General features: G+C 41.7%; 7 protein-coding genes and 1 long non-coding RNA gene across 25 annotated transcripts; 5 read left to right on the top strand and 3 right to left on the bottom strand.

Moving 5' to 3' along the window:
- Window positions 1–320: 320 nt before the first annotated feature.
- On the bottom strand, window positions 321–10,575 carry Rh7 (G protein-coupled receptor family protein rhodopsin 7). Of its 3 annotated transcripts, XM_089259163.1 has the most exons (5): window positions 10,333–10,575; window positions 4,558–4,683; window positions 3,874–4,490; window positions 3,082–3,398; window positions 321–3,014 (listed from the first exon to the last, which is right to left on the bottom strand). In XM_089259163.1, the coding sequence occupies exons 3-5, from the start codon at window positions 4,179–4,181 to the stop codon at window positions 2,134–2,136; spliced, it is 1,506 nt and encodes a 501-aa protein (XP_089115289.1). In that variant the 5' UTR covers window positions 4,182–4,490; window positions 4,558–4,683; window positions 10,333–10,575; the 3' UTR covers window positions 321–2,133. The 3 variants fall into 3 exon arrangements, with proteins under 3 accessions (XP_089115289.1, XP_089115288.1, XP_089115287.1); XM_089259162.1 differs by lacking the exon at window positions 4,558–4,683; XM_089259161.1 differs by lacking the exons at window positions 4,558–4,683; window positions 10,333–10,575 and adding an exon at window positions 9,325–10,034.
- Window positions 10,576–14,051: 3,476 nt separating this feature from the next.
- Window positions 14,052–18,165, top strand: CAH2 (Carbonic anhydrase 2). Its single transcript, XM_018099848.3, has 4 exons — window positions 14,052–14,341; window positions 16,774–17,240; window positions 17,305–17,532; window positions 17,600–18,165. Exons 1-4 carry the CDS (start codon window positions 14,293–14,295, stop codon window positions 17,846–17,848), a joined length of 993 nt encoding a protein of 330 aa, XP_017955337.1. The 5' UTR covers window positions 14,052–14,292; the 3' UTR covers window positions 17,849–18,165.
- An 824-nt stretch (window positions 18,166–18,989) lies between these two features.
- Gug (arginine-glutamic acid dipeptide repeats grunge) lies at window positions 18,990–40,712 on the bottom strand. Of its 16 annotated transcripts, none has more exons than XM_089260268.1 (16): window positions 40,445–40,712; window positions 38,950–39,203; window positions 30,533–30,664; window positions 29,137–29,370; window positions 23,907–29,046; window positions 23,718–23,841; window positions 23,499–23,643; window positions 23,277–23,437; window positions 23,056–23,115; window positions 22,631–22,750; window positions 22,450–22,567; window positions 21,825–21,924; window positions 21,628–21,722; window positions 21,523–21,575; window positions 20,929–21,281; window positions 18,990–20,816 (listed from the first exon to the last, which is right to left on the bottom strand). In XM_089260268.1, the coding sequence occupies exons 3-15, from the start codon at window positions 30,593–30,595 to the stop codon at window positions 21,266–21,268; spliced, it is 6,429 nt and encodes a 2,142-aa protein (XP_089116394.1). In that variant the 5' UTR covers window positions 30,596–30,664; window positions 38,950–39,203; window positions 40,445–40,712; the 3' UTR covers window positions 18,990–20,816; window positions 20,929–21,265. The 16 variants fall into 16 exon arrangements, with proteins under 16 accessions (XP_089116394.1, XP_089116393.1, XP_089116396.1 ...); XM_089260267.1 differs by having other exon boundaries at window positions 40,449–40,712; XM_089260270.1 differs by having other exon boundaries at window positions 21,523–21,566; window positions 40,449–40,712.
- A 113-nt stretch (window positions 40,713–40,825) lies between these two features.
- Window positions 40,826–50,913, top strand: LOC108650648 (adipose-secreted signaling protein). The gene is made up of 2 exons (XM_018099858.3): window positions 40,826–41,061; window positions 49,432–50,913. The coding sequence occupies exons 1-2, from the start codon at window positions 41,022–41,024 to the stop codon at window positions 49,935–49,937; spliced, it is 546 nt and encodes a 181-aa protein (XP_017955347.1). The 5' UTR covers window positions 40,826–41,021; the 3' UTR covers window positions 49,938–50,913.
- A 225-nt stretch (window positions 50,914–51,138) lies between these two features.
- Window positions 51,139–52,611, top strand: LOC108650645 (uncharacterized). Its single transcript, XM_018099854.3, has 4 exons — window positions 51,139–51,540; window positions 51,604–51,861; window positions 51,929–52,119; window positions 52,182–52,611. The coding sequence occupies exons 1-4, from the start codon at window positions 51,244–51,246 to the stop codon at window positions 52,462–52,464; spliced, it is 1,029 nt and encodes a 342-aa protein (XP_017955343.2). The 5' UTR covers window positions 51,139–51,243; the 3' UTR covers window positions 52,465–52,611.
- A 9,470-nt stretch (window positions 52,612–62,081) lies between these two features.
- LOC108650646 (uncharacterized) lies at window positions 62,082–63,028 on the bottom strand. The gene has a single exon (XM_018099855.3). It carries the CDS (start codon window positions 62,873–62,875, stop codon window positions 62,243–62,245), a length of 633 nt encoding a protein of 210 aa, XP_017955344.1. The 5' UTR covers window positions 62,876–63,028; the 3' UTR covers window positions 62,082–62,242.
- A 13,936-nt stretch (window positions 63,029–76,964) lies between these two features.
- On the top strand, window positions 76,965–77,554 carry LOC149091358 (uncharacterized). The gene has a single exon (XM_089259687.1). The coding sequence runs from the start codon at window positions 77,087–77,089 to the stop codon at window positions 77,399–77,401; it is 315 nt and encodes a 104-aa protein (XP_089115813.1). The 5' UTR covers window positions 76,965–77,086; the 3' UTR covers window positions 77,402–77,554.
- A 5,785-nt stretch (window positions 77,555–83,339) lies between these two features.
- On the top strand, window positions 83,340–106,007 carry LOC149091357 (uncharacterized). Its single transcript, XR_016196837.1, has 3 exons — window positions 83,340–83,522; window positions 99,529–99,719; window positions 105,407–106,007. It is a non-coding gene; the product is annotated as an uncharacterized LOC149091357 (long non-coding RNA).
- Window positions 106,008–121,896: the final 15,889 nt, after the last annotated feature.

Genomic DNA, 121,896 nt, shown 5'->3' with positions numbered 1-121,896 from the left:
TTCGTAAATTGAATTGACTATTAGCTTAACTTATGCTAAAAATACAAACAGATGAAGCCATCCAGTGATATTTCGTTATAGTTTTCATATGTAACAAAGAGAGACATTTATTTAATACATTTAAAAACAATCAAGTACAAGTGGAGGTTAAGCATTTCATATATAAATACAAATTAGCTTCGCCACAAGTTAAATACTAACTTGAGTACAGTCAGAGTGCATTTTAAATTATGCTAATTAGATGTTTTCCCTTCTATTTTGATTTAGTTTTGTTTTCTTTTTGGGTTGGCTTTGTTTAGCTAGCTTTTTTTTCCATTTGAAAATTTTTATTGTTTTTTTTTTTTTTTTTCTTCCTTGTTGGTTTCTGGACAGTTGCAGCAAACATTCGATGTGGCTGTGTCGTTTCATTGTTCTCCGTAGAAAATTTATACAATGCTCTCATGCTCGGCTGGCAATCGTTTGTTTGTTTGTTTGGTTTGGGTTTTTTTTCGTCTGGGGTTTCTGCGTACTTTTGTTGCAGTGTAGAATGTGAAAAATTGCGATTATGATTTTACAGTCACAGGATTTAACTTGAAATTTACTCAACTATATATTCAATAATCCATACTTCTTGACTTACAATTGTAATGCATAAAGCTCGGATAGTGTATTTAGACATCGACTAAGCTCTCATCTAGCCTTACTCTTACTCTTTCTAATTACAATCTTTTTCAGGTCACTCTTAGCATATTTGTCCATTGTTCTGTGTTTCGGTTTTGTTCGTGGCCACATAAAGGATATTGCTCGAACGAATACTTATATACATATATATACAAGTTGACATCTATATATGCATATACATATATATATATATATATATGTAGATTTAAGCACGGAACACTTATAAAGTATAAATTCGTACAATATTGCTGCTTATGACTATTTTTCGTATTTTTGCTCATATTTTGATCGAGCTTAAATAGCTTTTGTCTGTTTTGTTTTTGCATTTAGGTACAAGTACTCTGTCGGGCCTCGGTCAAGGCTTTAGTTGAACAGAAATTTAGCAGCGAGATTTTCGCATAATAAGAATATTTAATTCACATTCATAATGTATACTTAATTGTTCAACACATTTGCATAATCATATTTGTACATTTAATAAGCTTAATTAAATAAACTGCATTTATTATGCATTTCAATAGATTTTTCAATGATTTGCAGCTTTAAATTTATATATTTATTTTAATAAATTATTTTCTCAGTAATATTTATGAATGTTAATGCTTTTTGACACGTTTCGCATAGTAAAAATCAAAAAATAATTGCGCAAATTTTGAGCTACATTCGTTGCGGTAATGTAACAGTTGGCCACAAATTAATTACGACACCTGAACAGCTAATTGTATTTATATATATACATATATGTATATGTATATGTATGTATGTACATATGAAGTGAGTTATTTATGTCTCTTTCCCTGATGATACATTTCGGTTTCCCTGCTCTGCCTCACGCACAATAGACACTTACTTACTTACACTAGACTTATTGAGAGCCTACTTAAGGGCAGACCTCACTATGGGGCTTATACTACAATAAATACCTATTAACATTTTAGTTAAGCTCCCTCAACAAGACCTCTATCACTTCGTTGCCCACAGCAATGTTGTATTATGTTTGCATTGGAGTTGTGTAAATATTCGATAGGGTACATTAATTTATCTATAAGCTGGCTATAATTGCTCTCCACCGAGAGAGCTGCCTTGGCGCCGTTAAAGGGCAAGTATCTCATTACAATTTTCCTTTGAACTGCAGCCAAGTGAAGTCCTGCTATATATAATTCACGTGAAGGGCGAGCTTATTTCTTGATTTCTGTTTGATTATATTTGAAGAATTTCATTTCATTTTTATCAAGTCCAACAAGTCTTTCAAAGGGAATATACGAGCTAAAGGACTATATATGCATAACATTTAATATAAAAATAATAATAATACTGCATTTTGTAAGCTCTCTCTTTAAAATTCTTCGGTACATAAATGATCACGTTTGACACTTAATCTCTTCCTCTTTCTAGTACAAAAATATGCTTATCTAGACAATCAATTGATATGGTTAGCTGTCTCCCTCTCTATCCCTCTCTCTCTCTCTTTCTTTAAAACTTACTCTGCTCCATGACCCCTGAGATGGAATTGTTGATCTCGGCCACAACGATGATCTCCTCGTTCTCCTCCGTCTCCTCGGGCACCATCATCAGGTTGTTGTTGAGCGTGTAGGGCTCAGCGCGATTCTCGCAGTCGCCGCTTGAGGGGCGCAGCCGATGCGTGAAGGAGGAGCGTGATCGAGTCATATAGGAGGAGCGAGTGGTGGACACGCGCCTGAGGACACCACGTCCATACATCAGCATACGCACCTCGACACGAAATCTGGGATGTGTGGCCGCATACAGATAGGGATCCACGCAGGCAGCCGTCTTGCAGAAGAGCGCGGGTATCATGGAGCCCAGCGGCGTGATGTGCTGCTCCTGGCCAAAGACGCCCATCATGGCGACAATCGCATACGGCGACCAGGCAATGAACCACAAACCAATGATGGCCGCCACAATGAATGTTAGCTTCTGCTCGGTCTTGGCCTTGTCCTTGCTCGACTGAATGCGGTTCGCCGTGAAGACGACCTTGAGTATGTAGAAATAGGAGTAGACAATGGAGGCTAAGGGTATGCAGTAGGCGGCCACAAAGAAGAGGGCCATGAAGATGCGTGCCGGTGTCTCCTTGTTGAGATAGTCAAAACTGCAGGTGGTGAGGAAGCCCTCCGGCACATACACCGACAGGCCCACGTCCAGGGCGGGCATCACGGCAAACAGGAAGCTGTAGCACCAGATGGCGAATATGATCAGGTAGGAGCGCAGGCGGGAGTAGCGGCGCAACGGCTGCAGCGGGTGCACCACCACATTGTAGCGATCCAGGGCAATGGCCGTCAGAGTGCCGATGGCACAGGTGCCACTCAGGCCGCCCACAAAGCCATAGATGCGACAAGCTGCAGGTGAGCCAATGAAACTGAAGCCTCTAGTTAATCCCAGTGCGGGCTGCGCACAAGCACTCACCTGCATCGCCCAGCGCCGGGCCCTCCTGGATGTTGTTGTAGATGGCGATGGGGCACTTGACCAGCATCAGGAAATCGCATATGGCCAGATTCATGACCAATATATTGGCCGGCGTGCGCAGCGACTTCCGGCTGCCGAACATGAAGATGACGAACGCATTGCCAAAGCAGCCGACCACGGAGATCAGGCAATAGAGGCCGGCCATGATGTAGAAGGTGCTGGTGTCAGGCGGTTCGAATTGCAGCCAGAAGGGATTCACCTTGGCTATGTAGGTCAGATCGTATTTGTCCCGATAGTGTATATAGCCGGGATATGAGCTGCAAAGCGAGGTAAATATGCAAATATTAAAAGCCATTCGCTGCCTCTCTCTGTCGTTTTGTTTATCCTTCTCTATCTGTTACTATGTCTATCTGCATAAATTATTTAAGATCTGCGAATCGAATGGCTGATGCACATATATACCCTGTAAAAGTGAGTAGTAAAGGGGATGTTGTATATGCTACAGGGCAGTAGGAGGCAGCTCAAGCAAGGAAATTGTATATCTGTATACGTATAGAATATATAATATGCAATTCTGTTGATCTCAAAACTCATTTACTGTCAACAACTGGAGTTTCCCTGTCCAGGGTATCCTAGCAACTCTATCTCAACTCTAGTCCGCGCACATGCAAATCCAACTTTAGAGCCATCAATCCTTTAACGGAGTTCAAAAGAACTCATTCACACATACAGCACACACACCCACACATACACACACACACAGACAGTACACATACACCCACATAGACTCACCTCAGATCTGTTTCGCTGTCATTCACACCATGCGGATGCTTGTGATGACCTTTGGTGGCATTCGCCGTGGTCGCTGTCGAAGCATTCACAGCTGCTGCTGCTGCAGCTGCTGCGGCAGCTGCCACTGTTGTTGTTGTTGTTGTGGCGGCAGCGACAAACGTTGCATTCTGTGTGCCATCAGCGACAACGCTGCCGCTCCCGCTGCTGCTATTGGCGCCGCTGGCCAACAGCTCGGTGAGGGCGCTAGTTATCCAGAGGCTGCCATCGTCAGCTGTCAGCGTGGGCAATGTTGACATAATGGTCTCCATGCTGTGTCTTTTATCGTGTCTGTTTCACTATTTATCTTGCTGGCCTTTTTGCCAAAAATTTGTGTAGTGAATTCTACGGGCAGCAGGTTGATGCCGCAGCCACTGATGCAGCCACTGATGCTGTTAAATTTTGCATGTGCCACGCTGCGTATGCGTGACGCGCGTCGCTTGCTTGCCGTGGCCGTGACTTGCTGCTTTGTCGCGTCTCTCCAGCTGGACGGTTCGCCTTATTTTGTCATTTGCTTAATTACTGCCACTGACGCAGCTCCAGCGCATGCATCCCCTTTTGGCTTCCATCCGTTCTCAGTACTAAAACGAGACAGATAAAAATAACCGTTCAGCTTAAGCGAGCTATTACCGAATTTTATTGACTAACTTTTCAGTCGCGTTCTTTGTCTTTAAATACATCTTCATTTTCGATTTAAGTCCGTTCTACCTTTGCCCTAAAGATCCCCTTTGGCTTTCCATTTTATTAGAGTGTAATTTAAATGAATTTGTATTCCTCAAATCAAAAGCTCGCATTTTTAATATCAAGTACATATATTGAAATTTTTCCTTTGCTTTATGTAACGTTCTCCAGTCTGCAGTCCGCAAGCGCCATAAATAGCGGAAGTTATTAAATGCTGCATGAAATACGATAAAATCGTAGAGCAGACGGCACAAAGGACTCGAGGCGTGGGTTGAGCAAGTTAAGAGCAAAGATTTCACTTATCAAATTAATGAGATTAGGTGCACTTGCTTCGTTTCCATCAAGCAAATTTCAGGCTTAGACATTTAAGTAGGTTTTGCTGTGGCATTTACATATGTTTGCAGAGAGATGAAACTTAATGGGAAATCATTTGTCATTGTATTGCTGAGCCACAAAATATCTTGTCGCCACAATCAGTGTTCTGGCTATAAATAATTTAGGCTTGTAAAACATCTGGATATGTCTGTAAATTATGCTAGCATAATACATGCATTTGATGGATATTGTTCGGGTGCAGGCGAACATCGAAATCAATTAATGCCTCAAGCCTAGACCTTGAGCTTGGTTTCGGTGGATGGTGGGAGGAGCTCTCCTTTGGTTGCTTGTCGCATTGTGGGGAGAAGCCTTTTCAGGTTTCTTGGCACGTGTGTCTAAAACGAGGGCTGCTTCTGAGATTATGTAAATCTCCGGCTATTTAATTGCTAATTAAATAACTGAGCAGCCGGACTGCAATAGTCTCCGAGATGTTCTGGTGCCGCAAGTGCTTTACAACACAAACAGCAACTCAGCAACAGCGAGCAGCTCTTCAAGTTGTCGTCGGGGCAACTTCTTGTGGGTGCCAGAAGCAAAACTTTCTCGAGCAATTGAAAAGGGCAACAGCTGTGGAGAAATCAACAATCTAGAAGTGCAAGTAGCCGAAGGACATTCCACTTTAAAGTCATCTTCTTGCACTGCAGTTCACAACTCCAAGTAGGACTAAACATCTAATAGATGTCTTTTGCCAGCAAAGTGTCCCCAGATATTACTCAAATGGTACTGTAAGCAGATTTGCACTAATTGGTCCCATTCAATAGCCACTGCACTACCACAGGCACTCCTTGTATTTTCGCACGCTTTTGTTTGGCCCATCAAAGTGGAATTTATTTCGCACGAAACTCAAATAGCGCTAGACTCTTTGTCGCAGTTGAAAAGCGTCGCCTGTGCAGCATTCGCAGCAATGGACCAATTAATTATTGTTATGTCATGCAAAGAGCTCCTACATATTCCAATTAAACGGGAATTATGCCGCTGTGGCAAGTCTAGTCAATAAATTTGAAACGTATATCGTTTATGTTATCGATACTTTGAATATGTAAAATACTAGAAATTTACGTTCGATCGTTGATCGCCTTAAAGTTGGCTGCGCATGATGCTTAATGGAAAGATGCAAGCAAAGTAAATATGCAAAAGCAACTTAAAGGCCAAGGCGATTGTTAGAGAAACCAAAATATTTATTCTAATTGATTTGCGCTTTACTGAAAATCAGGTACACAATTCAATTGGATGTAATTGACTTAATTAATTAGAATTCTGCTCATGCAATTAGTATGCTCTAAAGTAAATTATTTTATATAGCTTTCTTAAGCATGTCATTCGGCAACAATGCGCAATTGTTTGCAAGTGTCAGCCCATTGCATTGGTTAATACTCATCAATTACGTTAATTGCAAACTACAACAAATGGTTTCCCTTACTTCCAGCTGGACTGGTTGGTCCATTGAGCGTTAGTATAACATAGAAAATGCAATTCCATTGAATTTGCCTGCAAATAGATTTTCGATATGCCCGGCCACCCAATGGACCCATTCAAATGTCCATGGTAATTCAAGTCGGTGGCCCATTGTGCAGGCTCTCATGACCCTTTAAGTCTTTTTTGTGAGATAATCGCCTTGCACAAAAGCGCAGGCGATGAAGACGCAGGAGGCACGTCTGCTCAGTAATTTCTTCTGTTTAGTTTGATTCGATAAATGTGCCCGTTTATTTGACGACCTTCAGCCATTGTAGCATGCGTTTGGTTTGCTTTCACAGTGCGACTCGAATCATATCCAGAACATGATTATTCAACCAATCAGAAACAGGAAACGCGTCTTTCCGCAGCACTTAGTTATATAAGAATATGTTAGATATACACCACTAACCGCTGTGGTGGCGGTGCTGCGGTGCTGCGGTGCCTGCACTAACAATTACGCGCCACTTGTGCTCTGCCAACAAAAAGTGCAACGAAATTAAATAAAATGACTCGGCGGAAATTACTGAACGCCCGCCTAAAAGCATGCAACAATTATTGTTATTTTTTAAAGTAACATTTTCAATGTCTTTTTGGCTGCCATTTCGCATGCGTGTGTGTGTGTGTATGTGCATGCATGTGTGACCGCACGTGTGTGCGCGTTTTCACAACGTTTTTGCTACATTCCATGGTAATTACGTTCATAAACTGAATTTAATAGCAAAACAATATCAAATTAAAGTTTCGGCAAAAAATATGTGTGACCTTTTATGCGGAATTCCTGAATTATTAATTAAAATAAAAAAATGCCCAAATTGTTAAAAAAAAAGATGAAAAACTGCAGAAATAAATTTAAGACCTAGCTTAATGTTGAATATTCAACAATTTGCATTTGAGTCTGTGGATTAGTTTTACGCGATTTATTTGATGAGCTGTCAGGTTTTGTCGACAACGTTTATACAATATGAAATGGGGACAAAATTCACGAGCTTTTGGCCACGTTTTAACCTAACAATATTGTTATAAAATTCTGCTTGAAAAAATACGTTGATTAACGACAGGACCTCAAAGGGCTGACAGCTGCAGCGGGCTGCTGTTTCACTAAATTGAAATGAATGAAAATGTTTTTAGCCAGTCATTTTTTAATACTCGCTCAAGAGGAGCAGTGAGTATATCGGCTTGAGTTACGCCTGTGTCTGTGCATCCGTTTCGATGTTATTGAAATAGTAGTAGTAATCGTAGTAGTAGATTACAAAATCTTATATCTGAGCAGAGGCTTACTTAATTTATGCTCATGAGGATAACTGAAGCTTAAATAGATATGTTTATTATATATAATACATCCATGCTCAAGGGTGCGTAAGAGTGAGATGCTCAATATCTGTTGCAACTATTTTTAGACTACGAACAAGTATTATGGAGTCAATCGCGTCCCAGCTTGATAAATAAGACTTAAACAAAACTGCAAACATTTATGACAGAGCTAAATATAATATAGGTGTGGAAATGATTTATAAAGACAAAATTTGCGCTTTAAATTGAATTTACTCTTCCGGGAAAGGCAAAAGCGTGAAGATATGCCTGTGTCTGTGTGTGTGTGTGTGTCTGTGATGAAAAGACTTTTGTGCATCTGTGTGTGTGGGCGTGTGTTAGGTGAGTTATGTCGAGCTAAGCCTCTACCATGGTTGGGTGCATGTAAAATGCCACGATTTCACTGTACTATAGTCGTAACCCTCTCGTCTATAAACTTGGTATTGATTTATGCTCGCGCTCATTTCTCATTTTTACCATTTTTCACTTATGTGCGGCAAATTTTTGCAGTCATCAGCGACAGCAGCTGTGGCTGGGCCAGACGAGCTGCCAAGTCTTAAATGCAATGCTTTTTGTTGTTGTTGCTGTTGTAGTTTCTTTTTTTTTGTGTGTTTTTGCAGTCCACTTAACGTGTGGCTCAAGGCCAAAGTATAGATATTGTATGCACCGCCCATCAACAGGCACTCCAAGCCCTAAATGCACTACATGGCCAGATTTAATGTTGGCCGTTGGCTGGGCTTTAACATAACTAACAGTAAGCTCGTATGATTGTATGCTTGTACAATTGCCAATGGGCCCACATGTCGCAGCTTGAGTGTGTGCTCCAAGCTCTGCACAAGTGCGCCTCAGACAGTGCTCCAGCGTGCATCCTTGAAGGCCGTGCCGGCCGGCCACTTAATGCAGTTGGCAAGGACTTGTTTACAAGAACTTGATAAATGCTACAAAGCACAGCGTATAACGTACAACGTACAACGTACAACATGCAACATCCAACGTCCACTCAGGTGTGTCAGACAAACAAAAGAGTCCGTAGAGTTCTCTATTTTCATTAGCTTTTGACATTGGCCTTTTGGAAATTCCGAATGCATTCGCAGTCAACATTTCAATTGATGCAGTTTCATAATGTTTGCTCAGTTTGTTGCTTGAAACAGGAGAATTCACTTCAATTGGCAAAGATGTGCAACTAAAAGTCAAGAATGAGCCCGAATGACCCCGAATGAGCCTGAATGTCGCCTGATTGGCAAGAAGTGAACTATGATTTCGTCCGTTGTCTCAATCAAACTCTCAATCAGCAAAAATGTCCTCTCGCTCGACTAGCTAAATTGCTATTCATATATGTATGTATGCCATTTGTATTATATGTTTAATGCATGAACGCTACAAACTGGACAAAAATTGTGTAACCTCTCTTTTCGAAATATATTAAATATTTTTTCACAGCACTTGACCAATTTGTAGCGTCGAGAAACTTGTGAAATATAAGTACGCTGTGGCTTATCTTTTGGGCAAAGTTTTGCGACAAGTTTTACTTCTGGTTCGCATTATTATTTATGGTTTCTCTTGTGTCCAGTGGCGAATTTTTGTTCTCAAACTATTTACCTCTGTCAGCAGCGAATCTCGTTCAAATTTCCTCGTGTAATTTTCGCCCTGTGGCGCACAGAAAAGTTTTATTTTTTTTTATTTTTATTATTTATTGATGTTTTGTAAAACTTGGCGCCAATTGAACTCGGGAAATATATTTGATATTTCAAGTTGGTGCAAAGTGCTTTAAGCTGATGTCGTGAAATATTTGCTTTGATGCGACGACAGCAATTTCGATTTGCTTGCACAGGTGACGCGGCGTATACGCAATCTTAATTAAAATCCGCGCAAATAACTCAAAAGCAGCGCACACACAGGATCATAATTGATAACTGTTCGCTCGTGCGGTTCGATAAAGGCGCCAAAATGTGGACTTACTTCTGGCTGCTGCTGCTGCTGCTGCTGCTGGCAACTGACAGTAACAGCCAGTGGTGAGGCTCGCGTTCGACTGAGGCACAGGACACAGCTGCCAGCATTTTTATCAATGAAAATTGTTGCTCAGCGTAAGCTGCTGTGCAGACGACTGCAAAGAGAGATAGATGGAGAGAGAGAGAGAGAGAGATAGGGAGAGCGAGTGCGGCTGGCTGCTGTGCTCTCTGTGAGCGCTCTTAAATCGCAGCCACCGAAACCTGATAAGGACGCCGTTTTGTTGTCAGCATGTGCCGCAGATAACCTGCCCAAATGCGGCTTAAATGTGACAGCCTGACAAACTCAATTACTTAGCGTATGACAAGAATATGACAATTCGATGAGGAAATGGCTTTAATGGGAAAGACTCTAGCAAGACTTTGTAAGCACAACAATTCTACGAACACTTAAATCGGTTTCTAGACTTAAATTGCTACAGCCAAGGCATGCAATTAAATTGTCTCTACTGATGATTCTTTCATAAGCAGAACAACAACAACAACAACAATAACAGCAGCAGCTGCCAGCCCTTGACTTGTGACCCACTCGCTGTTGTTATTGGCCGGATTATATTCATATGTTGTTAAATCAGGACATAGTTACTCGTATTTCATTTACAGTTTATGGCCGGTACGTGTGCGTGTGTGCGTGTGTGCGTGTCATCTGGCAGCCGCAGTCCTTTGGTTAGTGTCGGCTCTGCTGGCAACCAGCCCACATTTCCAATTGGAATTTTACATTTGAATGAATACAACGCGCACACATAATATTTAAAATTTCCCCTTTGATTATATTCGGTATTATTTATTGACGCAATTAACAATAACACGACCATACGAGTTAAGCTCAAATACGAATCTGTTTGCTGTTCGCCGTTCGCCGATTTACTTTCGCTTCATCAATGCAATCTCTGTCAATTGAGCAAAGCGCACCGCAATTATTGGCTGCTGCAACTTTAATTAACAGCCAATGGAGCTCTCCTCCGCTGACTGACTCCGAGTTACCCAGCAAGTGTATAGACAGATAAATATTTATAATCCTCTAATACATATATGTCCTAAATATAGCATACTCTCTGCCATATGCTCGGCATCTTATCCTCGCATGCCCCCTCTTGAAAGCCCTCGTTCTTACAATGGGTATCGCATCATATGTCAATAGCTCAGGCTTAAGACAATTGTTGTTGCTCTGGCTTCTAAGCCGCTGTGCGCGTGTAATCAAAGCAAAGTGTGGGCAACAACATGAGGAGCTTTGCACAGTTAATCTGCTGCCGCATAAACGTGACGCGGCTGCTCAACAAGTCACAAAATTAAAAGTGAAACGCACATTTCATATATGTATGTTTACACACACACATATGTACATATACATACATATGTACATATACATACATATGTATATTTGTTTACAAACAACATATATACATATGTACATGTGTACGCGTTGCTTACTATTATCTGAGCTAAACTCAAAGACTTTTAGAAAGCACTTACACTACGCCCTGCCATTGCCATTAACCGCACAAAGTAATTAGTGTCAGCAACAATCTAAAAAGCTAAGAACGAGAGTCTCCGCGGACTTCGCTCACAATGTGGCAGATAAGTGTAAGTGCTTGGCTAGCAGCATTTCAGAAACCCAGATAGCTGCCATCAACATTTCATTTTTCAACAACATTTTTTTCTGTTTGATAGCTTAATGTTGGCCCAAATATTTCTTTAATAATTATAGCCTAAAGATTGTCCTGGTGCAGCAACACATGTGACTGTTCTCAGCTATAGTTGAAAGCATTTTGAGTTCACGACAAATTGGTGCCCCTAAAAGTATGCAGCGAAAATTTCCATATGGTAAATTCTTTTCAACTTTTACCGAATTCGTTGCGCCTCGCGCCTCTGCTGGAACTTGATGAAAAATTTAGCAAATCAATGGAGTTTTTTTTCCATAGGAAGGCTCAACAAACTAGAAATATTTGTATAAATATAGAAAAGGTTCGATTTTTTAAATCATTTTCGGTTGGACCTTTTTATACAAGAGCACCAAAATATTTGTGCGAGTTTTCTGCGAATTTGTGGCGGAGTTCTGGGAGTTCCGGTCGTCTGCTTGCTATCAACACATTGTCCTCGCGAAATCCAGTTATTACGACTTAGGTATGCGTTTCGACTGACAATCATACCATACACACAACACTTCAACTGAAAAGAAACAAGCGAGCAGCAATTCGTAGAAGCTCAAACTTCGAAGTGAACTTGACACATGTCGAAATTGCATTGTATACTTTTAGATGCAGTTTTTGAAGAGAGCTGTTAGTAGCTGCATTTCGAAGCTGAACAAAAAAAGCCAAATAAAATGCTAATTATAAATAACATAATAAAAATAATAATTATAAATAATAATAATATAATAATAATAATATTTGCTCAGAGCTCAATGAATATGAGTTGAAGTCATTCATCCAATCATCCATTTGTTTCAAAACTGAAAAATAAAACATAAATATTAGTTTTTATATTATTATACAAAATAAAATATATATTTTTTAAAATACTTTTGTAGGCGAAAGAAAGTTGAAGTTTTGATGATAGCCGTGATTCATGCTAAAACTACGTAACAAATTATATCAACTTCACATATATGTAGCTTTGGCATCTTAATTTTCAGCCATTCAGGTGAAGTTTTGAATGGCTATTACTTGCTAATATAGGTAGATGTGTGCGTATACTATGCTCCTATAGATACACCTATGACAAACAATTATACGTTTGTTTTGGAGTTGACATTCACACCAAATATTCACGTAGATCTTACTAAACAGTTATGTAAACAGCTGACTTTACAGCCAAAAAGTGAAATGACAAAAAAAAACACACACACACACACAAAATAAAATTTCCATCGCCAAAAAGTCCAATAGTTTGATGAGTCAGTCGCTCGATTGACGATACATCTTTAGTTCAATTTAATAAATATGAAATTCTTCGGAAAGCTGTTGCCCTTCTGAATCATTGTGAAGCTTTTAATGAGAATGCATATTGATTGACGGCATGTCCGCACGAAACTCACTCGAATTATGAATTTTTTATAATCAAATTGTACCGCTGGGGGATGGATTGAGGCTTACGATAATGCAAACAAGCTGTTAAATACAAGCGAAAAGCGGCTGTAATTTAATGCAAGCGCCATTGAGGCCATATAATGTGGCTAGAGTTTGCTGAGAGTGGGGCGAGCTGTCAATTGAATATTCTCATTTCACTTAACAATTTGGTGTGAAAGATAAACGCAATGCAATCAACGTAAGTAAAGCAAAAATTTTAATGATTATAGCCAGAGATAAGAGCTCACATTCCCATCAGATTATATGCACCTGTTTTGTCAGATCAGCTGGCATAGATAAAATTGCATTTCACTGCTCAATCGCCATAACTACAATAGATTAACAGCCATAAACTTTCGCAATGAATTCGCATTAACATTTAAAGACTCTAGATTAACAGTCATTAACTTTCGCTGAGATTTGCTTAGCTTAACAGCTAGTTCTGTTAATTTGAGAGCTTAACATTTTTCAGAATTATAAGTGGCATAATCCAGCAGATTACATTGCTGAGATTAACAGTGGAATATCTATAATTTCTCTGTTAATATTCATTTCGTAACGTAAGCATAGCAGCTCTCTAACGAACGTTAACAGACTAGCAGACAACCAATCAGATCTCGCTCGTAACACGTTTGAAATTAATTAGATACTTGATGAGTCACAAGAGCGTAAAATACAGAAATATATATATATCTCTTAAAAGCCATAAACCATTCTACCATAAATGCATAACGATTTCACAATGTAGTAAAGCTTATGAAATTATTAATACTTTCAAGTTGATTAAGTCAAGCGACGATCTAGCAGCTCTTGGGTGTGGCGGCGCTTAAGAGAGCTTTGATCTGCAGTTTGTTAAGCTAGCTTGGAAAAGTTAATGTTTAGGTCTTTTTGCTTTTTGTGTATAGCTTCGAGATTCAAATTTCCAACTGGGCAGCTGGAATATATATATATTTAAGTATACATTGATTTGCCCAAGAATATTGAGTAAAATTGTAAAGAAGGTAATACAAAAATCAATGAGTGCTCTTTATTGAATTACCCATTGAAAATCCCTATTGACAGAACCCTTTATATAGAAACTTTTGTTGACTTACCATTGGAAAAGTTGTTCTCCGCTTTATCGCATGGACGTCATCGAATCGGACCACCGCTGCCAATGTTTTGAATCAATATTAGCGAGGGCCGATTTAAGTTTCAATTCGACTCGAATCGCAGCGCACTGAGTAAAAAAAAAAACATTATAACAAAAACAACAACAACAACAACGACAACAGGCGTCAACTGCCTTTAGACAAGTTGATATAAGTTTCGGCGACAAGCAGGCCCTAACCGCAGTTGTGCGACCGCATTTGGCGGGTGAACAGCGCTTGACAGACTGACAAATTGGCCGACTGACTAATTGACAGAGAGTGCGCCGACAGACAGTGGTCGAGTCTTGAGGGCTTCACCTATACAGCTCCAGTGCGAAAGCAATCATAATAAATCAGACCGAAATGTGGAGTCAACTACAAAGTGTTCTGTGGCCTTTGATCTTGACCTTTGGTGAGCTCAGCAATTGTATAAATTGTGTAAAAATGCCAAGTGTTGAGATGTTCCGGTGTTGAAACAATTATTTAATTGCTGTTAAATAGAAAGCTAACTAAACGCAGCAGCAGACACGCCCAATTATCAGCAGACAAACTTTGATTAACTGGCAAATATTTAAACAATATTTAGAATTGTTTTGTAAATGTAAATCGGTTCAGTGTTTGTGTGTGAAGTAAATAATACTAAGATTGCTTAAAATAAAACACATTAGCAGACTTCTTTTTTTTTTTTAGAATATATACCGGGTTAGATATATGCCCATGTCAAGGACATGCCGCGAGTTCAAAAACTGTTTCAAATTATCTCTTTGTCGCAATCAACAAATATAATAAGCCAGCACAAGAATACGATAATGCGATGTAGTCGACTGCATGATACTCGCTCGCAGATAGCAAAATTATTGATGTGATTATAACTGTGATTGAGGTCAGCATGGATTCAATTAAAAATCTCGCAAAAAGCCCTAAGATTGTGTATTATATAGAGAGTAGTTATAGGCTTACACTTGCTATAGGCCTTAAATCGATCTATAGAAGAAGAGAAAATTAAAAAAAAAAAATGGAATAAAAATACATAAAAGTATATCAAAAGCTAAGGCCACATCACGAACTTTAGATCCAGTTCGATCTAGTATAAAGTAGCAGGCCTTACGCAATTGATTCGCTTAGGGTATCAAGTTATAATAACAGTGGCACATATCATTTTTCCGATTTGCTAAGACGCTCTAGAGGCACGGCAAAAACAAATGTAATACAAATCGCCAGTCTCAAGTCTTATTAATTTCGCATTTGCCACGCCAACTGCGCGCATATTAAAATAATCTTCATGCCAATTTTCCAGTGTCTAACTACAGAACAAAAGGCACAAAGTAGCTCTAATATACTCCTTCTTTAATTGCATAGGCGAGTGTGTGGAATGAAAACAAAAACAAGAACATGTTTCTGCCGTGTCCGTGCCATCAATTTTTTGTTGAAAAGCAGACAATCACATAATTCTAATCTGCAATTAAGCTCACCTGCTTTTCTTGCTGGCGAGCAGGTGACGTGTCCGCGGACAATTCATAGCCTGGACAAAAGCCGGAAGTGCGAAGCGAATCATGAATCGAGAGTATTTGTTAGTCAAACAATGGCCGAGAATTTAAAGTAGTTATCCAATTACAGAAATAGAATGGAAATGAATGCAACAATTACTTGAGCACACAGACATTAGCCAACGTATTTTCGCTTTTATTTTGGGTTTTGTTTTTTTTTTTTTTGCGTGTTAAGTCGACTTGACTAATTATCTGTTTTCACAAGTGGTACACATTTTGTTTATGGCCAATAATAATAAAAATTGTTAAGTGCTTGCTTCGAATTCCAATAAAAACTATAAATCAGCAAATATATCTCGAGCTGTCGACCATTAGAAAGCAACAGCAACAACAACAACAAGTGACACAAGTCGCACCGAACGAACATTTAGAACAGACAATTAAATCGCTTGTTGTTGTTGTCAAACAAATCCACAAACCTTTCCGTTATTGCGGTTCAGGGAAGTGCGAATAATACGAAATAGTCTATAATAGCTGGCGCGATAATTGTTACCTAATCACTGCTAATTGATGCAACGATTCGCCATGACACATGTTACACGATGTCTACCTGCCTACGGTCCCGGGCTGCACTCGCTAAATGGCTCATTTTCTTGATATAAAACTTAAGTACACTCAGCAGCAAAGTTTGTGTATAGAATTTTAATTTGCTGTTGGGTTAGTTTATAGTACATAATATGCTGAGTTGGTGCCAAATCACGTTTCACTCAGCAATCTTGATTAGAAAGAGGTAATCCATGTTGGAGTTTATCTCAGGGGTTTTTTTATGTCAGTTGTTCAAAAAAATATTCCCCTATAAACAAAATTCTGAAGAAAAAAATACATAATTGGCGATAAAACTCTGACAAGTTTTGATCTAAATTTAAGGTACAAAAAAACTACGACATTGCATAGAAAAGGACGAATATATACATATAAAGGAATAACATATAGAAATATATTAATACATACTATACTACATATACTATATACTATAAGAGCTATAACTTAAGTTCAAAGTATTCCCTATACAAATTTGATTCGCAATCACGCTGCACAGTGTATACCTGCCCAATTAGGGCTACATTCGGCAAATTCAAAAGATCAATAGCAAAAGTTTAATTTATTTGAACGTTCAATTGGGGTTAATCGTAGGCCTATTTTTAGCTACCACAGAACTGCCCAAAAATAGTATCGAACGTAATTAAATATTTGTCAATTTGTCGCCGATGTCACCGCGATCAAACGGCGTCGACGTCTCCGCTTGTCCAGGCAATTAGCAAGTCCACAGACTCTAAACGCGTCTCAATTATTACAGCCGCCGTGACGTTGGCTCAAGATTTCGGCTACGGCGGGAAGCATGGACCGGAGCATTGGGGCGAGGACTATAAGAAGTGCAGCGGCAAGTTCCAAAGTCCCATAAATATCAATGTGCTGAATGTAAAGTTCAAGACGTATTGGCCATTCACCTACGAGAATTTCGATGCAACGCCCAAGCGCGTCCACTTGACCAACAATGGGCACACGGTCCTCGTCACCATGGACTTTGACAAGGACAAGGTGCCGCGCGTGAAGGGCGGCCCATTGGAGCGCAAGACCTTCTATCAGTTCGAGCAGTTCCATTTCCATTGGGGCGAGAACGACACGGTGGGCAGCGAGGATCTGATTGACAATCACGCCTATCCCGCCGAGCTGCATGTGGTCATGCGCAGCCTGGACTATCCAGACTTTCAGAGCGCCCTCAACAAGGATCATGGCTTAACCGTGTTTGCATTCTTCTTTACGGTAAATGGGAAACTTGCTCTGAATTTTCACAGTAATAAAATTTACAAACATTTATTTTCAACAGATAATGGCTGACGACAATCCCAATTATAGGGAATTTGCTGAGATGCTCGGCTCGATAGATCGCAAGGGCAAGTCTGTGGACCTGCCGAATCCCTTGCCTTTGCTCAAGTTTTTGGGCACGAATCTGGAAGGCTATTACACCTACATAGGCTCGTTGACAACGCCGCCCTGTGCCGAGGAGGTCGTTTGGGTAGATTTCACTGAGCCCATAGCTATATCGGAATATCAGGTTCGACTGCAGACAAACATATATCTATTTAGTATATTTTTCTTATACGTACATATATCCCGTTCAGCTGAGTCACTTTCGTCTGCTCACCGCCAACGATGATCATTTGAAGAACAATTTCCGACCCACCCAACCGCTCAATGATCGCATCGTTTACCGCAATGAGCCCACCGACGACGATCTATTCATGCCCTGGAGCTCGATACCTTTCGTGGATGCGGACAATGCAGCTGGCTGCCTGCCGTACGGCGTAGTCGGGGCAATTTCTGCTGGCATCGGCTGCCTGTTGTTTGGCTTGTCAAGGACTCTGTTTTAGTGGCTTTTAATTAGAGCCGCGTTTCGTGTGGCGGGGGGCGGGACTGAGCAGGCCTGGGTTGGGTTTGGGGTTGGGTTGTGCGGCCATTATCCCGTGCATACGTTTTGTATTAAATCGCATCGCACTCGCATGCTCAACATTTTAATTAAGCCCCGTAATTTAGCTCTACCTCGACGCTGCTTTGTGTGCCGACAATTTAAATATTTGTGCCGAGAATGGGCCAAGGATGAACTGGGAACTTGACCCAATACGCTAAGCACATGTCGAAAATTAATAAGCGCACATGCCACAGCCACGCCCACGTGCCCATTTAGGTATGAGTAACAAAAAAAGAAAAGAGAAAAACAAAAAAACAAATGCTTTAAGTATTAAGAGTTAACACAGCAGGTTTATTCAACATTTAGGCAGCGCACATGGCGGCGCTTCTATTTATTTGATTGATTATTCATGAATACACTCAAATTCGCTCACACGCACACACTCACATGCCGCATACGATTGTTTCTGTGAGCATTTGTAATCATAAGTTATTTATGCTCTTTCATTCAATTTCCATGCCTCGATTCGATATTATAATGCCACTGCACCTTGTGATTTACGAGCCAATGCTCCCTAGAAGTGTAAACTCTATATTTATATGTGTACTATATTTATATATATACGTGTCTATCAGTAAATAAATAAAAACGAAACAAAATCCACAACAGCTCAAATTGTTTGTTATCTGTTGTCATCGGAGCTTTGTAAATTATCTATTTCTGATTTTTTCCAAATAGATAATTTTAGTTAAGCCTCAGATTTCGATAAGTTTCATCCATATACATACGTTTGCCTGTCGACAAACAAGGCCGACCTTACATAAGACTTCTGTTAGTGTAGCAAGAGTTATCAAAAGACCTTGATGCTCACACACAAAGAAAAGGAAAAGTATTCCATCAAGAGCCCAGTATTGCATGATTGATTTAAGCACAAACGGCAAGGTTCAATGATTGATGAATGCGGCAAGCGAGTAAATAATATGAAAAGTAATTCGCATTTAAAATAGGACTTAATCAAGTTCAACTCTTACAGAGTAGAGCTAGGTTCAGGCGAAAGAGTCCGACTAGGAGTTACCCACATTTTATAATAAAATCAACGTTGCTTGGATTTGTAACTAATGTAACTAATTTTATTTTGCTTTACTTAGTTTTTACAGGTTTTCTTTTTTTCAATAATTTATTTTGTATTATCATTATCATCGAATTGTTTTGTGTGAAATATATATATATATATTTACTTAGCATATGCATATATAGCTGCATTTCTTGTTTCTTATTTCATTCATTTTGTATATGTATATATAAATATGTACGCCTGGATTTGTTACTTTACAATCTTAAAACTAAAACTGCGCCAAATGATGTGGCCCATATTTATTTTGTTGTTTGTGTGCTTGGTTTTCAGCTTTTGTTTGTTTTTCTGTTTTTATTAAATATGCTCGCAAAACTCTACAATAAACGCTGTATATATATGTATATTTATATTTATATATATATATAATGTGTATATTCAAAATGTGAAATAAAAAATTGTATTTAAAAATATGTAATTTGTTTATAGTATTATGCACGCATTAATATTACATTTGTTTAGTGGTTTTTATTTTCATTTTGTGTTTTGCGTTGGTCTTATATTAATTTTCTTTTTTCTTTGTTAATGAAATATAGATTTATTTATTTGTTTTAATGCAAGCTGCTCATATAACTAATATATATATATATTGTGTATAAATTACTAATATAAATTAAGCACTCAAAATATTGCAGCTGCTACAAACGCTCATGCAAATACACATATAAGTTATATATATATATACAGTGCATGGATTGCATTTGGGGGCTTTAAGAAATTTTTGAAAACACACATTTGAAATTTTTACTTATTAGCTAGGTATTTTTGTTTTTTTTTTTTCTCTTTTTTTTTATGAAAATTTATACAAAACACGATTTTGTTGCTTTTTCTTATTTGTTTCCGTTTTTTTTTGCTTGTTTTTCTCGATTTTTTCTGATATAATATAATACTAGAGTTAAGCCAAACAAAATAATAAATTAATGAGTAGTAAGAAAGCCAAGCTAGCCAAAACATATGATAAAAGGATTACTATATAAATCAAAACTAAGCAGCAATAAGCGCACTAACACTACGAAATACATATAGTTCAATTGTGGCTGGAAGTACATTAAGTTTAAATTACATATACAACTCTCAGCGTAGGAGATGTCAAAGTAGTTGCAGTTGCAGTTGCACTTCTCTAGAAAGCCCTTTGTACAATACATTCTTTACACATATATATATAAATACATACACATATATCTATAGACTGACTGTGGTTGATCGGCAGCAAAGTGCACTTGGCTTAGCCGACAATTTCTTGGGCTCGACTATTACCATTCAATTCAAATCACGTCCCGTATATACATATACATATACATACTATATATATATATATATATATATACTAAAATAGCAAGTTGTCGTTTGTTGTTGTTGTTGTATTTTGGTTTTGCTCTGTTTTGTTTTTTGTTTTTAGCTAATTGCAAAAGTCTAATTAATTTGATTTGAAATAGAGCTTAGTGTTTAGTCATAGGGTATTATCAAAGTGCTGCTATAGTCTGCCAAAATGTTTTGTTGCACATTCCGCAGTTGAAAACCTTACAAATTTGTGTGCTAAGTTTGTTCCATTTGCCTTAATCAATTCTCGTAAGCTTAAACGATAATTAACACGCTTAGGTCTCTCTCGAATTTTTGTTTAGAATTCTTTTAACACTATACACTATAAAGACGATACTTATAAAATATTGCGACCATCATGTTTTCTTTGCTTGTTTCGTCAGTTGGTTTCATTTGATTTCTAATTTGCGATTCCCTCTTCTCTCATAAGTGGATCGTCTCAGCTGCCCAGTTGGAGAACACTTAACGTAGTTGATTTCTGTAGATCAAGGGAAACACAAATTAGCAAATAGTCAAGTTAGGGATTGCAGTGTATACAGATGGATAAATGTGGTTATGCATGGATATGATAAATTAAAACGTTTACTAACTTTTTACATAAAAACTGGACAAAGCGTTGCACAACTTAAAGTTGCTAGTTATACATGTATATATATATAAATATAGCTTGGAAACACGATATACATATTTGTTATGGTATATATATATAAAGGGACCAATGCTATAGCTATATAAATTATGAATGCTGATCTTTTTTTCATTTGCTGATGTTGGTTGTAGTTGTTGCTGCTGTTGTTGTGGAAAAGCAAAATGTAAACGTTTGAACACAAAAATCACACAAAGCATTTTCCTCACAGCCGGCCGGGCTGTGAGTATTTTCTTTGTTCAGTTGCTTTTGGGATTCTGCCTTCTGCCTGGCTGGTCCACTTATCTGGGCCGTTGTCTGTTTTGGGATAGAAATAGAGAGGTGGGCGTGATACAGATACCAAATATATGTATATACAAACACAAAATGTTAACGAACCGACAAATCTTTAACACAAAAACAATAAGCAAAAGTCATAAAGTCACACAAATACAGATGAACATATGAGCCGAATGATTGACTGTTGATGACTGTTCTTGTTGTTGTTGTTGTTGTTGTTGTTGTAGGTAATCCTAATGGATGTCGTAGTGGTACTCACCTAAAGTATTGATCGTGCAGCGATTGCCGTTGAAACTCGGCGGCCTGTAAATACTGTATATATGTAATTAATCAGTTAGGAATATTAAAGTGGGATTGGGGAAACCTGTAGTTGATCTGCATAGGACATCCTCAGCAAAACGTCCGAGTGCGGCTCCCTAGGTATAAGCATATTTGGACGCGGATATTGCCCAACATTCGCTACGTGCCGAGAAGACGAGAAGGGAGAGAGAGAGAGCAGAAAAAGAGAGAAAATTGAGTTTCGTTTATGATTTGATCAACGTAACGGATATACAAACTCACGTGGCAGTTGGAAACCGGCCTCCGGTGGTTGCGGCTGTGGATGCAAAGGCAAATGTAAATGAGTATGAGAGTGTGCATGATATTCTCTCGTCAATCGTATCTGAAAATTATTGAATATCGTTGATAGTTTCAAAAGAGCCAGGTGTGCTGCCTGAGAGATAAATGGAGAGCCTGCTTGCAACATAGATGCGACATTTGTTAAGTGGGAACACAGCGGGAGTATGCGAAATGTGAAATTGTGGATAATGCGTGTTAGCACCGTCTGGATGACAAACAAATGTGGTTAGAGAGTGGAGAAGAAGAGATCTCTCTCCTCCAGGTGAGGCGCACGACAAAATTCGAATACAAAGTGGGTTAGCACACGTGCTTGGACATGGACATGGACACATGATGTACCTAAATTTATATCATTATTATAATTATTATTGGTTAATTGAGCTGACAAGTGGACAAGTGATTGATGCGATAGATGTTTTCTGAATTCATTTTGTTTAAAAAGTGTTTTGCTTTTGTTTTTGTTTTGTTTTGTTTTTTCCAAATACGATTGATTTTGTGAATATGAGTGGATTTTTGAGTTTCAAGTTTGGTTTACAAGATGAGAGATGGCCATGCAATTGATACGCACCATATGCTCGCCCGGATCCATGCCGACATGATGAGGAGGCGGTATGCCCAGACGTTCGCGTTCCATTTGCGATATAGCCGGATTCGCATACAGCGGAAACTGTGAGGGATGTATGCCACTGTAAGAGAAAGAAGAGTGAGTTCGAGTTTCTCGAGAGGATCTGGCGAATGGCTAATCTTACCGTCTGTAGTATTCCATCCAGTGCGGATCCAGTCGAGATTGACTTGCGGCCGCCGCTTGTGCGTTCTTAATCTCCTCCAATTCTCTGTAATTAGTCAAGGTTGGAAGCATGAGTAATTGCCTACAATTTGGAGAAGCAGAAAGGGGTTTAATATCATGTCGAGGATACTGGTTAAGGTCAGGCAAATGGTAAATGGCAAATGGAAAATAGGCAGCAAATGGATTAGAAACTAAATGCATCAATTTGGACGTGCGTTTGAATAAGCGTCAATTGTATAGGTTAGCATATGGAAGGATCTCAGTTATCAATGAGAATATGAGTGTGTGTGTGTGCGTGTGTGGGCGGGTGCGGTTTCTGGGGTGACGGATGATGGTGCGAGGTGCTTTGAGATGAGGATTTTGGCAGGCTTGTACTAGGTACTGTACCTCTCTCTGCTATACATGGGGCTCATTGGATGATGATAAGGCACCATCTGCTCAACAGGACTGAAATCGAAATGGAGATTATTACAATACAAACGCGATAATCAACGACTACAAATAATCAGACTACATAAACAATCAATTATTATAATGGACAATCAAACAAACAACTAAAAGAATACTCCATAATCAATGCAATGCTCTTGCAGGCATCTGACGCTCACCTGAAGGCGACATGTGGACGCGCATACTCCGACAATTGGCGCAGCGCTGGTGTATCCGCATATGGGGGCTTTAGCTCTGCCTTCATCTTGGCCTGCTGGGCGGCTTGTTGTGCGGCGGCTGCTTGTTGCTGTTGTTGTTGCTGTTGCTGCTGCTGTTGTTGCTATTGAGAGAGAGAATATTATAATGTTTGTCGTGTCTTAAAATGAATTCCCGTTTCTGACCTGTCTTCGCTCGCGCTCCTTCTCGGCCAGTTTGCGATCGCGTTCCTCGCGCTTGCGCGCTAGCTTGGAGTCCGTAACCGGCTTGAAGATCAGATCCGTGCGCGTGCACGAATTGTAATCGCCGCGATCGATGTGACGCACAAAGCTGCAAGAGTCAAGTTTTAAGTAAATAATTTACAGCTCTCTCTCCCCTCTCTCTCTCTCTTTCTAGGTACTCACATTGCCGATTGCGAGCGATGGCATTCGGTATCATCGGGCTTCGCCTCGGGGCTGGGTCCGCGCGGTATGTTGTGCGTGGGACTGGGTATCTCGGGCTCTGGATCGGGCTCAATGTCAATGGGCACTAAAAACAAAGAATACAATATTAAAGAACAGCTCTGCATTTCCTGCTCAGCTCTCAACACTCACGTGGCTCGGTCGGATGATGTGCACTGCCCAGGCCCGCAGAGTTGGCTGAGTGCGCGTGCGCACGCAACGCGTCCATGTGGGAGGTCGGCTTCAAGCCATGCGGCTGTCCATCTTGCGGCGCAAACGGCGAGGCATGCGGCGGCGGCGGATAGCCGGGTATGTGAGCACCCGGATAGGCGCCGGGCGGCAGACCCGTGGGCGTGCCGGGACCACCTAGGCCAACGCCCACACCCACACCCACACCACCTGGTCCCTGCGGCGTCTTTGGCGTCGGTGGTTTATTCTGTGGCGGACCACCAGGTTGTTGTTGTTGCTGCTGTTGCTGTTGTTGCTGCTGCTGTTGTTGTTGCTGTTGCTGCTGTTGTTGCTGCTGCTGCTGTTGTTGCTGCTGTTGCTGCTGCTGCTGTTGTTGCTGCTGCTGCTGCTGAGGCGTCTTGTGCTGCTGTTGTTGTTGTTGTTGTTGCTGGGCAGCCGCCACAGCCGCCGCATGCTGCTTCTCGGCGGCCACAGCTGCCGCAGCTGCGGCATTCTGCTCATCCTGGCGCGACGGCGGCGGCGGACCCGACAGCCCAGCATGATGGGCGGCCATCACGGCGGCGGGATCCAGTGGGCCGGATGGCGGCGGTGGCTTCATGTAGGCGGGGAAGCCAGGTCCGTACGGCGCATAGCCATAGGGCGAGTTGAAGGGATTGTGATGATGCGGCGAGTAGAAGACCGAGGGATGCAGCAGCGGATGCGGATACGGCGACTGCCCAGGATGCACACCAATCTGCGGTATGCCGCCGCCTGGCGCAATCAGCGGCAATGGCAACGGCATTTGTGGATGCCGTATGACCGGCGGCGAGGCACCCGGTCGCAAATGCGGCGGCGGCGATGTGCCCAAGCCTCGTTGGCCCGGCTGTGGTGCGTACATCTTGCTCAGCGGACTGGCCATCAGGCCCGAGGCGCTCGACACGGGCGGCGGCGTCATGTGCGGCGACTGCTGACGCAGCAGCGCATGCCGATCCCGTTCGGCAACAGCGGCCGCTGCGGCGGACAGCGCCGACGACGACGGATGATGGCTCAGCGGCGACTGCGGCACCGGATGCAGCGGACTCTGCCGACTCAGGCTGCCCACACTGGAGGCGGGCGAGGCGGCGCGATGAGCAGCGGCTGCGGCCGCAGCGGCGGCAGCTGCCGAGGAGTTGTTCGGCGTGCCGCTGTTGCTGTTGCCACCAGGGCCACCAGCTGGCGGGGCACCGCTCGAGAGTTGGACGCTGGGACTGGCGCGACTGAAGGCGGACGAGGGCACCGTGTTGGGTGTGGTGGAGAGCGACATGCTCGTCGAGATGGCCACCGAGTGCGGCGTCGACGGCCCCGACGAGGAGTGCGGATGCGACAGATGGCTGGGCGGCGTGCGCCGGCTGAGCGCCGACTCGGGCAGGCCACCCAGACCGCCGGGACCGGCCAGGAGAGCGATGGGACCGCCGCCATGGCTCAGACCTGCTATCGAATGCGACAGCAGATGATGGCCCGGATGCGCCAGAGCTGCGTGTGCCGGATGACCAGGTGGCAGGTGCGCCAAGTGCGGATGAATGGGCATCGGATGGCCGATGAGTCCCGACGGATGCGCCAAGCCCGGCAGCGGGGATGTCCGATGCGCATGCGGTGACTGATGTGGCATCGGTCCTGGTCCTGGCCCCTGCCCCGGCCCCTGTCCTGGACCCGGGCCCGAGTTGATGCTGCTCATCGAGCCCGTTGGCGCCGTCGAGGTGTGCGAGGCGGGCGGCTCCCGTGACGTGGGCAGCGGTTCGTGCATGCTGCGCGGCGGCTGTTGCTGCTGCGCCGGCGATGGCGTACGCACTGTGCCCGCCGGGCTCGGACCCGGCTGTTGCTGCGGCTGCGGCTGCTGCTGATGGCTGGGGCCCAGCGGATGCGCATGGCTGTGCGGCGGCGGTGGACCCGGTGCCTGCAGCGACATGGCCATGGGCGCATGTGGATGCATGGCCGCGCCCAGATCGGGATGCCGGTGCAGCGCCTGCAAGGACTGTAGGTGCGCATGTTGGTGCGGATGCATGTGCGGGTGCATGGGATGCGAGGGCGCCATGGTGGACATCGTGGGCGCGCCCAGCGAGGTGACGACGCCCGTCAGCGAATTGGCTATTGATATTTGTGCGTGCGGCCCTCCCGGTCCCGGTGGCAGGCCGTGCTGCAGCCCGGGCGGTCCCTGGCCAGCCATCGAGCTGATGGGCTGATGCAAGGACGTCGGCGGCTGCGGACCCGGGCCGGAGCCGGAATTCGGCGGTGGTCCATGGCTGTGCGGGGAGATGAGATTTTGTGGATGCATGCCGGGTGGCAGGCCGCCGCCAGCTGGCGAAGGCATGTGCGGCGAGGGATGTGGCGACTGGAACTGCTGCGGCTGCGAGGATGGCGGCTGCGAATTGCTATTGCTATTGCTGCCCTGGCTATCCTGGCCGGGCGTCGAGCGTGCCGAGGCATCGATGGGGCTCTCCGGCGGCGGGCCATATGCCGAAGCCTTGATCAGATTCTCCCCGCCGGCTGACGACGATACAGGCGGCATCGGGTACTTGAGATCCTGCGGCTGTGGCGGCCCGTACTTCGCCGCCAGCGGATCACCGTACTTGAGCATAAGTCCGGTCGGCTCGAACGGTCGCCCCAGCGGCGGCGTCTGCACATCGTGCTGATAGTGCGGCTTGGGCATGGCAATGCCGGGCGGAGGCGTGGCACCCGGCGGCTGCTGATCCAGTGGCGGGCCACTCTGACCCGCCGGCGCGTATTTGTGTGGCGGACCGGGTCCGTCTAAGCTCGAGCCAATGCTGTGCGGCAGATGGGCAAAGCCCGGCTTCACATCGGGTATCTTCAGCGCCTCCTGGTAGCCGGGCTTGGGCGGCGCTAGCTCCACTGGGTACTTGCCCTGCTGTTCGATCATGTACTTCATGTCGTACTTGCCCACGGCCGCCGCGGCAGCAGCCGCTGCCTGCATTTCCTGGCTGTACTTGAGCGCATCCAGCGGAGCAGGCACCGGATACTTCAGCTCCTGTGGTGCGAATTTGCCGGCACTTGGCTCGAATTTGACGGCCGCCTCGTTGTACTTCATTTCCATATCGCCAGGATATTTCTGAGGCGCTGGTGCCGACACGCCCCCACTGCCGGGATCGCTGTGCAGCTGCGGCGGTGGCTGCGGAGGCGGCTGGCCGGGCGGCCCATACTTCAGCTGCCCGTCAATGATGTAGCCGGCAGGCGCCTGCGGCGTTGGTCCATGTGGCATATGCTGCAGATGCAGTGGCTCCGGATTGCTGCCCTCGCTGGAGCCATGATGCAGTCCACCCAGCTGGGCATTGGGCGGCGGCCCCGCCGAGCTGACGGGCGGCAGTCCGCTGGCATTGATCTTCAGATCTTCGTTTTTGATTTCGATTTTGACCTTGAGATCTTGTGGCTCGTTGCTGTTCTGATTGCATGTGGCGTCCATGGAGTCCTCCATGGGCTCCTTCTTAATGTAAACGGCTTCCTGCATTGGCCCAGATGCAGCTGACACGGGCGGCACGCCCACCATCTGTTGCTGCTGCTGTTGTTGTTGCTGCTGCTGTTGTTGCTGCTGCTGCTGTTGTTGTTGTTGCTGCTGCTGTTGCTGTTGTTGTTGCTGCTGCTGCTGCTGTTGGGGCAACGTTTCCTGCTTGATGGTGGCCAGCTTCTTGAGCAGCTCGGGATCGCGTGCGGCTGCCTCGTTCTCACATATCTCCATCTTCTCGATGGCCTCCTTGCGATCGCGGTCGACTGACGCGTTGAGCGCCTCCACCGTCGCAATTGTGGGCACCTTCATGGCGATCGGTGCGACCGGCACAACAGCTGGCGGCGCCTCCAAGGAGCTGGACTCTTTGAGCAGGCCATCCACGTGGGCGGGCTTGATACTGAGCGGCTGTATACTGCTGGGTGCCTGGATGTTGGTCTCCTCATCCATGTTCTTGATGGTATCCTTGCTGTCGTCCGCGCAGGCAGTTTCCGCTTTGATCGATTTCTCGTTGACCACATCCGACTTGGAGTCCACGTCGCCGGACAACGTGACAGCGTTCTCCTCCTTGCAGTTGATCTCCTTGCTATCCTTGCTGGACTGCTGCTCGATGGTGCGCCCATCCGTGTCGGTTGTATTCGACTCGCCATCGTCGAGAACAGAATCGGGCCGACTGTCGGAGTTCATGCTCTCGACGGGACTGTCGGGACGCTTGCGCGGCTTCTCCTTGACGTTGTCCTCGCTGTTGTTGATCGCCTGCTCGCTGCTGTTGCTGTTGGTCTCTGCTTCGGTGCGCTTTTTCTTGTTGGGCGTGTCCTGCTTGCCGCCCTTGCGCTTAGTGCCCGATCCCTCCGCCACGGTCTTGGTGGGCGTCTTCGGGCTATCGCAAGCAGCGGCGGCGGCTGCTGCTGCGGCGTCCGGTGTTTCGGAGCCGCGCTTGGGTCGCTTCCCGTTCGCCACGGCGTTGCTGTTGTTGTTCGCCGAGCCAGAGGACTGATCTTTGCCGGAGCTGTTGCCGGATGCGTTGACGGAGGCAGCACCAGCCGCGGCGGAGTTGCCACCGCCACCAGATGCAGCGGCGCTACTGCTGTTGTTGTTGTTGTTGTTATTCTGTTGTTTGTTTCTAGTCCTCATCCTAGATGGTGATTCATCCCTTTTGTTGGTCAGACTCGAATCACTGTCACACTCGCTGACGTCGTCCTCGGTTAGAGAACTGTTCTCCTCCTTGGAGACAGCGGGCGATGAGCGATTCGCCGTCTCTGCAGCCGACGCCGCCGCCGTCGCCGTCGTCGCAGCTTGTGGTTCCGGGGTGTCCTCCTTTTTGGGAGGTGTATTGTTGGCGCGCGTAACACGATTGCGACGCAAGGCGCTCTGTCTGCGTCGCCGATGCGGTCGATTATTGTTGGCGCCGGGCGTCTTCTTCCACAAATAGTAGAACTCGACCAGCTCTGGTGTATCCTTGTGTGGCAGCAGATCCTTGTGGATCCTAAAGAAATTCTTGCCAAATTGTCGCAGACCCTTGATGAACTTTTTCGTTTCGTCCTCGGTCCACTTCTTGTCAATGCCCTTCGAAACGGGACACTTTACGAGTGCTTGTAGAGCTTTGCCTGGATCGTAGCCAGAATCGTGCAGCTATTCGAAATTGAAATGGAAATGGAAATCAAATTAGTTAGTTAACAGCGCTGTGGGTTACCCCAGAAGGGTTAGGTCATCATCACTCACCACGTCGAGTGCGTTAATTGTTGTGTCGTCGCGACTGGCAGCCAAACAACCGTCTTCTAAACCGCCATCACACATTCCTTGAAATGCAGCCATGGAGCGTGCCGCACGCAGAAACATTAACAAGTCGCCATCGGCCACAACGCCAGGACTCCATCTTGTTTCCTCTAATTCACGTTCATCGGTTTCCTTGTCAACGGGGAAGCTTGAGATTGGATTATAATCGGGCAGTTTTGCCTTCAGTCACAAGACAAGACAAGACAGAAGAAGTTGCCGGTATTAGTTAATTCAAAAATAACGTAACGGAACTCCAAAAAAAAAACAAACATCACATCAAGTCTAGTATTTTCTTATCATCTCTTCAGTTAGTTACGTCACATACACCACAGACACAAGACAAAGTCTACGAGAAACACAATAAGCCAAAGAGCGTGGCCCAGTGCCGGAAATACTTTAGCCAAACATTATCCATGCAGGACACGAAGCTCTCGGGAAGCTTGCACTCGTTCTATGATAAATTGTCAGAGTATATTCGGAATATATACAAGTCTGTAATTTGTCTGGTGTCATACGATACGACCATATACAACTTAAGACTAATGCATGAAATGTATGAACAATGTCTTGATGTGAGGTGTATGTGTGTCTATTGGGTATTTTTCGGGATAGGAAAGTGGGTATTGGGAGAATATCAGCGCCAGGACTTGAGGAGTTACTCTATGTGTTAGTTCTAATATAGTATATAATATATGGCCAATTGGGTAAACGATTTATTTACAGCTGTTATTTATTGTTTATAAATAATAAATTTTTAGATAATTATCAAGCTACAAATCAAAGCTGACTAACAAGTTGCCCACAACGACGACTCGAGGCATGCGATTAGATAGAACTGTTGAAAACTTTTATATTACTCTGTCTTTTCATATATAATTTATAGGCATAATAAACCATATTTTAAACAACTATCTCTGTGCATTCAAATTCATTTCAAGTTCTTTAAGGTTTCGTTGGTTTACCAGACTTTTGCTTATCTTTAGAGACTCGTAAAGTTAACCTTTTGAGCTCAAGCTCCAAAAATATCTAAGTGAATCAGACTTTTATACTAGACTCATAATTTTGTATTATTTAACTATACAAATATAATTTGAATTATGCCAAGAGTCATAGCGTGAGCAACTTGATTAAAATTTCGATTAGATTTTGAAGGAGAGCGAAGATTCGCTTCGACTGGACTGGGTTGGGGGTGGTGTTAGTTGGACATACAATTAGAACTTGCAACATTACGATTACAATACAAAAAGGAAAAAAGTATATATACATTTTTTTTCTTTGTATTTTGAATTTTCATTTTGTTACCGTGAGCTGAATTTCTGAATTGTGAGAGTTATGTACGTACATAGACATCGTTTACCTGGTGGCCGGGACCCACTCGTATTTCTCCTTGAGTGGAGGCCGCCATCACCCTTTAAAAACACGCTTCCGGTCCAGTGTTAAGCCTTTTTATGCCCGCTATGATATGAAAATTCAACTGAAAAATATAAACAAAATGAAATCAATAAATTTATGTTTTTGGAATGAAAATGGTTAAAATGATTAACATTCTTCAATATATATATATCATGCGCATCATAACTAACGACTAACAGATACCCTGTACTTAATGTAGTTTTTAAATTTAACAAATATTGCTGGAGATATGAAAAAACCAAATATTTCAATGATAAGATTGCTATACGAAAGACTATATTCCATTTTTAACATCGATAACTCTTATAATCCTCGAAAAGTGAATAAAAAACTGTTCATTCAATAACAAATTTCATCCCTTGAACATTTTTATTTATGAACATATTTTTTTTCATATATACATTTCCCTCGGCCCGTTCCAATCAGTCATTATACCCCACTTAAGGCATTTGGCATGGTTTCAAGGGTATTAGAAATGCTGATATGAACATTGCATAAATAAATAAGCCATAAAAAATATAATGCCATGTAATGTGTGTGCCCGTAGAATAGGCGAGGCTAAGCGTAGCAAATCTGGAGGCCAGACAAGTTTAGGGAGTTTTATACGACCCGAGCACTTAATCGTTTGCATATGGTATAATGCGCCTGCTGCCAGTACAGCCAGCTGGACGGCCAAGAGGGCTGAGCTGAGCTGACGGAACAGTTACAGCAGCTATATATTCATATCCCTCTCTCTCTCCCTCTTTCTTTCTCTCTCTCTGTGTGTGTGTGTGTGTGTGTGTGTCTGTCTGTCTGTGCCTGGTTATTTTTTTTTTTCTTTTGGCCGCCTCTCAAGTGTGCGTGCAGCTGTAAACAGATTTTCCGCTCAAGTAACTTGGCGAATAACTGTAACGAGGCTGGCCGCCGGGCCGGGCGATCTGTCAGGGGAATTATCATTAAATTTGCTTACGAATCAATATCAGTGCCAATGCACAGGCACACACACACACACACACACACACACACACGCATACGCATGCCAGCGGTTGCGGTTGTGTGGCAACGGCACACAAATTATGGCAATTAAAATCAATTAATTAAATGCAGCAGCAGGCAAATAAAAAGAGCATTGCGCCTCGCCTCGCCTCGGCTCGGCTCTGTGCGGCGCGGCACGGCTCGCCCCGCCGCAACGCAAAATATATATAAAAAGGAAAAAAAATTAAATAAAACAGAAAATATTGTCGACAGATTTACACTCAATAAGCCACGACACGCCGCCTAAATGACTGACGACGCGGCAGCGTAGGGTGCCCTGGCGGACAACCGAAACGGACAAGCTGCTGGGCCCGCACAGTGGGGCAGAACATAATGAGGAGATACGGAATGCAAAGAAGGAGAAATTGGAGCCAACGAACAAGAGAGTGAGGGAGAGAGATAGAGGTGGGGATATCGATAACTTATTCAACCATTTTGACTTGTAAGCGATACCCCAACGAAATGAGTAAATTTAATAAGTGAAGAGAGTGAGAGTGAGAGAGATAGAGAGAGGTAGAGAAAATCAGCTCTTAAAAACTTTACAGTAAATAAAAATTGACTATCGATGACTATAAGCTATCGATAGCTTCTTTACATCTTCACTTGTAAGGCATAAATCATCTAAACGCATTCAATGAGCCGCATTACGCCGCCTAATCTGAGCACATTTATATTAATATAAAACCCCGTAAACTTTTCAGCTACTTTATGCCACTGTGCAGCGCTCCACTGCGTTTGGGGCCAACACTTATCAGCGACATCAGCAGCAACGGCAACGGCAACGGCAGCAGCAGCAGCAGCCAGGTTAGCTGGCCTGGTTGGCTAACTGGCTGGCTGGCTGGCTGCTTGGTTAGCAACTTTTTTTTTATGGCAGGAAAGTCGTGAGTGGAAAAATTTCACATAAAAAAGTAGAAGGTGAGTAGCTCCTGGCCTCGTCTACGTGGTCTCGCTCTTCCTCTACCTCTCTCTCTCTCTCACTCTATCTCTCCGTCTCTCTCTCGCCTGCTCTGTTCTGTGCTTCACTCTGGCGTTCTGGGCACGCGAATAGCCCAAGTGGCTGCTCTGGCGCTTTGGGCAAAATTGTGTAATAACTGCGAGCAATGTGCTAAGCTGTGTGTACTCAAAGCCTCCCCCTTTGCCCTCTATCACCCTCTTCTACACATCACGCTCTTCTTCCTGCCTGCTGTTGCTGCTGCTGCTGCTGCTGCTATTTCTGCGGTGGCTGTTATAAAACAAATGTACTACAAAAAGCGCCGTTGTAACGCACAAAAGCCATAAAATCTAAAAAGGCAAAATGAAAGGCTCGAACATTTTTGCCACCACCGAAAAATGTGCTGCATGGAGAGAGCAAGATAGAGAGTGGAAGAGAGAGAGAGAGTGTGTGAGTGAGTCCTCCCCTGGCCCAGCATAGAGTGTGTGTGTGTGTGTATGTATGTATTAATAGCCGTATCATAATGCCCAGCGCTGAGGTTGCGGCACACGGGCAACAACAACAACAACAACAATAACAGTTCACAGTAAAAGACCACAAATTATGGCAGCAGCAACCGTTGATGGGGCGTTGCTTGTTGTTGCAGCAGTTGCTGTTGCAGCAGTTCTTGTTGCTGTTGCCATTGTTGTTGTTGTTGTTGCTGCTCTGTACATCGTCGTGGATACGTGACTGACTGTTGGCCAGCTTTGCCAGTGCTTTGGCCGTATTGTGAGTCAGCAGCAGCCCCAAATGCGGTTGGCTGGAGTCGTCTATGGTCAGCCAGTTGGTCGTTTGGTCGGTCGGTTGGTCGGTTGGTTGGCTGTTTGGTTGGGTCGCAGCTGAACGAGCAGGCCACGAAAATTTAAGGTCAATAACGCTGTCAATTTCAAACGGCGCGTTGCCTCCATTAATGTCAACACGCGCTTTATCAACTTACAAAATATAGCCACACACACACACACTTAGAGAGTGTGAGAGAGCATGAGAGGGGGTGGCTGTAAAGGGGCGCCGCAAATTGTTTTCTAAACAGCCCATAAACATAAAACGAAACAAAACGAGAAATGTAAATGAAAAATAAAACTTAGCAAGCTGAGCGCACAGAGAGGCGCACAACAGCCAAGAGGAAATCCAATAAACAATTTGTATCATGAGTAGCGGAAAATTGTGTGTACGCACGCAGCTAAACGACGTCGTTGAGTGTGTGCGTGTGTGACTGTGTGTGTGTGTGTGTGTGCGTAATTTTGAAATGGAAAAGCTGTCGGCTGTCGACGTTCGACTGGCCCGACTGTCGGCCTCTGTCTGTCTGTCCCATCGTCTCTGTATGTTTGCGCTTGTATTTAGCTTGTTTTTCTCTCTGCAATCATCGCTTGCCAATAAGCTAACTAATTGACTGACAAATAGGCTACAACAACAACAACAACTGCTACGCCAATAACAACGAACGTCAGCAGCAGCAGCAACGGGCAGGCGACTTAAAATGCCTTCGCTGCTGCTGCTGCTGCATGGGCCGCACAACTGTACATTAGGGTGGTTATTAACTTGATGTTAATAATCTGCCGGCCTGTAGTCGAGCCGCAGACATCGTTAGAGCCGTGCAGGTAACAGTGAACTAAAACGACTACTGAATACGCTATCTGTGCATGAAACACTCGCAGATTACTAAGAGGAACAGGAATTACATTCCACATAATTGATAAACATGAAAAGAGTTCTACTAGCATTAAACTATAATGCTCTAAATACTTTTAATTTAGTATTCGTATATATTAAATTAATATATTTCAAATACATTTCTCTTATAATTCATATAAAATACTATTTACATTAATACTAATACTAATTCAAACATTTTCACTTAGCTAAAGGGCCTTCATATCGTCCATCTACTGCCATAAATTACCAAAAACTATGCACAGATATTTTGGCTTTTGGGTATGCGCCCCAGCAAATTAGCTTCGTCATGAACTCGACTAAATTCTCAAGAGTTTGTGGATGAGTGTGGCTCAATAGCTTGGAATGCCCGAAATCTGTTCAGTTGAGTTGAGTTGAGTGCCATGTGTCAAGTGCGGAAACCCCATTAAATGTGCTTGTAGGCAACAGGAGAAGGTGCCACACACACACACACACACTGTAGAAATACCTATGCTTGCGCGTATGTCTACATGGGTTTGTTGTGAAAGCCAAATTTTCACAACAAATCAAAACAGACGCCCGAGAAGTCACAAAAAAAAAAAAAAAAAAACATCAAAAACTAGAAACAAGAAGCCAAAAGGAGGTAGTCGAACAGCGTTCAAAGCACTCAACTCGTTGCCCAGAGAGAAGAAATAAGAAATAAAAAAAAACAAAGTAAATAAATAACCAACAAATTTCTCTTCTTTTCTTTGGTTTTTTGTTTTTGTTTTTGGGGCCCACATGGATATAGTCTGGCGTGTGTATGTAGATGATGTTCGAATGCAGGCAGCTTACAGTTGTTATACCCATTACTCAACATCAACAAGAACATTATGCCACATTCTCTTCATTCATGGACGCAGCTCTGCTCCCTCTCGTGCTCTTTCCCTCCTCCTCTTCACAACCCAGCATAGCTCCGTAAGAACTCCCATACGTTGCTCCACTTCATTCAACCGAACGATTGAGCATCTATTCAGGCACTGATGCGGTGCTCAAAAAAGCCAAACCGAAACCAAATAAACGACCCGCAACGACTGCGACGAGTTCACCTCTCACTCACTCACCCCTCCACCTCTCTCCGCACCCACACACTCATTCACTCACTCGCTCACTCTAACCTGTGCATCATTTGGGAGCGTTCGTGTGCAGCCGAACTTCACTTCGTTGTCGTCAGCGTCATCGTCATCGTCATAGTCGTGGTCGTCGTCGTCGTTGTTGTTTTTGTTGTTGTCGTTTATACGATTTGTTGGATTTGCTGCTCATGAAGTTGTTAAACAGATTGTCGGTGTAGATACCTTCATCATTCTCTTCATGTCTGACGACCCGCGTCTGCCTCTCTGCCGCTCTCGCGCTCTATATCTCACTCTCACAGCTGCCCATCCATCGCAGTCGGGCAAGTCATACAGCCAATTCACTGCTGTCTCACTCGCTCCCCTTCAAACTCTGTCCGCATGTGTGTGCCCGTGTATGTGTATGTGATGATGGCCTGTGCCCGTGTGCGTGTGCTTGTGCGATTAGTTTTATGTAATTTTATCGAGTATTTTAAGGATTTTGCGGCTTATCCGCGCTTCATTTGGAAATTGTTTCGTGTTACTTATGTCGCCCCGTTTTGCTTTAAACGGAAGGGCACATGCACAAAAGAAGAAGGGTAAGACATAAATAAGAATAAGGGCATGTAAAAGGAGACCGCTTGCCCTTTCATAGCTCTGGGCTCTGGTTGTTGCCGCTGCCGTCGTTGTTGTTGTTGTTGTTACTGTTAGGCCCGTTTCAAGTGTTTATGGCGCTGTCGTCATTGTTTGTTGTTCTTGTTGTTGTTGTAGGGCAACGAGTGTCAGAGAATGTGTGCCTGGCATAATGTAAATGAACGTTTTGCATGTAAAGTTAGCACTCTCGCTCTCTCTCCGTCCCCCCTCTCTCTGTCTCTCTCTTTCTTTCGGTCTCTTCATATCTAACGCTCTCGCATCACTCTAGCTGCCTTTTCTGTATAATCGAATTACAGACAATGAGAAAGATTTATGGGAATTCATTGTTGATATTGTTTATTTTTTTTAAACACGTTTATGCATTATATTCCCATTGGTTCATTGATTTTACACCGATTAACCTGCGCTTAATTATTTGACTTTATATTGTATATGTTTATGCATATATTTATATATAGATTTAATAGGTGCTTTGTGTGTTAATTATCTTATCGCTAATGGAGCCGAACGCAGTTGGAATGTTGTTGTTTTCACACACAAGAGACAAATTGGGATGGATATAGAGACGAGAGAGAAGGGGGAATATATCATATATTTTCAATAAGCTTTTTAAGCTATAAATGAACAAGGGATTTGTGAATTATTATTAATGTGTTTTTTGTTTCTGATTTAACATTTTAAATATGTCCGATAAAAGATTTGTTTATATTGTTATATGTATGTAAATATATATATAATTATTTACGTCATAAACCAGTCACATTTATATACATAGTAAACTTTTTTAATGAGTATTTGCCTTTGTATTTCATGAACTTTTATTATAGAATTTTAAATTTATTTTGAAAAATCATTAAATACGAACTAAGAGTGATTACCGTACCTATACTATATATATAATTATTGTTTTTCATTTATATATGATGTCATATATTAAAATATTATTTATATTATATAATCAATATATTTTACATCCATTTGTCGCTATTTCATTTATATTTATTATGATATTCCTCCCTTCAACTATTTCATTTGCTGCTTTGGAATTTGTTAAACATTTCTAAAATGATCTAATTTGTCAGGGCTCTATATAGATTTCTGTATACACACCTACACTTGCACACATACGTATACGTTCATTTCGACACATCTGTGTGGGTGTTTCGACGGCACATTTTATAATCAGTGGCAATAAATCGACACTCGAGTCCAAGTGTCTTGCTTTTTCAATCAGATAAGCGGTAATTATAAATTAAAAGCCCCGGCAAACAGATTAATAAAACGTAAACTTTAACAGCGCATTATAAATAAGCCAAAAAGACTAATAATAAAATATGAAATGAAATCGACATCAAAGGCCGCCTACAACCCTTTCCCCACCGACAGCTTGATTATCATCCATCTAGCAGAAAAAAAAACACAACAACAGCGACATCAGTGGGTGTGGGCGTGGGCATGGGCACTTTCATTTTGTTGCCTTTCTCGCTGTTGTTGTTGTTGTTGTTTTTGTTGGGTCATGAGTTTCCGCCCGTGGCATTAGCGCGTTACGAGTTCGCTTTTGTTTTTATTAAATGCATTATTAGCACGTTATTTATTAATTAAACACTTCACGTTTTTATTCCCTCCTAATCGGGCTGCCTATTCCCGACCCCCTTCCCGCTCCACCTATCTAACCAGCCAGCCCAGCGAAGAGCTGCCCACTCGCTCGTTAGCTGAAAGAGATAAGCTCAAGCATTGGCGCTCATGGAAATTAGCCAACGAACAGAGTTGCTCGATAAGCCGCAAGAGAAATTTCATTGGAATTATAATCAAAGAACTTGGATAAGTTTCCCACGAATTCAAAATCATAATTATTCATATTTAGGATGACTGCATAAGGTCTATCGATAGATTTGGTAACATATCAAAAATGATGATGATGATGATGATGATGATTCGCTTTTAATGGAGCTCTCTCCCAACTGTAGTTGAGTGTGTTATTGAATGCTCGTTAAATAAATAGATTTGTTTGCATTTTAATTATGGTTAACACCAAGTTATCGACCACTCGGCAATTAATCAGCGAACGGCGCGCAAAACTAATTGACAGCTTGTAGATGTTACGCTCTGACAGCTCAACGACGACGACGACGACGACGACGTCGACAACGATTGAAGCAACGGAACATGCAACAACAACAACAGCGACAAGCTCTCTAGCTGGAATCACAGTTGCGTGAACTTGAACTACTGACTCAGTGAACAGCTTTGCGTTGTGCTGGCAACTGTAATTGGCCATAAGTTCAAATGAACTTAATGCAACCATGATTAAGATATAAAATTAGAATACAGTGAAAGCTGTTTATAGAGAAGAAATACTATATAAAATAATATACAAAATATTCAAAATTATCTTTCAGTGAAATAATATTAAATGAAAATCTATTTTGTTTCCACATAACTTTAAACTTTATCCGAAATTCTTTATAAATATTACCTTTCACAGACCTAAACTCATGTTGATGCCCTAATGAAACCAACAATGCGGGGTATCACTTTACAAATACCATTTTCTAGTTTATAATAAACTTCTATTCAATATGAACGCCGTTCTGTATACAATATGTAAGAGTTTGTGTGTGTGTGTGTTTCTATGTGTGCTGGGGCACTTGAAGCACTTTGCCTAATTAGTTTATGATGCATTGAGTGAGCCTGGCAATTTGCTTGTCTATCACAGCAGGCCACATCGCCTCCCCTAATACCCTACACACATAAACACACACACACACACACTTTTATACGCTCTCGTACGTAGTTCAATAGTTTTAGCCATGAAGCGAAAAAGAGAGTTGGGATTTAGCGAGAGCCCCGAGGGTCAGTTGTAGAGGAAGATGACATATGAGCCGGCGGCAAATTCGATATTATTATGCGTGTGTATGCGAGTGTGTGTTAGGCAAACAAATAATAATAATTAAATACATATATGCCTAGTTCAACAGCTGTTCTCACCATGAATCCAGTATAGATGTGTGTGTGTGCGTGTGTTCCAGCAAGCAGCTCGAACTCGAATTCGAAACCGGGTGGCTGCGGCTCCCACTTGGCCCGCTAACAATATCGTTGACGTGCGTGCGAGCGAGTGAGATAGAAGTATGCAGAGATATCTAGTGATGATGATGCTGTTGCTCCTCCTGTTGTACCGTTACTTTGGCAGGGCGCACAGGCAGCCGGAAATGTAGATTTTGGTTAATTTGCACTTGGCACAGCTGGAAACGAAGAAATGACGTAGGTGAGAGACGAGCTGATGATTATGATTAAGCAGATGACGAAGAAGAAACTGGACTGAAGTTGCAGAGTGTAGAGAGAAGAAAAAGAGCAACGAATGCAAAAATTATAAAACAAGAAAATTGCAGTCGAGTCTAACCAACTACGCAATTCCCTGTCGAAATCGGTGACTAACTAATATTGGAATTTATATTTATTTTGTTTTGCGTTTATAGTCCAGTTATCAGATTTAAGTTTTGTTTCGGGATATATAGCATAACACTAATATGCCCATTGAACACTTTCTGTAGTGTATTATAAAAAGGCGCGAGTCACACAACAACAACATCGACGGCAACAACAATATATTTTTTAGCCAACGTCAGCGAAAAAGCAACAAAAGCAACGCTTAAGCAGCAGCAGCGAGCGGGCAGCGGGTGGGCGTGCAGCTTGTCATATGAAGGGTGGTCACAGCAGCAGCAACAGCAGCAGCCAGCTGCGTCGGTGGTGGGTGACGCCGCCGTCACCGTTGCCGTTGCTGCTGCTGCGCTTTGTGATTCCTTTTCAGCACAAAATTTGTTGAGCCTTTGAGTCGTCGTCGTCGTCGTCTTCTTCTTTGTATTGTTCTACCCCAAAAAGTCCATAATAGAAACGTCCCCTGCTCCACAAGCCAAAGTCGTAGCCACCGTCGTCGTCGTCGTCGTCGTCGCCGTCGTCATCATCATCGTCGTCTGCCTCTGCCCGCTTTGGCTTTTTCACTTTACTTTGTGTGCAAACACAGTTGCAGCGCCGACGCCAACTAAAAAGACGTCGACTGCGACAGCGACGCGTTTCATACGTTTTTCACTAATAAATTTTAATGATTTCTACGCTGCGCATTACGACGACGACTAAGACGTCGACGTCGACTGTGACTGCGATTCGGGCGACGCTTCAAATGAAATTAGTGACACACTTAAATAATAATTAATTTTTGCACACTTGTTGTAGTTGTTGCTAACATTTAGAGACTTGAAAAGTTTCTGTTTCTGTCTTAACTGTTGTTGTTGTTGTTGTGTGTGCGCGTTTTAACTTGTCAGTGGGGCCTAACAATACGTTTTTTAATGCTCTTCTGTTTTGTCTTCTTCTTTTTTGCATACACTTTGCGCACACACACACACAGGCAAACGCTCGCCATACACATGCAGAAGCAGTTACACGCGCACACAAACATACACACACACTGACTAACACACACACTCACGCACTTCGCTTGCTTTGCGTTTTTTTTTTATTGCTGCGGAGATTTTTGGGCACAATTTTCGCTGACTTTGAAACGCAATTTGTGTATACTTTCACACGCGTATTACAGCGACAGTGGCACGTGAAAGTCTTGCACTATAATTTGACTAAATAATATTAGCACAAATGCGTGTTTTTTTTAGTTCTTAATGGTACAACAAAATTTCTCCGCGTATAGCAGAAGCCACCATTTTGCGACTCTCGATGAACAACAAGCAATGCAACACTGCACAGGGTTGCAAGTCTGGCAGCACTGTCCATTCGATAGCCAGCCATTAAATACCAACGAACGATGTACACACTATCGATATATTTAGTATGAAAGGTATTTTATGTGCACTCGCCAGCTGGTCACACTTGCTTCAGTCAGTTCTATTGTTTAGCGTCGTTCGCGTCTCTCTGTAGCACGCAAATTAAATAACAATTGCACAGCAAATTAAAAGATATAAAGACGTAAATTCAACTTTTGTGTGTGAAACTACAGTTTATTTTTGATTTAATAATCAACAACCAGCATTTAAGCACTGTAAGCAGCTACGATGTCCGAGTGCGCCAGTGAAGTAGCCGAACCGCAGACAGGTAAGCGCAAAAAAATTGCCTTTGTTTACCTTCGCTTGGCCGTTGCAATTTGCATGGGCAAATTGAGCGCTCAAAGCGGCCGGCAATAATGTAAAATCGTATTCGAAATTCGAATTCAATCATAGCAACAGCCACTTCTGTGTGTGCGTGTGCTTGAGTGGTAATTTCCGAGTGTGTGCGTATGTGTGTGTGTGCCAGTGCGTGTTGCTTGTTATGTATGGAACGCCAGTCCCCTCGATGCCCCCTTTTGAGGTTGCCTTGACAGTTTAGCTATTGTTGTTGTTGTTATGTATTGCGATTTGTGCAAATCAAAATATCGACAGTTTATACACCTTCAACATGTGCTTTTGTTGTATTTCTTCCGTTTGGCCTTGTGCTGTCTCGGCTTGTTTCGCTTTTACCGCCATATTAAATATAATATTTGTATAATACTTATTCACGGTCACTCTTAAGCCAATTTTCAATGCGAGCTGCACTTAGTTCCTGATTTTTAACCGTGTACTTGTAAGTCTATGCATGTGTATGTGTGAGTGTGTGTGTGTGTGTATGTATGTTGGTTCTCTAATTAATTTACACAACTTTGGTCACATTTTTCTTTTCCTTATCAGAACTGTCTTCTTATCAATTATGTGGAAGCTAAAAAGCGCTTGACAAACACTTAATCAAAAAAATAATGAACAAATGGACAAAATGTTGTTAACAAATGCTTAACAATGTGTAGAGAATTAAGTAGAAAACAGGCTTTTGACATGGAGCTATACAAGTTTAATAAAACTATTGGAATTGAGAATTAAATACGTTATAATAAATAATATTTGCATCTATGCGCGTGACATTTTATATTCAATTATTAAAAACCCATTCAACCGGTTCCCTATAAGGTATCTAGCTATATTTATTATTGTTAAAAGGTAATTATTTCCCTGGGAAACTTTACTTGGCATAAGTTTCTATAAGCTACTAGATTTTTGAGTTGGCATTGTAAATATGCATAAAAACGTATGCACATGTAAATATTTATATCTTAAATGCATATGTGTGCAAATATTTACATTAAAAATGTATTCTAGTTGGCACTTTAACTTTTACCAAGTCATTAATGATTCATAAGGGTAATCAGATTTATTGATATGCATATAGAAGTGGCTGACGAGTCTAGTGTGTACAGTAGAAACTTCCTAATACAGACACATGTTAGTTCACAGATTTGGTAAACTTAATAGAAAGAATAGCCATTACAGAGCATCTGCTAGTCGTGCCACACGGCACTCTTTTTGCTTCATTTAAGCAGTTCTTTGTGCTTGGGAATGTCGCCACAGATTAGTTGATTTCGATTTCATTTTCTATTTCAATTTCAATTTATATATTTATTTCGGTTTGCAATTCGCTAATTTATGGCAGTAATGAATCGCCGCAGCCCATAAAGCACAGCTGCAATTGAAGACGAGGGTACACATACTCAATCATCTCACACACACACACACAGACACACAAACATGCCTAGTTGGAAACATGATCCAAGTCAATTATCGCCTCGATTTACCACCTGGCCACCCCAACGAGGCGCCTTTCGAGTTGGCTTTTTAATTAAATTGCACAAAGCGCGGTCTGTCAACAAATGTTTTATTGTTTCGCATACGCGCACTCATGCATGCAAGCACATGCACACATGTACACATGCAGGCAGGCATGCATGCATGTGCCATGTGCCATTCGCATACATATTTGCATGCAACTGCAATAGTTTGCTGACTATTAATAGGTGTTATTGTTATTGTAATTTTTGTTGCATTTGCAAATGCCGTTCGAGAGCTGCCCTCTGCTTAAGCATTCGCATACACTTGGCGAAAAAATGGTAATGAATTGTGGTTGTATTACCAATTCGAAGAAAAATAAAAAATATTTAGCAATAGAAATTTAAAATTAAATAAAAAAGAAAATTTATTAAAAATTAAAAATATATTAAAAATAAAAAATTAATAAAACAAGTACAAGTACAAGTACAAGTAAGTAGAAAAATTAATAATAACTTAAAAGGAAACTTTTTAAAAACTAATAAAAAATTACTAGAAATAAAATAAAAATTATAAAATATAAAAAACTCTTAAAAATAAAAAATAAATAAATCAAATACTTAAAAAAAATGATAGGATTTTTTAAAAATTTAAAACAATAGCTGAAAAAAATAAAGAAAAATAACATATAAATAAATTATAAAAAATAAATAATAAAAAAATAATAATAAAAATAGAATAATAACAAAATTTGACAAACTTGAAGAACTGAAATCAATTTGCATGTAAAGTTGCTCAATTTCTCGCAGTGTAATCGTGCAACAGGGGGATGCTGACATATTCCTGTGCAGCCTTGCACTTTGATTGACAGGTGTAGCGTGACACCTTGACAATTGTTTTGATTTGGAAAAACGTAAACATAAACACACAAGCTGCATACGTTATGCAGTTTAGAACCCCACTGAGAAAGCAACAGGAGAGAGTGAGCGAGAGAGGGCGCGAGGAGCATTCGTTTCGAAGGGCACATCGTGCCACACACTCACTCACACACACACACACATATATATATACACATTGCATTACACATTCAGAAATATTCGGATGCCTATTTATATGTTGTCGCCGCTGTTGCCCAATTTCTCGATTCCCCAACCCAACAGCTCGGAGCAGAGAAAAGTAGAGCAGCCCAACGAGACAAAATGTGTGCCACTCATTGAACAATTTCAATTATTAACTAATATATAAGATACATGCATATAGAAATTCGAATTGCTCGCCTGAGTACAGTGAAAACTTGCTAAGAAGTCTTGATGAGGCAGAGAGAGAGAGAGCGTACTTAAAGCAATTCAAGCTATCAAGTGGAAGTTTGAGGTTTGAGCACTTGAGAGACACTTGATGAAATGGTTTTGATTATCTGAGGACTGTTTGGATTATTGTTTGATTGACCTTTTTGTTGATTGAGGCGCTTGTTGTGTGATTGACAATATAATATTATTTTGATTGAGTCATTGGAGTTTGAATTGTCAGATTGCTAATCGATTCATTGTCTAAGAACTGACTGTGTTTTTGATTCTTTACTGATTGACTTACTGATTGACTGATTGACGACCTAACCAATGGTTTCCTAATTGAACCGATGGAATGATTTCCAAGATGTTTTTTAAACGGCGAAACTGTTTTTTGATTACTTTTAACTGATTTATTAGCTAACAGATTGTTTGACTGTATTAATCGAATTTATTGATAGATTTATTGATTGATCGAATTGATTTACAGTTTACTGATTGATTGATTGACTTATTGATTCAGTGGACTGTCTACTGATTGATGGAGGTTGATTGCCCGCAATCGCAGATCCCTAGTCTTTGCATAATGAATAAAATGTACAGTAGTCACTCTATGTGACAGCTCGACGAGCCTTCAAAGTTATTTGCCAACTTTTAAGCCAATTTTGCTGCCAATTGAATTGTCGTCAATAAATGTTGTATAACTTTTTTTTTTTTTTAATTGATGTAAAATCGTTTGCAATTCGTGCTCAATTGTAAATTCACAAATTTTCCAAGTTCATTTTCGATTTTGCTAACAAGCTACTGAAATTATACGTGCCCAACTGCTTGGGGAATCTCTCAGCAGCAGCAGCAGCAGCAGCAGCAGCAGCAGCTGAATAACATGTGACTGTTCATAGGAAAACAAAGAGATTCCTACGTCAGAGCTTTCGGGGCACTGGCAATCGTCGAGCGGAACGAATGCCGCTGGTAAACGGAGAACTTTTGAAAAGGTTTTCTCTGTGGACCGCTGCCTGCCCCCCTCCAACCCACTTGGGATGTTAATTAAGTGCGCTCCACAAACAAACCAATTGAATAACATTTTTTCTACCAGCTGTATGCATAGACTAAACGTTCATCAATTGCGATCGAGCGACAATCGTTAAACTGGCTAGAGATTGGAGAGGGGCGTGGCAAAATCAGAAACCAAAATCTGCTGTGAAGAGGAAAAGGTTTTTGCTGTATTACTCACTCACTCTCTAGCTTCCTGTGCCTTTCTCTCTCTATTTTACTTTCGATATATGTATGTATATATTTGTCTGTCTCTCTCTCTCTCATTTCTTCCTCTCTCTCTCACACACAGTGTGTCTCACTCATATTTTGCTTTGATCTCTGCATAGAGCTTGACTTTTCTATTGAAAGCAAGAATGAAAGCAAACAAGCCTCAATGAAGGCAGAGAGTGGAACGAACTTGCCGTCCATTCGTCCGTCCATCCGTCCGTCCTTCAATATTGATTCGCTTTTAAGCAGATTTAGCTGGATTAATGTAAATTGAAAGAAAACGTCACCAAGAAGAGGCACAAGAAATTATTTTCATAAGCAAAAAAGTTGAGCGCGTTCAATTTTACATTAGGCAGGCAGAAAAAATACCCGCTGAGTGGCTTTTCCTGTAAATAATTTCAATTAAAGTCGCATTAAATGCGAATAAATTTCAATCTGTCGCAAACATATTCACATACATGTATAAATAAATATATCTATATAATATATATAAATATTATGATATATTTTGTGTCTTTGCTGAGCGGGCGATCGGCCAAAAAGCAAAGCAAAGAATTTTGTTTTTGTTGTTCTTTGCTGAGACATTCCTCATTTCGTGGCATAGCAAAGCAAAATATGAATATCCGTTTATATAGAAAAGCAAACTAAATATATGTATATATACATATGCATATATATTATTTAGCAGATATGTAAACAGCAGTTGGGCTCATGCACATTTATCATGACAAATGAAAACACGAGGTGTAAACGTTGAACATTGTTTTCTGCATCAGCTAAAAATTTGTGTGCATAATAAACAACAAACAGTGTTATTTATAGAGCTTTAGATTAGGGGAAACCAAAAAAAAAGTCGCAAGAAAAAACTTTGATATTTATACAAGAAACTAAAAGATAATTGCAGTAATAAATTTTGAAAGGTCTTAAAGGATTATAAATACAGAAATATATAGTTATAATTCCTTAATATTAAGGGATTTATAGAATACAGAAATATTTGAAGAGTTTAGATTCCAATTATTAAATATTATTTATATGATTTATATATTTATGGCATATTTCTTTATACTTCCATTCACTTAATTGATACCACATTATTATGTATATCTACTTTTTTCAATAATTATATTTCATTGCTTATCAAATATCCTATCCTAATCATATACAAGCATTATTTATTGATTAATGAAATATTTCAATAGCGCAAAGCCTGCATCTAATATAGACAGATCTAGGACAGGCTTACTAAAATTATAGTTGACTAATGATACTTTTGCAGTCAATATATATTTCACACCACATGATAAATGTCTCTATTTCATGATAAATGTTCATGGCACACCAACGAAATGATTTCCCTGCTAAGCTCTCTACTTGTATCTATTATACGATTTGATTACAAATTTCTTGAAGCTTGTCCATATCCGATAAACATCATTGGCTCAAGTGAACCCCCAAACAAGTTTAGTCATATAAACAATTGTTGTTGCAACGAATGTTTAAAAATATATTTCAACAATTAGCTGCAAGCATTTGGGGCCGTCGGCCCACAGAATTTCGTTTTATTTGTTCATTGGTCTCTAGACGTTTTTTTTTTTTTTCTCTGTGTCTCATTTATTTATAGCCAAAATGTTTCGAAACCATGAATTATTGTTGCTTGAGCTACGTCAACCTATCGACTGTCATGGATATAGAATAGATGGTGAATGAATTGTTTCAAGTTCTGCTTCAATATTTGCATAATACTGAAAGACAAAAACAAAAGAAAACGAAATTGTTGCTAATGAAATTGTAAAAGCGAAGCACGCCCTCGGAACTTTTAGCGTGCCATAAAAGACTTTGCTAATTTCTGATAGCAATTATATGGGAATGTGATGTATGTATATGTATATACAATCATATATTAACATAAATCTTTATATAAGTATATAAATATATTTTATATACCTAGCTGACTCAACTTCCGACAATTTCTTTGAGATTATATTTTTTGTCAATAAATTTCGACTTCTATAACAAACAGGAACAGCCATCTATACCAAGACTAAAATGCTCGACTAAGAGTTACCCTGGGAGCACTCTACTAAGACTGACAAGAGTCAAATAGAGGTCCTACTTCAGTCCTGAATCGGAAATTTATTTATAATATATATTTTAAGCCTCCGCCTGAGCCATTAAACAGCAATATACCCCATTAGTTATGCTCAATGGCAGGGTATACAAATATAACAAGCACAAATCACATCAATAAAAACACAGCTTCCTGCTTATATATACAGCATAAGTCTATTATTAAGACTGAAATATATATATATATGTACTATGCCCATAGCTTGCCTTTGCCTTCGTCTTGTCTTCGATTTCGATTCATATTTTTTTTTTTCGGGAATTAAATTTCACTTGAGATTTGTTTTTTTTTTTTTTTTTATGGATTGCTCGAGTTTTGGTCCCCATTGACCCAATTTTAATGCAATTTAAGCCCTCGTTTGTGCGCAAGTAAATGAATCGTAAGAATCCGGAACACTTTGCTCGCATTGCCCCCACTGCAGCCCCCCTCGCTCTCGCTCTGCCCTTCAACCTGGCAACCTTTGGCAAATGTGGACGCGTTTAATTGCACGCTTACACGCAATTTCCTCGCCGTCAACAACATCGTCATCATCATCATCATCATCATTGCCTTAAACATCATTGGCAACTTGATCATCGAGCGTTCGCCCGCCTGTGGAAGTTTACTTAATTGCTCAAACGGCGAGACGTTTACTTTGTTTCTTGTTTGTTTATTTATTTATCTATATGGGCGCAGGCCAAATAGGTAAAGCTGGAAATTAGAGACCGCAGACACCTGATTTCTGGCCACAACTTCTAAGTAATTATGTTTGCCCACAGTCAATATGCAAATTACAAGAAAAACTTGATGCAGGCCAAAATGCAAGCAGCTGTTGCCGGGCCACGCCGGATCACAAATATTCGCAATGCAAACATCAGGAATCGAAATTAAATGAAATGTTAGCAATACACGTTTACAATTATAAACGATAATTGCATCAGCATTTCGTTTGGACAGCTGCAAATGCCATCGAGTGACTGTGCAACTGTAAATCGAATGCAGTGGCACTCCAACTGTAGAGAATATTCTATTTGGCACTGCATTTTGTATAAGGTCAGCTAAACTGGGGTATTCCGCAAAGGGCAAGTCATAAGCAGTTACTGTCCAACGGTGTACCAATGATTGTAAAACTGTAAGTGTTAGGTTGGCCTGCCTCAATTACGAGTGCTGTGTGTGGTTTATTTCAAAGTCAGTGGCTTGCAAACTGTAAATTTAAGTAAGGTTAAGTGTCATTGGATATTCTGCAATAGGTAACTCAAAGGCAGTGACTGCAAAACCATGGCAAAAGGTCAAAGGCACTCCAAGCGTGCTTTATAGTTGCGTCTAATTGATTTATTGATTTGCGAAGTTAATGCAGTGACTTTAAAACTATGGAACAGCATTTCGATGGTATTTATAGTTGTGAAAGGGTCTATTTGAATGTGAACTTAATTTCACTGAATAAAACTTAATATGGATACGACTTAACTCGACTCTAATGACTTTAAAACCTTCAACAGTGACTGTAGAACTATGAGGCTGTTGTAGACTAGGTTGATATTAGTCGATTAGTTTCGAATATACTGCATATGTAGTTGTTGTTAGTGAAATGGAAGACAATGGCTCTCAAACTGTAAACAAGCCGTCAAACTGCAATTGCTGTAATGGAACATAATTTAAAGTCAAATCAATTTCAGCAGTCTTAACTGTCAGCGGAAAGCAGTGTCTCTCAAACTGCAAGCCTAAATTTATCTATTTGGAAAGTACGGGTTTCAAAGAAAGTTTATAAATTCATAAATTGGAATAGTAGAAATTTTGATTCATGATAAAATTCACTTGTAATCAATCGAATCTAATCTGTTGCATAATAGAACTAAAGCCAAGCTCAGATTTATCAGACGTTCTATAATTATATATCTGCTAGTCGACAAGTGTAGCGAGGGACTTGCATTTAAAAATGACAACAAAACGCTTGTGGCTCGAGCAACAGGAGGGCAATTAACTTAATTTGTTGTACTTCAAGCAAACACACAAATCACGCAATGCTCGTGGCACTCGGCTCGGGTCGGTGGGGAATCATGCGTCATATTTGATGATAAGAGCTGCGATGTGTGCTAATCGAGTTGTGTTTACAACTCGAGCAAGCGTGCTTGATGCTTAACTAAACTAACTCCATCTCCCTCTCTCCCCCTCTCTCTCTCTCTCTCTCTCTCTCTCTCTGTAGATCATCATGTGCACTTTGATGCGACGACCCTGAAGACTGACGACTTTGGCTCCGATAGCTGTGTGACGTATCAGCGCTCGGGCGATACGATTGTCGTGAGCCTGGGCTTTCTGCAGATCAATCATCGCTATCTGATCGATCTCAATTTGCCAGTGACGCTGTTTGAGAACACGGGAGCACCGGGCACCAAGTTCGTGCCGGTTGTGAGCGCCACACCGAATCTGCACTGCAAGATCACCGAATTTACGGGCACCAAGCACGACGAGCACGATTTCTATGAGATGAAGATCGAGTTCTTCGCCTACAAGGAGAAGCTGCTGCGCGAGGTCCTGCACATTGTCAACTCGAACAATGCCAAGGAGGTGCTGCAGCTGGTGATTGCGGCGCGTGTCCTTGGCAAGGGCAAGGGCACGCCCATGCTGCGAACGGGCATCCATTGCATAGGCGTCGAGCGGGACGACGATGATTCCGAATCGTCGGATTTTGCGGGCTTCGATAAGCCCTAAGCCAATTGACTCTGGCTACTTAGTTATGTGCAGTTATTTGCATAGTATTTAAGTCAACAACAAAATATATAGAGAACATAATCATAATAATGTTAATTTATAAACCATGTACGCGCATGTTTCATGTAAACAATTGCGATTCCATTTGCAATTATTGTTTCCCAAAATTGTATTCCCCGCCCCTTTCGTACCCAAAGATTTGCCAACATATCTGTGCGTTAATCTCCCAATATTGATTGACACAACATGTTTATGCAACGAATTGTCAATTGAAGTCCTTCTGACAGCTTGTTCGCTGTCCTTTGTATTAGAATTTACACTTGCCTCTGACATGCTATGTACTTATAGAATATCTGGAATGCCTACGAAATGCAATAAATTAACATATTTGCTCGATAGTCGTAGCTAAAATGTATAACAAGCGAATTCTGATTCAAGTAAGGGAAACCGGTTTTCCCTTGCAATTTTCCAATGATATATTTTAACTCTTTACGTCTGTGAGGGAAAGCTCTTTGAAATTCTAAACTCTATGCGTTCATTGTCTATGTTTTAAGAGCTCGAACTACTTACACACATACTTGTATATTGTACATTCAAAGTATTTTTGCATTTCTGTTAATGTTTTGAGAATTGTTATGAAAACAAAAATATATAAAGAATAAAATTTATATAATAAAATATATCTATATATATATACACATATATAAGAGTAATACGTGCACCTCCTAACTCAACTCAAAGACCAAAATTGCAAGCCTTTATTTTGATAACATTTAATATAGTATTTAAAAAATGTGTATAGAACTAATGCTCAGATCAAAGAATACTTTAACAGTGCGTTAACAGTAGTCGTGTAATGCTAATTGAATATTTAACAGTCGTTTAACATTGTTCTTCTCAATATCAATTTTAAGGTGCTCTACTTTTATATGTATTGTAAATGTTTATAACTCAATCAATCAATCAATGGAGCATTTGTTTAACAAAAAAAAATTACAAATTAATAATAATAATAATAAATGTTATGAAAAGCAATTTTTTTCAAAAAAAGAAGATATTATGTACACGCATGTATTTGAAAAGTTAATTAAATCGATGGTAAAGTAAATAATATAGCTATTTATATAAATATATATACTATAATAAATCGATAAAGTCCAACCTAGCAAGCTGCGTGTTCTAACTTCAATTCCTAAAAGACGTTTATACAAATAAAATTCTAGTTCATAATTGAAGTAAAAGACACAAAAACAGATTCGAGTTCTAGAATACTTTGAGCATACATATATCACATACAAATTGTTATATGATGGAGCGTAAACGCAAAGTGAACCCTAGACCAATGGCTCGCGCGGTGGATAAACGCATCAGGCTAGATGAGAGTGTGGAGGAGGCTAGTCTGCTGGACCTGCCAGTTGGCCCATTGCATATGATAATCTCGAAGTTGAATCTGGAGAAGCAGAAGATCCTGCGTCTCGCATCGAGCAAACTGAAGGCGGAGCATTCCGACTGCATGCTGCACTGCTACAAATCGTTCGCCTATAGGCATCTGCGCAAACCGAATCTCAGCGCCGAGCAGCAGAGGATAGACACCGTGAAGCAGGTGAGTGCCTTTGATAAGCATTGATTGATAAGGAGTTGCGCTAACTACGATGTGCTTCCACAGGTGCTCGCCCACTCGACGGACTATTTCATCAGTTCCGGCTACCATGGCATGCTCACGAGCGATCTGCTCTTCTTCTACAAGAATTTGACAAACGACATGCAGGGCATCGATGATGGCATGGAGATGAACACGTTTCTGCACAAGTTCTACACCGATGTGGAGGAGACAGTGGTCGAGTGGCCCAACGAGGCTGCAGCGCGCATCGCATTCAATCAGCGTCGTTTGATCTACACGATGATTCTGCTGAATCTACTCAGAGTGGGTCAAGTCTCTCTCTACCTCTCTCTCTTTCCATCTCTCTCTCATGTAACTTCTTCTCTCTCAGCAATTCCGGGATTTTCGCATTGCTAGCTCCGGCATGAATCTGATGCACTGGCAACTGCAACTGGAGGTGTTGGGCGTGCATTTTGCCGTACGTGACTCGGGTGGGCCGTTGTCCGATCAGGACAAACTGATGGACTTATTGACGATTATAGCCGAACTGCTTGTGATTGACAAGTTGCACACCTACGAAGCGTAACGACACAGATTAAATGCCAAGTTGAATTCACCGTTATAAACACATCTATGCTCCACAGGCGGTGCACATCAATCGGCCGCAGTATGTACGTCTATGGCATCAGGGAGCAATTCAAGCTAACCACGCGCAGCCAGATACTGACGGTCAATCTGAGCATCCTGGCGCCGTTGGCGGTGCGCGTCCTGCTCGAGAATGTGCTCAATGGCCAGGTGGATATCACACGGCCCATCCACTGTCCAATCGTCGACATGTTCAGCATTCAATTGCATGTGAAGGGCCGAAGGTGCTTCATTTGGGATGGCGCCCATCACTTGGATATCTGCGTCGCTGCACTTCACTAGCTCAACGATAATACGTATGCACATATGATACAATATCATCTTGGATGTGTACAAACAACTGAAGAAACTCGATTGGAGGAGCTCATCACATGCCAACCACACAACAAGAATATCTTCTGTGAATCAATAATTTGCCTAATCTGTTTGTAAGAGGTCAATATTAAACCTAGAAATACATACATACATACATAGTGTTTTCAATATGTATGCAACAGTTAGAAGGAGGCCTGGTAGATCCCCACTATGTATATATATTCTTGCTAAAGACGAGACGCTGAGTCGACTGTTCGTCCGTCTGTTTATCCATATAGGATGTTATCGATTTTCTTCATAACTCATTCCATTTACTTATCGATTAGTATCGATATTGCTGATCGTATTTTCTTGTCATTGTCAATTTAAATGCTAACCAAGATTATACAGCAGTATACAAAGATATATTATATATATATTATATTATATATATTTTTTTTCTTGGATTGAAAATGGGAAATCAGTGTATACATATACATTCTAGATCTATATATATTGTCTAGATCAGGGCGACGAGTTGAGTCGATTTCGCCCTGTTCGTCTGCCTGTCCGTCCGTCTGGCCATAAGTTTCATGAACAGGAAAGCTATTAAATTTCCAAGGTATCCCACACAAACGTGCATGTGCCAATCATTATTAAAATATCGGTTGCTTGTTGGTTCAGGGGATCTCGTAGTCTAGCAGTCTCGACTAGAGCTTTCTTACTCTTCTTACTTACACACAAAATGATGATCTCATCACGCTGTACACTTTTGTAAGTCCCACAATTTAGTTCGAAATGCAGTCCAAGCACAGTCGCTGCGTCATCAGCCCAGTTGTGGTTAGTATTATGTCAAATATATAGTATCAAATATATATACATATATATGTACACATACATATATATATACAGCAAGTGCACATGTCTGTTGTTTATGTCGAGGGTATCTGCCAGTCCAGCAGGCCTGACTAAAGCGCTCTTTTTTGTTTTTAGCATGAGTTGCACCAAATGCAGCGACAACCTGCCGCGGCTCAGTAGCACAGCGATTTTCGAAGCGAGCAGATCGATCTTTGAGGCAGTGTGGCATGGAAAGAAAGCTCAGTGGTAAAACGATGTGGAGCAGGCAAATACAAATACTAGTTATCAGTTTGAATATTTTGATTTTCGTATTTGTTGCCGCCGCCTTGATCTGGGTTAGTTGAGTCACGCTGAACGGCGAGCGTTAAGTTAAAGAATTGCTCTCTTTTCGCAGGCCTATATGCATGATGGGTGAGTGTGAAGGAACACCGTCATGGCTAACGATGAGTCACGCCCCATTCGGCGGTCCGAAACTTAAGCCACATGATTAAATGATCAATTCAAGCCAATTGTATTGCATTTCTTTTACTTACTGCAATAAAATTAAAAAAAAAAAAAAAAAAAAAAAAAAAAAAAAAAAACTGCAGAGTGTATCGAAGTCGGTTAATGGGAAATAAGTCTGGCTATGACAGCCGTAGATCGCTGCTCTGCATTTGAGATGCATTTCCAATGCAAAATATGTTGCTGTCTCGCTTGTGATGCACGTGCGACAATTAAAGCAATTACAGTTATGCGCGCATATTTTTTTATCAATCAATGAACAACACTGGACAACAAAAATGACATATGTACATGGTGGCCATCCACAGCTTGTGACGCGCTTGGTAAAAATAAATTTGATTCCAGGAACAACAGCAGTAAAGTGAAATCATTAACAGATCACAGTCGGATCGACTTAGGTGTGTGTTTTATTACATTAACTAGATAAGATATGAGCTGCAGTGTTGACGAAAAAGTCGAAAGAGTCAGCTCTCTCTCTTAATCAATAAGCAAAAGTGCAACAAATTACTGATAATAAGTAGCACTGAGCCGTAATATTATGGAGAATGCAGGAAAGCATACAAAGTGGCAGCAGCAAAGAGTTGAGCTTCAGCTATTAGAGGCGATAAGAATTGGGATGAGTTATTGGAAAAGAATAATACGTGCAGACATATCGTGTGAGCTCATCGAATATACATATATACTTTATCACACCTCTTGCTGCCTCTATTGCCTTCCCCTTCCTCTTTCTTTTTCTTTTGCAATGAGTTAATTTTGATTTTTATCAATAGCAAAGAAATCGAATGAATGGTATATATATTAGAGACTTTTTCGTAGCATGACTGATCTGCCACGCCCCTTGTTTGCTCAGTGCTCAGGTGCCAAGACAGCGGGAGTGGGTGGGTGGGAGCAAAGTGGACTCGGCGCTTTAAATGCTAATTAAACAGCATCGATATACGTGCAACACTGTCCTCTCCTGTCCGGCTGTCGAGGCGACTCCACTCCGTGCAACAATGAGCGCAATAACAGCTATTAATAAATATGCTCAATCAATGCGCTGACCTGCAACAACAGCAACAACAGCAACAACAACAACAACAGCTCAACGCGTGAAAATATTTGCTTAATTAAAGTAATTATGGTTTCATATATCATTCGTACAGCAATGCGGCCAACAGTCGCTGGACCAGGTCCATTCGTAATTACCTTTTGCAATAAATTATGCATTTATTATACCATTGAAAAATGATTTAACGGGCAGCGAGCGGCCAGAGGGCGGCATGTCGGCGCATTAAGTATATAGTATATATGTATATGTATATGTTGTATATATGTGTATATTGCTCAGCATCAACGGTTGAGTGGATCTACTGTCTGTCTGTCTTTCTGTCTGTCTGTCTGTCTGTCTGTCTATCTGTCCGTCTGTCTGTTTATCTATCTTTCTGTCGCCTGTGGCACAGCACATTCGATTGCTGGACGTGTTTGACCTTTAAAGAGGTCTCATCTGCATATATCATTACAAACACAATAATCCACATTATGGTAATGCAACAAATGAAACTCTTTATATTGTACATTAACAATATATATATAAAATTTTTTCACCCTCTATTGCACCTGGAATTATTTTAAGCTACATGGCATTGGTTTGATCTTGAGCTGATGGGGCTTTAAGCACTAATTCCAAGCTCTACTAATGATCTGCCTTTTAAGACTTAATTGTACTAAAGTAAGAAAGTCTAAACTAAATGGGAAGTCTGATAGGATTTTATGCATATATCATTATAATGCATATATCTATATACCTAACGTCATAAAAAATATATATATAGATGATTATAGAGATTATTTTTGTGTACTTACAGATATCTAAATATGATGTATAAGAAAAGGCAGGACAAGGCATTTGCTAGTCAGTTAGATACAAACAAACATCTATTAATATGTTACTAAGCGTGTGTCAATCACAGACACACAAAGGCACACACACTTACACACACACACATTCAGACACACATCCCTTTAGAGTTAAAGCATTCTTTGCTTTTTGGCATTTTGTATTTCTATTTGAATATATTTGTTTTGGCTGCAAACTAGTCTGGTCCAAGCTGAATACAAATAATAATAAAAATAGACAATAAAGAAAATAAATAAATAAAAATAAAGGGACATGAGCGACAACAACAACAGCAACAGCAGCAACAACGATTACAAATGTGACAAGAGAATCCAACACCGAAATGAATAATGTAAATACGCCAAGTGTACAAAGTTTTAATTGTTATCATGTTTTGTCTGAGCGCTGTTTCCTCATGTGTGCGACAGTATGTGCGTGTGTGTGTGTGTTAGTGGCATGCACTTATAGCTAAGATGTATCCATTTACGCCTGGCTAAGTTTTACGTTGCGTATACGACACATGCCCCATTCAGCTCGAAGCGTGTCTCTGTGACTATTGTCTGTCTGTCTGTGTGTATATGTGTGTGTATGTGTGCAACTGTGGTGTACTTTTGTGTATGCATAGCTATGGATTTGGTCTGAGCAAAAGTTTTTTCATTTTGCATATGTATGCAGATGCTGTGCCTTAAAGCTGCACTTTTCCTTTCCCTTTGCACTCCAAATTTAAGTACGACGAGAGCAGCAAAATAAACCCATTCACTGCTAGTTAAATAAAGCAACTGAACTATTTTGTATATATAAAATATATATTCGTATATTTTTGGGTGTATTAACTGTTATATGTTTGTCTCTGAAAGTGCAATAAAAACTCGGCTCGGGCATGAATTTATGATTGTTCTCATGAGTAAGGAGAGGATTATCAGCAACGAAGGCAGATTCTAATAGCTATGTTTCTTCAGCTTAAGCGCTGCAATACCTCTAATGAAACTGAGATCAACGATATTTAATTGATTAAGAGAGGAATCGGTAATACCATTATTATTGTAATTATAAAAATCTATTAGCAACTGAGAGAGAGAGAGGAGAAAAACTAAGCAAATACGCTCACTATGCTCTCGCAACTAATCGTTAATCGTTTCACGATGTCTCACTCTGATTTTAACTCCCAGAGAAGAGTCAGAGAGCAATCGAACGATCGGTTCTTTGACGATCTCGTTTCACTAAGCATATCAATTGAGTTTGTGAATCGAGTGAGTGCATAGGTGTGTGAATATGGAGATCGTTTGTATAGACTCTTCAAAGTATTCCATCGTGTCGATGTTTGTTTAAAGATCTTCACACGAATAGCTCAAAAAACGAAAAGCAACAAAGTCTCCTGCTCCAAGTCAGAGCAATTGGATATGATTTAAAAAAAAAGATAATTGGCAAAAATTAAATGAAATTACTTTGCAAAATAGAGCTCAATATTGTTAAAGCTTTCTTACTTAAATCGAGCAGAGAGCAGATAAAAAAGCCTCGTTTGCTCTGCTTTATTTCCAGCTCATTTATTTTTAAGAAATTCTCCTTCTTCAATTTTCATTTGGTTAACTTGCTCAGCAATAGCCAACTTGTAAATCAAAAATGATTTGCCTTATTTAACAGATTTATTGCATATGCCATCAGTGAAAACTCTTTTTGAGCAGCTGAAATCCCATCAAAAACCAAATTCAACTGCAAAATTCACAATTATCTTAAACAATTTAAGTTAAATGTTAAATTTTTCTCCATTTAATGCTTGGGAAATTTGAAATGGAAAATCGTTTATAAAACATCTCAATTTGCCTTTAAAAGCATAAAACTTGTGTGCAGTTGATTTGCATAGCCGTAGCTAAGCATATTTATTTTGATTTTCATTTTATTTTTTATGCTTTTGTATATTTGGTTGTGTGCGTGTGTGTGTTTGTGTGTGTGTGTAGAAGAAGTCAGCCTTTAGCACAGCTCTCAAGCATGCAAATCCCGAATATTTTGTGGCTCACAGTATTTATTTGGCACAAATTTTAAGTGATTTATGCTCGCCTCAATTGCCTCACAGCTCCAGCCGCATAAACCACTGAAAAATACGTATACGCAGTGTGGCACAACAAGATACAGCACACACACACAGATACGCCTGGACACGCGCATTGCATATGGATATGCATATTTATTTGGCAGGACTTTACTTATGCTACATTTTATGGCAATGTTTGTTTGCCCAACTTCAGATGCAGACGCTCCAAGAACACGAAAACACGCCCAGTACAGTCCAGTACGGTCCGGCGCTATAGATTTGTTAGCTAGCATGTGTGTGTGTGTGTGTGTGTGTGTGTGTGTGTATTTGCCTGATGTGTGTTTGGTGTTTGCTCACACTTATTTATTTGATAATAATTTCAAGATGCTCTCTCTATCCATTCCCCACTCTCTCTCTCTCTCGCTCTCAGTGAAAAACAAACTAATTTCGTGCAAACTCTCTTTTGGGCCAGCATAAATAATGAAAATGTCATAACACAACTCGAGCAGCGTATATCGTGCGTATCATATCTTTGCTTGCAGCACACTGCAAGACGCTCGCATTGTGGCACAATGTTTATGCAAATGACATTTTGCTGTCCGCCGCACTGATTACGCATGCAGCCCCAGCTCCAGCTCCAGTCCGAGTCCTGGCCCCACATTTGTGCATCGACTGCAATATAAATATTTTACATAGATTTTACATAGCTGATTGAAGTCGTGCGCATATGCTAAGCCCGCAGCTACAGCTGGGCCGGCTCTTGGTCTTGGTTCGGCACTTGGCTCTGCCTTCAAATTATCCAAGCAACGAAATCAAATCAAATCAATTGCAGAGTGCGCCCCAAACTATGCAATGCGATGGCTGCCTGCATTTGCATATGTTGGCTAAGCCTAATTGAAGCGCCAGCGTTGCCAGCCTGTTTAGCACTCTGTCTCTGTCAGTCGACCCGCCCTCTCTCACTCTCTCTCCCTCTCTCTCTCCCTGCTTTGCTTGCTGCAATTAATTGCTAATTTAGAGCGTGCCTGTTAAAAATTTACCATTATTTATGATTATTTGTTTATTGCTTGCGGGTCTGTTCTTCTATCTACCTGACGGCATTCACACCACACCCACACACACACAGACACACACGAACACAGACAGCCACAGCACCCGCACAACACATGCAAAATAATCAAAATAAAAAAAAAATCGCCGCCAGCAGCTTTTGGTTGCAATTTTGTGGCCTCTCACAGGGCGATAAAGTAATCGCCGCTATTCGAGCTTATGGCGTGAAATACACACACACACACACTCACACAGCTATACAGACAAACTCTCACATGTTTACGACTAGCATTAAATCGCTTTACATTATGAACCAGTTCATTAAAGCATAAACTTTATTGGTTTGTTGTTAAGTGCTGAAAATAATTTTTAGCTTAATTTTAATATGATTATTGAAGTGAAGTGCAACAGAGTACAACAACACAGCATAATTAATTGTAATTGCAATGTGCAAAACATGTGTGTATATTAATAATAACATTTTTATCATAAGTCTTGTTTCAAATTTCATTAGCATTAATGTCCATTAGCCAGAGCCGGCGCAGAGATGGAGTTGAGTGCGCCGAGCTTTTACCTTGTTATCAACTTATGGCAACTTTATGGTTGCCAGTTTACAGTTAGATATTGAAGTTAACAATTTAGCAAGGGAACTAGTTAAAGCAAGAACTAGTTCAGTTCCTTTCAGTTAAGTGAATCAATTATGTTAAAAGAACTAGTGAAGATGATGTGAACAAGTTAAAGCTAGAAATGATAGTTCACTTTAATTTATAGAACTAGCTAAAGCATGAAATGATGGTTCACTTTAATTTATGGAACTAGTTGAAGCTAGAAATGATAGTTCACTTTAATTTATAAAATCATTTGAACAAGAACTGAAAGTTCACTTCAATTTATAGAACTCGTTAAAGCAAGAACTGAGAGTTTACTGCAATTTAAAGATCTAGTTGAAGCAAGAACTGATTTTATAGAAGCATTTAAAGCACTGCACTTTAGTTCCACTTGATTTCATGTACGCTGTACATAATTCAAATCAGTTCCACTTACAACATTTCCAAATGAACTAGTGAAAGTCAGAAATAGTTCAATTTATTTGATAAAAGTTTCAATTTATGTAAAGGAAACTAGTTGAGTTTTAGTAATACCATTTTGTTTTAAGAACTAGTTCAGCTCATTTCAGTTCATTCAGTTACACTTGTATAAATTTAATTTAAATCTAACAAATGAACTAGTCCGGAGTCTTAACAAAGTCTCGATTAATGAAGGCAACAGCTGCTTTAGTTTAATCAACTGCTTTAGCTAAGCTTTAGTTTATGCCAGTGAACTAGTTTAAGTCAAGTCAGGTAATCTGCTGCAACAATAGAAATTAGAGGCAGAGCCAATTGCAAAACACCTTCAATCGATTGAATTGGAACCAGTTCCGCTGCTGGCAGAAGAGGGCAGCCGCAGAGGCACCCCCCCTCTCACTCTTTCTCTATGCCCCAAAAGGGGCAGGCGTCATTTAGTCTGTGGTTAGATGCACGTACGTTTTACAGGTTTTTTCCTACCTACACAAATGCACACACAGCCATATATATGTATGTGTGTCTGTATGTGTGTGTGTGTCTATAATACATATATAAACACATCTATTTAGTTGTTTTTCCGCTCGTTTTTCGCTTCGTTTTCATATTCTTGCTGCTGCTTCTTTCTGTTTTCTCTCTCTCTCTCTCTCTCTCTCTCTGCCTCTCTTTCTCTTTTTTTTTTTTAACGCGTTGTTTCGCTAACGTTGTTCGCGTTGTTGCGGTTGCAGCACGTCCGTACGTGTTTATGGCGCGCATATCCGCAAATATGCAATCAGACTATAATCTACTTAATGTCTTTTTCCAGCAACCACAACAACAACAGCAGCAACAGCAGCAGCATAAAAAGCAAAGAAAAATGCGCATGGAAAATGAAGTAATGCAGTTGGCCGAAAATGCTAGCCTAACAGCCTACGAGGCGTATGTGTAATGCCTGTATGAATGTGTGTCTCTCTCTGTGTCTGTGTATGCCTGTGTGTATGTGTGTGTGTGTGTGTCTTGAAACGGCACGGACATGGCACATTAACGGAAATTAGGCAGTCATTTTCGTAGCGAACATTTGAAAAGTGCGTATTCCTTTTTTTTATGTTTGACTGTATTCAATTTTTTGTTGCCTACTTTTTGGGGCCGCAGCGAAGCGCGCAACGCTTTGAAGTTGGCAGCACATTTTGGCTTTTAGCTAATTTTTAAAGATGCGCAGCAAAAGAGCAACAACAACAACAACAACAACAGCAGCAGCAGCAGCAACAACAAAGTTGAGTCTAGCAACAAAGCGTGGCCAAAGTGGAAAAAGACGCTGGAAAAATATTTTGCCTGTAGAGAACATTAGATATTGTTTTTGAGCTGCAGACATGGCGTTTTAGTTTTTAGCAGTTGTTCTCTGTTTTGTCCTCAGCCTGACAGCAGCAAACAGCAACAGCAACAACAGCAGCAACAGCAACAACAGCAACAACAACAACAACAACAGCAGCAGCAACAGCAATAGCAACGACAACGACCAGGACAACGATGACTCGCTGGCTGGTTGTTATTATTGTTATTGTTGTTGCTTGTTGCTTGTTGGCTCACAATGCGGCCATAAAAAGCAGCGCGTTGGCTGAAGTCGAAGTGCGGCGCTGCAACAAAAGGAGGCGCCCGCACAGCAGAACAATTGAAACAATAAAACGGCTTTAAGGAGCAACTCCATGCTGGACAAGGCGGGTGGATAAGGCGGAGGGGGGGAGCCTTGGATGGGAGGCAGGTGGAGCTGCAGCAGGCATAGATAAAAGCAATTATGGAGTGAGTCTGTGTGTGTGTGTGTGTGTGTGCAGTGCGAGTTGATAAAACTGTTGCTTTAAGCGAAAGCGCTTTTGGTACAGTTATCGACAAGTGATATCGTTATCAATAAGCATATATTACAAAGTAATGAGACATATGCAGAGGCGAGATGGGAAAGATGCATAGCCGAAAATGACAAAGAGACAGAAAGTCAGATAGAGATAGAGATAGAGAGAGTAAGCTGTATTCACAAAGATAGCAGTGCAGATAATGCTAACAAAGAGGCAGAGAGAGGGAGAGAGAGAGAGTGAACAATAGAGAGAGACAAAGTGTAAAGAATGATACCCTATCAAGAGGTTCCCTTAAAACATAGCAAAACTGCTATCGATAAACATAACATAGTTATCGTTATATCATATGCCAACTCTAATTTTACCTTAATTTAACAGCTGAAGAAATATTCCGCACGGCTCGTATGTCCCTTTGTAAAGGTTTTAGCTTTATTGGGGAATCAGTTAAACAAAATCGGATTTGCCAATGACGTAAAAATCGTTATCGGCATCGTAAACGGTGTCAGTATCACTTTGCTATTGTCATCGTTATCGTTATCGTTATCGCTTTCGATATCGTCGTGTGCATTCACTGCGCATTAAACAAGCTCTTGACCGTCGCATCGGTCGTATCGATCGGCAGCTTGTAGTAGCCATCGCGTCGTAGTGCTCGCTCCTCGTCGTCGGCAACGCCATAAATGTCCTCGATGGGCTGCATGATCTCCGACTCGTTGGGCAGCAGCAGCTTGCGCGCATCCTTGCGGAACACGGCCACCGCCTTGACCATGCTGTGATGGGCGCGCGTGAAGTGCTGCAGGCTCAGTGTCTTTCGCTTGGCCGCCAGCTTGCTCTGGATGCGATCGAGTCGCGCTATCAGCCGCAACAGTATGAACCGGGCGAAGCGATCCTTGATCTCGAGCAGCGTCAGTTCGGTGTCGCGTTGGCCCAACGGCCGCATATACGCGGCCACGATGAGGCCCACAAAGACGATGTTGATGAGCAGAATGGTCAGCAGTACGACCAGCTGAAAGACGTCCACGTCCGTGGAGCAGCAGGCCTCGCCCAGCTGCTTCCAGGACACCAGATCATAGTTGTGCACCTTCCACTCATAGTGCAGATAGGCTGTCAGCAGGGCCACCAAGCAGCTGCACAGCGATATGAAGGGATAATTGTGATAGAAGAACTCATTGAGGGATGCACGCAAGCTGCGCAATAGATTCATCGTTCAACTATGGCGGCGGCTATTGTCGAGTGGATCGGACAATTCCGATTTTGTTTATTATTTTAATTGATTACGGATTTCCCTTTCGAATTTTGAGCGTAACGTGCCGAAATGAGTTGTGCCGTACGAGCTACTGAGTGCAAAGCTGAGCCCACAATCTGTCTCCCTCTCTCTCTCTGTGTGTGTGTGTGTGATTGAGTGAGTGTTGGCGTATAAGAGTTTGCAGTTATTCAACACCCCTGCAACAAGTTCGCTTGTGGAACGTGAACATGTTTGATGCCGCCCACAATTGCAACTGCAAGTTGCAACGTGCAACATGTTTGAGAGCCACAAAAGCCTGAGCTGGCTTTTTGAGTGGTTTTTCCTTTGCCTTGCCTGTGTCTCTGCTGCTGCTGCTGCTGCTGCCTCTGCCTCTGCCTCTGCCTCTGCTTCGGCTGCTGCTGCCCAACTTATATCAAGTTGCAAGTCTAACGTTAATTTTGGCCAATCGCGACAACTTTTTGCCACACGATTCTGAGACGCTGATAAGGCAAATATAATAATAGCAAAAAAAAAGAATATGAAGAAGAAGCAGCAGCAGCAGCAGCAAATGCGGCCATTTTGGCCGCCTTATCTGCGACTCCTGCTCACTTTTGTCTGTCCGTCTGTCTCTCTCTCTGTCTATTTTTCTCTTCGCTTTTTTGCCTGTTTTTGCTGCAACTGCTTGTGGCAAGTGCATGCAAAACTGCATTTTGTACGACGAGTCCCAAAACTGGCAGCCAAAGCGGAAATATTCAAAAATTTCGCGCGGGTGGAACTGCCTGAAAGGCAAGCCGGGCCAGGCCGGGCCAGGCCGAGCATGTGGGGTGCGATGGCTCGTCGTTTGTGTGGCAGAGCCAGAGTGTTGCTCCCCCCCACACACTTTCTCGTCTATGCGGCGCGCTAATAAAAACGTAAAATTTAATGGTTACGGAAGGCACTAAAAAACAGGCTCACCAAAAACGAACTAAAGTCGCGGCCAACCGAGTGAGCGAACCATTCCCACCCAGAACTCGCCCAACCAACCGCCCGCCCGCCCGTTCGTCCGCTCGCCTGCCCCTCGGGGCGCTGTGGCGGCCGCTTGGGCGATAACCAAGCAACGAACCACAACCGCACACACAGAGCACAGGGCGAACTGTAACTACGCCAACGCCCTCGTCGCCGTCGTCGCCGTCGCCGTCGTCGTCGTCGTCGTTACCACCACCAGCCAAGGACTTCGATGTAGACGCAGTGGAGCGCCCAGCCGTGCACGTCAAACGCAGACAACTTGAAAAATGTAGAGACAGCGCCGCAGTAGTTGAAACACGCCAAAAAATATGCAAAAGTAAAATAAAACAGACGCATTTGCCCCGTTACCAAAGACGGACGGACGTAGAGGGCAGCCGGGAGAGACGGGACAGTCGGCATAGTCGGCGCAGTCGACAGCGTTCGACATTTGATGTTATAGGTTTTTGGGCTCTGTTGTTTGGCAGCGGCCGCAGCAGCGATAGAGCCACTGGCCGAGCTAGCTCCAGAAAGGCATTGCACAATATTTGAACTGACTGCCGCTAGCCGCTTGAAGCTCTGCCCCTGCCCCTGCCCCTGCTCCTGCTTCTGCTCCTGCTCCTGCCACTGCACCTTGCCACACAGCACAGCTGTATCTTTTTTAAATTTGGTTTTTCAGCAAGTTTCCTTTTTGTGCACAGCCGTTGTCCACTTGACAGCAAGCAGCCGGCCAGCCAGCCAGCCAGCCAGACAGACAGACAGCCGTTGGCTCTGCTGTTTAGCCAAATACCCTGGAAAACTGAAGTGTGTTTGCATATTGAAATGGGATTGCATTGTGTTGGTAATTAATCTACATAAAGTCAACATAAATAGTTTACTATTGCAATTAAAATGGGCAGCAATAGGGAGAGGGAGTGAGAGAAGGGAAGGGAAAGAGATGGAGAGAGAGAGAGAGAGATAGAGCAAAATAGAAGTAAGTAGAGGCTCAGGAGAAGACAGTGGATGCGAAGAGGTGAAGAAGAAGAAGGTGAAGGCAAGAGAGAGAGAGAGAGAGAGAGAGAGAGAGAGAGAGAGCGAGAGACTGAGACTGAGACTGAGACTGAGACTGAGACTGAGACTGAGACTGAGACTGAGACTGAGACTGAGACTGAGACTGAGACTGAGACTGAGACTGAGACTGAGACTGAGACTGAGACTGAGATAGAGGTAGAGGTAGAGGTAGTGCCAGTGAAGGACAGTGTAAGACAGAGAAGAAAGGAAGGACAGAAAGAGAGATAGAAAGAAAGAGAAGCAGAAGAAATCAGAAGAGAAAGACAATAAGACACGCAGGCACAGACAGAGAGAACGAAAAGATTATAGGCCAAAGAGAGAGAGAGGAAGAGAGGAATAGATAGCAAGTGCTATTGTAAAATTCAATCATGCAATCATGAGAAATACATTGCAAGGCATGCAAATAAAATGGTCAAAATTCCATATTTATTTCCATACTTATTTAATCAAAACTCTGCAGTTTTTTATAATCCTGCACATGTCTAAAATCTAATATACATTTACTAAAAATGTAATATTATTTGAAAATACATTCAAAATAATTAATTTAAAAGTTTATGGAATGGAATTATGCTAGGCAATCACACAGACTTAGCACGATTCAATATACCCTGTAAGTGTGGCCTCTGCCACTGCCAAAGGGCATTTGGGCAACTGCGAACTGCAGCAGCAACAGCAGCAGCAACAACAACAGCAGCAGCAGCAACAGCAACAGCAGCGGCAGCCAGTTGAAAAGTCAGTTGTCGCAATGGCCGACAAAGTTATGTGGCCTGAATATCTGGCTATATAGTGCATACACATATACATCCACAGAGAGAGAGAGGGAGAGGCCGAGAGAGAGAGAGACAGCATTAGGTGTTGCGGGGCAGCTAACCCAATGGACGGCAATTTGTGCCGCTAAACGAACCAATGCAAGCATCAGGATTGCAGCTAAAACGAGGGCAGGGGCAGGGAGCGGGGGCATAGGTGGTGCGGCATTAGGGGCGCTAGGCCGTCAGCTATTGTCTGTTGTCTCGCTGTCTGCAGCTGTAATTAGGTTTGTCCGCTTTGTGCAGGCGTCGAGCGGCCCAGTTTCCAGTTCGAGTAAAACACAGTTAGAGCTGCAGCTGCTGCGTCAGCCCAAAAGTATGCTGCAAATAATTCAGAATCGCGCTGCTTTATTGCGTTTGCCAGCACTGAAATGCGTCCGCCTCCTGCCAGCCACCACAAGCTCAGCAGCATCGGCTGTCGATGCGGAAATGTTTGCCTTGTTTACATCGCAGTGCATAAATTTGCAATCGCACGCACACGAATGCAGCGACGCGTGCCTTGCACACCAGTGCAGTGGGCCAAGCGTGGGCGTCGATGTGGGCGTAGGTGTGGGGGTGGCTGGGTAGGTGGGTAACGTAACGGTGCTCTATCTGCACTTATTGTGCGCAATATATATTGAGTCAATAGCTGCTGCTGTGCGCCTACAAATTAGTGTAGAGCCTCATCGTTCCAGTCAGACAGGCAGACGGACGGACGGACAGACAGACAGAGCGAGTGAGCGAAGAAAAAATCTGCATGCGACGCCCCAACAAAGTCGGACAACAAATTTTGTAGCTAACAGCATTTTCAAGTTTTATCGTTACGTGCGTCTGCATGTGTGTGTGTGTGTGTGTGTGTGTGCAGCCTTTGTGTCCTTGGCCCAGCCCGAATGGCACTTTTGCCGTTGAGGGTGTCTGTCTGCCACACACACACCTATACACACACACACCCACACACGCACAGTCCGACAGCTCGATCCTCATACGCGGCTGCCTTGTCTATTTAGCTGGCTGCATACAAAATGCACATAAATTGTCATGTTGCTCCACGCAGCTCCAGCTGGATGGTGCATGGTGCATGGTGCATGGTGCATGGTGCTTGGTGGCGTAACAGCATATTTATATTGATTTTCGCGCCCGACGCACACGGGCTGCGGCTTTGGCTCCCGGTTCGGGCACGGGATTGGCCCTGGCTTTGGCACTGGCAGCCACGGCAACTGGGAGCTGGGCAACTGGGGAGCCGACAGTTTGTTGTTATGTACTTTGGCTTTTCAATTTCGGTCCGCCGGAGACTCGTTTCAGCGTATTATTTCACTTTTTAATACACTTGCCATGGGGTACGACCGCTTTACGGCTTGACATGCAATTAATTTGTGAGGCAACAAAAAACGAAAAAAGTAATAATAATGATAATGATAATAATTAAAGTGCATTGCGTTGTGCATCTTATTATCCACATTTTGGAGCGATATTAAAGTAGCTTTGTATATGCATAAACTATATGTAAAATCTTCATTTTATTGTGTTCCATGGGGAAACGTTTTGTTAAAAAAAATATAAGATTATACAAAAAGAGGCAATTTTGGTAATTTCAAAAGGATTTATTTACTAAAATAAATAAAGTATGCAAAAGAGAAAGAGAGAGAGAAGGTAGGCGATTAATAAGAGTAAAGAAATTAAAATAAAGCAGAAATACCGAATGATAAAGAGATAAAGTGATCTCAAAAACTATAAGAGAGAGAGAGAGAGAGAGAGAGAGAGAGAGAGAGAGAGAGAGAAACAGATACAGAGAGAGAGAGAGAGAGAGAGAGAGAGAGAGAGACAGATACAGATACAGAGAAAGAGAGAGAGAGAGACAGCGAGTAATATACCATTTTATATTGTAGTAGATCAAATTTGAGTACAGATCTATAAAGAGAGGCAATGAGAGAGTGAGACAGATAGAGAGACAGACAGAGTCAGACAGAACAAAATAAATCGAAGCAGAATGAAAACCTAGCTTCATACAAAAGGCTAACAAATGTAGATAATGTAAGACACTTAAGCGAGTCTTCATTTCATCAATGGATTTTTAATCCACTGAAATGATGAGAAGAACTACGAAATGTGTTTACCAAAGAGAACTTTGAGGTTTGTATAGGCAAAGACTACCCTATTCCCTACTCTACTCCATATAATCTCATTACAACTACAACTCTATCCATCTACCTATCTATCTATCTATCTATCTATCTATCTATCTGTCTATCTATCTATCTATCTATCTATCTATCTATCTATCTATCTATCTGTCTATCTATCTACCTATCTATCTATCTATCTCTATCAAACACTCATCTCGTAAGGGCATTCATGAGTCTTCAAGCCGCTCAAGGTACTCGTTTTTCTTGTTTTTATCGAGTGCCGTTTTGTTCTGCAGTGTTTTGTGGGTGCACAATAAATTGAGCCGAAATTGCATCAGCAAAATTAACAGTTTCGTGTGCGTTAATAGACTTTTCCATTGGCCAACGCAGACCGCAGAGCGCTGTTTAGCCGCTGCTGCCTCTGCCTCTGCTGCTGCCATGGTCGCCTGGGATGCACAGCGAATCGCAGCAGAGCTGAGGGGGCGGAGGAGGAATGATGATGAGGGGCTCATCATTGACCATTTGGTAGCTAGGCGGACGCTAAACGCATTTGATAAAGCAGCAAAGCAGAGACAAAATGAGAGAGGGAGAGTGAAGAGAGAGAGGGAGAGGGAGAGTGAAGAGAGAGATAGAGAGAGTAAGTAGGTTTGCAGCTGAGCTAAATACATTTTTGATAGCGTTTAATCTATGTGCTTTTCGTGCTTTTGTGAAGCATTTCTTCAATTATTTATAGCAGGAGGTATTAAATTTTAAATATTCAGTTTATTTGAGTTCGACTCTATTTATTATGACAGCGCTGCGACTCGATCGAGTAGAGCTGCTGCTAATTGAAATCGAAGCTATGATTTATTTGAATACTAAATAAGAAATCAATCAAATGCGACTCAATTTAATTGTTTGCTCAAGCAATAACTGTAAGGGCATATTATATTATTATATTATATTATATATATATATATATATTTTTTTTTTAGGTGTCAAGTGGAATCTGAGCAGCGCAATATTAGCTGCGCTCGTAAATTGCTAATTTGCTTGCTGCCTCATTAGGCGGCAACAATTAGTTTTCGTCTGTCTGCCACAAACTCTGACTCTCTCCCTCTCTCTCGCACTGCATGGGCAATTAATCTGTGGGTGGGGCTGGCTGGTTGGCTGACTGGCTGGCTGTGTGAATTTCTAAAATTTTAATGCTGCAACGCTGCAACAATAAGCAAAACCACTTACTTAGTCACTGCAATGGCCAATTTCGCCTAGCTGCACAGCTGCCGCAAGCAAGCTTTCAACTTCAAATATGCAAAATTTGTAATAATCTAGCGGAAGAGCAAGAGAGAGAGAGAGAGGGCGAGAGAGAGAGAGGGAGAGGGCGAGTGGGCGGTTGGCATTTGGGGTCAACTCAAGTTCGGTTGTGCGACAAGTGCAGAGCGCACGCAATCGGCAACGTGTCGCATTTGTAGTTAGACATAATTGTTAATTACCCGAAACCATTACCACATTAAAGGCCATAAAATGCAACACTAATTGCTTTACGCCAGGGCAGTCTAGCTGCTGCCTCTCTCGCTCGCACTCTCCACCAAGTGCCACAGCTCGAGTTGCTCTTGAGTTTTCTATTTGATTATGCAGCCAATGGCTCTGCGTGTGTGTGTGTGCGTGTGTGTGTGTGTGTGTGTGCCTAATGCTCGCATGTAACGTTATATGCTGGGCAACAATAGTTATGCTTTTGTGGGGTCTGGGCCAGCCATTGGATGCCATGCCAAGCAAACATTCGCCTCCATTCACAATGGATTTGCTGCTGTTGCTGCTGCAGTCGTGTGGCATGTGATTAATATTTCAAAATTACACTGACATGCAAAGTGTCAACTCATTTTGAGCCATGGACGCGCTGACATTTCCCAGCCACGCCCAACAGCCCACCAGCCGCCCACTTGGCCACCTTTCGGCACTTGCAACAAAAGCGCTGACAAAGCGACGCAGCGCCTCAAGAAAAATGGTGTAAACGTTTTGTAACCATTCACCACAGCTACAACAACACATTCACAATAGACGGGCGACATTACACACACATACACATACACATATATGCATTTATATACATGTACATGCATGTGGCCTCGCGGTAGGCGTGAAAATCGTGTATTAAGTGAAATATTTATTAGCCAGCGCTTCGAGTCACGCGGACCTCTTCGCACGCGATTACCAGAAATTGAAATTACCCAAAAAAAAGAAGAAGAAGAAGAAAGAGAAAGAGAACGAGCGAATGGCGTGAGGAGGAAGCAGAGCAGCATGGGAGGGGTGTGGGCGTGGTTGTGGGTGGCGTGGTTGCAGTAAACAAGGACGAGCGACGCTGGCATTTAATTTAATTATAACATCAGCCAGATATTGTCGTAAATTGTGCGCAGCCGCAGCCCAACAAAAAACAAGCGAAGACCCAAGTGGAAAGAAGAAAGAAAGGGCTGCGAGAAGGAATATAACCAAAACAACAACAACAACAGCAGCAGCAACAGCAACAATGACAACAAATAGCAGCTGCTGCAACAACAATAATTTATCAATGACAAGCGAGCGTGCGGTTGGCCCAGAGAGAGCGAGAGAGAGAGAGAGAGGGAGAGGGAGAGGAAGCTGAAGGGATAGTGAAAGGAGAGAGAGGGAGAGGGCTAGGGAGAACCTTCATCGATTATGCCGCTGACTTATAAAATTGCATTCGCTGCTGGACAGCGGATAAAGGCTGACAGAGCATGTCACAATCTAAGCCAGGCTTAAAGAAGCTACACTCAGATTTAAACGATATAAATCATGTATGTACATATATATATAAATGAAAGGCATATATGTAAGTATACATGCATACACACATATATACAGAGTAGTAGTATATACACGTAAGTATATAAATAAATAGTCGTAGAGCGTAGGCGTTAATTGCTTTATTTAGCATTTGTTTTCATTTTCTTTACCTTTTTTTATTTTGACTATACACATATGTATGTGTGTATTTACATAATTGATAATTGATAAGAGCACGCACAATTATAGTTAATGACCAACTAACATAAAGCAGAAGGCAGACAAACAACAGCAAACACAAACAGGCAAAATTTAATAGAAAGAGAGAGAGAGACAGGTAGAAAGTGACAGAAAGAGAGAAATACAGGCAGAAAGTGATAGAAAGAGACAGAGAGAAAGAACAGAAACTGCTAGATAGATAGAGAGAGGGAGAGAGAGAGAGAGGCAAAGGCAAAAATAAGGAGACACATATGTATGTATGTAGAGAACCGAGAGAGATAGATGATATAGACAGCAAGAATCAGATAGAATAGATAGGGGTCTACGAAAGGCTGAGGCAGATAAATAGAAAACCAGCTACAGCTATGTAAAGAAACAATCCAATCCCCATTTACAAATTACAGAGTATTTTTCAGTTGGGCAGGCACAGAAGAAACTCTTATAATAAAATAGAATATAATAATAAGTAAATCATTTATGCATTAGTCAACTAACTATATAACGATTATACAAAATATTTTAATGTAATCAATAGAAACACATAGAGATATTCACGATTAAATTCCAATTTACATTAGTTGGCTAAGTTTTAGGTTTGTAATCGAAATTCCTCTAGCCCAGGCGAGGCGACGGCTGCCTAATTTCCCACACGCCTGGCTCAAATGCCAAATTGTGAATTAATTGAAAGGCTTTTGAATTGATTGGTGAGTGGTCTTAAGCCATGTCGTTCCATTTTTGGGCAAACAAACAGTTTGCTTGATTTATGTCGTTCGCTCTAATCTCGCATGCTGTTTCGAGTGGGCATTTCGGATGCTTAATTAACACGATTCGACGCGCCGCACACAAGCGACAGAGAGAGAGAGAGAGAGAGAGAGAGAGGGTGGGTGTGGGTAAACGGCATATGCTAAAAGCCGAATGGAAATCTTTTGGCATTTGCCTAGTCTCATTTTGCAGTCGAGGCTAAAATATTGGGCCAGCGATTTGACATATTGCCAACAAAGGAACTCATTATCTGTGCATTAAATGGCACAGGACCCCAGTCGCAGTCTCTCTCTCTCTCACTCAGTGTGTATGTGTGTGTGTGTGTTTGTGCTGGTGTCACGCTTATAAAACACATTTATCATAACTAATCCTTTGGGGTTTCGGCTGCCAGCCTCTGACTTTCCCGATAACACTTTGAATACTAAATAAATACGGCCAAACACCAACGAATTTTTCTGTTCTTTTTCCTTTTTTCCCGCTTTCTTTTTTTGGCAACAGCAAAGGGCAAAACGGAAATGGATGTGAAAATGGAAAATGGGGCTAGACGAAGGTTTTTAATGCAAAACGATTATCATATAAGCAATATAAAAATAAATTGTACTCCTACAACAACAACAACAACAACGGGCAAAGAGAGTAGAAGAAGCAGAGTTGCTGGAATGGAGGAGAGGGTGGAAGCAGCATGAAAACTTGGCTCAATGTTGTTGCTGTGCGGTTGCTCTGCCTCTCCCCCTCCCTCTCTCTCTCTCTCTGCCCCTCCCTAGTTCTCTACCTCTTCCAGCTGGCAAAGGCCCAGCGCATTTATTAGAGGGGCTCTACATTTAAATAGCCTGGCTCCTGTACATGCGAATGCGACAGTTGCCGCCGATTGACAGACTTGGCCATTTGGCAGCGCTTAAATAAATTCGACTCACAGTCGTCGCCGTCGTCGTCGTCGTCGTCTTTGCTCGCCCCGACAGCCATTAAAGCCAATTGCCCACAAAATCATGGCCGATATCATAATTGCTCTTGGTGGCTTTCGCTGTTGTTGTTGTTGTTGTTTTAGCTGTTGCTGCTGTGGCTGCTGCTGCTGCTGCTGCTGCTGCTGTTGTTGTTGATTTAGTCAGCAACAGCCATGGCCAGCGCCCTCGGGCTTGGCACATGTAAAATATTGTTGAGCTCTGTTAGCTGCAAAATGTTGCAATTTCGAGTTGAGGTATATTAGCATAGAACATCAGCATGTTGCAATGCTGTAGAGCAGAGATCATGCAGGTGTGGGTAGATGTGACGAGCAGTTCATTAGAAGTTTACCCTTTTTTAAGGTATTAAGGCTGAACTATTCCAGAGTGTATCAGCAGCTATTGAAGATTACGAACTTAAATGCAGATTTAGTAAGCCGAATAAAATAAGAAATTTATAGTTTAAAGTTTAAAGAGTCGAAAGACTATTCATATGAGCTCTGAAAGTAGTTTTAAAATAGGAAAAAAATCTGTAACAATAAATAAATAAATAAATAATGTTCTAAGATAAAATAATTTCAATATAGTTGTAGAGATATGATGGCCTTTAGAGACAGTTCCTATTGAATAAAAATATATAAAAGCTTTCTTTAATTAAAATATATAAAAGCTCTCCTAGTTTCTTTATAGAGCAAAGAAACAAATGTAGATGAAAGTGTAGACCGCATACTTAATATTAGTTCTGCAAGTTTATTATTAGATTTACCTAAAATGCCATAAATTTTATCTAAATTTATGTACTTAATTTTCAATTGTTTTTTTTTTTTTACAATTTAAGCCAACTAAAATAAGCCGTCAATAATTCTGGGTAAAATCAAATATTACAGGATATTCGAATAGTTTGATGCAATATTTTCTTGATTTTTATACTTGTTTATGCCATATGCACACACACACACACACACGCACATGCATATATATACCCACACAAGCATCAACAGTCAAATGCGAGCGTGTAAAAGAGAGAGATAGTTGTAGGAAGAGCGCAAGGCAGTCAGTGAGTGAGAGAGAGAGAGAGAGAGAGAGGGGGAGAGAGATGTGCTCGCAATGGGGGCGTGCAAATCGCAGCTGCGATAAATTTAAACACTTGTTGTAGTTGTAGCCAAAGTTGTTGCTGCACAATTTATTAGAAACACTTTGCGGTTGTTTTGGCTTTTGCATGCGTGGCCGATGTGGCTGGCTATAAACGTCTCATGGCTGCTTGCAACGCATTTTTATTGAATTTTGCGGCCAAAGTTATGTTGCGACATGTTGTTGCAAGTGAACAGAGGTATCGCTCTCTCCCTCTCCCTCTCTCTCTCTCTCTCTCAGTCTTTGTTAACTTCATCTCCATTTGCAGGCAACAACAACAACAACATGGCTTATGCACTTTTTGCCACTTGACTCTGCGCCAAGTTAATTAACACTAACGACTTGCTGCTCGCCCTGTGGGTGGCACCTCAAATAGAAGACGGACGGACAGACGAACGGACGGACGGCGGGACATCTTCAATGCTAATGAAACATCCGTTCGCCGCACACTCATCGTAAATTGCATTGTTTATCTAGAAGCAAAGGACTCGACATTTGTTGGCTATCCGCCAGCTGGACCGTTAACGGACTGCAAAATGCCTCCGGGCCGGGGTCAAAGGTTGACAGGATTTCGGTTCCGATGCGATGGGGTGTGAGATGGGTGAGATGGGATCTCGGCAACTTACCCAACTTAACTGTCATTGTGAGTTATGGGCGTGTCATGTGCGCGCTCCATATGGCAAGTCATTGGCGCTAGCTAGATGATGACTTTTAAACTTTCTATTAAACTATAACAGCGATGATAGATGAATAATAAAAGTATAGAAATACATAATAAAAAAGTTTGGCGACAGCCGACGCTCTGTGACTTGAGTGAAACTTCGTGGCGAGCCTGGAGAGTAGCGGAGTCGAAGCACTACTGCAAAAGGAAAATCAGGAAAAACGTTGCCATATTTGCCCAACATACGCTTAGCAGACTCCTCAATGCCGCCCAGGGTGCTGCAGACGAAGACTGATGCTTCTGCTCAGCTCTACTGTGCTCTGCTCAGCTCTGCTGTGCTGCATTTGCGGTGAGTGCGTGCCTCGCATAAGTTAGTTTCGCTCTTGAGCCCCGCCCAGCCCCCCTGTCCGCACTCTGCTCCAGTCGGGCAACATTGAACAGGCCCAACTTAGGCAATGGCATCGAGCACAGATTGATGAGTTGTTGAAAAATGGCAAACTTAAACAACAGTTCTGCCACAAAGATAAGACCAGGCCAGAACCAGGACGAGGACCAGGACCAGGATAGCAGCAGGCATACGGACCGGAATTTACAACGATGTGCACACATAAAGCGCATGACTAACGATATGAATGCGACTGCCATGACTTGGCCCCAGACTGAACTCAACTCAAGCTCAAGCTCAGATTCCGGCAACTCCAAAGCAAATATGCCTTTCGTCGCTGTTGGCATACTTTAGACTAATTTTGATATACGCCATCGATTGCACATTATTGCAAATATTATTTATCTGAGAATGTTTTGCGTGTGGGTAGTTGGCTCAGAAAAATTGATGAGCGTGTGCGAGGTTGTGGCATCAGTTCTGGGCTTTGTAATACCAGCTGACGGCAGGAGGGCGCTAGGCTAATAACTGTTTGTCAGGTGAGTCTGAGGAGACTAGACTCTAGCTAATTATAACCTAAACCATTTCAAAGACTAAAATATAGAAATCCCCAAAGAAGTAGTTTATGCAGCTGCATGACAAAAGCTGAATGATACGAGACTCGATGGAACGTGCATTAATAAAACTTGTGGAAATATTAATCTAATTTGCTCGTTCAGAAAAAAGCATAAAGCGCCATCAATGCCTCTGAAACTGTGGGCCAACCTTTCTAGATTGTCTCAAAAACAAAGCTTGAAACTAGGTTAGGCTTGCTGCATGACAAAAGCTGAATGCTACAAGACTAGATGTAATGTACATTAGGATCAGGCACAATAATATGAATTCATTGCTCATTAAATGGAAAATATATTCATGATTTACAGAAATATAAATGATGTATGCTCTTAGTTTCTATCTTCGAGAGAATTTATGGCAGAAGAAATTCTCTGAGACTGCATGACAGAAGCTGAATGATATGACACTCTATGGATGGTACATCTATGAAATTTGTGGGAATATTGATCAGAAGTTGCTCCCTAAATAGAAGACATAGCCCTATGTATGATTAGGAAACCGTGCTCAACTCTTCTAGTGAATGTGAAACTTGAAACTTGAGTTAGGGCAGCTGCATGACAAAAGCTGAATGCTACAAGACTCAATACAAAGTGCATCAATACCAAAGACTGCATAGTAAGAAGCTTGTAAGCAAATGTATCCTCATTGCTCATGAAATAGAAAGCATAATCATATGATTCACAGAAATATAAATGCTCTTAATTTAGGTCTTCTAGCTAAGTTATGGAGAAGTTAAATGCTCTGAGACTGCATGACAGAAGCTGAATGATATGACACTCTATGGATGGTACATCTATGAAATTTGTGGGAATATTGATCAGAAGTTGCTCCCTAAATAGAAGACATAGCCCTATGTATGATTAGGAAACCGTGCTCAACTCTTTTAGTGAATGTGAAACTCGAAACTTGAGTTAGGGCAGCTGCATGACAAAAGCTGAATGCTACAAGACTCAATACAAAGTGCATCAATACCAAAGACTGCATAGTATGAATGAAGCTGGTAAAAAAATGTAACCTCATTGCTCATGAAATAGAACACATAATCATATGATTCACAGAAATATAAATGCTCTTAATCTCTTCTAGCGAAGTTATGGAGAAGCTAAATGCTCTTAGGCTGCATGACAGAAGCTGAATGATATGACACTCGATGGATGGTACATTTATGAAATTCGTGCGAATATTGATCAGAATTTGGTCCCTAAATATAAGACATATATGATTAAGAAACCGTGCTCAGCTCTTCTAGTGAATATGAAACTTGAAACTTAAGTTAGGGCAGCTTCATGACAAAAGCTGAATGCTACAAGAGTCAACGCAAAGACAAATAATTTTTAATGAAATTTATAAATAGTGAAAATTTAATTTAAAGCGAAAAATTAATTAAAACTACATAAAAATATAATAAAATAAATAAAATAATAAAAAAAAAAATAAATTAGGGGAATTTAAAAATAAATGCAATTTTCGTGTTAAGTTAATCTTAAGATTATTAAATAAAATAAATAAAATTTAAACTACAAATTGACGACTCAATCATGACGTCAAAATATGATCTAAGAGGCATTATGTTAATTAACATTTGTATACAATATGCATAACTGTCAATCTACATAAAAAACAACGGCAACAACAGTCTCCTCCCTAAACACAGTTAAGTTAGCTACAAATGTCAGAATTGGAATCATATCGAAATTCTGCTCACATTTTAGATTTTTCCGAGTTAAATTTAGATTTTAATTGAATACAAAAAGTGCTAAAGATGCTTGAAAAGCTGATCCATTGGTATCGAAACTTTTGCATATATCTGCCGATGTGGGGCGCCGCGCTCGCTATATTCGTTGGCCAGGTGCAGCGACGCGTCTACCGGCTGACCCGCTGGTGGGACCACATCTTGGAGATGTACACGTGCGCCTGTCTGCTGGTGCTGCTGCTGGTCCTGCTGTGGTACTACATGGTTGAGGCCTATCGCATTTTGGCTAACAAGCGACGCAACGGTCTACTCTTCACAGATGTCCTTCGATTCCTATTCAATGAGGGCTACGAGCACGACGATGGCAGATACAAGGTCAATTAGCGGACTAGCCCTCTCAGGCGCAGTCCAGACGAACCTAATGAAGGGCATATTACATACATACATATATAAATATGCAAATCGTTTAATCAAAATGTTAATGCATATGCGAACAAATTAAAATGTGGCCATTAAATGAAAATATGAAAATCAAAATATACGTATATATATGTATATATTATAATAAAATATGGAAAAACGGCCAAGCAGACATTTTGGTAAATATTATTACAATATTTGCTCTTTTTGTTTGGCCATTTATTTATACTATTTTGTGGGTGTATGAGATGTGCGTGTGTGTGTGTGTGGGTGTGTGTGTGGGTGTTTGGGTTTCTTTTTTTTTTTGTTTTTGCGAGCTGCATGATAATAAATTTGCATTTAAATCACCGTCGCTGCCAACGATGCCCCGCCTGTCCCGCTTTTTCATATTTATTTTCTGAGCAGGAGCGGGCGGAGGACGTGCTGGGTGGGCAGCTCCTTTTTGGGGCAAGCGAAAACGAAACAATGGGCGAAGACACCGCCGGATTGGATGTACACACAACATTATTAACCACAAAGTGTCACATGATTTTATTTGGCTCGTTTCCTTGCATTTCACCTGCAGCTTTTTGTGCTGCACTCGTCGTCCCGACGACTGTCTGGTTGGTATCCTGCTGGCCCGTCCACAGGCGCACTGCTCACTTCTTTATATATGTATGTATGTATGTATATACTTTTTGGGCAGCGAGCTCTCTGTCTCTTGATTTTAAGCGCTGATAAGCAGCAAAGGACATTCAAAAATAAAATAGCTGCTAGCAGCACTTGTCTTGGGACTTTTGCTAACGTTTCGGTCATCGGGCTGGTCCCTGGCTCTATGCATTGCCCTTGTCCGCAGTTAGTGCGCGAATGCATTGCACTGCAGTTAACAAACTGCAACGGAGGGGAATTGCAATTGCAACTGCTGCAACATAAAGACGGGGGAGAGAGAGTGAGAGAGACTTTACCGTCTCCCCTCACCCCCTTCCCTGTCTCTTTGCATGGCAACTGCCGGCAGCGTCGAGGGCAAAATTGAAGTGCAAATAAAAGCTCGTGCAATTTTTGTTGCCTAACGGACGGTCGCATATTTCAACAAATTTTTTACTGCACTTTTAGCTTTGTGGTGCTCGTTTTGCTGGATTGCCGCCGGTTGCCGCCGAAATGTCACCGAAACAAGCAAACGGAAACACTCGAAAAGTATTTTGTTTGTTATGCTAAAATTTAATGGCACAGGAAGTCGTATTAAAGACCAGCCAACCAGAGCAGAGCAAGCCAAATATAGAAAGAATGAAAGAAAAAAACAACCAACTAAATAATAAAGCAAAAAACATTTCGATTAAGGCAGCAGCAACAGCAACAGCGGCAGAAGCAGCAGAAGCAGCAGCAGCAGTTGCTGCAGTAACAATTCATTTTGTATTACATACATACACACATACATATAGACTTTTTCATTTATTTCACGTTTGATTGATTATTGACTGTAAAAAAATGTTTATTTTTTTAAATATATATTTTTAACATAAATACAATACATTTCATTCGAAAATGCCAATGTTGATTTTATGCAAATTTCACGTGAAGCTACCCGCAAAAAAAAGGTATAAAAGAAGGGGGAAAAAAATAAAAGCGACTGCATAAATTTAATATTATTGTTGAGCTTTAATTATCTGCCGTTTATTGTCATACTCGGAACGTAATACACTCCCACTACAATAATATAGCAACAAAACAACAACACTTTTCAAATACGTGTATGTGAGCTGAGAAAAAAATACCAAACATATGTGTGTGTGTGTGTGCATGTGAGCTCGCAGAATTGAAATACTGTTGTTATCATTACACAAAGGATACCCAGCATATGTATATGTATGTATGTATGTACATATATACAGTGGCTGCACTCCGCCGTTGAGTTATCTAAAGGAACGAGCCATTCAGGCCACAGCAAGGTCTCGATTACAGAATGGCTGCTATTGCTGCTGTTAAAGGTCACTTAACAGCTCGCCCATTTGTAATTTAGCATCAGTTAGGTTAGAGATGCGCAAGCTGTATTGTAAAATGCCAAAAATACCAAATACTAATATCGCTTCGATCACTTTTGGTATTTGGACTTATTTTAGGCAATTTATTAAAAAATGAGTATAAATCGCGCGTCTTAGTATATTTGTACATCAATTTGCCATAAAGCGTATTAAAGCGTCGTTTATTTTCATTGAAATTTCAATTATTTCTTGTTTACGCTACTCAGTGAGACGTTAAATGCCATATGGCATTGATTTTGTGCAATATATCAATATAAATAAGCCATTTTCCCTGCGCTGGCTTATGCACTTGTCACATCTGCATAAGTAAAACACTGTCTCCATCTCCACCTCTCACTCTCCCTCTGTCTCTATCTCACTCTCTTCGCCGTCTGTCACTTTATCCCTTTCGCGCTCTATCTCCATTTCCTTATCTGCTGTCTGACGTGCTGCTGAGCTACTTGCAGACAGCGCAATCTGCTGCTGCAACAATTTGACACATTGGAATCGGAAAGTCAGCAATAGACAAGACGCAGCCAGACTTCATTCCGCAGCTAGGACAAAAGCCTCCAAAAATGGCTGTACCCCCCCCACACACTCTCCATGCCCACCCTGTTGTCGCTCGCGCCACGCCATGGGAGACACTGTGCGAAATTGAGTTGCAGGCGCATGTGAATGGGCTCGATGCTCGTGGAGCGCTATTCTGTGGTGGCAGCATTCAAAATACATACATACATACATACATACATACATACATAGATGCCATACATTGCCACTTTTACAATTTCACGTATGCGTATGCATGTGCGTGTGTGTGTGCGTGCAGCGTTGCCACATCAAACTATGCTTCCCCATTTATTTGGGCACGTGCTGCTCGTCATTTAAGAGTTTTGTCTGCACTTTCGTTGCCAGAATTTTAAAATATTTCCATGCCAAATGCCTGGCACGGCTTTTACTTTTCACCCTTTACAGCCCTTTGTGTGCGTGTGTGAAAATGACTGTTGCTGTTGTGTTGCCAAAACACCTCTATAGAGACAATGTGGCTCTACTATATACATATATGTATATATGTATGTATATGCAAAAACTCTGAGCTCTGCTTACTTTATCAGTTTACGTCTAAACATTTTATATTCACTATTTATTTTGATGCAAAAACTAAAAATAAAAGAATGTACATATATATAATATTTTACTCGAATTGAATGCGTTATTTTTGGAAAATGTTTAGATGAATAAATTGTGCAGGTAAGTCAATATCTATATAAATTTGAGGTTTTGCAAAAGTTTCGATGAAGTGCAACTCCTGATTGTTTATTTTTGATTTGCTATATATTTGCATTGTGATTTAGCATTTGCAATCAAGTTTTTCATTGATTTATTACATTTTCTATAAAGTTTAAAAGCTTCGTTATATTCCATTTCAGCTAGTTATTGTGGTAGATGCCAGGGCAAAATGCGAAAGGGGAATACAAATAGCTCAACTAGTTGAATTAGTTTATTTTAAATAAATCAGAGTTAAATAAAAAACAAGAATTTTCGATCGACTCTCACATCGGAAATATTAGGGCTAGATATGAAGGATATATTATGCTTATCACAATGAGAATTCTAGCTGCCAACAACAGCTAAAAAATTGTAAATTCTACACACTTGAAATGCCGCATATTTTCTCATAGGAAATATAATATTATAACTTAATTTTTATTGAGCCATTCCAGCAATTGTCGCTTGCTGCGTGGGCTTGGAGCAAATACGTTTGCTCCCATGCGTAGTCTCTGGCTTATTCCCCCATATATTGTTGTTGCTGCGTTAGGACACGTGCCGCTCATCATTAAGGAATGACGCTCTGACACTTTCCTCGACGGAATTTGCAAATGTTGTTGGGCCAAATGCCTGCATGGCTTTTACTTTTCACACGAGCGTATGTGTACGTGCGTGTGCGTGTGTGTGTGTGTGGCCGCAATATGACTGCTGCCGACTGCTGCTGGCTGCTAACAAAGTGCCCAAGTGGTATGCAACATTGTTGCTGCCACGCAGCATTCAAATGCGGCGGCATTTTTTTTCTTTTCGTCTTTGTTTTTTCTTCTTTAGCTGTTGCTGTTTTTGTTTTTCGAGTTTTGAGTCGAGTCGAGTTGAGTTGCTTGGCAGCATCAGCATCTCTGGCCATCATTTCCACTGACTGCGTTTCATTTCATTCTCTACTGTTGCTGCCGCTGTTTGTTGCTCTTGCTTCAGCAGTAATTTGGTATGCCTTTTGTTGCCCGCCCTTGCAACAGCAGCAGCAAAAAATCAACTATTTGCGCTTTTAATTTGAATTACAAATTGTATTCGAGTGCAGCACCGAAATTTAATCAAATTTCGTTTGGCGTACAGAGCTTAAAGCCCGTCAAAACTAAATGCCAACAGACTGAGCAGCAGCAACAACAACGGCCCAACAAAGCCCAGCAGGCCCATGCCCAAATGCTGCCTCAAACGGCCTTTTCAGGGCTTTAACACTTGATGCCCAGTTGAAAATTTAATTGACTGTGTGTGCGCTACATATGCATATTTGCACAGTGCGTGTGTGTGTGTGTGCGTGAGTGTTGTTGACTTGTTTGCTGGCCATTATGGACAGCGTCAGGCTCCGTCTGCACCTGCCTCGCATGTTGTTGCTGCTGTTGCTGTTGATGCTGCTGCAATTACCAAAGGACCTGACTGCAGCTGCGGGCAAATGAGTTGTAAATAGTTGACGCCCCGGCCAAATCGTTTAAATTGCTAAATAATGACAGTCATCGTTGCAAGCACACACACACACATGTATATATATAGACACCCCACACATGCTGCCCACAGACATTCATACATGTTAGCTGCTTTTGTTGCCGGAAGACATAAAACGTATCGCCTAAAATGCGGCCAAAGCGTTGAGCAAATGCCGCCGCTCAAGTGCGCATACGACACGTTGTACACGCGGCTGCAAATGTTCGCTGCGGTTGCACGCACACAAACACCCACACACACACACACACTCACACGCTTTAACGATAACAAGTGTCGCGCAAACAAAGGCTGTTTGCCATGGGGAGCGAGTAGGTCAGCGGGCAGGCTGTGTGTGTCTCCCTCTATCGGTTGCGGCAGCTCCAGCCACGTTCGACCTGGTTCGAGCTGGGCCAAAGGATGTCGAACACGTTGCAGCCGAGTTGCGCTCGGCCAGCGAGCCACGCTGGGCTGCACAGGATGCTCTGGCTCAGCGCGCAGTTGGCTGTCGTCCTGCGACCGCGTTAGTTGTGTGCGCTTGACGGGCCTCTCTGGCCCAAAACCCAATCCAGCTAACTGAACTTTAAGGAAACCCTGTGACTGACAGCTTAAGTGTGCTACTGCTGCTGCGATTACAAAGTGCTTTAGTGAGTGCAGTTTAAGGCAATAAAAAAAGAAGAAATGAAAACTAAAAACTGAAATTAAACTAAAGACAAAGACCAAAAAAATAAATATATAAAAGTAAGAAATATATACAAGTGTGGGCGCTTGGGCTTATCAAGTGAGCCTAGTTCAAAGTTCAGACTGCTGCCAACACACACACACACACACACACATACACTCGCCCACACATAGTCGCCCTGTTTGCCATTTAAACTGTTTTTATGTGTGCTTAAATATTATATTTGCCACTCCTGCTCCTGGCTCATGTATTATTATTTTCCAACTGCGTCATGGTTTTTCCTCTTTGTCCCCTTTTTTAGTTGTCTTTATTTCGCCTTGCGCCAACGTGTGTGTGTGTGTGCGTGTGTGTTAGGTTTTTTAGGCAAGTGCGGACACACAGCTTGCCACCATATGTTGGCAGGAGCAGGAGCAGCAGCAGCCTCTGTGTACTACATCTCTCTCTCCCTCTGTGTGTGTGTGTGTGAGTGTGTCAAAAACTTTGCCAAACAAAAAAAAGCACAAAAAGCAACAACAGAAAACAGTTAAAACACTTGAAACACTTTTGCCTGCATATGAAAATGTTCATTGTGCTGTTGCCGTTGCTGTTATTGTTGTTGTTGTTGTTGTCGTTGTCGTTGTTGCCTTTTATTGAATTTCAAGTGGGCCATTGAGCCAGCTGCCGTTTGGTAAGTATTTTCAAAGTGGTTTATATGCATGCCGTTAATTAAGCCACATGCATTATTCAATTGTCAGAAATACACACACACACACACACACACACGCACGCACGCACAACCACATAGACAGATATACAAAATATTCTTTATTGAGCGTGTAATTAAAGAGTTGCCACATGTGGCACGAGCTGCCGCTGTCTGTCCGTCTGTCCGCACGTCACTTGCATTGCAATTATAATAAATCAATTCAATAAGCGCGCAGCTGACAGCTATGCAAATGCAGCGCACACCAATACATCAGCACACACACACACACACACATACAGCCATCTGGTTGATGTATAGTTTGTGGTGCAAACAACTGACACTTTTCGCAAACATTTACCAGCGCCAGCATATAAATTAATTATGTCGCTAAGCTAAGCCACTTTCAACCACACACGCGCATCGCACACATACACACAAGAGTGTGAGTTTAAGTGTGTGTGTGTGTGTGTGGGTGCTAGGCCACTTCTGCTTGCAACACCTTGCTTTTGCCTTAAGGCCTTTCAGCCGACTTTAACCCTTGCAGACCTCTGCTCAGCGTATGTCAGAGCAACGCTGTCCAGTTGGCTAACATTAATTATAAGCAGACTGTAATCTAAATGTTAGCTAGTTGCCAGCCAGTTGCTTGCGAGTTGCCAGCTAGTTGTGAGAGTTTATGCTGCAAGTGCACAGCTCGTAAAGGTTTCTTGCCTATCAGAAGGTTTTCAGTCTCTGCTCTGAAGATTTACCAGTTACTTACCAGGCAGCTGCAAGAGAGTTAACAGCTACTTATTGCAATAGAATTTATGGCGCAAGCATGAAATTATAAGGCTTCTTATCTAAATATAAGGAGGAATACTCTGATTTGTGGTCAGTAAGTTTACCAGGCAGCTGCAAGACACTTGTCAGCAGATTGATAGACTTTATTTTTTCTATTTCAGCATGTCATATGCAATGCTAAGGTTTTCATCTAACAATATCGAATTACTCTTCAATCTTCTATCAGAAAGTTTCTCTGGCAAACTTTATGTTGCAAATAGAAAGCTCGTGGCATGACATTTAAAATTTTGTTACTTATTAATATCAAGATGCATTTTAATCTCTTGTTAGCAAGTTTGCCAGGCACTTGCAAACAAGTTATCAGCTGCTTTCATATGTAAGCTAAGCTCTCTATGAGATAAAAATATGTTCTATTGGCTTCTCTCTTGTTCTTGTATTCACTTGAATGCAATCTCTACCAGCAAGTTCGGAGCCAGTTGCCAGTCACTTTGTGCAGGTGACTTTGCCAGCTACTTTGATTAGGAAGCTAGGCTAAATATTGCACAAAAATATACATAATTAGCTTACATCTCCTTTTCTCTATTATACCTATTATCTATTTTCCCTATTATCTATTATGATATTAAGATGTTAGTTGTATCTTATAGCCAGCCAGTTGCTAAGCAGTTACCAGCTACTTTACAGTCAGCTGCCAGCTACTTATCATAGAAACTCTATAGTCGTGTGGGTAATTACAATATATGGCAAAGAATAAAAAACCTCTTTCACTTCTCACATCGCAGCCATTCTGTTATCAATAATTACATGCAAGTTGCCAGCTACCTGGTATGCACTTAACAGCCAGTTGCCAGCCACTTAAACATGGCCTTCAAGCACTCACCACAGCCTATGCATCGATAGCTTCACTCGCAATCACATCAACAGCCTGTTTGCCAGCCGCTTTACCAGCCAGTTGTCAGCTGCATTCACATCGAGCCCTGTTGTGGCCAGCATGCGGCATGAAAACGCCTCGCCTAGCGGCCCCATGCCGATTGCATTACTTACAGTCAAGTTGCCAGGCAGAGGCAGCTAAGTTGCAATCTAGTTGCTTGCACCAAAAATTCAGTTTGAGGTAAAGTTGCTGTTTGTGCAGCGGTACACACACACACACACACACACACACACACACACACATGCTCTGCTAAAGCCTGAAGCTGTCAGCCTGCCAAACATTTGGTAAGACAAATGGCAAAGGCAGCCAAGCAGCCAGCCAGACAGCCAGCCAGGCTCGTCGGCCCGTTAACACATGATGCCAACTGTTTCAGCACTCAACTTTCGCTCACTCGCTCTCTCTCTCTTTCTCTCCCTCTCTCTCTCTCTCTCTCTCTCTTTCTCTCTCTCTCTCTGTCCCTTTTAGACTTGTGGGGCGAAATCTGCAGCTGTTGAAAATCAACTGTAACTGCAGATTGAATTACGTTTTGAGCTCACAGTTTTAGAGGTTGGGCATTTGGGTAACTGCTCGAACGTGAAAAGTTACATAGGTGTGGCTGCCTGTCTCCCTGCCTGCCCGCCTGTCCCCCCGCCTGTCCGCCCAGCCGCCTTGCTGTCTGTCAGCCTGTCAGTGGCTGTTGATGCCCCATACACAGACACAGACACACATTCAAGAGTTGCTGCAGCCACAGCACCCACTCACACACACACACACACACACACACACACTCACACACACACACGGTAAATACTAACACCAACATCACCTGACATTGTTTGCTCTGCGGATTTGCATTGCGGTTAGTTGACGGCGCCAGAGTCTAAGGCAAGCCAGCTCTGTGTGCGTGTGTGGGCGTGCGTGTGTGTGTGCGTGTGTGTGTGTGTGTGAGTGTGGCTCGCAGTCAGCCATTTTATGTGCACTGGCAGCTTAATGGCCGACCAGACTAGTTCTGCCAGCCAGGAGGCAGCTAAATAAATGTTTTCTATAATCAAATGGTAATGCAGTCAACTTCCTGACGTCGCCCCTCGGAGTCTGAGCCTAACTTCCGCCACGTTACCAAAAAACCCAGCCAAGCGTCCAACTTCAGTCAGTCGCTGTGGCCACAAGGGCAGCAGCACCAGGGCACCACAACCAGAATCAAAACCAGAACCAGCAGGAGTAGCAGCAGCAGCAGCAGCAGCAGCAGAAGCAGCAGCAGCTAACCGAAGGCAACTCCCGGCAGCGTCTTCTTGTTTGAAGTAATTACATTGTTCGCAAGCATCGTAAAGTGGAGTGAAAGGCGTTAAAGTGTTAAGTTGCTTGTTAATTCTTTTTTTGTTTTGCCTTTTCAACTATGTTGCCAAGAACGAGCTGCGTACCTTGCTTGGCCATCTTGTTGCTGCTGCTGTTGCTGTTGCTGTTGCTGTTGCTGCTGCCTCTGCATTTGTTGTTGGCATCCGCTTTTGTTGTGGCTTAGAGTCGCGTCTGATTAATGAAGCGTAGCTACGTAGCTGGATTAAGCATCTTGGCTGCTGCTGCCTCTGCTCCTGCTCCTACTCCTGCTGCTGCTGCCTCTGCTGCTGCTCCTGCTGCTGCTGCTGTTGGGGCTGCCTCTGTTGCTGCTACTTTAGCTGCTCCGTGTAATTAAGTTGAGTGTAGTATAAATAACTGTATTTGCTCAGCGTCCGGCAGCTGAATGTTTAATTAATTTTGTTATTTTGTCTAAGTATGGCTAAGTACATAGCAATGGCTCGGCGCATTGCGGCCAAAAATCAGACGGAGCTGTTGCTCCAATTCACAGAGAGAGAGAGAGAGAGAGGGGGCTAGGGCATTCAGGGTATACTATTCTCTGGGCTATAGTTTTTGGCTTGGGTTGGAATGCCAAGTTGTAGTTAAATATTAATGACTGGCCTGTCTTGACAAATTAATTTGATATGCGTAGACTAAATCAACATATTAGGGCAAACGCTAGCTAAGAGACTTCTAAAATGGCAATTAATAAGAGTGTCGACAGTTGACTAAGAGAATTCCGAAAAAAATTGATATGCACACTCTAAATTGGCTGGCGCTGGGACTACTCTTGGTCAGCTTTATGGGATAGTTTTATGGGTATATAAGAGCCGTAGGAGCATTATTTTAGCTGAGCTAATGGCTGAGCCTTTACCAAGAGTCTTGATTTAAGTGAAATGCTATTTTAATTAGTCAAGTATGAATATCTAAAGCCAAAATAACATTCTTTTATATAAATGCTATATTTAAAAAATACAAATAATTTTCTAAAAACAAATATTATCTTAAAAAAAAAAAATAAAAATGTATATAAACGTAAAATATTTTCATAAAAAATATATATAAAATAAACTGATCAAATAATAAAAAATAAAAATATTTAATGAAAATTTTTATATAAAAAATATTTAATTAAAATATATAATAAAAATATTTTAAAAATATTTAATAAAAATATTTAAAAATACATTAAAAATAAATTTATAATATGTTTAATAATATTCCTCTACATATCGAAAAAATCTGTTTAATCAATGAAATGTTTATCAATAATTGCTTTGTCATAATATAACTGTCAATTAGTTGTTCTAAAAACTATACATGGTTGTCCATTTTCGACAAACCCATCTGGCAGCCCCATGTATATAATACTCCACAATTTCTGTATATATTTCACAATGTTATCATAGCTCTATAATCTTATATAAATCACAATAATTTTCAACATTTTCTGTCCCCATTACGAGTCATTAACTAATTAACTTTTTAAACAAAAATCCAACAGCATTATTATTGAAATAAAAAAAATTGTTGCATACTTAAGAGCGACATAATTCATTTGCCCATAAACAAAAAATAAATAAATAAATATCGTTAAACACAAAGATAAACCTAAATAAAATTCAGAAAAAAAAGAGAAACGAATCACGCGTTGTAGCGTGAATGATTCGAATTATGTGATTAAAATTTAATAAAGCTTTAACGCCAATTGTTGTCGCTGCCAAAGTCCTGCCATTTGCCACAATGAATAATCGAGTGTATAGAAGAAGAAGAAGAAAAATGAAGGGAGGCATAAAATGCTGTTGGGGCTTTTCGCTCATTTTCTCCTTTTTATTGAATTTGCATGCATAATGGACAAATGTGCTGCAATTTTTATTATATAATTACAATGCAAAATGTAAATTATAATTTGAACGTATTAACTTTTGCTGCCAGGCCTGGTTGCCATGGCCAACGACGAAAGAGAGACGAAACAGAGCGGAGTGCCAAAGGCGCATAAATTATTGTAATGTAACAACGATTTGTGTTTATTTGCAAACAAGCGTTGACAAAACGCCCATAAGCCACTCCCACACCCAGTCACAATCGCCACATTCTCCACTTAATATCGCACATAAAACATTATGGCCACGAATTTATATGCACATTATGAAACAAATTGTATAATTGCAATTAGATTTACGTGCGAAAACTGCTATTTAAACAGTCAAAAATAAAGCCAAACATTTAGCGGCAAAAGCTCCATGAAAAATGGCCGAAAAAAACCCCGAGCAGACAATAAAAGCACATTTTTCAACAGGATTTGCGCTCATAACAATGCCAAACCGAAAGGCTGTATGGGAGATAGACAGAGAGTGAGGGGGGGGGGGGGGGTGGTAGAGAGGGGAGGGAGAGAGGGAGTAAATGTACACTAGAATACTAGTAAGAATAATAATACAGTTTAACTGCAACGACTTCAAAATGCTCGCTCGTGCTCTAAAAAAAGTAGCTAAATTTAGTTGGAAGTCTAATTGGACGTTTTCCAATTGGATTATGGTTTATTTAGGTGAAGCAACTGCAGAGGCAAGTTTTAACCTGTATTAATAATAATAATAATACATATATATTAGGCAAGCCCACTAAAGACCTGACTGATACCTTCATAAGCTCTGAGAAAACTAAGATGTGAATCATTTTCCCTTTAGCCATTAGACAAACATATTAAATGGACTGCCTATAGAAAATCCTTATACCCCAGCTACTCCATGCATACCCACACACTCGTAGAGTCACTGCAACTGCACACACGTGCATCGATTTCGACTTGCCAGCCCTGGCATCAATTGTCCCTGGCAAGACAATGAAACCGAAGCCAATATACTCGTCTTTCGTTCGCTTCGTGACAGAAAACTTACACGAAAAATGCTATAAACAGATAAGAGAACTTACACACGGCCCAGACAAAAGGCTAAATGAGGGTTGGCCATGCCCAAAGGGTTTTCGGGGATTTGGCAAATGGAAAGCAAGACAGAAAGTTGGCAACTGGGAAAGTCAAGTTGCGCTCACGCTATTTATAGCCAACGTGGGCTTTTGTTTTCGATGGCCTTTTCATTTGCAGACAACTGCAAAGCACTCACACACACACACAAAGCTAAAGAGAGCAGAGAAAAAAAGTCAAGTCAAATGCAGAAAAAAAACAATAAGAAAATAGAGAAAAAAGACAACAACAACTTTGCCAAATAGTATGACAATGGAGCTGCCATTGTGTGCTGCTTCTAGTGCTCGTTTTTTTATTCCATTTTTGCCATTTGCTGTTGCTGCAATAGTCGTATCTAGTGTGAATGCATCTGGACTAAAAGCCCGGGAGCGCGCGCGCTTAGCCACAAAAGCAGCCAAATGGCCAAAAATGCTTCGAGTGGGTGCTTAAAGCTGTCAAATCTACTGCCGCACAATTTAAGCGTTCAATTGAGCAGTCGCCTGCCGCCACAGACACACACACACATCCGGCCACGCCCCATCCACAGTCCACAGTCCTCAACTCGAACCGCCAACAACAACAGTTTCGCTGGCATCTCTGCAAATATTTTCGTAATTATTTTGCATGCAAAGTGCGGATTTTTCCAATTTTCACTTATCAAAGCGCACGCGGCGGCCAATATGCAAAATGATTCTGGCGGAAAAAACAAATGGCAGCAGGCACAAGCTGGCGACAGAGGCAGCGAATAAGAGACTAGAGAATACTCTATAAATGCTAAAGGAGATATAACTCTTACTATTGCAGAGTCTGGAAAGATGAGAAGGTGTGAAGCCAGCTACTTTAGCATAGTTACACTATAAATATTTCCTTTTAGTGGATCTGTTTAGAAGTTCCGTATTCCAGTGTCCTTTAGGTCAAGTGGAAGTAAAGAATGCTTCCAGTGAATATTAGCTGGCAGTATTTTTAAAATGTATGTCGAATTTAAAGATTTTTTAGCAATAACAGCCCAGTATTTATCCTTCTTCAGATCAGATCAGTATATCTAATACTTCTACTTATCAACATAAAGCTAGCTATAAACGAAAAGGCAGTTTCTAGATATAACAAATATCAGAGCTAGTTGAGCTGCGCTTATTGGGACGCTATGATTCGCATTCCGATCTTAACTTTAAAATGGAATCCGCTTAGACTCATTTCTAATCTCTTTTATGTCAATCCCTAGTATCTGTTACGCTTTATGATCTTAAGTTCTCAATGGAATCTAAGCTGACATATATCTGATTTATTTTAGCAAAATATATTATATTATATATATTTATGGGCAATAAACTACTCTAAATTCAATGAAATATCACAAGACTTACCACAGATAGTATATTCGAAATTTCGCACCATTTTTGATCTCTCTCCATATAGCCAATATTCACAGATTCGATCAGTAACTTAACTTAATTAAAAGACAACAAAAAATGCAGCCAGAGCACCTTTTCCACAACTGCAAAAAAATAAAAAAAAATATAGACAAAGAGTAAAGAAAACTGTCAACAGTGTTGAAGCGCTGTGACAACCCTGTTTTGCATAGCCAAAGGGCATGCAATATGCAAAAGGCAACAACAATGTTTGTTGTGCGGACGCGAACGTTTTGGCCTTTTTATTTTCATTCATCTCGTTACATTTTTTTTCTTTTCATTTTTTTTTCTGGTTTTTTTTTGCATTCTCTTCATTCATGTTGGCCAACTGCTGATGCCGTTAATCTGGCTAGGCTATATAGACGGGATTGGATTGTCGAGGCTGGCGCTGCTGCGCACTTTTGTTTGAATTTGCATTGACACGACACTGGCCGCAGCCCCACTGTGTGTGAGAGAGAGAGGGGCAGAGGTGGGGTGTGGGGGCGGTAGGTGAGCAGAGTAGAGAAGAGATTGCCTGGCTGCGGCTGGTGAAGCTCATGTTTACATTGAATGCTTGACGCGAGTTTGAGTATCTGTTTCTGTATGCATGTATGTGTGTGTGTGTGTGTGTGTCTGTGTGTGTGTGTCTATAGTTGATTGTAAGTTTTGATGACAGCGTTTCGTTTGCATATTTTTGCATTTTGCTCGTTTGCTGTTTGCTATTTGCGTTGCTGCATTTACCTACGCGAGTGTCGCTGTCTGCCGTTTGTGTATCTTTCGAATTGACTTTGTTGTCCTTGGCAGAGTCATAACAACCCACACACACACACACACATGGTCAGCAATCACACAGCTCATAAAAGACGCTGTCGTAGTGCCTGTCTTGAATGGCCATTAAAATTTAAGCACAGCCTGAATCGGCTTCAGAGCTCCACAAATTCTTAGTTCCTCACTCACTCTCCCTCTCTCGCTCTCTCACATTCCCTCTCTCTACACTGCTCTGCAGCATTCAGTTAAGTTCTATGTGAATCGTAAAACAGAGCTCTGCTTTACGGGCTACTAAACGTTTACCATTGCCCTCAGCTGCTGTGACTATTCCGCATATTGACCAGGCCCTAAGGCAGCGCACAGCTGGAGTTTACAGCCAATCGAGGCGAGCTGCTGCATGTCGAGAAATAGCTAAATAGCCGCTAGAACTAGCGGCATAATAAGCAAAGGCCAGTTTAACTATTGTCGAAGCTGAAAGGATATGTAAGAGAAGTTCATCTGTCTCTCTCTCTCTCTCTCTCTCTCTCTCTCTCTCTCTCTCTCTCTCAATCTACTCCAATCTATCTATTTATAATACTTGGCAACACAATCATCATTCATCTGAGCCGATGTTGGCTCAAGTTCATCCAATTTACCTACTCAAATTACCTCCAAAAATAGCCAGTTTTAGCCAGCACTCGGCAAATATGATAGCCAAGATACAAGTTGAACATGAGAATCGTGTGGCACTTGAGGCCGCCTCTTGGCCAACTCCTTGACAGTTGGCCAACTTGAACTGCGAATTTCATGTAGCTGCAGCTCAAGTACATATTGGCCGTAACAACTCTATTGTAACTCCGTCTCTGTCTGTGCCTCTCTGTCTCTGTCTCAGTTGAGCTATGCGTCTATTTAGTCAGTGGAATCCGTTTGGTCGTAATAAAATTGAATTTATAGTTTATTTATGCAGCTACTAAGAAATTAAAGGCATCCCTCTACAGTGTGGGCCCAGACACATGTCAGGCTCGTGCACACGCGCCCACACACACACACACACACACACACACAGTCTCACACTGTCTGTCTGTGTATATAAATCAGGCTCATAAAAGAGGCGCGCGCGTGGTTTATTGATTTCAAAGGCTCTCGCAGTCTTTATGGAGTTTAACGATTCGCGCAGACATTTGGCCAACAAAATACAGCAACAGCAACTACATGCGTTTGGCCCACGCCCACAACGGGCAATTTGATTGATTTAAGTTGTTTTTTTTTAGTTAACAATTTTCAGTTGCGGCTCGTAAATCTAGCAGAGAGTCAAGCGCTAATCAAGTGAAAGTTCAAAATGCACACACACACAAACACACACACTATTATATGTCTAATAGGCAGTAATCTATGTGTTGGTGGGCGTGGCTTGCTTTGCATAATTCAATTAATTTATGCGCTCAAATGTTTAGTTTTTACGTGATGTGTGTGGCTTTTGCCACTGGCTCGCCGGCAATAAATCATTTTGCATAATTTATGCGCTGTCCTGAAGCCAGTGCAACACACACACACACACACATACACAAGGACTGTCAGCTATTGCACACAATTGAAATCGCATGCTTAAATAGCCAATAATTCATCATGTTTAACGCTTGCAATTAGCGCTGCACGCCACTCGCTCTCTCTCCCTCTCTCTCTCTTTCTTCCTCTCTCTCACTGCCTGTCGCTCTTTTTTATTAGTCATACGCCGCATATGCCGCACAAATCAAACGTTGACGTCAACGCTATTACAAATTTATAAGCGCACTTGAGCTGAGCACACAAGAAGTTGGGCCATAAAAAACGGCTGCCAGGACATGGCCAGGACGCTGGCTTGGCCCGGCCTGGTCTGGCTAGAAAGGCTTGCAAAACAATGCGAAACGCCGTCCGTGACTTGACACGTCTGTCAACAGCCATTAAACGCTCGAGGCTCGACGCTCGAGGCTGGCTGCTAACCCAGTTAGTCTGCGGCGCAACCTATGCCCTGGCACAGATATGGCCCAGGCTCTGCTGTCAGAGGAGTCGCAGCTGCCGAGACGAGGCAGGAAAAACAAAAAAATATTGTATATATATGTGTATATGTATGCCTGCGATTGTAGCTACCAACTTCTGACAGCGCAATTTATCACTATCCGCACACACATGACTCTCTTCCTCTCCCTCTCCCTCCCTCTCTCACTCATTGGCGTGTATTGCCTATACAGCAGCCTACAAAGTTGAGGTCGTAAATCAAAACTTAAATTTAACACATGCAGCGACGGCAAATGGCAGCTGCCTCACCCCACTCCCAGCGCCCTACCAAATGTCAGCCCCTTTTGTGTTTCGTATTTGTTTGTTTGATATTTTTTTCCAGTTTTTCTCTCTCTCTCTCTCTCGTTTTTTTCCGTTTTCGCTATGGCTTAGTCTCTGCTTGAACTCGCAGCACTTGCCCGTCAGCTGCAGGCGCTCTCGTCTAGCCTGCTGACAATTGACATAACGAGCCAGTGGGCGTGACTAGTGGGCAAGCGGTGTATGTATGTATGTATATCAAAGCACGCGTGAGTTAATCTGTCAAAATAGCTCAACAGCAGACAGACAGGCTGGCTCGCATCTGGCAGGCCACCCACACATGCACTGGCTCTGCCACTGACTTCGACTTGCGTCAATGCAAAGACTGCCTCTTGGCAGTCCCCCGCTCCCGCTTCATCATCCTCAATCCTAGCCAGCCAGCAGCAGCCATTTCCTATTTCCCTTTTTGGCATTTGGCATTTGGCTGTCGCAACGTTTCGCTTTAATTTCGTTGCGTCCACGGCCACGCCCACAACGGCAATGACACCCATTTCCAGCGGCAGTCGCAGCATCTCAAGTGCCGTCTGCCGGGCTGCCACTTCGTTTAGTCATTTGGCTTAGCCATTTTATGTTTGCTCTTGTAATTTGGCTGATATGCTGATTTCGACTTCATATCCGCAGCTCGTAAAGACACTGAGCGCTTGCTCTCCCTCCTCTCTCTCTCTCTCTCTCTCCTCTCTCTCTCTCTCTCTCTCTCTCTCGCATCAACTGCCACCCCTGCTTGTCGTTTGGTTGTCATGTGCGAGATTTGCGTGTGTTACGACGATTAATTTAAATCATTGATGATGCTACACAGCTCGAATGTCTGCCATCCGAGGCCTCCCACTTCGGGGTCGTATCTTTATTTCCATTTGATTTGCCCGCCCAACCCCCAACCCCCAACCCCCCACCCAGCCACGCGCACAGGCATTTTTTTATATGCCTCGCTGAGTGCCATGTCACAGTCTTCCAGCTTCATCTTCATCTTCATCTAGAGCTCCATTGGCATCTCCGGCCCGGCGCTCGTTAATCATTATTTTCGACATGCCACTCGTCATTTGCCTTTATTGTCATGGCGATGTAGACAAGCCTAGCATGGGGCAGGATGGGGAGCAGGAGCGGCAGCAGGAGCGGCAGCAGGAGCCGGAGGCAACATAACATCTCTTAGACTGTTTCCGCTGGCCCTGTTTTAATGCGGCACTTAAGCTAGCAAATCTATATACATATATCTCTCTCCCCCTCCTCTCCTTCTCCCCCTCTCTCTCTCTCCCTCTCTCTCTATATATGGCGCAGCGATCCACTGCCTGGTCAAGCTAGACAAAGTCGCCTACTCGTATTCAAAAGCCATTAGCCATAAAATGCAGCCAAATGCAAAAACAAATTACTCGCATCTGGGCGGGTGGCTCGCTCGGGTGGTGCACCGTAAAAGTGTGGCATAATTTATGCGTTGCAGCAAAACAGCAGCCGCCAGCTTAGGCCCAGACGGCCAACCGTCTAGGCCCATAGCCATAGACATAATTAGTTTTCGAACTTTCAAGTTATGACCGTGTGCTATCTTTATGGCTGGCGACGAGAGAGCCAAGCTGCAGCAGGTAGAGAGCGCTATATACAAGATATACATATGTATATACATGTGTGTGTGTGTGTGCGCTTGGCTACATAATGGCATCTTCATTGATTGTCGAGCACAGGCAGGGCCACAGCCACTGCTGTGTCTGCCAAAAATATGCGGCAACTGAAAAAATATCAAGCATACGCCATGTTGCTGCGCCGAAAATGTGCTGACTGTGTAGGTGCGTCCGCTTGGAAATGGCAAAAACGAACCTTTAGCTATGGCAGCTGCCGCAACGACAACCTGACGCCAGTTAAATAAAAATAAAAATAACCCAAAAAAAAAAAAAAAAAAGAAAGGAAAAAAAAACAAAATGGAAGCAAAACTGCAGACGCAGTCCGAAAAACTTGAACGAGTTGGCGACGCCAGCCAGCAACAACGGGTTCTGTGTGTGTGTGTGTGTGTGTGTGACTGCCTCTGTGTGTGTGTGACTGTGAGTTTTGTGGCTTCATTTTTGGTGGCTGCTGCAGCATTTTTATGCAGCTTGCATCATTTGCCAGCGCCAACATTTCGGGTGCTTAGGCAAATGCGCTCATAATTCTAAATAAGCTGCGAGGCTGACGTTAATAAAGTGGATACGGTGTAGGTGCTCTAGCCACGCCTCTATTTATGAGTGCAGCAAGCCAATTTAGATTATATATAGAATATATATATTACACATGTACATATATGTATGTGTATTTGTGTTTGTATTATTTTTCATTTTTCCTTTTGGCAGCTAGCGCAACATTTACTTTTTACTTGAGCGGCTTTTGTTATTGCAAAAGTTTCGGGAAGCGCAAAGTTTCACATTCTAGCTACATATCAAAATTTTCATGCGCATTGTAAACAATGTTCTAATTGAGTTGAAAAATACATAACGCATTATGATTGTTATTGTTTGTGAGAAAAATAATGAGCAGGAGCAGGAGCTGGAGCAAAAGCAGGAGCAGGAGCAGCAGCAGTGTCGAGGCAGCTCTAGGGTGTTGTATGTGTGCTGTAGGTCGAGCAGGGTGGTGTGAGCGGGGTATGGGGGGGTACTGCTTCGCATGGGTAGTGAGTGTTTGCTTTAGCCTATTAGGAAAACGCGCTGCTCTAAAAACTTGAGACACTTGGCAATTTTAGACTTTGCCAGCGTAAAGTCAACACAGCGCGTCAGGCACTCAGCTGCGAAGAATGTGAGCGGAGGGAGCAGGAGAGGGGGAGGGTGAAAGTAACAGTAAAATAACAAAAGATACAAGGGCTACATATGACATAGCCAAAAATATGTACGCTAATAGCTCAAGTGCATAGTTGGAGCTCCGAAAGCCCATTAAGGCTTTCAACTGCACAAGACGGTGCGCAAGAGGCTGGCTGTTAAAATTGTAGAGTAGAAAAGCCTCGTTAAATTTTTAATTTGCTGTAGAAGACGAAGAGAATAAACATTAAAGTTATTTTCAGATATTAAATTTACAGCGCATTTTCAGGAGAGACTTTCTAAGATTAGTTTTGTATTAATTGAAACAAGTTTTCATTTTAACTATTTTAGTTGCTGTTGAAGTGAAGCTCTGAAAGTTTAGTAAAGCTTTAGTTAATATTAAAAAAGTATTCATTACTTGAACAGGGGAACTGTAGTATTCAGTAGACATTCATTTGTTGCCTAATAAATGCATTTTATTTCAAAATAAATATTTGAAAGTTCTTTAAAGTGAAATATAAAATTAATTGTATAATGTAAGGTCTCTATATTTTTGTATAATCTGAAAAAAATTCAGAAACAAAATGTGCAACGAAATGCATTTAAATATTATATATTTTATATTAAATATTATTAAAGAATTATATATTATTAACTGATAATAATATTGAGCTTTAACAGACTTATTGTGCTACCCCAAAAAATCTTCAATTTTCTGTCTGTTCTTCATTAAGCAAAAGTTCTCTAATGCCTTTTTACTAAATTGATGCTTAAAATGCTGTGCAAACTTATGAAATGAACAGCGAAATTTTTAATGAAACTCTACTTTGAAAGCTCATTAAAGCTTTTTATACTATAAGACTTTTGCAGTATAAGCCTTGAATACTTTCCAAGCATAAGACTTGAATAATATCAATACTACTTCATTTTTAACTTAATTTAACAGTAACAGTTGTAGTAATTGTCAGATTTAGCCACTCAGGTTTGCAAGCCTCTTATGAGAATTATATGGTATAGTATTTCAATTATATTTCATATATATATTTCAACAGCTCTGTTGCTCAAATGGCGCACCATTGTTAATCGCTTTAGTTCAGTTGAGTGCGCAGCACTACAGCAGTGCAGCCCTTAAGACAATGCACACACACACGCACACACACGCACACACACACACACACACATACAGCGACAAACGGCAGAGCACACAAATTAATTTAAGCTGTAAAACAATTTAAAGTTTGCGTCTGAGCGGGTTACTGAGTAGCTGCTGAATGAGTAGCTGAGCAAGTGATTGACTGAGTGACTGACTAGCTGAGTAGCTGCTGGCTTGACTGCCTGTTAACAATAAGTGCGGAAATTGAAGAAGACGTTGACAGTGTGCAGGAGCACCCAGCCTGCCTGCCTGCCTGCCTGCTTGCCGTTCCATTATGCTGCAATTAGATGCAGTGCGATACTGAGGGCCTGCCCAAACACGGGCGGAACTAGTGTACGGCAGGAAGTGCAGCAGCAGGAGCAGCAGGAGTTGCAGCTGCCAGCAGACGTTGCTTGTTAAATAAAATCAATATGAAGCATACGCTCAGTTGGACGCTGGCGCAGCATGTGCAGAACGTGATAGAGTTGTTGTTGTTGTTGTTGCTGTTGTTGTTGCTTTCAATTTTCAGGTGTTTTTTTTATTTTCATTACCTTTCTGGTGTTTGTCGCCTTAATTGGCTGCAGCCACACGTATAGAAAAATGCCACAAAAAAAAAAAAATAATAACAAATGTCAACAAATTGTGACAAGAAATCAAAATTTGTAACGAGCGAGCAGAGTGACAGCTGCAAGACCAAGACGCCAGGCAATAAAGGTGGGCATGAGAGAGGGCGAGAGAGAGGGAGAGGGAGAGAAACCCAGCGACCAGTTTTGTGGTGAATTTCTAACGAGATTTGATTTGAATTTAAAACAGACGCACGAAATAGCTTAACTACGGCCACACGCGGCCAACAGTTGACAGATGGCTGGAAGAGGAAGCAGAGAGAGAGAGAGAGAGAGAGAGAGAGAGGTGCGAGTATATCCAGCTACTAGGCTTGGTGGCTCGTTGTGTTTGTCTAGCTGGCGGCGAGGCATAAATTACGCAAATAAATTGACAATAATGCGGACTAACCAAACGGATCTGTGCTTCAAGCCGTGAGCTACAGCAACAGCAACAACAAGAGCAAGGCCAGGCCAGGCCAGACCTGGCACCAGCTTCCCTCTTTTGGCCAGGCCAAAAGGTAACGAGATTATCTGTGTCAAGACAATTATTTCCGCCGCATCAGCAGCGGCTTGTCCTTGTCTGGCAGCAGTCGTGCGTGCTGTTAGCTGCCCCGAAATGCTCAATCCTCCCATTCAGAATTCCCAATTCGCATTCGCATTCGCATTCGTATTCGTATAGCTATTGCCCCATTTGGTGTAGCCAACGAATGTTGAATGAATGAATGATTGCTTGATGTCTCGCTGATGGCATTCATTTACATGATTGCCGCATTGCGTTTTACTGCTGCGCCACGTAATTGCGCTTGAGGACCCGCACTCACACTCACTCTCGCACTCACACTCGCACTCGCATTGTATTCAAATCATTTTCATCTGGGCTGCTCAAGGCGCAGGGCCAAATTAATTAAGACTTAAAGGCGTGTCAGCTGTCACACACGCACTCACCCACACACATATACAGTTGATTAGCCTTTGGCTAGATTTGAAAGCTTGTGCTTACTCATCCAGCTGATCTCCCCCTAAAAACTCTCATCATCTATCTTCACAGCTCACGGTCCTGCAACTACAACAACATTGCGCATTATCATTCACAACTCATCCGATTGCCATTGTCTCGCATGCCACCCCGCCGGAGTGGAGCGCATCCCTACCACGAATCGTTCCACTGGCCCAAGGGCATGCTTATGCAGGTGCAAAAGGGGCGAGCAGCACGCTTTATTGTCCCTCGGCGGCGCACAGGTGAGTGGTGCAACTGCTGGCTCTAAATATACATCAAGCGAGGGAACGAGGAAGCGAGGAAGCTCTAGCTAGCTCTAGCTGCCTGCCAAAAGCGTTGAGAAAGTGACTTTTAATGGGTTTAAATCAAGTCAAAGTTGTTGAAAGTTGACTTGATTTGCGCGGATAGCGTATTACAGCCATCGCCGCATTTTATGATGCTGCGACCGTAAAAAAGTTTAAGCTACCCGAGATCAGCTCTCAAGTACTAGCTGAAGCAGGAACCGTAGCTGTAGCTGAAGCTGTAGCCGTTGTCATCGCTGGGCCACTTGATGGCCCAGCTCGTTAGGTAATTTGGCTTTGATTGGGGTTTTGGGTGCATTTCGTGCTGCATTTGTTTCAATGACGCACAACTTGTAGCTTGTCGCAAAGTTTTCATCCTCTTGCTGCTGCTGCTGCTGCTGACGTGCACCAGGCGAAAAAGCGACCAACTGCAGCTCGGCCCTGACAGGTGCTTGGATTTATGTGCTTCACAGAGTCGAAGCACATTGCACAGTTGCAGCAATTGAGCGTAAATCCTAGATCGTTAACTTGGAATAGAGCAATTGGAATTTGTCGTAGACTTCGAAGAGCTGAAAGTCTACGAAAATTGTTTTCAATTTAAGAGCCAAGAGAAGCATAAGGTTTTTATTTGACTTAAGTAAGAGAGAATCAGCTCTCAGCTCTCGTATTTACATCTCATTTTATCAACTTAAACAGTTCCTGAATTAAAATGATTAATTATTGAACCCATATGGCAATATTTAGTCAGAAACAACTTTATATTTCATATATATATTTTTCTAGATTTTTTCTCAATTTTTTTCTTCAACTTTTAAGCGTTTGTCGCATCTCTGCAACATTCACACTTCATTTAAGTACAAAATGCTCAATACTTTTTCTCCGAGTGCGCGTTGACCGCGCGTTGTCAGCAACTTTGTATGCGGCTTAAAAAGTCAACAAATGACTAAAAAAAGACACAGAAAAAAAACACATATACCAGCACGCATGTGTGTATGTGTGTGTGCCACGCCCAGCAAGCAGTTGAAAACGCTGGCTTTAAACGGCAATTATCCTTTTTGGCAGCATAAAAAGTGTCAGTCTGGCTCGTATTTTATTATTCGATTTGGGTTTTAGCAGCTTTATCCCTTTTAAATGTCACGTACACGCACAGCATGCCAAGTGGTGTCTATGTATATGTATGTATATATGTTATATAGATGTCTGCTACTCACAGATATGACCAGCAGCAAAGCTAAGATTTTTATTACTTTATTTTATGCTCGTGCTGTGCTCCAGTTGGCCCCGGGAACCTTAAGCCAAGGCAATGAGACTCTAATGCGCGTAAAACTAATACAAATGCGTTTCTTATCCGCTCCCGCCTGGCCTCACCCATCCACCCACGCCCCTCTTCACCATGCACGGCCACCATTTCAAATTGGTTGTACTTTGCTACAAGTGACGGCTTATGCGGCAATATACATAAGTAATATTGTCCTTGTCCTTGTCCTTGTGCTAGCCACCACACATTCTCCCTCTTTCTCTCTATCCCTCTCCTTCTCTCTCTGTTTGTGCCTTGAGCTGTTGCCCTGCGGTCGATATGCTCATATGTTGGCCATAGCTTAACTAAATAACCGTTTGATATCATTGCTAGCATTTTACGCCCTTATCACATTCACGTTCACACTTCAGTATCCATCAACACAGCCCAGCCCAGCCCCGTTCTGAATATAGTTTAATGAGATACTTGCCATTATGTGAAATGAAATAATGATATTCACAAAGGGAGATAAAGCTCGAGCGAAATTGTGAATTGAGGGTAGGCGTATTTAAATGCTGAATGGCATAGAATGAGCATATTCGATATATAGTATGTAGGATGTCTGCCCAACAATAAGCAAAACTTGATTGAATTTCTATAAGATGTGGTATATAATACAATATTGATTAGTGAGAATGCTAAGATGTATGGGTAGAGTAGACATGGAAGATGGGACATCTATTTTTTGTCATTTTATCAATGCATAAGAAAAATGCGTACATTGATTGAAATGACAGTTCTGCGTAGGGTTGGGGTATTTGATAGTCTATCACTCCCAACTAAAGCACTCGACTATGGGATAAGGTGTCTAATATGAGGATATAATATGATTATAACTAAATGGAAATGGAAATGCAAATGGGAGCAGAATGATTTGCCGGGTATTTCCAAGTCAGGCACTCCTGATTAAAGTACTCAACTACTATGAAATATGATATATAATATGATAAATTTAAATAATTAAAGAAACAAATATATATATATATATAAAGAACTTTTAGTTTATCACAAAAACAGAATATTTTTCAGGGTATTTACTAGTCACATACTCCCAAAATCTTATATTCTATACAAGTTTGTCTCTATTCAATATTTTGATATAGCAACAAATGAAATTACTCCTCAAGAATTTAATTCCTTATGCTAATCTAAATTATTTCCAATCAAATATTTTCTCTTTTATTCATTTTGCTTTTTAATTCCATGCATTTCATGTAAATCAAATTTTTGCATCTGCCTGCACAGCTTCAATTTCAATTACATTTCACTTTGATTTGCAGCATTTTGCACATTTTTTAATTAAAAAGCCGCCATTACGCATGCCTTCAATATTCATAATTTACTTAAACTAAAATTCGATTTACAATAAAAATCCTTTATCAGCTATATTTCTGCGGCAATTTGTTATGCAATTGCTCTTCCTCTTTTTTCCTTGCCATCTGCTCGACGTCTCTCCTCTCCCTTTTGGCTTAAATGCCATGTATAAATTTTAAATGTTTTGCGTTTGACACAGAGTTCAGGCAATTTTTTTTTTTGTTTTTGTTCATAATCGAAACTTTGTCGTTGATTGCAGTGCGTATAATAAACCGTTATGTCATCTGCATAGCGATCGCATATAGTTAAATAAATATATGTATATGTATATATATATTTATATTTATTATTTATTCATAACAATCTGGCGAAATTTCGCATGCAAGTTAATTGCAGAGCTTTTCATAAAGAGTTCATTTCAATATCAACTGCAGCCGGCAAATGCGCCAACAAATTTGATGTCGCTCAATCAATTTTGATTGCAGTGTCAGATGCAGCAAAAAAAAAAAGAAGGAAATTGAGAACTTGAGTGCACCCAAATATGAGAATACCCTGTATCCATGTAGACATTCGAATATTGAGCTTGGAACGGGAAGATCTTCAACTGGAATACGCCTAAAATATTATTTTTAAAGCATATTTAAAAGACATATTTAGCTAAAATTGAAAATATTGTTGATCTCTTATTTATGATAGGTCAAACGATTTTTTGTTAAGTTCTGTTGCATGTTGCAAGCTCTACTAATTGATTGGGATTAAGCACTTAATAATATATAAAAAAAAAATAATAATACAAATTAGTAATAATAAATAAGCCAAAAAAAATAGGGTTCTTCTATTTAATTATTATAAATTAACTGTGGGAAATAAGTAAAAATATAAATTCGGAAAAATATTGATATATCGATATATCGATATTTTAGATTTGCATACAAAATATCATATTGATACTTTTCCGAAATACAAAATATCATCGATACGATATTTTAAAAAATACTCGACAGCCATACAAAATATATATAAATAAAAGAGTAATGAAAATAAAAATATTTACTATACAAAATTGATAAGAAATAAAATCTATAGAAATAAAATAAATATTATCAAATATGTAGTTGGGTTTTTCAGTTTCGCTAAGAGCTTTGCAAGTCTCTAGAAATATTTCTTTTTCCACTTCAAACGACATTGCCGTAGTTTAAGGACTCTAACGACTCCCCTGTTGATATTGGTGCATTATGCATACATATAAAATATATATATATATATACAAATTGTGTTTACGTTGCGTTGCATGCATTTGTACAGCTGCACTATGCCCCTATGTTCCAGCAATTTGCATGCGAAAAAAGTTCGCATGTGACATATGATTTTTGTTGTCGTGTGTCGAAAAACTGCATTAAAAAATAATAAAAAAAAAGTGTGAGTGTGTGAGTGTGTTGATATATGGTTATTCGTTTGTTTGTGAGTTGCCATTTAATTGGTCCAAATGATTGCCAAATGAATGGCTTGTAATATTGGCAACATATTTGCCAAGCAAATTGCAAGCGAACAAGTGCCAGGCTGAACGAAGGACCCCATAGCCCATAGCCCATAGCAATAGCAATGGCAATGAGTGCAGCAACAATAAATTGCTCATTGATTGGCTGCCATTTCGCCAGCAAACTCTCTCTATAAAAATAAATATTTATATATATATATATATATACATAAATATATATTTTTTATGTATACTTTTATAGGTATTCCAGGCAGGTCAATAAGTAGTCATACGTAAACTACGCTCAAGTTTTGTGCCCTTCCATTACGTTAATTCCGAGCTAGGCGGACAAAGTTACATTTTCGTCCCGAGTCAATAAAAAGCCACTCAAACGTCTGCGATTAGGGCCTACACATAAATTGATTTTATGCAAAACTTTTCTATCATCGAGCCCAAACAAACCAGCCAACCAAGCCAGCCGTCGGCCAGCCAGCCAATCGAGCCGTGCGTTGGCACAAAGTTGAGATTAGTCGCATTGACAGGCCCAACAATGGCAACAAAATTTGTTTTAATTAATTGTCATTGTTGTCCCGGGCTGAGCGAAAAATTGTCAAGGAATGCAAATCATATCAAAGTTTGCAGATCATCTTAAAAGCGCGCAAGTCACGACCCCAAAAACTTTCCACTTAGGCAGCAAAGCGGAATGAAAAACAGAATATAGAGCAGCAGCAGGGGCAGCAGGGGCAGCAGGAGCAGCAGCATCAACAAAGTTTCATTGAAAATCCGTAAAACCGTTAAGCTAGCCGGTGGGTGTGGCATCGTTAGGTTTTGCAACATATGACAAGAAATGACTCGAACGCTTTATAAACAGCTTAACATGCCATTGCCAGCCACGCGAGCAGCAAAAACAGCAGCCAGCCAGCAGGAGCAGGCTTAACTGCTATGCTGGCCACACTCTGTCCTGCTCGACTCACACACATAAAGCGCTTACGCTGTGGCAGATTGATTTGTGGTCGAGTTCATGCCAAATTTAACTTTAATAGTTTTTACTGGATTTACTTTTAATTAATTTTTGCGACAAGCCACCGAGCAAGCAGTTGGTTCATTTGTAACCGACTGTGGCAGTGGCACTGGCACTAGCAATGGCAATGCCACTTGCCACTCGCCACTCGCTGTGGCACTGCCGGCGTTTATCGTGGCGCGTAAAGCGCAATTAATTTCTTGTCTGCTTCTAGCAGGAGTAGCAGCAGCAGGAGCAGCAGCAGGAGCAGCAGCAGTAGCTAGCCACGCCTGATACCCAGCCGCCATTAATTATGAGATAAAGCACTAAAATGTATCAAGTTGTTGCGCAACTGTTTTGCGACAAAGTTGCTGCCACAATTTACTGCGAAATGCCGACACACATACATATACATATACACATACATACATATATATATATATAGATTTTGTTTTGTTTCCTTATCATTTATTATTTCTGACTGTAGCTATCATTAAATTAGCATGCCCAGCTGCTCAAGCCGTTCGCTTAATATGCTTCTCAACATTGTTTGCTTGCAGAAAATCAACTTGGTGGAGCCAACGCACACATACATACATACATACAGACATACATACATTGTGGTAAGTAGTTGGTGGCAGCTGCATAATGTTGCACAATCTAATTAAATGCGGCAATGCGAAATGCCGTGCAACAGCAGCGGCAGACAAAATCAAAATGTCGTTAACATGCAGCCCCTTGCGTGCGTGTGTGTGTGAGAGAGAGAGGGAGAAAGAGAGAGAGAGAGAGGGAGAGGGAGGGACAGAGGCTCTATACACAATCAAATAGACATTGGTGCCCCTCAATCGATGCAGCATTGAATTGCAGATTCTCTGCCTAAACTTTGGCTATTTGAAATGCGCTGCACAGCATGCCAAAGCGTCTAGAGTTTTAAGCCGTCAACAACAACAACAACAACAACAGCAACACAAACAACATGAACAACAACTGCTAAATCCGTAAGTCAGGCACAAAAGTATTCAAAAAGAAGTGCAGCTGAAAAAGTTCACATTTCAAGATGCCATTTTCTTGACTTTTGCAACTTGGCTTTCAGTTTGCACGGCCGTTGCCGCAAATGTGTGCAACACCGCAGCCACCAGCAGCAGCAGCAGCACCACCACCACCACAGTGGTGCGTCTGTATGTGTGCGTGTGTGTGTGGGCGTGGCTGTGCAAATGAATACCCTGCTGGCGCACAAGCAGCTTCTCGCATTTTTTCGCGAGTCTTAAGATGTCTGCCAAAAAAATACAAAAATAAGAAGAAGCAGATGAAAGCATTTAAACATAAGTACGTGCATAATCTTTAAAAATGAGAAAGACTGAAAAGCAGCTTTTGGTTGTATTTTTTTTTTTTTTTAAGTAATTATCTCTTATATGACAGCAATGAAGCGACGTGAGATTGTCTGGCGAAAAAAACTTTATTGAAAACTTCAGAGCTATGACAACAAGCAGCTTTTAAAGCTTGACTATAAAAGAAGTTTATTAACCGCCTAGTGTTTATTTATTTTGATGAACAAAATGCAAATAGCTTTAATGCATAGCTTTTATGAAACTATGAATATTTGAAATGTTTCCATTATCAGCAGTTTATTGAGTAGCTTGAGCATGAGAGCAAAGCTCGTTAAAAACTTAAACTACTCATTTAAGAGCTTTGAAAGCACATTATATGTAGCTTTAACTTTCTATAACTTTACTCAACTTCTCACATGACAGCTTAGATGCCAAAAGTCAACAATAAAAGAAATATTTTCAAAACTCTAAAAGTTCTCTGCAAGCACATGACAGCTTCACATTAATCACAGCTGAAGCTTTTCAGGCGAAGCAATAGGCTTTACTTCACAAAGTTTTTGAAGGACGTCATATTCCATATAAGTTTAGACTTCGCTGTTGCAACCATTTGAATTGAGCTGCTGGGTATCTTGCAGTCTGTCACAACTTGCCAGACTGATTTTCTGCCAGCTTGGCGCCAGCTGCAAAGACAACAACGCCGCCGAGCTGACTGGCAACGGCCGGAGTTAAACAACTTACTTAGGCAATGTGCTGCTGACGGGTCAGACAGACAGACAGACAGACAGACAGAGAGAGACAGAGAGAGAGAGAGAGAGAGAGAGAGAATGAGAGAGCGGGTTAGAGTCTCTCGACTGGCAGTCAGGAAATTGTTGCATTTGGGCTTTTGTATGTTGTGCAAAAGTCAGCAGAAATCTACTTGACTTGACTTTTGCTTGCCACAAGAAAAAAAACACCCAGCAAAAAAATAAGCAGTGCAAAAAAAGCAACAAAAATTGAGGCCAAAATGTAACGAGACGTTAGACGTTCCACAACAACAACAGCAAGAGCAACAGCAACCTAGACGTAGAGGAACTACCATTCCGCCGCTATGGGCACCAGCACGTATTTGTTTTAATAAAAGTTTTGCGCAAAAACTTAATGAAATGTTGCCAGCCTGTAAGAGCAACGAAAAAGGAAGCTGGGCATGTAGACATGCACTGGATGTGTTATGCCCTGCTGCTGTGTCCTGCTCCTGCTACTGCTGCTGCTCCTGCTGCTGTTCCTTTGCATATTTAGCCACAGCTCGAGACAAGCCAAAAGTTATGTTGCTTATGCACAAGTTGTTTTATATAACGCTTGAGCTGGCTAAAAGAATGTCTTTCAATTAAAATAATTCTCTGTGTGAATGTGTGTGTGTGTGTGTGTGTTCTCTTGTTATACAGATATTAGTGCTCATTTGTAGCGTGTTTAACAGATTTAATGCAACACTAATGAATAGATCCAATTGCCACTTGGCCAGCTTCAGTTTTTGGTTTTGGACTCTGGCATTGGCTTTGGCTTTGGTTTTGGCTTTGGCTTTGGCTTTGGCAATTTGTGGCCAGCAACCAGAGGCAGCCTGTTAATTGGAAAGTTTCTATGCAATTATAAAACTTTTTTCATTATTTTGTGGCATTTTTCAGTTGCTGATGCTGCTGCTGCTGCTGCTGCTGCTGCATCCGTTGATATTTTGTATCTCTGTGCTGGCAATTTTTGGGCAAAGGCAAATGTTTCTCGCCACAGGTAGCAGTGGCTCGAGCTAAGAGACAACTGTAACCGAGACGGACCCAACTCGTGTGTGACCAAAGTTAAAATGGAAATGAGAATGGAAATGGAAATGCATAGCTAGAAATAACACCAGAAGCAGGAGTAGCAGGACGAGGAGCAGCAGCAGAAAATGACAATGTCAGAGACAGAAATAACTTTAGGAGCGGAGCGAGGTGTGGCGGGTGGAGCAAAAACACACACACACACATGTCATATGAGTGTTTTTGTTGTGCTTGCTGGCAACGCAAAATTAATTTCATTTTGTGCAGTGCAACAAAAGGCAAGTGACAATTGCAAACGGCAAAAGCGTTTAACATGAATTTCATTAAATGCGTCGACCAATTGCCAGCAGCAACAATTAAAGCAGCAGCAGCAGCAGTAGCAGCCGGACTAGCAGGAGTAGCAGCAGCAGCAGTAGCAGTAGCAGCAGGAGTAGCAGCAGCAGTAGCAGCAGTAGCAGCAGCAGCAGCAGCAGCAACAAAAGTAGCCGGAGCAGCAGCAGCTGCTGGAGTAGCAGGAGTAGCAGCAGTAGCAACATCAGCAGGAGTAGCAGCAGCAATAGAAGCAGCAGCAGCCGCAGCAGGAGTAGCAGCAGGAGTAGTAACAGTAACAGCAGCAACATTTAAAGAGAGATATTCGTTCACTCCCACTCGTCCACTTGCCCACTCTCCCTCCCTTTCTTCCCCTCTTTCTCTTCATCTCAGTCACTTGCTCTCTGCTGTTGTCTCTGGGCGAACGAAAAGCCAAATGAATAGCTAAGAGGTCCCACTTGGCCATTTAGGTGCACAATTGATGTGGTTTGATTTTGTTATGGTCATGGCAACTACATAAACACAAATGCCAAGCATCGACGTCAACGCTGTTCCTGCTCCTGCTGCTGCTGCTGCTGGCACAATAACAACACTAAAAGCAATTCCCCAGTCGGCTGCTACAGGCTCAGCGCCAGCCCCAATGAAACGAATGAATAAATGAAGGCGGGACACTAACACACACACACACACAAACACTCTGAGGCGCAGCTGTGGCAGCATGTGCACATAATAGCTGCTAAGCAACTGTCCGCTGTCTGGCTGTTCTGCCAGGCGTGTGTCTTTCTGTCTTTCTGTCTGTCTATCTGTCTGTCTGTCTGGCTTTTTGAACGTTTGAGTGCTTTGCCAATACCTGTCCCCAGTTGGCGGACAATTGTGTTTGGCATGTGCCTTGATTTAAATGATACTGAAATTGATTTGATTTAAGCGCAAATTATAATATTCCTGCCCTGGTTGCTCCATTCAGCGGAACTTGTTTGGCCTGTCCGGCCGGACACTTGTGACAAGTGCTCAAGTGCCACAGAAGAACGAGCGCAACTTTCAAATGCCAACGGAAGTCCAACGTAGCTCCAAGCCCAAGCAAATACATATATATACATACATATACATATATGCGTGTGTGTGTGTGTTTGTATATGGAATGAAAGAAAATTGAGATCAATTTCGAACGGAAGCCTTTTTATTTGATAGCCTTCGCTGGCAGCTCGTGCCAGTTTCTGTATTTATTTGCACTTTGGCAAATATAATAAATAACTTTTTTTTCTCTCCCCTTCTCCCATCCCCATCCCCATTCGCTCAGCTACTTTTCGTATTTGGACAGCGCTTTAAACTTTGCCTCAACTGCCAATTCGAGGGCAGTTCAAAATCAATAGAGAGAGAAAAAGTGTTGCCTACTTATTGGGGCTGCCTGTAGAGCAGGAGCAGGAGCAGGAGTAGGAGCAGGATGAAACGTAGCTAAACCACAATCAATTCAATTTGCGGCAAATGTCATGTCACAGCCACAATCTCATATGTCTGTAATTATAATTTATAAACATTTAATGCCGCCTTTGTGCCGAATCAATCGAATACACACACATGCAATACATATACACATACACGTTTTTATGTGTAACTTGTCAGGGCTCATCTATTGATAGATAATCTTTTTTGTGCTTCGGCCATGGCATGCCATTAATTATATGAAGCGTCAGATTCACACACACACACAGACACGACACACATAGCTCAATCTTAGCCCCAACCACACACACACACACACGCGCACGCTGTGGGTGCCTCGGACATTTTTTTTGACACCGCATTTTCATTAAATGGATTTCAATTATATAACGCAGGGAGCCGGCTACAAATATATTACATTAAAATTTATGAAAGCGGTTAAAACGACGGCAGCTCGTACAGTAGCTACACGCTACACACAATACATGCATAAATATGAAAAAATGTTGTGGGGAGAACAAGAACTGAACTGAATTCATTAAAAGTAAAAATTCAGCAAGAGAGGAAAATCACTTGGCAAACAGGCCAAAAGCAGCAACAGCAGCAGCAGCAACAGCGCAAAACCCTTTGATATTTAATGCCATCACTGCTGGCAGAAACACTCCCCCCCACTCCCACACCCCTGCTTAACCTATCGTTGGCCCCTGTCGCAGTTTATTTGGCAACTTAATCGCCCAACTGGCCGCCATTTCATTGAAATTTTTTGGCTGTTCACGACGCGACGCGACGTTTTATTAAATTTCATCACAGCAGCTGCTTTCATTGTGGTGCGCGCGAGCGGTGGCTGAGACGGGAGGCGGACAGCGGGCGGCGGGCGTTTTGTTTTTTATACTTTGCCCTATTTTAATGCTGCCAGGGGCGATAATAATAATGCCAGAAATACGTCAAATATTAAGCGACCTTTGGCTTAAGCAGCGAATAGGCAACAAAATGACTTTAAGCAAATCCTTGCTTAGAAATAAATGAAATATATGTATATATATTTTTATATAACACATTCAGTAACACAAGTTTCTATTGTTATACTTGAGGTAAATTTTTAATTCTATAGGATTATAATTAGCGCAAGTTTAAGCGGTTTTTAAGCATCATTTTTCATTCTTTCATTTTTTGCTTTTGTTTTTTGTTTTGCCAGCTATAAAATGTTTATTTAACATTTAAAAAGTATTCGCCAGCGGGCACGTTTATGGGCCGTTAAAAAAGGTCAACGCCGGCGCCGAGCTGTGTAAACAGACCAAGCGAAGTGCCCCCAAGTTTATTTAAAACAAGTAAGAGTAAGAGTGTGTTGTTCTCGATGGGGAGTAGGCGACTGGCGTACACGCTGAACCGGATGAGAGCCTATGTAAATTGGAAGTCTTCAGCATGCTAAGTTCTCCTTACCAGGAATATATATATATATGTGTGTGTGTGTAAACATGCTGCTATTGCTTGCTGCATGAATTGCTAGATAAACATGATACCCGCTCTTAACCATGCTCAATGTGGTCAGGGTATAGAAACTCATTTTAAGCAGGCGACGTGACCCTTGGGTCTAAGCCCACATCGAGCCCGGAAATGCGAGACGCAGAGCGCAGCCGGAACAACTCAACAATGCTCAATTAAATTAATGAACATTTTGAGAGACGCTCAAATAAAAATGGCATAATTAATGGATGCGACTTTAGTATGTGTATATGTATGTATGTATATATAGATATATATACGTCTATAGTTCACGCTGCACGTTGCGCGTTGCATGCAAAGCAATTTGCGTGACAAAACTTTGCAACTAGCTGGTGTAAATTGGCCCAGCCACGCCCACGCCTGGCGCTATGCTGACTGTTTAACTGAAAATTATTTTAATTTTTCACACAAGCGAAAAGCGGAAATTCCAATTAAAACGCATCAGCGAACTGGAAATCGTCGAAAACCAGCCAACGTCTATCTATCTGGCCGTCTCGCTGGCCCATTGTCCCGTTAGCCTCCCGCTGTCCATCAGAGGGAGGCTGACAGGATTGGCAACAGAATCATAAAGCGAGGCACTGAAAACGCATCCGCATCAGAAAAGAGCCGATAGCCATAGAGATAACGATGCCTCAACTATATGGGTGTATATAGAGACAGAGAGAGAGAGAGGGAGGGAGTACGAGAGAGAGAGACAGAGTCAAAGTGAAAGAGAGATATATACATTTTGTGACTGATTTTTCATTTATTTGTGCAAATTAAAAATTAAAAAAAAAAAAAAAAAAAAAAATTAAAAGCCGAAAGAGATACGAAATGTCGGCACAGAGAACGTAAAATAAATAAACTGTGAAATCAACTGAGCCCCACTGGGGGCCCGCCCACCCAAAGGAAAATGAAATGTACAATAATGTGCATATGTAAATAACGTTGTCAATGTAATTGGATACGATGCACACACACACACACAGACGCACACGCACATATATAGTGGGTGCACCATAGCGAGTATTTACCGTAAACATAAACGTCTGGCACTTGGGGAATGGGCGGCCGAGTGACTCAGCTCCAGCATATTTCCGATCAATTCGATAGCCAGTAGGAAAATGACATTACAATTTCTTATTATGCAGCTGTCATATGCGATTTCATTTGCATGTGGAGCAAACGCACAGATTTCAATTATATGCCATTTAAATTGAATTATTGGAATACGTTATCAAAAGACCGTGCTGACCTTATCTTTCGATATATGCACATACATATAGATTCATATAAATGCCACTCACGCATCGCATGCGTAATTAATAAACCAGACCAGAGAGAGTTTTGATTTCAAACTAATAAGACTGAAGGCAGCAAAGAAACAAAAATCAAGTGGAGAGAGCTCGACTAGAGATAGTCGGGGAATGGAATACCCTTTAATATAAAGCAGAGATATTGATTGATATAAAAGTATATATATAGAGAAAGAGTTGTAATATAAGTAAATTAGGTAAAACAATTTGATTTTTCAATATATAGAATATAAAGCAGAGATATTGATTGACATAAAAACATATATGTATATAGAGAAAGAGCTGTAGTATAAGTAAATTGAGTAATTAAATCTTAAAAGAAATTTGATTTTTCAATATGTAAATATCAGATATTTATAAACAAATTTCATTTATCTATTAGAAGTTTAAGTTTAAGATTTTCAAGAACGACATTCAAATCACTTAAATAGTTTATATAATAATAAAATACTAATTCACAAATCAATTTGATTTCAGCATTTTCTAGTTCATCAAATCTGAAATTTGCAATTGTTATCATGCATAAATATCTGGCACGAAATCAAATTTCAACCTTCAGTCCGTATATCGAGTTAATTTCTGTCTATTCTGCCTCGAATGGCTGATGACTGGCAACAGTTGCAGCATCTTTTTGATTCGCCCTAATCTAATTATGAGTGCTGTGCACGTGCCACATGGGGCAAGGCAGTCGTGCAGCACAACAAAACTAAGCAAGCACTGGAATAATAACTGCAATTATGATATATGTATATGTATATGTATATGTGATTGTGATTGTGAATGTGATCCAAGTGCAATCGAGTGAAGCTCAATGGCTAGCGAAATTTATATTTTGCTGATTTAAGCAAAGACAAATGTAATTCAATTACAGCCAGCTGCAGCACGCAGAGATAGCCAGGGCTTAGAGCTGGGTGTTAACTGTCTGTCTGTGCAGAGGGACTGCCCCTATTCAATCCGATTGCACACAGCGAAACGTGTTTTCAATTGCCAATTATTTGTTGTCTTTGCAGTGAGTGAAGCTCGCAGCAGATACGAAAAACAATAACTGCAATAATAATACAATTTCAAGCGAATAAACAAACAAATTTTATTTTTCCAACGAAAATTTTATTTTTCCAACGAAACGAACAAAAATATAAATAAATAAATAAATAAAATAGAAGAAAAATTTGATTAAAATGTTGAATCATATGGCAATCAGAGCAGCTTTGATAAACCAATATCAATTGCAAATTTATGTAGATTTTCTCTGATGAAATTTATATAAAATGAAAGGCAAAAAAACTTTTGATTTACGCTTAAAATAACAAAGTTGCCTTCATCTGTCTGTTATTTATCAGTTTATAATAATATTCTGTATTCCATGGAGGCTTTTCAGGGACGAGGGTAGAGAGGTAATGCAGATATATATATATATAGATATTAGTATACTCTATAGTAATTTTAATGTGAAATGCAGAGAGAGAGAGAGAGAGAGATAGAAAGCGAGAAGGAGAGAGAGAGAAAGTGAGAGGGAGAGAGAAAGCGAGAGGGAGAGAAAGATAGAAAGACATAGAGAGAAAGAGAGAGAGAAAGAGAGAGAAAGAGAGAGAAATAGATCGAAAGAAAGAGAGAAGATCGTGTAGATTATTGGAGAATATTTATAGACCATCAACCATATACATATATACACGATTTTATATATTTTTCCCATTATTTATAACATATATTTATATATACCGTATCAAAAAATATATCATATATAAAAATATCATATTATATAACACATATAACACAATATCATACAATTATCCTCATAATCATACCAATTTTCTATAAAATTTCCTACTATCTAAAATATTCCCACTCTATTTTATGCCCCCTAACCTCTATATCTATCATAGTGCTTCACGCTTCCACGCCCTATAAGCCTGCTCTTAGAGCATTTCATTTTTGCCTTTACCAACATAGATTTTCTCTTGTTTCACTGCCTCTCTCTCCCTCTCGTTCTCCACCTCTTTCAATTTTCCTCTCGTTTTTTCCTTTTCCTAAAATAAACATTGATTTTTGTGCCTCTCAAAATGTTTAATCAGTTTTGTGTTGTGCTGCCATAAAAAACTAATCTACAATGGCCTCAAAATAAAAGCCATAAATTTGAGCCGAAAACCGAAAATCGAAAAATGCGAACTGAATCGTTTGCTGCATAAAAAATGGCTACAAACATGAATCCCTTGGCCCGCCTGTCCGGCTGCATTTGATGGCCGGCGGATATGCTAGAGATTTGTATGCAAAGAGCGGAAAATTTAGAATGGGCTGAAATCAAAAAAACAAAGAAAACCTAGGGCAGTTAGCAAAGGCAGGTGAAGCAGGTGGGCGTAAACTGTGCAGCCGTGCTCTGTTTAGTAATTGCTTTAGTAGAGTGAGAGAGGGGGAGAGAGAGAGACAGAGATAAACTGCAAACTGCAATCAGAATGAAAAACCAAATGCAGGCGAATACACTACAAAAAATTAATGATTGTTTGTTTTCCAATTGGCAAGTATTATGATTTAGTGAGTTGTTGTTGCTAGAGTTGTTGTTGTTATTGTTGCTTTAACCGCTTGTCACACGTGTTAGCATTGATTCTATTTGCCAATGGCATTATATTTGATTTCTAATTAAAACACATTGTGCAGCTGGCAAATGCAATATGATTATTTTTTTTTTATTTAGCTGCTTTTTTTTTATTGCAGCACTTGCATTTAATTAAATGCAAATAACAAATGTGCAAAAATCACATAAATTCTAGTGCAAGGTGCGAGGCACCAATTTATATTAAATAAATGAATGTCCAGGCAGTTATACAACTGTTTGCCAGTTGTGACTGTGTGTGTGTGTGTGTGAGTGGGGCTATGGGTGGAGGTGGTGCAGGTTCGCGGCCATCGTGACCATTATTTATGAGCGTAATCATTCATATGATATTTTGCGGTGGCGCTTGCATTTATCAAAAAATGTTTTATAACACTTGCTTAACAAAGCTTTTGGCAGTTTCATGTGTGTGTGTGCGTGTGTGTGTGTGTGAAGCCCTTGAAATGTAAAAGTTGCATTAAAAATGGAGTAAAATAAGCTTTTAATATTTTTGAGTCTTCAAGTATAATCGTTATATGAATAATTTACTAATATTTGGCGAATTCTTGAAGAACTTGATATATTTTTAATTCAAACTACCAATAAAATATAAAAAAAAATTTGCTTTAATGCTTGAGATTCCTGGAAGGTTTTTATAATCATATATAAAATGCTAAAGTCTAAAATTCTATACGAATTGTGATAACAGAAGCAAAAGCAATTAAAGAGCCGTACAGCTCTACACTTAGCTCCAAGGCCAAGGCCTGATTTCAGCACATTTTCCCATTAAATTTGCTGTGATTAATGTTGTTTTTTTTTTTTTTTTGCATTCATTTTTATGATCGTTTTGACAGCTGTTTAAGCTGTCAGCTTTTAAATGCGTTTCAAGGGGGCGTGTGAACGCCCCTCGTTGCCCGAAAATGAAAGAAAAGCCCCAAACATCAACAGCAAACTCATTAAAATCATAAAATGCATTTATGACAGTCCTGTTTACGCACAGGCAATAAGCATATATGGATGCGTGTGTGTGTGCGTATGTGTGTGTGTATTGTGTGCTTGGGCGTTGCTTAAAAGTGTCAAAATCCAAGCCAAAGGCGCAGACAAAGTTGGCAGGCAGTGCGCTCCAGTTGCTGCGCGTATCCTTGCTGCATCCTCACAGCCAGGCAGCCAGGCGTGTCCTGCGGCCGCTGCTATCGTGTTGTTACACAATTATGCATGCAACAGCTCAAGTTTTGTTGCTGCCTGCTGTTGTTGTTGTTGTTGTTGTTGTTGTTGTAATTATACGAGCTGCCAGCAACAGTAGCCTGACTATGGCACAACACGATTAATCTTGTGCCTATGTGCAAAAGTTTTAGACATTGGCAAGCAGATTCCAATATATATAGATGTGTGTGTGTGTGTGTCTGTGTGGTATACATATACTCGTATTTATTCTGAGACTGGCACTTCAATCACGCTCATTCGTTATGCATTTGACAAATTGAAAATGCGCACAAAGTAAGTGCGAAGCAACCACCAAAAGAAGCAGCAGCAGGAGCAGCAGCAGCAGCAGGAGTACGAAAAGGACGTGCTGTTTGCTTGCCAAACAAGCGCCATCAGCGCATCCTTAAACACATAATTTCCAGTTGCCAATTCCTTGGTACAGTCACTCCGTCCGTGTCTCAGCACTATCTACCGTTGCCCTCTCCCCCCTCTCCTACTCTGCCTCTGTGGTCTGCAGCGTCTTTTCATCGTCTTCTCACTTATTATTGCTTACACATTTTGCTGGCTGACCACGTTCTCAGCGCGCAGCGAGCGCTGGCTACACCATTTATCATGCACTCGACAATTTTTCACTGCATAACTCAGGGCGCCACGTACGTACGGCCAGAGGGGCGGGGCGGGCACACACAGCAGCCTTGGCTTGGCTGCATCTTCCTCTTCTCCTCTAGTTTATTAAAGCATAGAATCGAACTGGACTTTATCCGCAATCAGTGGCGCCTGGACAGTGTCACACACACACAGACAAACACAAACACACACACACTTGGCCACTGTTTCGATAGCTTTTGATTAATGCAAGCACGAACAAGAGAGAGAGAGAAAGGGGGAGAGAGAGGGAGATAGATAGAGCGAGTTCACCAGATAGTACTTGCAATTTCGATTGCTAGTTTGAACCTCTAACTGACCCTAGCAGCGCATAGTTGACTTTCATTTAGCCGAGGCAACGAAGCAGCGCAGCAACGAGGCAACGAGGCAATGGCTAGAACGAACTGATGCCATCTGACGTTGACTCGCAAATCAAACGGAATCGAGACGTGCGGGTCCCGCATTTCCATTCAAGTTCCAATTTTCAATGGCATTTTCCATTGCGATTTCCATTCCGATTACCATTTCGCATTCATTCTTCATCATTTGCTTAGCATGTCACTCAGCACATTTGGCATGCGCTCGTCTATTTAGCTGATTGTCTGCCAGGCAGGCAGCCAGGCAGGCAGTTGCTCCTGCTCGCAGCCAGCATCGCATGTCAAAGAAGGTCCTTTAGCTGTTGCTGTCGTGTGTACGTGTGTGTACGTGTGTGTGTGTGTGTGTGCTCAGCATTTTTGTTGACATATTCATTGGCAAATGCAATAATGTTAGATTTAAATGCCTGACAGCGCTTAGTGCGTCTACGTTGCCTCGATGCGACACGGCCGACCGTCCGTCCGCCAGTCACGGAAATTGAAAACTCTCGCCACGCTTCCCTTAAACTTAGTAGTTCGATTTCGGCTCTCCCTTTACTCCCCTCTCTGTGGCTCTCTCTCTCTGTCGATTTTTCAACGTCGTGAGTTGACAAAAGTTGTGTAAATTATTTTGCCAGCGCACTGGCAGCGCGTCGCCTTCAGCTTTTGACACACTTTGATGTCAGTTGCATGCAACCGAACTAATTTCCAAGCAGCCAATGCAAGCAGCAGCAAGCCCCAGTCGCTCCGACTCGCCTCTCAATTGATGAATGACAGGCGGCAGGAACTAGTCGAGTAATGCGGGCAAAGCGCTTCAAAATGCCTTCAGCTTAGTGGCGTTCGAGTGGTGCTGTAACAGCAGGAGTAGCATCATCATCATCATCGCCATCGTCATCTTCATCCTGTTTGTTACGAGTATTACTATTATTATTATTTTCAGTTTAATGAAAAGTGCAATTTGTGCCACGCCCCGCCACGCCCTTGCGCTGCTCAGCTTAGCTCGACTGCTTAAGCCTCGCTTCACTTCAATTCAAAAGCAAATGTGCAACTCCCTCTTCTCTCTCTCTCTCTCTCTCTCTCTCTCTCTCTTTCGCTGTGCAAAGACGCAGACAGCTAAGGCGAGCGCCCAGCTGCTCTGCTCACTGCAGCCACTTTACAATCTTATCGATTTTTGTTTGGCTTTTAGTGACCCGCCTCCAGTCGTTGGCTTTGCCTTTGCCTTTGACTTGGCTCTCCGTCTTCTTCTCCTTCTCCTGCTCCTTCGCTTTGCTTATTTTTTATTTTCTTCATCGCCCAGCTTTATGCATTTGGTGGCAGCCACTTTGATGACATTATTGAGTGGCCGCCCGAGCTCAACCCCAAAGCCCCGAGACCAGCCCCAGCCCCTACCCGAGCTCCAGCTCCTTGCTCTGGCCTTATCCGTGTGCTGCATAATGGTATTACGCTTTTAGCTGGTCTCGCTTTCTTGCCCAGCTCGCCCTCTGCCCCTCTCTCTCCCTCTCTCTCTCTCTCTCTTTCAACTCCATCAATTTCAAACTGCTTTTTACAACAAATTAAATCAATCGATCAAGCCGCCACGCTGACCGAACAAAAACTGTGTCAATCAATTAGTTTTGGCCCGCACACACACACACACACACACGAACACACACACAGTCATGAATGGTCCCACTCACACTCAGCGCAATAATTTTAATGAAATACAAATATAAATGAAGCAACGGCCAAACAATGACAGCTCCAATGGCGCTCATCAATCGCCTGAAACTTTTATCAAATCAGCCGGTCGAAATTATTTCCGGCACTCGCCTGATTAGCTGCTGCCCCCACTCCTCCCCGCTCATCAGCATTTTCCGCACATTTTCCGGGACATTTTTGCGGCTGGCCACGTGCACGCCATCTCAAGTAGTGCCTGCCAGATCTATTGAAAATGCAAAATAAATAAGCCCGAGTAACTCGAAATGAACAACGAGCAGTTACCCTCGGGCAGCTGCATATAGCTGAGCTATGCTTGCCCGTCGTGCATACCCGCTCGCTGCCAGGACGCGAGCAGCCGCAAAAAAAAGAAGAAAAAACGAGAAACCGTCTAAAACGAATGACAAATTTTAATGTCAATAGCCAAAGACGTGCGCTGGGCGTGGCCATGGAAAACTAGATGGAAGAGGCTGCCAGGCTCAGGCTGAGGTCCTTTAGTATCTCTGCGCCGACTTTCATGTTCATTTTAATTTGTCTGAATGTCGTTGCAGGACGCACAAACGATTTGTTTTGGCTGGCAGCGTCTATTGGTTTTTTCGGCAGCTCTCACTCACTGCGCGCATGTGTGTGTGTGCCTGTGTGTGTGTGTGTGTGTGTGTGGAGGGTTTATTTGTATTAATGAAATAGACATTTTGGGGTCATGCTAAAGTGATTTTTCAACGTCCTGTCCGGGACAGCAGCAGCCGCCAGTCGAACCACCACGCCCTTCGCCTTCGCTATCTTATGTCTCACGTTTCATGTTCCTTATCTGCACCATTTGCCATTTCGTCTATTTTGTTGCTTTACTTTTTGTTTGTCGCCGTGTTTATTTTGGCTTTGTCTTGGCTTTTGTCGCTTGTTTTCTGTTTTTCCTACTTTTTCTATTTTTCCTATTTTTTTTTTCTTTTTTTGCCAAACGAATCCTTTCCGTGCCGCAACAATGGCCAACTTTTTGTAGTGGATGCTGCCGCTGCAGCTTTCGTGGCCTTTCAGCGACACTCGCAGCAAAGTGAAACTAATGGCAGTTAGTTTTGTTAAGTCGATAAAACTGTCAGTGATATGGCAGATTGTGTGGCAGCTGGCGGCTCCTTTTTGCTGCAAGCAACTGCCACGACGCTCCAGCGCCACTCCCTATCGCGTGGGCGATATTGGGATTTGCAGGAGGCGTTCCACATTCCACTACTTTTATTTGTGAGTTGGGTTAAAAAAGTTAAATGAAGTTGCCACAGGCATTAAATTTCCGCCATTATCAGACAAGTCAGCCCAGGAGAGCCTCCGGCCAACCCGCCCAGCACAGCCAGCTGGAATGCAAATGAAGCTGCCTGCAAGAGTGTTGCATTTGTCGTTGCATGCCACCAGGGCGGCATGGGCGTGGCTGCTGGGCATACTTGGGCCAAAAGTGAGTGACATTTTATGTACATTTTCTTGGCTGCAGTCGTGTTTTATGCACATTCGTGCATTTTTGATAGGCCAGAGCGAAAGAGTGTGTGTGTGTATGTGTGGGTGTGTAGGTGTGTAGGTGTGTGTGCTAATGGGCGCCAGAAATAATGTTGACTTATTTCGCTGCACTTTTTCTCTACAAATGACTTGCCATCTCTTCATCAACATCAGCAACGGCAGCAGCAGGAGCAGGAACAGCAGCAGGAGCAGGAGCTTTCAGCTTATTACTTTGTGTGCAGCACACACACACACACACACACACACGGCGTTTAGCTGAAGCGCATTCATTGTGTACATTGTACAATGGCCCGACTAGTCCATATTTCAGCAAGGTAGCTGAATTAATTATCACATATCACAGCTGGCTCACGTATCCTAAATCAAAGCATTTAACGCCCCTAATCCGCTTAATGCAAAGGGTTCTCTACTCCACAAACACAGAGAGAGAATGGGAGAGTGAAAGAGAGGAGGAGAGCACAACAGCTTGTTTGGGTTAGCTGTGCAAGTGCACTTGGTGAGGCGACGCTGTGAAGAGGCAGAGGGCTGAAGGGCTGAGTGTGCAGCGTATTTAGCAAATTAAAATGAAAATCCTTGGCCCAGGCGACCGCAGCACAAAAAAAAAGAAAGAAATAAACACCTAACGTCACAAAAAGTGAAACAGGCAGAGTGAGAGGGAGGGAGAGAGAGAGAGGGAGCAAATGGGCATGGGCATCAGCGACAGAGATGAGGGACAGCTCGCTTTAAGTCCCCGACGCGGATAACGAACAAGTGGAACGTGGAACGTGGCTTGGGCAGGTCGCTGTGATTGGCAGCAGCCATCAAGCAAGTTAATTGCCCACAATTTAGAGAAGAGAACGCTGTGAAGTGGACACCACCCAGAGCCACACACACACACACACATAGACTCCACTTCCGTTGCGCTAGCAAAGCTCATCAATCGAATTGAAGTCGGTCGCTCCATAGTGTCCCCTTGACGCTGCCAGTCGCCAGCTAAATCTCGACCATTTGTGACGCTATTAGGCAGGAGACGGGTCAGTCCGGACCCTGCTCTCCCTCTCTCTCACTCTCTCTATTTGTATATGGCCATGTTGGAGGCCATTATCGTGTATGGTGCGTTATTAACTTTTGCTGCCTGTCAACATTGAAAATTATATGCTAGCCAACCGCAAAACGAACCCCACACACACACACACACATAACCATTGTATGTGTGTGTGTGTGTGCTATTTTTCATGCTTTGCTTGCCTCTCGCATTCATTACGTGAGTTGCGTTGGCGACGAGCACAAGGATTCACATCCTTATGCCCAACCACTTGCCATTAGCGCAGCAGGAGAAGCACATTTAATTTTGTTGTTGCTGCCGCTGCTGCTCCTGCTGCTGCTCTCTTCTCTAAGCCTCCTGCTTTTGTGGCATATAAATCAAGTATTTTTT

The sequence above is a fragment of the Drosophila navojoa genome, chromosome 4 (assembly GCF_054131105.1).
Source record: "Drosophila navojoa isolate 15081-1374.11 chromosome 4, UAZ_NAV_1.0, whole genome shotgun sequence".
NCBI classification, from domain to species: Eukaryota; Metazoa; Arthropoda; class Insecta; order Diptera; family Drosophilidae; genus Drosophila; species Drosophila navojoa.
The sequence above is the reverse complement of the archived record's forward strand: the minus strand, read 5'-3'. Positions and strand labels throughout refer to the sequence as shown.

Excerpts from the sequence above, each read along its gene's own strand:
- LOC108650648 (XM_018099858.3), top strand. The coding sequence starts at position 41,022 with ATGTCCGAGTGCGCCAGTGAAGTAGCCGAACCGCAGACAG. Across the intron at positions 41,062-49,431 it reads AGTAGCCGAACCGCAGACAG|ATCATCATGTGCACTTTGAT; the intron begins GTAAGCGCAAAA and ends CTCTCTCTGTAG.
- LOC108650646 (XM_018099855.3), bottom strand. The coding sequence starts at position 62,875 with ATGAATCTATTGCGCAGCTTGCGTGCATCCCTCAATGAGTTCTTCTAT.
- Gug (XM_089260268.1), bottom strand. The coding sequence starts at position 30,595 with ATGGCGGCCTCCACTCAAGGAGAAATACGAGTGGGTCCCGGCCACCAG. Across the intron at positions 23,842-23,906 it reads ACATCATCCGACCGAGCCAC|TGCCCATTGACATTGAGCCC; the intron begins GTGAGTGTTGAG and ends CTTTGTTTTTAG. Across the intron at positions 21,576-21,627 it reads CCTATGCAGATCAACTACAG|TATTTACAGGCCGCCGAGTT; the intron begins GTTTCCCCAATC and ends ACATATATACAG.
- LOC108650645 (XM_018099854.3), top strand. The coding sequence starts at position 51,244 with ATGATGGAGCGTAAACGCAAAGTGAACCCTAGACCAATGGCTCGCGCG. Across the intron at positions 51,541-51,603 it reads GGATAGACACCGTGAAGCAG|GTGCTCGCCCACTCGACGGA; the intron begins GTGAGTGCCTTT and ends GTGCTTCCACAG. Across the intron at positions 51,862-51,928 it reads TTCTGCTGAATCTACTCAGA|CAATTCCGGGATTTTCGCAT; the intron begins GTGGGTCAAGTC and ends CTTCTCTCTCAG.
- CAH2 (XM_018099848.3), top strand. The coding sequence starts at position 14,293 with ATGTGGAGTCAACTACAAAGTGTTCTGTGGCCTTTGATCTTGACCTTT. Across the intron at positions 14,342-16,773 it reads GCCTTTGATCTTGACCTTTG|CCGCCGTGACGTTGGCTCAA; the intron begins GTGAGCTCAGCA and ends CAATTATTACAG. Across the intron at positions 17,241-17,304 it reads TGTTTGCATTCTTCTTTACG|ATAATGGCTGACGACAATCC; the intron begins GTAAATGGGAAA and ends TATTTTCAACAG.
- Rh7 (XM_089259163.1), bottom strand. The coding sequence starts at position 4,181 with ATGGAGACCATTATGTCAACATTGCCCACGCTGACAGCTGACGATGGC. Across the intron at positions 3,399-3,873 it reads GACAGCGAAACAGATCTGAG|CTCATATCCCGGCTATATAC; the intron begins GTGAGTCTATGT and ends CTCGCTTTGCAG. Across the intron at positions 3,015-3,081 it reads CCCGGCGCTGGGCGATGCAG|CTTGTCGCATCTATGGCTTT; the intron begins GTGAGTGCTTGT and ends GCTCACCTGCAG.
- LOC149091358 (XM_089259687.1), top strand. The coding sequence starts at position 77,087 with ATGCTTGAAAAGCTGATCCATTGGTATCGAAACTTTTGCATATATCTG.